Genomic DNA, 144,179 nt, shown 5'->3' with positions numbered 1-144,179 from the left:
TACCTGTATGCTGTGGGATATGGACTGCCACTGGCTATAGTCATCATCTCTGCTATCACCTACCCAGATGGATACGGTACCACACAACAGTGAGTGTGTGTCTGAGTCTCTAACTCTGTGTGTGTGTGTGTGTGTGTGTGTGTGTGTGTGTGTAGGTGTGTGAGAGACTGTGTAGCAAATATGTCCCATATAAATAACACCAGATAACGTTATTCTAACGTTATCCTGTCTCTGTCAGCTGTTGGTTGTCTCTGGAGAGAGGTTTTATGAAACATTAATATAACATGTAAATAACACCAGACAACCTAATTCTAACTTTAATCTAACCTAATTCTAACGTTATCCTTTCTCTGTCAGCTGTTGGTTGTCTCTGGAGAGAGGTTTTATAAACGTAAATATAACATAAATATAACATGTAAATTACACCAGATAACCTAATTCTAACGTTATCCTCTCTGTGTCAGCTGTTGGTTGTCTCTGGAGAGAGGATTCATCTGGAGTTTCTTCGGCCCAGTGTGCACCATCATCATCCTCAACGCTTTCTTCTTCATCATCACTGTCTGGAGGCTGGCCCAGAAGTTCTCTAGTCTCAACCCTGACCTCTCCAACCTACGCAAGATCAAGTAAAGAGAAAGAGAGAGAGAGATTGGGAGAGAGAGTGCGTGAAACTGAGAGATAGAAAGAGGGATGGAGGGAGAGAGAGAGAGAGAGAGAGAGAGAGAGAGAGAGAGCGTAACCTATACACTAGGAGTCAGGAATCAGGTGCAGAAGGAGAGTTTAACCTCACTAGGGTAGGGGGCACTATTTTCACCTCCGGATGAAAAGCGTGCCCAAAGTAAACTGCCTGCTACTCAGACACAGAAGCTAGGATATGCATATAGATTTGGATAGAAAACACTCGAAAGTTTCCACAACTGTTAAAATCATGTCTGTGAGTATAACAGAACTGATGTGGCAGGCAAAAACCTGAGAAGAATCCATCCAGGAAGTGGGATTATTTTATGTTTGTAGTTTTCTGTTGAATGCCATTACAGTATCCATTGACTTAGGACTCTATTTGCACTTCCTATGGCTTCCACTAGATGTCAACAGTCTTTAGAAATAGTTTCAGGCTTGTATTCTGAAAAATGAGGGAGTAAGACCACTCTGAATGAGTCGACCCTGCAGTGTCACATAGGTTTTTCATGCGCACGACCGAGAGCACGCCTTTCATGTTTTCCTTTTATATTGACGAAGCTTTTGTCCGGTTGAAGTGTTCTTGATTATTATGACTAAAAACAACCTGAAGATTGATTGTAAACATCGTTTGACATGTACCTATGAACTTTACTGATACTTTTCGGATTTTTCGTCTGTCTGTTGTGACTGCATTTGAGCCTGTGGATTACTGAACAAAACGCGCAAACAAAACGGAGGTTTTTGGATATAAAGAGGGACTTTATCGAACAAAACAAACATTTAGTAACAAAACGAACACGAGTAAATGGGAGTCTTGTGTGTGCAACCATATGAAGATCATCAAAGGTAAGTGATTCATTTTATTGCTATTTCTGACTTTTGTAACTCCTCTACTTGGCTGGTAACTGTTTGTAATGATTTGTCTGCTGGGCGCTGTTCTCAGATAATCGCATGGTATGCTTTCGCCGTAAAGCCTTTTTGAAATCTGACACCGTGGTTGGATTAACAAGAAGGTAATATTTAAACCGATGTATTACACTTGTATGTTTTATGAATTTTTATAATGAGTATTTCTGTTTTTGAATTTGGCGCTATGCAATTTCACTGGATGTTGGCCAGGTGGGACGGTAGCATCCCACACCCCCTAGAGAGGTAAAACTGAGAGATAGAAAGAGGGATGGAGGGAGAGAGAGAGTAACCTATACACTAGGAGTCAGGAAGCAGGTGCAGAAGTAGAGTTTAATATTGGAGGGATGGAGGGAGAGAGAGAGTGTAACCTATACACTTGGTGTCAGGAAGCAGGTGCAGAAGGAGAGTTTAATAATGAGAACAAGTAGATAAACACATCAGGAGCAGCGTACTGAACGTGAACGGAACCAATGCTGCCTGAAGACAGGCTACTGAGGGCTAAATAATGGGGAAGTAATCAAGGTAATGATGAAGTCCAAGTGTGCATACCGAGGGGGAGCAGGTGTGCGTAATGTGGGTTGCCAGGTGTGCGTAATTATGGTTGCCATGACCGAAGGTTTGTAGACCAGCGACGTCGAGCGCCGGAGACAGGGAATGGAACACAGGTGTGACAGAGAGAGAGGGGAAAAGACAGAGAAAGTGATGGAGAGAGACAAATAGAGGAACGGAGAGATAGGTGAATGTAGAAATGTAGTGAATGTATGGAGAGTGACAAATCCTGGGTGTGTTTGAATAAATGAATTTATGCAATTCAGTTTTTAGCTGCCATAGTACATTAAATAAAACTGTACTAAAACCTTTCCCTCCTTCCTCCCCCTCCTCCCACCCCTCTCCTCCCTCCCACCCACCCGTCTCCTCCCTCCCTCCTACCACCCCTCCCTCCTCCTCCCCCTCACCCCCCTCCTCCTCCCTCCTTCCCTCCTCCCTCCTTCCCTCCTCCCTCCTTCATCCCCCTCCTCCTCCCCTCCTCCTCCCTCTCTCCAGGGTGTTCACAGTGACAGCAGTGGCCCAGCTGTGTGTGTTGGGTACTATGTGGATATTTGGAGTGTTCCAGTTCCAAGAGGAGGGGACAGTGGTACTGACATATCTCTTCACTATCCTCAACTCTCTACAGGGAGCACTGCTGTTCATCATGCACTGCCTACTGAACAAAACGGTATGGAGTGTGTTGTGTGTGTGTGGTGTGTGTGTGTGTGTGTGTGTGTGTGTGTGTGTGTGTGTGTGTAACACTGTGCTCTGCTGACCCCATCAGGTGAGAGAGGAGTATGGCAAGCTCCTGTCCTGTATCTGCACACCACTGAAGAAGAGATACTCAGAGGTCAGCACTACCAACCCTTCTTCGAGCCAATCCCAGGTACACACACACACACACAAACAGACACATACGTACACACACACACCACTTTCACTGAGTTAACCTCTGTCCTTTGACCTTTGTCTGTCCTAGGGGTCAAGGAGCGCAGAGAACACGGGGGAGTCGCAGATATGACGTCACCAAACCCCCATAATGCACCTCTTTACCCCTCCTCCCATGACAAAGGTTCCCACTAGACGGCCAAACTGTAAAGTCAAAATGGTCGATATCGTAAACATTTATGAAAACCAATATTTGCGTTTAGCGGTGTGGTTAAGATACACTGTAGAAATGGGCAGGGTTTCTGACTTAGTATCTTGGCCAGATAGTGACAACCCAGAACCACTCAGCCCGAGGATAGTACTGTTCAGCCCAGGTTAGTAGAAAATGGGTCCAACTAGCGTGTCCAAATAACTTTTAAGAATAAGCCTTTATAAATGAATATACATGTTTATGAATTATTATAAACATTATATGTACATTTTTACGGAATGGAAGGCTAGTAATGTTTACACATTCTTATAAATGTTTACAAATATAATTGTAAATAGTTTATAAACTGTTAAAAGGTTTATTCATAGTTATTATCAAGTGTTACCATGGACACCTCTATGTACCTCTACTACCATTAAAACGTTTTGGGTAACTTAGAAATAAATGTCCTTGTTCATGAAAGAAAAGCACATCATTTGTCCAGTAAAATAACATCAAATTGATCCGAAATACAGTGTAGACATTGTTAACTTCTTGGGGCTATGTGGGACGCTAGCGTGCCACCCGTGGTGCACCCTATCAACAGCAGGTGCATTTCAAGAGCGGCAAATTTGAAACCAAATAAATGTCAAAATTCAAATTTTTCAAACATACAACTATCTTACACCCTTTGAAAGATAAACATCTCCTTAATCTAACCACGTTGTCCGATTTCAAAAAGGTTTTACGGCGAAAGCATAAAGTTAGATTATGTTAGGAGAGTACATTGACAATAGCTGTGTGTAATGTTTTGTCAATTCAAAGACAGGCGTCACCAAAACCATAAAACCAGCTAAAATGATGCACTAACCTTTTAGAATCTCCATCAGATGACACTCCTAGGACATTATGTTAGACAATGCATGCATTTTTAGTTCTATCAAGTTCATATTTATATCCAAAAACAGCGTTTTACTATGGCATTGATGTTGAGGAAATCGTTTCCCTCCAATAACCGGCAGTCAAGTCAGCACCACAAATTAAATAATTAAAATTAGAAAACATTGGTAAAATATTATATTGTCATTTAAAGAATTATAGATTTACATCTCTTGAACGCAATCAACTTGCCAGATTTAAAAATAACCTTACTGGGAAATCACACTTTGCAATAATCTGAGCACTGCGCCCAGAAAAATATGCTTTTCTATACAGACAAACGGCCATGTTGGAGAGATCTAAAATCGAAAATACTATGTAAATAATCCATTACCTTTGATTCTCTTCATCAGATGTCACTTCCAGGAATCCCAGGTCCATAACGAATGTAGTTTTGTTCAAAAAAGCTCATCATTTATATCCAAAAAGCTCCGTGTTGTTAGCACATGATCTAAGCCAGCCGGACTTCTCGTCATGAACGAGGGGAAAAAATATATTTACGTTCGTTCAAACATGTCAAACGTTGTATAGCGTAAATCATTAGTGCCTTTTTTAACCAGAACATGAATAATATTCAAGGTGGACGAATGCATTCTCTTTTATAACGTATTGGAACGAGGGTACCCAACATGAACTCGCGCGCCAGAGTCTAATCGGCCATCACCGTTCCATGGCTCTTGTTCAGTCAGCTCTCACAGTAAAAGACTCAAAACACTTTGTAAAGGCTGGTGACATCTAGTGGAAGCAATAGGAAGTGCCAAAACATTAATCAACCCCTGTGTGTTTCAATGGCATAGGCTTAAAGGTAATTCAACACATCAGGTATCCACTTCCTGTCAGAAAATGTCTCAGGGTTTTGCCTGCCAAATGAGTTCTGTTATACTCACAGACACCATTCAAACAGTTTTAGAAACTTTAGGGTGTTTTCTACCCATATATAATAAGTATATGCATATTCTAGTTACTGGGTAGGATTAGTAACCAGATTAAATCGGGTACGTTTTTTTATCCAGCCGTGAAAATACTGCCCCCTAGCCCCAACAGGTTAATGTTGTAAATGACTATTGTAGCTGGAAACGACTGATTTTTAATATCCACATAGGCGTACAGAGGCCTATTATCAGCAACCATCACTCCTGTGTTCCAGTGGCACGTTGTGTTAGCTAATCCAAGTGTATCATTTTAAAATGCTAATTGATCATTAGAAAAACCTTTTGCAATTATGCTAGCACAGCTGAAAACTGTTGTTCTGATTAAAGAAGCAATAAAACTGGCCTTCTTTAGACTAGTTGAGTATTCAGCATTTGTGGGTTCGATTACAGGCTCAAAATGGCCAGAAACAAAGACCTTTCTTCTGAAACTTGTCAGTCTATTCTTGTTCTGAGAAATGAAGGCTATTCCATGCGAGAAATTGCCAAGAAACTGAAGATCTCGTACAACGCTGTGTACTTGTCCCTTCACAGAATAGCGCAAACTGACTCTAAACAGAATAGAAAGAGGAGTGGGAGGCCCCGGTGAACAACTGAGCAAGTGGACAAGTACATTAGAGTGTCCTCAACTGACAGCTTCATTAAATACCACCCGCAAAACACCAGTCTCAACGTCAACAGTGAAGAGGCGACTCCAGGATGTTGGCCTTCTAGGCAGAGTTGCATATCTCAGACTGGCCAATAAAAAGAAAAGATGAAGATGGACAAAAGCAAACAATTACAGGACAGAGGAACTTTCTGATCAATTTGATGTTATTTTAATGGACAAAAAAAATTGCTTTTCTTTCTAAAACAAGGACATTTCTAAGTGACCCCAAACTTAAACAGGTGTGTACAGTATATCATGAGAAAGTTGAAGATTTGTTTTGAACACTTGCAGTGCTATTGTCCAAATATAGCATTTATCACCAGGTTTTTTTTTAAATCCCTGTGGAAAGATTCTCAGAATGAGGAGGGAATAAACAGGAAATCTGGATTCTCCAACAAGATTGTCACTCATGGCTCCATCTTAAAACTCTTGGTTAGTTTATTACTGTCAAACGAAATATAGTGTAGCAATTCGGGGGGGGGGGGGGGGGTGCCCTGACCTGGACTTAAACCTGGGTCCAGCAACTGTTAACCTAACAAATTAGCCGTTACGCCAAGAGATCCAAACCACTTGACGAGGTTGCTAGGTGTTGGGTTAAAGTTGTTTCAATAGTTGTATAGGTTTTAGAATAAAGTAGTAGCAATGTACTGTACAGTTCAGCTTACCCAAACCAAAACCTAACTTAAAGAGCTTGGTACATCCATTTTTTTTACGTTTAAATTAGTGATTTATAGCCCATGGTTCTTGTAGAATTGAACTTATAACTGCCTTGTGACCAGGTCAACTGTTGTGCACCATCAGAATATTGAAGAATATCATGTTGATCTCATGGATGGTCAGTCCTTGCATCCAGAGCTCCATCTGTGATTTTGAGAGTGGTTAAATTCCTCCAGTCCCATCCCTCAGCTGTTAACCACAACAAGTGGTGGGATGACCGGTTTGTTGCTTTTTGAATCCCAGACTGCCCTTTAAGGTTCCACCCTAGAACTTGGTCTCAGCTTAACCATGGAGATAAAGTAGAGTCTTAAAATAATCTAAACTAAGTCTACATTCAATGTTGTATGTTTTATATTCTATCCTGTTGCAATTTATTTAGACAAGTTGTGTATTTTATACTTTTAGAGAACGTACCATTTTCATGACATTTCATTAAGCATTCTGAATGTAAGCACTTAGTGTTGTACTTGACTGTGTACTCTGTAGTGTGTGTGTGTGTGTGTGTGTGTTGGTGTGTTTTTGTGAAAGAGAGAGAGAGAGAGAGAGAGAGGGTGTGTTTCAGTAATTTTAGAAACAATAAATCATTGCGACAAATAACCTACTGTAGATGTCTTCTTACCACACACACACACACACACACACACACACACACACACATACACATACACATACACATACACATACACATACACACACACACACCAAGGCCAATAAGCCTCTGGGACTAGAATTATACAAAGACAAAAAAAACTTCAATACAACAGAATAATAGCGGCATTAGTGTGTGTGTGTATGTTTGTGTGTGTGTGTGTGTGTTTTTGTGTTTGCGTGTGTGTGTGGGTGTTTGTTTGTGTTTGTGTTTGTTTTTGTGTTTGCATGTGTGTATGTGTGTGTGTGTGTGTGTGTGTGTGTGTGTGTGTGTGTGTGTGTGTGTGTGTGTGTGTGTGTGTATGTGTGTGTGTTGATAAGCTTTTGTAAAGATATCCACATTCACACAGTGATATGAATCATATAGATCCATGATAGCAGGACGTGCATGTCTAGTTGTGTCTAACCTGAATGTGTTGAGGCCTACTCAGACCATGGTGAGTTTCCACCCTGAGATCCCTTCTCTAATTACTTCTGTCCTACTTCACTTTCTATACAGTAGATCCCTTCTCTAATGACTTCTGTCCTACTTCACTTTCTATACAGTAGATCCCTTCTCTAATGTCTTCTGTCCTACTTCACGTTCTATACAGTATATCCCTTCTCTAATGACTTCTGTCCTACTTCACTTTCTATACAGTAGATCCCTTCTCTAATGACTTCTGTTCTACTTCAGTTTCTATACAGTAGATCCCTTCTCTAATGACTTCTGTCCTACTTCAGTTTCTATACAGTATATCCCTTTTCTAATAACTTCTGTTCTACTTCAGTTTCTATACAGTTGATCCCTTCTCTAATGACTTCTGTCCTACTTCACTTTCTATACAGTATATCCCTGTATTGGCAGCAACATTGAGATCAGTAGAATAGTAACAATCCCACATGGTTTTGTTGATACTTTACACTGTGACATCAGAAAGAATACATTCTGCACCAATAACAGGCTTAGTATTACCAGTAGGCCTATATCCCATGGCTATCACTAATTGATATATTGGATGTGTCCCAAATGGCACCCTATTCCCTATAGTTAACATCTTTTGACTAATGGTACACTATACAGGGAATATGGTGTAATTTGGGATGTACACAAAAGAGCCTAAGCTTAAAGTGATTATATGGTTGAATAACTCTTTCTCTCCCTCTCTCTCTCTCTCTCTCTCTCTCTCACTCTTTCTTTCGCTCTTCCCTTCCTCTTTCTCTCTCAGCACTATGTTCCTCTGGCCTTGGTTTCAGAAGCTATTCAGAGAAGTCTGAGAGAGACAGAGAGAGGGAGAGAGAGCAAGAGAGAGAGCGAGAGAACGAGAGAGAGAGAGAGAGAGAGCGAGAGAGAAAGAGAGAACTGAGCAGTGAATGAGTAAACCTAATTTCCATGTCAAGAATAAGAGAGGGAACTAGAGAGAGACAAGTGGTATGCGAAGGGAATAATATACACTTATCAGAAGATGTGGAGAGAAAGAGAGGGGGAAGGAGAGGAAGGGAAGAGAGAGTGGGGAGTGTGAAACAGAGAGAAAGGGGTGCACTCTAACAGAAAGAGGAAGAGAGAGCAGAGAGAGGAGAGCAAAACTGTTTTTTTCTAACCCCATGTTGCTCACACCGTGAGAGAATATTTTTTTAGTTTTCTCACCACTTATCATAGGGAATAAAAACCTTGTTAAACTGGGATTTTCTTCAATCTGAATTCAACTGTCAAACAGATTTAATCTCAGACTGATTCTTCTTGTGGGACTAGTTTTATTAGGATCCTACTAGTTGTCTAGTGTGGATATAATACCAGTCTGTCTTTGAGATGGGGTCCAGAACTCTTCTACTTATTCTGGGTGAGTCTGACGTTGTATATCTTTGGAACTTGACTGTGTGTGTGTGTGTGTGTGTGTGTGTGTGTGTGTGTGTGTGTGTGTGTGTGTGTGTGTGTGTGTGTGTGTGTGTGTGTGTGTGTGTGTGTGTGTGTGTGTGTGTGTGTGTGTGTGTGTGTGTGTGTGTGTGTGTGTGTGTGTGTGTGTGTGTGTGTGTGTGTGTGTGTGTGTGTGTGTGTGTGTGTGTGTGTGTGTGTGTGTGTGTGTGAGAGAGAGTGACAAAATGAGAGAGGTGGTATTTCATAATTCACAGTCAGTTATCGTTGAATTGCTACAGAATATTCCAACCATGGATATAGTGTGAATGTTACAACCATGGATACAGTGAGAATGTTACAACCATGGATACAGTGTGAATGTTACAATCATGGATATAGTGTGAATGTTACAACCATGGATACAGTGTAAATGTTGCAACCATGGATACAGTGTGAATGTTTATGCTTGCCCATACCATAACCCAACTGCCACCATGGGGCACTCTGTTCACAACGTTAACATCAGCAAATCGCTTACCCACACGTAGGCATACACGTGGTCTGTGGTTGTGAGGCCGCTTGGACGTACAGCAAAATTCTCTAAAACTAAGTTGCAGGCGGCTTATGGTAGAGAAATGAACATTAAATTATCTGGCAACAGCTATGGTGGACATTCCTGCAATCAGCATGCCAATTGCACACTCCCTCAAAACTTGAAGCATCTGTGGCAAAGTGTTGTGTGACAAAACTGCACATTTTAGAGTGGCCTTTTATTTTCCCCAGCAAAAGGTGCACCTGTGTAATGATCATAGCTTTCACCTTGATTCACCTGGTCAGTCTGTCATGGAAAGAATAGGTATTTCTTAATGTTCTGTGTACTCAGTGAATATATAAAACACAGGGAAATCACATTTTTGACTGCAATGGGCCTTTCAGTTAAGTTAACATAACATAGTAGATAATGAATATTAAAATATTATGTTATAAGTTATATGTTATAAGTTAGCATGTTATGTTATGTGTTACTGTATTTAAGGTACATTCAGGTAGTTATGTTATGGATGTTATGGATGTAGTACTATGTTCAGGTAGTTATGTTATGGATGTAGTACTATGTTCAGGGTATGTTCTGTTATTTATTACTGTCAGAATATCACTGTTTCCAGGAAGCAACACAGTGGCACCATTGATGCTAGTCGGCTATCTGGAGAGTCCCTGAATGAGTCAGATCTGGGTTCAAATACTACTCGATATCATTGCAAATAGTTAATCTGGGCTTGATTGAGATTGCCTAACGTAATTGAACCAATAGAATAGTGGCTACAGTACAAACCCTGCCCATACGACACTTCAGACAGGCTGGAAATGAAAGGCCCTGAAATGTTTTAAATAGTATTTGATATGTATTTGATATGAGTACGGAGTGGGGGTAGAGAGAGGGTGTGTGTGTGTGTGAGAGAGACAGAGGGGGGAGACAGAGAGCTACCGACAAAAACATGAGAATGAAATATACAGAGAATGAGGGGAAGAGAATACCTACACTCTTAGAAAACAGGCTTCCAAAAGGGTTCTTTGGCTTTCCCCACAGAAAAAAATAATGTTTTTCTTTAATGTAGAACTCTTTTGGGTTCTATGTAGAACCCTCTGCGGTAAGGGTTTTACATGGAACCAAAAAAAGAGTTCTACATGGAACCAAAAAGGGTTCTTCAAAGGGTTCTCCTATGGGGACAGTCGAAGAACCCTTTTTGGTTCTAGATAGCACCTTTTCTTCTAAGAGCCAGTTGCACAACAATGCATTCAACAGAAATGTGTCTTCTGTGTTTAACTCAACCCCTGTGAATCAGAGAGGTGCAGGGAACTGCCTTAATCTACATCCACGTCTGGTGAGGAAAAGTGAGGGTGGTAAAGAGTAAGAAAGAGATAGAGACAGGGGGTCAAGAAAAAGGAGAGAGAGACCGACAGAAAAAAAATGGAATGAGAGAAAGAGAAAGAGAGAAGAAGAAATGAGGAAGAGAGAGATCAACTCTGACACTGTGTCAATTGTTGAAAGGAGGTAGTCTATATATCACTTCATATAGACCCTGTGTGTGTGTGTGTGTGTGTGTGTGTGTGTGTGTGTGTGTTAAAGACCTTCAGTGTGTGTGAGGCCTGCTGTCTGACTGAAATTGTCAGTCATGATCTCACCCTCACACACACACACACACACACACACACACACACACACACACACACACACACACACACACACACACACACACACACAAAGCTGCCAGATGATAAACACAGCTTTTTGTAAAGACATACAGTGCCTTCAGAAAGTATTCACACCACTTGACTTTTTCCACGTTTAATGTTTGTTGTGTTACAGCCTGCATTTAACATGGATTACATTTAGAGGTTGTGTCACTTATCAACACACAATATACATAACGTCAAAGAGGAATTTTGCTTGTAGATCATTTTCAAAAATAATTTAAAAAATGAAAAGCTGTAATGTCTTGAGTCATTAAGTATTCAACCTCTTTGGTATGTCAAGCCTACATAAGTTCAGGAGTAAACATGTGCTTAATAACAAGTCACATAGTAAGTTGCATGGACTCATTCTGAGTTCAGTGATAAACATGAATTATCATGATGATGTGGCTGGAGACACTTTTCTTAAAAGTCCAATATCTTGACAACTTTACTGCTGACATGCAAAAAATAATGAAACAAATACCAAAATATAGTTTTTGAGTGATATTCCCCTTTATGTTTAGTAACCTAGCTATAATATCTCTGTCTTCTCTCCTATACTTCAGTTTAGTAACCTAGCTATAATATCTCTACCACTACTACTAGTACTACTTCTGTACTTCTACTTCTCTTCCTCCTCCTACTACTACTATTACTACTGCTACTACTACTACTACTGCTACTACTCCAACTGCTACTTCTGTTGCTACTATTACTATTACTACTGCTACTACTAATACTAATACTACTACTAACTCTACCACTACTACCACTACTATCACTACTAATTCTCCAATTACTACCACTACTATCACTACTACTACTCCCACTAATAATAATAATAATAACACAGCCCTCTTTAAGCTAACCCTTATTCATGACTCCAATTCAATTGCATTACATTGATCTATTGGACTTCCCCTTTAGCTGAAACATGCATCCTGTATGCAACAAGACACTAAGGTACTACTGCAAAAAAAGCTCTTAGAGATTTACCCAAGAACTCTCACAACTGTAATCACTGCCAAATATGTTTCCAACTTGTATTGACCCATGTACTGACTTACCTTATCAATGTTTATTAGTGTTTTTTTAATCAATTATTTATAGAATTTTCTTCCACTTTGATATTACAGAGTATTTTGTGAAGATTGTTTATTTTTTGTAATTTTTTTGTTGTCCATTTTAATCCCACTTTGTAGCACAATAAAATGTGAAGAAATCAAAGGGGGTGAACACTCATGAGTATTAACCAGAGGTGACAATATCTCTCTAAATACAGTATATCAGAATATTACCCAAATAATAATGGTGTTATATTCATCAATTCATCAGCATAATTTGTAAATTAATTAAAATAGAGCAAAATTCCAATATCCTCTTACATCTAGACGTTCCGCTAGCGGAACACCTGCTCCAACATCCAATGATGGGCGTGGCGCGAAATACAAACTCCTCAAAAATACAAAAACTTCAATTTTTCAAACATATGACTATTTCACAGCATTTTAAAGATAAGACTCTCCTTTATCTAACCACACTGTCCGATTTCAAAAAGGCTTTACAACGAAAGCAAAACATTAGATTATGTCAGCAGAGTACCGAGCCAGAAATAATCAGACACCCATTTTTCAAGCTAGCATATAATGTCACAAAAACCCAGAAGACAGCTAAATGCAGCACAAACCTTTTATGATCTTCATCAGATGACAACCCTAGGACATTATGTTATACAATACATGCATGTTTTGTTCAATCAAGTTCATATTTATATCAAAAACCAGCTTTTTACATTAGCATGTGACGTTCAGAACTAGCATACCCCCCGCAAACATCCGGCGAATTCACTAAGAATTTACTAAATTACTCACGATAAATGTTCACAAAAAGCATAACAATTATTTTAAGAATTATAGATACAGAACTCCTCTATGCACTCGATATGTCCGATTTTAACCTCTATGGGCTAGGCGGGACGAATTCGTCCCACCTACGTAACAGCCAGTCTAATTCAGTGGCGCGATTTTTGAATCGTTTGAAATACTATTACTTCAATTTTTCAAACATATGACTATTTTACAGCTATTTAAAGACAAGACTCTCGTTTATCTAACCACACTGTCCGATTTCAAAAAGGCTTTACAACGAAAACAAAACATTAGATTATGTCAGGAGAGTGCCCAGCCAGAAATAATCAGACACCCATTTTTCAAGCTAGCATACAATGTCACATAAACCCAAAGCCACAGCTAAATGCAGCACTAACCTTTTATGATCTTCATCAGATGACACACCTAGGACATTATGTTATACAATACATGCATGTCTGTTCAATCAAGTTCATATTTATATCAAAAAACAGCTTTTTACATTAGCATGTGACGTTCAGAACTAGCATACCCCCCGCAAACTTCTGGTGAATTTACTAACAATTGTACTAAATTACTCACGATAAACGTTCACAAAAAGCATAACAATTATTTTAAGAATTATAGATACATTACTCCTCTATGCACTCGATATGTCCGATTTTAAAATAGCTTTTCGGATGAAGCACATTTTGCAATATTCTAAGTACATAGCCCAGCCATCAAGGGCTAGCTATTTAGACACCCAGCACGTTTAGCCTTCACCAATATCAGATTTATAATTATAAAAGTTTGATTACCTTTTGTTGTCTTCGTCAGAATGCACTCCCAGGACTTCTACTTCAATAACAAATGTAGGTTTGGTCCCAAATAATCCATCTTTATATCCAAATAGCGTCGTTTTGTTCGTGCGTTCTAGACACTATCAGAATGGTAATCCACGGTCGTGCGCATGGCGCAGAACGTGACAAAAAATTTCTAAATATTACATTACCGTACTTCGAAGCATGTCAACCGCTGTTTAAAATCAATTTTTATGCCATTTATCTCGTAGAAAAGCGATAATATTCCGACCGGGAATCTGCAATAAGCTAAACAGCCTAATGAATATACTCCACGGGGGCTAATCGCGCACGCGCCTCATTCAATGGTCCTCTGATCGGCCACTTGGATAAGGTGATAATCTGTTTCAGCCTGAGGCTGCCTCGTCATCCTTCAGGATTTTCCCGGCTTCTGAGAGCCTATTGGAGCCCTGGGAATTGTCACGTTACAGCTAAGATCCTTACTCTTCAATAAACAGATGCAAGACGCACGACTCCTTGTCAGACAGGCCACTTCCTGCATGAAACCTTGTCAGGTTTTTGCCTGCCATAGGAGTTCTGTTATACTCACAGACACCATTCAAACAGTTTTAGAAACTTTAGGGTGTTTTCTATCCAAACCTGAACAATAATATGCATATTCTAGCTTCTGAGTTGGTGTAGGAGGCAGTTAAAAATGGGCACATATTTTTTCCAAAATTCTCAATACTGCCCCCTAGCCCAAACAGGTTAAAATAGCTTTTTGGTGAAAGCACATTTTGCAATATTCTAAGTACATAGCCCAGGCATCACGGGCTAGCTATTTAGACACCCGGCAAGTTTAGCACTCACCAATATCAGGTTTACTATTATAAAAGTTTGATTACCTTTTGTTGTCTTCGTCAGAATGCACTCCCAGGACTGCTACTTCAATAACAAATGTTGGTTTGGTCCAAAATAATCCATCGTTATATCCGAATAGCGGCGTTTTGTTCGTGCATCCCAGACACTATCTGAAATGGTAAATCAGGGTCGCGCGCATGGCACAATTCGTGACAAAAAAAATCGAAATATTCCATTACCGTACTTCGAAGCATGTCAACCGCTGTTTAAAATCCATTTTTATGCCATTTTTCTCGTAAAAAAGCGATAATATTCCGACCGGGAATCTCCTTTTAGCTAAACAGAGGAAAGAAAACAAAGCATTCGGTCGACGCGGGCACGCGCCTGAGTCTCACAGTACTGTAACCAGCTACTACCCAAACGCGCTACTTTTTTTCAGCCAGAGCCTGCAAAGCCACGATTCAGCTTTTTACCGCCTTCTGAGACCCTATGGCAGCCGTAGGAAGTGTCACGGGACAGCTAAGATCCTCACTCTTCAATAAACAGAGACAAGAAGAACGACACCTTGTCAGACAGGCCACTTCCTGCCTGAAACCTTGTCAGGTTTTTGCCTGCCAAATGAGTTCTGTTATACTCACAGACACCATTCAAACAGTTTTAGAAACTTTAGGGTGTTTTCTACCCATATGTAATAAGTATATGCATATTCTAGTTACTGGGTAGGAGTGGTAACCAGATTAAATCGGGCACGTTTTTTATCCAGCCGTGAAAATACTGCCCCCTAGCCATAACAGGTTAAAGCTCTTGAGTCTTTGTTCTCAAAACAATTAATACAGAGAACCTAACCCCTGCCTCCAACATGACAATTATGAAGTGACTAATTATCAACTTTTAAAAACCATAGAATGCATAGTAATTAGTGGATCTTGTAAATGAGCTATTGAATGAAGTTCCATAAACCAAATGCGAATTATTAACTTGAATGTCAAATCAACCAAACACAGCATCTCTTCACTGCAGTCGCTGAAGGCCACATCTCAACCCTCTGGTTTAGCTGTTTCCCAGTACCTTTTCCCGTCACCAAAGGCAAGTCTATAATCCGGAATGCTTTACCAGTCGGTACGGGTTATTAAATGTGTGAACAACGATAAAATATACGTTTAAATACACATTTTCTGAAGCTCACTCCCTAGTCCACATAATCAGTAATAGTTGCCAATCGAGATAACCGCGTAATCCTAGATGGCAGCGCACCTTTAAGGACAGATTAACACATAATCCCAGATCGCAGCGTACCTTTAGGGACAGATTACCGGGTAATCCCAGATGGCAGCGCACTTTTAGGGACAGATGAACGCATAATCCCAGATGGCAGTGAAACTTTACGGAGATATGGAGTGAATTTAGTCAACTCAGGGAAGTAGGCAATAGTGATTATACTACTAGTAAGCCCCAAGGGCCCACAGTAGCCTATGGAATAGAGTGCCATTTGGGATGCACAAATTGTAAAGAAGAAACTTTTTTGCATCCCAACGAGGTCCAGAGTACTGTGGTGTAGACAGGGATGGGAATGAAGCTAGTCCAAGGCTAGTATTTGTCAGATCTGGCTAGTAGAAAATATGCCTAACTAGCCTGTCTGTGACATTTTGTATTTTTAAATATTTCACGGCACATATTTTGGACCCGTGCTAGTAATAATCTACCAGCCGGGCTGACAAGTGCCCGAAATCCATAATTTTTTTACATATATTTGTATTTTATTTAACCTGGCAAGTCAGTTAAGAACATGCTGAAAAATGCAGGATCCCACCTGATCATGACCTGTCTCTGTCAATTCTCGTCAATTCTCGTCTCTCTTTCTCTCTCACTCTCCCCATTCCCTCTCCTCACAGGTCTTAATTTCAGTCTACTGGAGAACCTAGAGGCCAGAGATTGCAGCCTGGGCTTCATAGCCAAAGGGAGAACACTGTGTGTTGATACAGATGAGTGTAAAGAGTGGGACAGTACCCCACCCTGTGGAAGTAATGCCGCATGTTACAACACACAGGGGAGCTTCTACTGTCAGTGTCCACCTGGGTTCATATCCACAACGACTGTCAAATTCACTCCTCTCAATGGGGATTGTAAGGGTGAGTATTCAAGTGTGTGTGTGTGTGTGTGTGTGTGTGTGTGTGTGTGTGTGTGTGTGTGTGTGTGTGTGTGTGGAGAGAGAGAGAGAATGTCGAGGGAACAAACCATTACTTGGTCAGAGTCCTCTTATCTGTGAAGTATTGAGAGTTTGTAGAGCATGTTAATGATCATCAACTTTGTGTAGGTGGGGAGAGGGGTGGATAATGATATTATTCTATGTGTAGGTGGGGAGGGGGGGTGGATAGTGATATTATTCTATGTGTAGGTGGGGAGGGGGGTGATAATGATATTATTCTATGTGTAGGTGGGGAGGGGGGTGGATAATGATATTATTCTATGTGTAGGTGGGCAGGGGGTGATGATGATATTATTCTATGTGTAGGTGGGGAGGGGGTGATAATGATATTATTCTATGTGTAGGTGGGGAGGGGGGTGATAATGATATTATTATATGGGGAGGGGGGTGGATAGTGATATTATTCTATGTGTAGGTGGGGAGGGGGATGATAAGGATATTATTCTATGTGTAGGTGGGGAGGGGGTGGATAATGACATTCTATGTGTAAGTGGGGAGGGGGGTGGATAATGATATTATTCTATGTGTAGGAGCGGAGGGGGGTGGATAATGATATTATTATATGTGTAAGTGGGGAGGGGGGTGGATAGTGATATTATTCTATGTGTAGGTGGGGAGGGGGTGATAATGATATTATTCTATGTGTAGGCGGGGAGGGGGGTGGATAATGATATTATTATATGTGTAGGTGGGGAGGGGGGTGGTAATGATATTATTCTATGTGTAGGTGGGGAGGGGGGTGGATAATTATATTATTATATGGGGAGGGGGGTGGATAGTGATATTATTCTATGTGTAGGTGGGGAGGGGGATGATAAGGATATTATTCTATGTGTAGGTGGGGAGGGGGTGGATAATGATTTTATTCTATGTGTAGGTGGGGAGGGGAGTGAATAATGACATTCTATGTGTAGGTGGGGAGCGGGGTGGATAATGATATTATTCTATGTGTAGATGGGGAGGGGGGTGGATAATTATATTATTCTATGTGTAGGTGGGGAGGGGGGTGGATAATGACATTATTCTATGTGTAGGTGGGGAGAGGGGTGATAATGATATTATTCTATGTGTAGGTGGGGAGGGGGGTGATAATAATATGTATTCTATGTGTAGGTGGGGAGGGGGGTGATAATGATATTATTCTATGTGTAGGTGGGGAGGGGGGTGATAATGATATAATTCTATGTGTAGGTCGGGGAGGGGGGTGATAATGATATTATTCTATGTGTAGGTGGGGAGGGGGGTGGATAATGATATTATTCTATGTGTACGTGGGGAGGGGGGTGATCATGATTTTATTCTATGTGTAGGTGGGGAGGGGGGTGATAATGATATTATTCTATGTGTAGGTGGGGAGGGCGGTGGATAATGATATTATTCTATTTGTTGGTGGGGAGAGCGTGATAATGATATTATTCTATGTGTAGGTGGGGAGGGGGGTGGAACATGATATTATTCTATGTGTAGGTGGGGAGGAGGGTGATAATGATATTATTCTATGTGTAGGTGGGGAAGGCGGTGGATAATGATATTATTCTATGTGTAGGTTGGGAAGGGTGTGAAAATTAAATTATTCTGTATGTAAGTGGGGAGAGGGGTGATAATGATTTTATTCTATATGTAGGTGGGGAGGGGGGTGATAATGATATGATTATATTTGTTGGTGGAGAGAGAGTGATAATTATATTATTCTATGTGTAGGTGGGGAGGGGGGTGGATAATGGTATATTCTATGTGGAGGTGGGGAGGGGGGTGATAATGATTTTATTCTATGTGTAGGTGGGGAGGGGGGTGATAATGATATTATTCTATGTGTAGGTAGGGAGGGGGGTGATAATGATTTTATTCTATGTGTAGGTGGGGAGGGGGGTGATAGTGATATTATCCTATTTGTAGGTGGGGAGGGGGGTGGATAATGATATTATTCTATTTGTTGGTGGGGAGAGAGTGATAATGATATTATTCTATGTGTAGATGGGGAGGGGGGTGATAATGATATTCTATTTGTTGGTGGGGAGAGAGTGATAATGATATTATTATATGTGGAGGTTGGGAGGGGGTGATAATGATATTATTCTATGTGTAGGTGGGGAGGAGGGTGATATTGATATTATTCTATGTGTAGGTGGGGAGGGGGGTGATAATGGTATTATTCTATTTGTTGGTGGGGAGAGAGTGATAATGATATTATTATATGTGGAGGTTGGGAGAGAGTGATAATGATCTTATTCTATGTGTAGGTGGTGGTGCCAATGATATTATTCTATGTGTAGGTGGGGAGAGAGTGATAATGATATTATTCTAAGTGTAGGTGGGGAGGGGGGTGGATAATGATATTATTCTATGTGTAGGTGGAGAGGGGGGTGATAATGATATTAGTGTATGTGTAGGTGGGGAGGAGGGTGATAATGATATTATTCTATGTGTAGGTGGTGAGGGGGGCGATAATGATATTATTCTATGTCTAGGTAGGGAGGGGGGTGATAATGATTTTATTCTATGTGTAGGTGGGGAGGGGGGTGATAGTGATATTATTCTATGTGTAGGTGGGGAGGGGGGTGGATAATGATATTATTCTATTTGTTGGTGAGGAGAGAGTGATAATGATTGTATTCTATGTGTAGGTGTGGGTGCCAATGATATTATTCTATGTGTAGGTGGGGAGGTGGGTGAACACAATTTTATTCTATGTGTAGGTGGGGAGGAGGGTGATAATGATATTATTCTATATGTAGGTGGGGAGGGGGTGGATAATGATATTATTCTATGTGTAGGTGGGGAGCGGGGTGATAATGAAATTATTCTATGTGTAGGTGGGGAGGGGGGTGATAATGATATGATTATATTTGTTGGTGGGGAGAGAGTGATAATGATATTATTCTATGTGTAGGTGGGGAGGGGCTGGATAATAATATTATTCTGTGTAGGTGGGGAGGGGGTGGATAATGATATTATTTTATGTGTAGGTGGGGAGGTGGTGGATAATGATATTATTCTATGTGTAGGTTGGGAAGGGTGTGAAAATTAAATTATTCTGTATGTAAGTGGGGAGAGGGGTGATAATGATTTTATTCTATGTGTAGGTGGGGAGGGGGGTGATAATGATATGATTATATTTGTTGGTGGAGAGAGAGTGATAATTATATTATTCTATGTGTAGGTGGGGAGGGGGGTGGATAATGGTATATTCTATGTGGAGGTGGGGAGGGGGGTGATAATGATTTTATTCTATGTGTAGGTGGGGAGGGGGGTGATAATGATATTATTCTATGTGTAGGTAGGGAGGGGGGTGATAATGATTTTATTCTATGTGTAGGTGGGGAGGGGGGTGATAGTGATATTATCCTATTTGTAGGTGGGGAGGGGGGTGATAATGATATTATTCTATTTGTTGGTGGGGAGAGAGTTATAATGATATTATTCTATGTGTAGATGGGGAGGGGGGTGATAGTGATATTATTCTATGTGTAGGTGGGGAGGGGGGTGGATAATGATATTATTCTATTTGTTGGTGAGGAGAGAGTGATAATGATTGTATTCTATGTGTAGGTGTGGGTGCCAATGATATTATTCTATGTGTAGGTGGGGAGGTGGGTGAACACAATTTTATTCTATGTGTAGGTGGGGAGGAGGGTGATAATGATATTATTCTATATGTAGGTGGGGAGGGGGTGGATAATGATATTATTCTATGTGTAGGTGGGGAGGGGGGTGATAATGAAATTATTCTATGTGTAGGTGGGGAGGGGGGTGATAATGATTGTATTCTATGTGTAGGTGGAGAGGAGGGTGATAATGATATTATTCTATGTGTAGGTGGGGAGGGGGGTGATAATGATATTCTATGTGTAGGTGGGTAGGGGGGTGATAATGATATTATTCTATGTGTAGGTGGGGAGAGGGGTGATAATGGTATTATTCTATTTGTTGGTGGGGAGAGAGTGATAATGATATTATTATATGTGGAGGTAGGGAGGGGGTGATAATGATTTTATTCTATGTGTAGGTGGGGAGGGGGGTTAAAATGATATTATTATATGTGTAGGAGTGGAGGGGGGTGATAATGATATTATTCTATATATAGGTGTGAAGAGGCTGGATAATGATACTATTCTATATGTAGGTGGGGAGTGAGTGGATAATGATATTATTCTATGTGTAGATGAGGAGGGGGGTGATAATGATATTATTCTATTTGTTGGTGGGGAGAGAGTGATAATGATATTATTATATGTGGAGGTTGGGAGGGGGGTGATAATGATATTATTATATGTGTATGTGGGGAGGGGGGTGATAATGATATGATTATATTTGTTGGTGGGGAGAGAGTGATAATGATATTATTCTATGTGTAGGTGGGGAGGGGCTGGATAATAATATTATTCTGTGTAGGTGGGGAGGGGGTGGATAATGATATTATTTTATGTGTAGGTGGGGAGGTGGTGGATAATGATATTATTCTATGTGTAGGTTGGGAAGGGTGTGAAAATTAAATTATTCTGTATGTAAGTGGGGAGAGGGGTGATAATGATTTTATTCTATGTGTAGGTGGGGAGGGGGGTGATAATGATATGATTATATTTGTTGGTGGAGAGAGAGTGATAATTATATTATTCTATGTGTAGGTGGGGAGGGGGGTGGATAATGGTATATTCTATGTGGAGGTGGGGAGGGGGGTGATAATGATTTTATTCTATGTGTAGGTGGGGAGGGGGGTGATAATGATATTATTCTATGTGTAGGTAGGGAGGGGGGTGATAATGATTTTATTCTATGTGTAGGTGGGGAGGGGGGTGATAGTGATATTATCCTATTTGTAGGTGGGGAGGGGGGTGATAATGATATTATTCTATTTGTTGGTGGGGAGAGAGTGATAATGATATTATTATATGTGGAGGTTGGGAGGGGGTGATAATGATATTATTCTATGTGTAGGTGGGGAGGAGGGTGATATTGATATTATTCTATGTGTAGGTGGGGAGGGGGGTGATAATGGTATTATTCTATTTGTTGGTGGGGAGAGAGTGATAATGATATTATTATATGTGGAGGTTGGGAGAGAGTGATAATGATCTTATTCTATGTGTAGGTGGTGGTGCCAATGATATTATTCTATGTGTAGGTGGGGAGAGAGTGATAATGATATTATTCTAAGTGTAGGTGGGGAGGGGGGTGGATAATGATATTATTCTATGTGTAGGTGGAGAGGGGGGTGATAATGATATTAGTCTATGTGTAGGTGGGGAGGAGGGTGATAATGATATTATTCTATGTGTAGGTGATGAGGGGGGCGATAATGATATTATTCTATGTGTAGGTAGGGAGGGGGTTGATAATGATTTTATTCTATGTGTAGGTGGGGAGGGGGGTGATAGTGATATTATTCTATGTGTAGGTGGGGAGGGGGGTGGATAATGATATTATTCTATTTGTTGGTGGGGAGAGAGTGATAATGATTGTATTCTATGTGTAGGTGTGGGTGCCAATGATATTATTCTATGTGTAGGTGGGGAGGTGGGTGAACACAATTTTATTCTATGTGTAGGTGGGGAGGAGGGTGATAATGATATTATTCTATATGTAGGTGGGGAGGGGGTGGATAATGATATTATTCTATGTGTAGGTGGGGAGGGGGGTGATAATGAAATTATTCTATGTGTAGGTGGGGAGGGGGGTGATAATGATTGTATTCTATGTGTAGGTGGAGAGGAGGGTGATAATGATATTATTCTATGTGTAGGTGGGGGGGGGGGGTGATAATGATATTCTATGTGTAGGTGCGTAGGGGGGTGATAATGATATTATTCTAGGTGTAGGTGGGGAGAGGGGTGATAATGGTATATTCTATGTGTAGGTGGGGAGGGGGGTGATAATGATTGTATTCTATGTGTAGGTGGAGAGGAGGGTGATAATGATATTATTCTATGTGTAGGTGGGGAGGGGGGTGATAATGATATTATTCTATGTGTAGGTGGAGAGGGGGGTGAATAATGATATTATTCTATTTTTTGGTGGGGAGAGAGTGATAATGATATTATTCTATGTGTAGGTTCGGGTGCCAATGATATTATTATATGTGTAGGTGGAGAGGGGGGTGATAATGATATTATTATATTTTTAGGTGGGGAGGGGGATGGATAATGATATTATTCTATTTGTTGGTGGGGAGAGAGTGTTAATGATATTATTCTATGTGTAGGTGGGGGTGCCAATGATATTATTCTATGTGTAGGTGGGGAGAGAGTGATAATGATATTATTCTAAGTGTAGGTGGGGAGGGGGGTGGATAATGATATTATTCTATGTGTAGGTGGAGAGGGGGGTGATAATGATATTAGTCTATGTGTAGGTGGGGAGGAGGGTGATAATGATATTATTCTATGTGTAGGTGATGAGGGGGGCGATAATGATATTATTCTATGTGTAGGTAGGGAGGGGGTTGATAATGATTTTATTCTATGTGTAGGTGGGGAGGGGGGTGATAGTGATATTATTCTATGTGTAGGTGGGGAGGGGGGTGGATAATGATATTATTCTATTTGTTGGTGGGGAGAGAGTGATAATGATTGTATTCTATGTGTAGGTGTGGGTGCCAATGATATTATTCTATGTGTAGGTGGGGAGGTGGGTGAACACAATTTTATTCTATGTGTAGGTGGGGAGGAGGGTGATAATGATATTATTCTATATGTAGGTGGGGAGGGGGTGGATAATGATATTATTCTATGTGTAGGTGGGGAGGGGGGTGATAATGAAATTATTCTATGTGTAGGTGGGGAGGGGGGTGATAATGATTGTATTCTATGTGTAGGTGGAGAGGAGGGTGATAATGATATTATTCTATGTGTAGGTGGGGAGGGGGGTGATAATGATATTATTCTATGTGTAGGTGGAGAGGGGGGTGAATAATGATATTATTCTATTTTTTGGTGGGGAGAGAGTGATAATGATATTATTCTATGTGTAGGTTCGGGTGCCAATGATATTATTATATGTGTAGGTGGAGAGGGGGGTGATAATGATATTATTATATTTTTAGGTGGGGAGGGGGATGGATAATGATATTATTCTATTTGTTGGTGGGGAGAGAGTGTTAATGATATTATTCTATGTGTAGGTGGGGGTGCCAATGATATTATTCTATGTGTAGGTGGGGAGAGAGTGATAATGAAATTATTCTATGTGTAGATGGGGAGGGGGGTGGATAATGATATTATTCTATGTGTAGGTGGGGAGAGGGGTGATAATGATATTATTCTATGTGTAGGTGGGGAGGGGGGTGATAATGATTGTATTCTATGTGTAGGTGGGGAGGTGGGTGGATAATGATATTATTCTATTTGTTGGTGGGGAGAGAGTGATAATGATATTATATGTGTAGGTGGGGAGGGGGTGGATAATAATATTATTCTATGTGTAGGTGGGGAGGGGTGAATAATTATATTATTCTATATGTAGGTGGGGAGGGGGTGGATAATGATTTTATTCTATGTGTAGGTGGGGAGGAGGGTGATAATGATATTATTCTATGTGTAGGTGGGGAGGGGTGAATAATTATATTATTCTATATGTAGGTGGGGAGGGGGTGGATAATGATTTTATTCTATGTGTAGGTGGGGAGGAGGGTGATAATGATATTATTCTATGTGTAGGTGGGGAGAGAGTGATAATGATATTATTCTATGTGTAGGTGGGGAGGGGGGTGGATAATGGTATTATTCTATGTGTAGGTGGGGAGGGGGGTGATAATGATATTAGTCTATGTGTAGGTGGGGAGGAGGGTGATAATGATATTATTCTATGTGTAGGTGATGAGGGGGGCGATAATGATATTATTCTATGTGTAGGTAGGGAGGGGGGTGATAATGATTTTATTCTATGTGTAGGTGGGGAGGGGGGTGATAGTGATATTATTCTATGTGTAGGTGGGGAGGGGGGTGGATAATGATATTATTCTATTTGTTGGTGGGGAGAGAGTGATAATGATTGTATTCTATGTGTAGGTGTGGGTGCCAATGATATTATTCTATGTGTAGGTGGGGAGGTGGGTGAACACAATTTTATTCTATGTGTAGGTGGGGAGGAGGGTGATAATGATATTATTCTATATGTAGGTGGGGAGGGGGTGGATAATGATATTATTCTATGTGTAGGTGGGGAGGGGGGTGATAATGAAATTATTCTATGTGTAGGTGGGGAGGGGGGTGATAATGATTGTATTCTATGTGTAGGTGGAGAGGAGGGTGATAATGATATTATTCTATGTGTAGGTGGGGGGGGGGGGGTGATAATGATATTCTATGTGTAGGTGCGTAGGGGGGTGATAATGATATTATTCTAGGTGTAGGTGGGGAGAGGGGTGATAATGGTATATTCTATGTGTAGGTGGGGAGGGGGGTGATAATGATTGTATTCTATGTGTAGGTGGAGAGGAGGGTGATAATGATATTATTCTATGTGTAGGTGGGGAGGGGGGTGATAATGATATTATTCTATGTGTAGGTGGAGAGGGGGGTGAATAATGATATTATTCTATTTTTTGGTGGGGAGAGAGTGATAATGATATTATTCTATGTGTAGGTTCGGGTGCCAATGATATTATTATATGTGTAGGTGGAGAGGGGGGTGATAATGATATTATTATATTTTTAGGTGGGGAGGGGGATGGATAATGATATTATTCTATTTGTTGGTGGGGAGAGAGTGTTAATGATATTATTCTATGTGTAGGTGGGGGTGCCAATGATATTATTCTATGTGTAGGTGGGGAGAGAGTGATAATGAAATTATTCTATGTGTAGATGGGGAGGGGGGTGGATAATGATATTATTCTATGTGTAGGTGGGGAGAGGGGTGATAATGATATTATTCTATGTGTAGGTGGGGAGGTGGGTGATAATGATATTATTCTATGTGTAGGTGGGGAGGGGGGTGATAATGATTGTATTCTATGTGTAGGTGGGGAGGTGGGTGGATAATGATATTATTCTATTTGTTGGTGGGGAGAGAGTGATAATGATATTATATGTGTAGGTGGGGAGGGGGTGGATAATAATATTATTCTATGTGTAGGTGGGGAGGGGTGAATAATTATATTATTCTATATGTAGGTGGGGAGGGGGTGGATAATGATTTTATTCTATGTGTAGGTGGGGAGGAGGGTGATAATGATATTATTCTATGTGTAGGTGGGGAGAGGGGCGATAATGATATTATTCTATGTGTAGGTAGGAAGGGGGGTAATAATGATTTTATTCTATGTGTAGGTGGGGAGGGGGGTGATAGTGATATTATTCTATGTGTAGGTGGGGAGGGGGGTGGATAATGATATTATTCTATTTGCTGGTGGGGAGAGAGTGATAATGATTGTATTCTATGTGTAGGTGTGGGTGCCAATGATATTATTCTATGTGTAGGTGGGGAGGTGGGTGAACACAATTTTATTCTATGTGTAGGTGGGGAGGAGGGTGATAATGATATTATTCTATATGTAGGTGGGGAGGGGGTGGATAATGATATTATTCTATGTGTAGGTGGGGAGGGGGGTGATAATGAAATTATTCTATGTGTAGGTGGGGAGGGGGGTGATAATGATTGTATTCTATGTGTAGGTGGAGAGGAGGGTGATAATGATATTATTCTATGTGTAGGTGGGGAGGGGGGTGATAATGATATTCTATGTGTAGGTGGGTAGGGGGGTGATAATGATATTATTCTATGTGTAGGTGGGGAGAGGGGTGATAATGGTATTATTCTATTTGTTGGTGGGGAGAGAGTGATAATGATATTATTATATGTGGAGGTAGGGAGGGGGTGATAATGATTTTATTCTATGTGTAGGTGGGGAGGGGGGTTAAAATGATATTATTATATGTGTAGGTGTGGAGGGGGGTGATAATGATATTATTCTATATATAGGTGTGGAGAGGCTGGATAATGATACTATTCTATATGTAGGTGGGGAGTGAGTGGATAATGATATTATTCTATGTGTAGATGGGGAGGGGGGTGATAATGATATTATTCTATTTGTTGGTGGGGAGAGAGTGATAATGATATTATTATATGTGGAGGTTGGGAGGGGGGTGATAATGATATTATTATATGTGTATGTGGGGAGGGGGTTGATAATGATATGATTATATTTGTTGGTGGGGAGAGAGTGATAATGATATTATTCTATGTGTAGGTGGGGAGGGGCTGGATAATAATATTAATCTGTGTAGGTGGGGAGGGGGTGGATAATGATATTATTTTATGTGTAGGTGGGGAGGTGGTGGATAATGATATTATTCTATGTGTAGGTTGGGAAGGGTGTGAAAATTAAATTATTCTGTATGTAAGTGGGGAGAGGGGTGATAATGATTTTATTCTATGTGTAGGTGGGGAGGGGGGTGATAATGATATGATTATATTTGTTGGTGGAGAGAGAGTGATAATTATATTATTCTATGTGTAGGTGGGGAGGGGGGTGGATAATGGTATATTCTATGTGGAGGTGGGGAGGGGGGTGATAATGATATGATTATATTTGTTGGTGGAGAGAGAGTGATAATTATATTATTCTATGTGTAGGTGGGGAGGGGGGTGGATAATGGTATATTCTATGTGGAGGTGGGGAGGGGGGTGATAATGATTTTATTCTATGTGTAGGTGGGGAGGGGGGTGATAATGATATTATTCTATGTGTAGGTAGGGAGGGGGGTGATAATGATTTTATTCTATGTGTAGGTGGGGAGGGGGGTGATAGTGATTTTATCCTATTTGTAGGTGGGGAGGGGGGTGGATAATGATATTATTCTATTTGTTGGTGGGGAGAGAGTGATAATGATATTATTCTATGTGTAGATGGGGAGGGGGGTGATAATGATATTCTATTTGTTGGTGGGGAGAGAGTGATAATGATATTATTATATGTGGAGGTTGGGAGGGGGTGATAATGATATTATTCTATGTGTAGGTGGGGAGGAGGGTGATATTGATATTATTCTATGTGTAGGTGGGGAGGGGGGTGATAATGGTATTATTCTATTTGTTGGTGGGGAGAGAGTGATAATGATATTATTATATGTGGAGGTTGGGAGAGAGTGATAATGATCTTATTCTATGTGTAGGTGGTGGTGCCAATGATATTATTCTATGTGTAGGTGGGGAGAGATTGATAATGATATTATTCTAAGTGTAGGTGGGGAGGGGGGTGGATAATGATATTATTCTATGTGTAGGTGGAGAGGGGGGTGATAATGATATTAGTCTATGTGTAGGTGGGGAGGAGGGTGATAATGATATTATTCTATGTGTAGGTGGGGAGGGGGGCGATAATGATATTATTCTATGTGTAGGTAGGGAGTGGGGTGATAATGATTTTATTCTATGTGTAGGTGGGGAGGGGGGTGATAGTGATATTATTCTATGTGTAGGTGGGGAGGGGGGTGGATAATGATATTATTCTATTTGTTGGTGGGGAGCGAGTGATAATGATTGTATTCTATGTGTAGGTGTGGGTGCCAATGATATTATTCTATGTGTAGGTGGGGAGGTGGGTGAACACAATTTTATTCTATGTGTAGGTGGGGAGGAGGGTGATAATGATATTATTCTATATGTAGGTGGGGAGGGGGTGGATAATGATATTATTCTATGTGTAGGTGGGGAGGGGGGTGATAATGAAATTATTCTATGTGTAGGTGGGGAGGGGGGTGATAATGATTGTATTCTATGTGTAGGTGGAGAGGAGGGTGATAATGATATTATTCTATGTGTAGGTGGGGAGAGGGGTGATAATGGTATATTCTATGTGTAGGTGGGGAGGGGGGTGATAATGATTGTATTCTATGTGTAGGTGGAGAGGAGGGTGATAATGATATTATTCTATGTGTAGGTGGGGAGGGGGGTGATAATGATATTATTCTATGTGTAGGTGGAGAGGGGGGTGATAATGATATTATTATATTTTTAGGTGGGGAGGGGGATGGGTAATGATATTATTCTATTTGTTGGTGGGGAGAGAGTGATAATGATATTATTCTATGTGTAGGTGGGGGTGCCAATGATATTATTCTATGTGTAGGTGGGGAGGAGGGTGATACTGATATTATTCTATGTGTAGGTGGGGAGGGGGGTGATAATGATATTATTCTATGTGTAGGTGGAGAGGGGGGTGATAATGATATTATTATATTTTTAGGTGGGGAGGGGGATGGGTAATGATATTATTCTATTTGTTGGTGGGGAGAGAGTGATAATGATATTATTCTATGTGTAGGTGGGGGTGCCAATGATATTATTCTATGTGTAGGTGGGGAGGAGGGTGATACTGATATTATTCTATGTGTTGGTGGGGAGGAGGGTGATAATGACATTATTCTATGTGTAGTTGGGGAGGGGGGTGAATAATGATATTATTCTATTTTTTGGTGGGGAGAGAGTGATAATGATATTATTCTATGTGTAGGTTCGGGTGCCAATGATATTATTCTATGTGTAGGTGGGGAGAGAGTGATAATGAAATTATTCTATGTGTAGATGGGGAGGGGGGTGGATAATGATATTATTCTATGTGTAGGTGGGGAGAGGGGTGATAATGATATTATTCTATGTGTAGGTGGGGATGTGGGTGATAATGATATTATTCTATGTGTAGGTGGGGAAGGGGTGATAATGATTGTATTCTATGTGTAGGTGGGGAGGTGGGTGGATAATGATATTATTCTATTTGTTGGTGGGGAGAGAGTGATAATGATATTATATGTGTATGTGGGGAGGGGGTGGATAATAATATTATTCCATGTGTAGGTGGGGAGGGGTGAATAATTATATTATTCTATATGTAGGTGGGGAGGGGGTGGATAATGATTTTATTCTATGTGTAGGTGGGGAGGGGGGTTGATAATGATATTATTCTATGATTAGGTGGGGAGGGGGTGATAATGATTTTATTATATGTGTAGGTGGAGAGGGGGGTGATAATGATATTATTATATGTGTAGGTGGGGAGGGGGATGGATAATGATATTATTATATTAGTTGGTGGGGAGAGAGTGATAATGATATTATTGTATGTGTAGGTGGGGGTGCCAATGATATTATTCTATGTGTAGGTGGGGAGGAGGGTGATACTGATATTATTCTATGTGTAGGTGGGGAGGAGGGTGATAATGACATTATTTTATGTGTAGTTGGGGAGGGGGGTGAATAATGATATTATTCTATTTTTTGGTGGGGAGAGAGTGATAATGATATTATTCTATGTGTAGGTTCGGGTGCCAATGATATTATTCTATGTGTAGGTGGGGAGAGAGTGATAACGAAATTATTCTATGTGTAGGTGGGGAGGGGGTGATAATTATTGTATTCTATGTGTAGGTGGGGAGGGGGGTGATAATGATATTCTATGTGTAGGTGGGTAGGGGGGTGATAATGATATTATTCTATGTGTAGGTGGGGAGAGGGGTGATAATGGTATATTCTATGTGTAGGTGGGGAGGGGGTGGATAATGATATTATTCTATGTGTAGGTGGGGAGGGGGGTGATAATGAAATTATTCATTGTGTAGGTGGTGAGAGGGGTGATAATGATTTTATTCTATGTGTAGGTGGGGAGGGGGGTGAAAATGATATTATTCTATTTTTTGGTGGGGAGACAGTGATAATGATATTATTCTATGTGTAGGTTCGGGTGCCAATGATATTATTATATGTGTAGGTGGAGAGGGGGGTGATAATGATATTATTATATTTTTAGGTGGGGAGGGGGATGGATAATGATATTATTCTATTTGTTGGTGGGGAGAGAGTGATAATGATATTATTCTATGTGTAGGTGGGTGTGCCAATGATATTATTCTATGTGTAGGTGGGGAGGAGGGTGATACTGATATTATTCTATGTGTAGGTGGGGAGGAGGGTGATAATTACATTATTCTATGTGTAGTTGGGGAGGGGGGTGAATAATGATATTATTCTATTTTTTGGTGGGGAGAGAGTGATAATGATATTATTCTATGTGTAGGTTCGGGTGCCAATGATATTATTCTATGTGTAGGTGGGGAGAGAGTGATAATGAAATTATTCTATGTGTAGATGGGGAGGGGGGTGGATAATGATATTATTCTATGTGTAGGTGGGGAGAGGGGTGATAATGATATTATTCTATGTGTAGGTGGGGAGGTGGGTGATAATGATATTATTCTATGTGTAGGTGGGGAGGGGGGTGATAATGATTGTATTCTATGTGTAGGTGGGGAGGTGGGTGGATAATGATATTATTCTATTTGTTGGTGGGGAGAGAGTGATAATGATATTATTATATGTGTAGGTGGGGAGGGGGTGGATAATAATATTATTATATGTGTAGGTGGGGAGGGGTGAATAATTATATTATTCTATATGTAGGTGGGGAGGGGGTGGATAATGATTTTATTCTATGTGTAGGTGGGGAGGGGGGTTGATAATGATATTATTCTATGATTAGGTGGGGAGGGGGGTGATAATGATTTTATTATATGTGTAGGTGGAGAGGGGGGTGATAATGATATTATTATATGTGTAGGTGGGGAGGGGGATGGATAATGATATTATTATATTTGTTGGTGGGGAGAGAGTGATAATGATATTATTCTATGTGTAGGTGGGGGTTCCAATGATATTATTCTATGTGTAGGTTTGGGAGGAGGGTGATACTGATATTATTCTATGTGTAGGTGGGGAGGAGGGTGATAATGACATTATTTTATGTGTAGTTGGGGAGGGGGGTGAATAATGATATTATTCTATTTTTTGGTGGGGAGAGAGTGATAATGATATTATTCTATGTGTAGGTTCGGGTGCCAATGATATTATTCTATGAGTAGGTGAGGAGAGAGTGATAATGAAATTATTCTATGTGTAGGTGGGGAGGGGTGATAATTATTGTATTCTATGTGTAGGTGGGGAGGGGGGTGATAATGATATTCTATGTGTAGGTGGGTAGGGGGTGATAATGATATTATTCTATGTGTAGGTGGGGAGGGGGATGGATAATGATATTATTATATTTGTTGGTGGGGAGAGAGTGATAATGATATTATTCTATGTGTAGGTGGGGGTTCCAATGATATTATTCTATGTGTAGGTTTGGGAGGAGGGTGATACTGATATTATTCTATGTGTAGGTGGGGAGTGGGTGGATAATGATATTATTCTATGTGTATATGGGGAGGGGGGTGATAATGATATTATTCTATTTGTTGGTGAGGAGAGAGTGATAATGATATTATTATGTGTGTAGGTTGGGAGGGGGGTGATAATGATATTATTCTATGTGTATGTGGGGAGGGGGGTGATAATGATATGATTATATTTCTTGGTGGGGAGAGAGTGATAATGATATTATTCTATGTGGAGGTGGGGAGGGGGGTGATTTTTATTGTATTCTATGTGTAGGTATGGAGGGGTTGTGATAATGATATTATTCTATCTGTATGTGGGGAGGGGGGTGATAATGATATGATTATATTTGTTGGTGGGGAGAGAGTGATAATGATATTATTCTATGTGTAGATGGGGAGGGGGGTGATAATGATATTATTCTATTTGTTGGTGAGGAGAGAGTGATAATGATATTATTATGTGTGTAGGTTGGGAGGGGGGTGATAATGATATTATTCTATGTGTATGTGGGGAGGGGGGTGATAATGATATGATTATATTTCTTGGTGGGGAGAGAGTGATAATGATATTATTCTATGTGGAGGTGGGGAGGGGGGTGATTTTTATTGTATTCTATGTGTAGGTATGGAGGGGGGTGATAATGATATTATTCTATCTGTATGTGGGGAGGGGGGTGATAATGATATGATTATATTTGTTGGTGGGGAGAGAGTGATAATGATATTATTCTATGTGTAGGTGGGGAGGGGGGTGGATTATGGTATATTCTATGTGGAGGTGGGGAGGGGGGTGATAATGATATTATTCTATTTGTTGGTGAGGAGAGAGTGATAATGATATTATTATATGTGTAGGTATGGAGGGGGGTGATAATGATATTATTCTATTTGTTGGTGGGGAGAGAGTAATAATGATATTATTGTATGTGTAGGTGTGGGTGCCAATGATATTATTCTATGTGTAGGTGGGGAGGAGGGTGGATAATGATATTATTCTATGTGTAGGTGGGGAGGGGGGTGATAATTATATTTTTCTATGTGTAGGTGGGGAGTTGGGTGATAATTATTGTATTCTATGTGTAGGTGGGGAGGGGAGGGGGGTGATAATGATTTTATTCTATGTGTAGGGGGGAGGGGGGTGATAATGACATTATTATATGTGTAGGTGGGGAGGGGGGTGGATAATGGTATATTCTATGTGTAGGTGGGGAGGGGGTGGATAATAATATTATTCTATGTGTAGGTGGGGAGGGGTGAATAATTATATTATTCTATATGTAGGTGGGGAGGGGGTGGATAATGATATTATTCTATGTGTAGGTGGGGAGAGGGGTGATAATGATATTATTCTATGTGTAGGTGGGGAGGTGGGTGATAATGATATTATTCTATGTGTAGGTGGGGAGGGGGGTGATAATGATTGTATTCTATGTGTAGGTGGGGAGGTGGGTGGATAATGATTTTATTCTATGTGTAGGTGGGGAGGGGGGTTGATAATGATATTATTCTATGATTATTTGGGGAGGGGGGTGATAATGATTTTATTATATGTGTAGGTGGAGAGGGGGGTGATAATGATATTATTATATGTGTAGGTGGGGAGGGGGATGGATAATGATATTATTATATTTGTTGGTGGGGAGAGAGTGATAATGATATTATTCTATGTGTAGGTGGGGGTTCCAATGATATTATTCTATGTGTAGGTTTGGGAGGAGGGTGATACTGATATTATTCTATGTGTAGGTGGGGAGGAGGGTGATAATGACATTATTTTATGTGTAGTTGGGGAGGGGGGTGAATAATGATATTATTCTATTTTTTGGTGGGGAGAGAGTGATAATGATATTATTCTATGTGTAGGTTCGGGTGCCAATGATATTATTCTATGAGTAGGTGAGGAGAGAGTGATAATGAAATTATTCTATGTGTAGGTGGGGAGGGGTGATAATTATTGTATTCTATGTGTAGGTGGGGAGGGGGGTGATAATGATATTCTATGTGTAGGTGGGTAGGGGGTGATAATGATATTATTCTATGTGTAAGTGGGGAGGGGGGTGATAATGATTTTATTCTATGTGTAGGGGGGAGGGGGGTGATAATGACATTATTCTATGTGTAGGTGGGGAGGGGGGTGAATAATGATATTATTCTATTTTTTGGTTGGGAGAGAGTGATAATGATATTATTCTATGTGTAGGTTCCGGTGCCAATGATATTATTATATGTGTAGGTGGGGAGGAGGGTGATACTGATATTATTCTATGTGTAGGTGGGTTAGGAGGGTGATAATGACATTATTCTATGTGTAGTTGGGGAGGGGGGTGAATAATGATATTATTCAATTTTTTGGTGGGCGAGAGAGTGATAATGATATTATTCTATGTGTAGGTTCGGGTGCCAATGATATTATTCTATGTGTAGGTGGGGAGAGAGTGATAATGAAATTATTCTATGTGTAGATGGGGAGGGGGGTGGATAATGATATTATTCTATGTGTAGGTGGGGAGAGGGGTGATAATGATATTATTCTATGTGTAGGTGGGGAGGTGGGTGATAATGATATTATTCTATGTGTAGGTGGGGAGGGGGGTGATAATGATTGTATTCTATGTGTAGGTGGGGAGGTGGGTGGATAATGATATTATTCTATTTGTAGGTGGGGAGAGAGTGTTAATGATATTATTATATGTGTAGGTGGGGAGGGGTGAATAATTATATTATTCTATATGTAGGTGGGGAGGGGGTGGATAATGATTTTATTCTATGTGTAGGTGGGGAGGAGGGTGATACTGATATTATTCTATGATTAGGTGGGGAGGAGGGTGATAATGACATTATTTTATGTGTAGTTGGGGAGGGGGGTGAATAATGATATTATTCTATTTTTTGGTGGGGAGAGAGTGATAATGATATTATTCTATGTGTAGGTTCGGGTGCCAATGATATTATTCTATGAGTAGGTGAGGAGAGAGTGATAATGAAATTATTCTATGTGTAGGTGGGGAGGGGTGATAATTATTGTATTCTATGTGTAGGTGGGGAGGGGGGTGATAATGATATTCTATGTGTAGGTGGGTAGGGGGTGATAATGATATTATTCTATGTGTAGGTGGGGAGGGGGGTGATAATGATTTTATTCTATGTGTAGGGGGGAGGGGGGTGATAATGACATTATTCTATGTGTAGGTGGGGAGGGGGGTGAATAATGATATTATTCTATTTTTTGGTTGGGAGAGAGTGATAATGGTATTATTCTATGTGTAGGTTCCGGTGCCAATGATATTATTATATGTGTAGGTGGAGAGGGGGGTGATAATGATATTATTATATTTTTAGGTGGGGAGGGGGATGGATAATGATATTATTCTATTTGTTGGTGGGGAGAGAGTGTTAATGATATTATTCTATGTGTAGGTGGGGAGGAGGGTGATACTGATATTATTCTATGTGTAGGTGGGGAGGAGGGTGATAATGACATTATTCTATGTGTAGTTGGGGAGGGGGGTGAATAATGATATTATTCTATTTTTTGGTGGGGAGAGAGTGATAATGATATTATTCTATGTGTAGGTTCGGGTGCCAATGATATTATTCTATGTGTAGGTGGGGAGAGAGTGATAATGAAATTATTCTATGTGTAGATGGGGAGGGGGGTGGATAATGATATTATTCTATTTGTTGGTGGGGAGGGGGTGATAATTATTGTATTCTATGTGTAGGTGGGGAGGGGGGTGATAATGATATTCTATGTGTAGGTGGGTAGGGGGGTGATAATGATATTATTCTATGTGTAGGTGGGGAGGGGGGTGAATAATGATATTATTCTATTTTTTGGTGGGGAGAGAGTTATAATGATATTATTCTATGTGTAGGTTCGGGTGCCAATGATATTATTATGTGTGTAGGTAGGGAGAGAGTGATAATGAAATTATTCTATGTGTAGGTGGGGAGGGGGGTGGATAATGATATTATTCTATTTGTTGTTGGGGAGAGAGTGATAATGATATTTTTCTATGTGTAGGTGGGGAGGGGGGTGATAATGATATTATTCTATGTGTAGGTGGGGAGTGGGTGGATAATGATATTATTCTATGTGTAGATGGGGAGGGGGGTGATAATGATATTATTCTATTTGTTGGTGAGGAGAGAGTGATAATGATATTATTATGTGTGTAGGTTGGGAGGTGGGTGATAATGATATTATTCTATGTGTATGTGGGGAGGGGGGTGATAATGATATGATTATATTTCTTGGTGGGGAGAGAGTGATAATGATATTATTCTATGTGTAGGTGGGGAGGGGGGTGGATAATGGTATATTCTATGTGGAGGTGGGAAGGGGGGTGATAATGATATTTTTCTATGTGTAGGTGGGGTGGGGGGTGATAATGATTTTATTATATGTGTAGGCGGAGAGGGGGGTGATAATGATATTATTATATGTGTAGGTGGGGGTGCCAATGATTTTATTCTATGTGTAGGTGGGGAGGAGGGTGATAATGATATTATTCTATGTGTAGGTGGGGAGTGGGGTGGATAATGATATTATTCTATTTGTTGGTGGGGAGAGAGTGATAATGATATTTTTCTATGTGGAGGTGGGGAGGGGGGTGATTTTTATTGTATTCTATGTGTAGGTATGGAGGGGGGTGATAATGATATTATTCTATCTGTATGTGGGGAGGGGGGTGATAATGATATGATTATATTTGTTGGTGGGGAGAGAGTGATAATGATATTATTCTATGTGTATGTGGGGAGGGGGGTGGATTATGGTATATTCTATGTGGAGGTGGGGAGGGGGGTGATAATGAATTTTTTCTTCGTGTACGTGGGGAGGAGGGTGATAATGATTTTATTCCAATTGCAGGTGGGGAGGGGGGTGGATAATGATATTATTCTATGTGTAGGTGGGGAGGGGGGTGATAATTATGTTTTTCTAAGTGTAGGTGGGGAGTTGGGTGATAATTATTGTATTCTATGTGTAGGTGGGGAGGGGAGAAGGGTGATAATGATTTTATTCTATGTGTAGGGGGGAGGGGGTGATAATGACATTATTCTATGTGTAGGTGGGGAGGGGGGTGAATAATGATATTATTCCATTTGTTGGTGGGGAGAGAGTGATAATGATATTATTCTATATATAGGTGGGGAGTGGGTGGATAATGATTTTATTCTATGTGTAGGTGGGGAGGAGGGTGATAATGATATTATTCTATATGTAGGTTGGGAGGAGATGATAATGATATTATTCTATGTGTAGGTGGGGAGAGAGTGATAATGATATTATTCTATGTGTAGGTGGGGAGGGGGGTGGATAATGGTATATTCTATGTGTAGGTGGGGAGGGGGGTGATAATGATATTTTTCTATGTGTAGGTTGGGAGGAGGGTGATAATGATATTATTCTATGTGTAGGTGGGGAGTGGGTGGATAATGATATTATTCTATGTGTAGATGGGGAGGGGGGTGATAATGATATTATTCTATTTGTTGGTGAGGAGAGAGTGATAATGATATTATTATATGTGTAGGTATGGAGGGGGGTGATAATGATATTATTCTATGTGTATGTGGGGAGGGGGGTGATAATGATATTATTCTATTTGTTGGTGGGGAGAGAGTAATAATGATATTATTGTATGTGTAGGTGTGGGTGCCAATGATATTATTCTATGTGTAGGTGGGGAGGAGGGTGGATAATGATATTATTCTATGTGTAGGTGGGGAGGGGGGTGATAATTATATTTTTCTATGTGTAGGTGGGGAGTTGGGTGATAATTATTGTATTCTATGTGTAGGTGGGGAGGGGAGGGGGGTGATAATGATTTTATTCTATGAGTAGGGGGGAGGGGGGTGATAATGACATTATTATATGTGTAGGTGGGGAGGGGGGTGGATAATGGTATATTCTATGTGTAGGTGGGGAGGGGGGTGATAATGATATTTTTCTATGTGTAGGTGGGGAGGAGGGTGATAATGATATTATTCTATGTGTAGGTGGGGAGTGGGTGGATAATGATATTATTCTATGTGTAGATGGGGAGGGGGGTGATAATGATATTATTCTATTTGTTGGTGAGGAGAGAGTGATAATGATATTATTATATATATAGGTGGGGAGTGGGTGGATAATGATTTTATTCTATGTGTAGGTGGGGAGGAGGGTGATAATGATATTATTCTATATGTAGGTTGGGAGGGGGTGATAATGATATTATTCTATGTGTAGGTGGGGAGAGAGTGATAATGATATTATTCTATGTGTAGGTGGTGAGGGGGGTGGATAATGGTATATTCTATGTGTAGGTGGGGAGGGGGGTGATAATGATATTTTTCTATGTGTAGGTGGGGAGGAGGGTGATAATGATATTATTCTATGTGTAGGTGGGGAGTGGGTGGATAATGATATTATTCTATGTGTAGATGGGGAGGGGGGTGATAATGATATTATTCTATTTGTTGGTGAGGAGAGAGTGATAATGATATTATTATATGTGTAGGTATCGAGGGGGGTTATAATGATATTATTCTATGTGTATGTGGGGAGGGGGGTGATAATGCTATTATTCTATTTGTTGGTGGGGAGAGAGTAATAATGATATTATTGTATGTGTAGGTGTTGGTGCCAATGATATTATTCTATGTGTAGGTGGGGAGGATGGTGGATAATGATATTATTCTATGTGTAGGCGAGGAGGGGAGTGGAAAATTATATTATTCTATGTGTAGGTGGGGAGGGGGGTGATAATGATATTATTCTATGTGTAGGTGGGAAGGGGGTGGATAATGATTTTATTCTATGTGTAGGTTGGGAGGGGGTTGATAATGATATTATTCTATGATTAGGTGGGGAGGGGGGGTGATAATGATTTTATTATATGTGTAGGTGGAGAGGGGGGTGATAATGATATTATTATATGTGTAGGTGGGGAGGGGGATGGATAATGATATTATTCTATTTGTTGGTGGGGAGAGATTGATAATGATATTATTCTATGTGTAGGTGGGGGTGCCAATGATATTATTCTATGTGTAGGTGGGGAGGAGGGTGATAATGATATTATTCTATGTGTAGTTGGGGAGGAGGGTGATAATGACATTATTCTATGTGTAGTTGGGGAGGGGGGTGAATAATGATATTATTCTATTTTTTGGTGGGGAGAGAGTGATAATGCTATTATTCTATGATTAGGTTCGGGTGCCAATGATATTATTCTATGTGTAGGTGGGGAGAGAGTGATAATGAAATTATTCTATGTGTAGGTGGGGAGGGGGGTGGATAATGATATTATTCTATTTGTTGGTGGGGAGAGAGTGATAATGATATTTTTATATGTGTAGGTGGGGAGGGGGGTGATAATTATTGTATTCTATGTGTAGGTGGGGAGGGGGTGATAATGATATCATTCTATGTGTAGGTGGGTAGGGGGGTGATAATGATATTATTTTATGTGTAGGTGAGGAGGGGGGTGATAATGATTTTATTCTATGTGTAGGCGGGGAGGGGGGTGATAATGACATTATTCTATGTGTAAGTGGGGAGGGGGGTGAATAATGATATTATTCTATTTTTTGGTGGGGAGAGAGTGATAATGATATTATTCTATGTGAAGGTTCGGGTGCCAATGATATTATTCTATGTGTAGGTAGGGAGAGAGTGATAATGAAATTATTCTATGTGTAGGTGGGGAGGGGGTGGATAATGATATTATTCTATTTGTTGGTGGGGAGAGAGTGATAATGATATTTTTCTATATGTATGTGGGGAGGGGGGTGATAATTATTGTATTCTATGTGTAGGTGGGGAGAGAGTGATAATGATATTATTCTATGTGTAGGTGGGGAGGGGGGTGGATAATGGTATATTCTATGTGTAGGTGGGGAGGGGGGTGGATAATTATATTATTCTATGTGTAGGTGGGGAGGGGGGTGATAATGGTATTATTCTATTTGTTGGTGGGGAGAGAGTGATAATGATATTATTATATGTGGAGGTTGGGAGGGGGTGATAATGATGTTATTCTGTGTATGTGGGGAGGGGGGTGATAATGATATGATTATATGTGGAGGTTGGGAGAGAGTGATAATGATCTTATTCTATGTGTAGGTGGGGGTGCCAATGATATTATTCTATGTGTAGGTGGGGAGAGAGTGATAATGATATTATTCTAAGTGTAGGTGGGGAGGGGGGTGGATAATGATATTATTCTATGTGTAGGTGGAGAGGGGGGTGATAATGATATTATACTATGTGTAGGTGGGGAGGAGGGTGATAATGATATTATTCTATGTGTAGGTGGGGAGGGGGGCGATAATGATATTATTCTATGTGTAGGTAGGGAGGGGGGTGATAATGATTTTATTCTATGTGTAGGTGGGGAGGGGGGTGATAGTGATATTATTATATGTGTAGGTGGGGAGGGGGGTGGATAATGATATTATTCTATTTGTTGGTGGGGAGAGAGTGATAATGAATTTATTCTATGTGTAGGTGTGGGTGCCAATGATATTATTCTATGTGTATGTGGGGAGGTGGGTGAACACAATATTATTCTATGTGAAGGTGGGGAGGGGGGTGAATAATGATATGATTATATTTGTTGGTGGGGAGGGGGGGTGGATAATGATATTATTCTATGTGTAGGTGAGGAGGGGGGTGATAATGATATTATTCTGTGTGTAGGTGGGAAGAGGGGTGGATAATGATATTATTCTGTGTGTAGGTGGGAAGAGGGGTGGATAATGATATTATTCTGTGTGTAGGTGGGGAGGGGGTGATAATGATATTATTCTGTGTGTAGATGGGGAGGGGGGGTGGATAATGATATTATTCTGTGTGTAGGTGGGGAGGGGGGGTGGATAATGATATTATTCTATGTGTAGGTGAGGAGGGGGGTGATAATGATATTATTCTGTGTGTATGTGGGGAGGTGGGTGAACACAATATTAGTCTATGTGAAGGTGGGGAGGGGGGTGAATAATGATATGATTATATTTGTTGGTGGGGAGGGGGGGTGGATAATGATATTATTCTATGTGTAGGTGAGGAGGGGGGTGATAATGATATTATTCTGTGTGTAGGTGGGAAGGGGGGTGGATAATGATATTATTCTGTGTGTAGGTGGGGAGGGGGTGATAATGATATTATTCTGTGTGTAGATGGGGAGGGGGTGGATAATGATATTATTCTGTGTGTAGGTGGGGAGGGGGGGTGGATAATGATATTATTCTATGTGTAGGTGAGGAGGGGGGTGATAATGATATTATTCTGTGTGTAGGTGGGAAGGGGGGTGGATAATGATATTTTTCTATGTGTAGGTAGGGAGGGGGGTGGATAATGATATTATTCTATGTGTAGGTGGGGAGGGGGTGATAATGATATTATTCTATGTGGAGGTGGGGAGGGGGTGGACCATTTGAATCAGCTGTTCTAGTTGTGGAATACATCAAAAAAGAGGACTGGTAGTGCGTGTGTGTATGTGTGTGTGTCTTTCAGTGTGAATGTTACTTGTCAAGGAACAAAACATTACTTTTGCAATATCTTCTCTGTTCTGTGCCATAATTGTAGAGCAGTGATTCCCTTCCATTCGTTAAATCAGCTACGTTAGTTCTGGAGGAGAGGTTAGGGAATCACTGGAGGAGAGGTTAGGGAGTCACTGGAGGAGAGGTTAGAGGATCACTGGAGGAGAGGTTAGTGAATCACTGCTCTATCAACATGTTTCCTTCTCTCTTCAGACCTCGATGAGTGCCAGGAGACACCACAGGTTTGTAGCAGCAATGCCAGTTGCCTCAACACCTTCGGGAGCTACCACTGCCTTTGCCAACCTGGGTTCAGATTCTCTAATCACACTGTGCAGGTTAGTCCCACAAGAGGGCATCATTGAGTATGTGTCTTCTCTTGATTGATTGATTGATTTATTGATTGACTGCTTTAGCTGAAAACATCACTACGAACTGTATATATGTATGTATGGGAAGACTATACAGTCCATAGAGACTATAGCATTTGTGACTATTAAGACTATGGATTCTAAGGGACTAAAGATGCTATAGTGACAATAGATACTGTAGGGACTATCAATAGATACTGTAGGGACTATAGCTACTATGGCAACCACAGAGACTTAAGCATTTATGTCTATATAGACGATTGAGACTATAGATACTGAGGACTATAAGTACTAAAGAGACTATAGAGACTATAGAGGAACCGCAGAAGAAGGTAACGACAAGAGAATAGTTGAAGATGCATAAGGATTAACCAGGGGGGATTACTGAGTGTGTTGGGGAATAGTACTAAGTGAATGTGGATGGGAGAGTTGTGTGAGTGTTGAAATGACAGGTTAATATGTTTGAAATTTGGAAATTAAGAGATTGAAATGTAGATAACAACAGATTTATATTTGAAAAATAATTGGTAAGCTGAAGTTCAACAAAGGATTGAAATTTGGACAATAAGAGACATTATTAGTACTGAGTGAATGAGAGTTGTCAGGGGACTAGCCCCGGTGTGAAAGAGGTGCCTATCTGAATGAAAACACCAACCAATTCCGTCCACCGGTTTGAAAGAGGTGCATGTATGAATGAATACCCCAACCAATTCTGTGAGCTGAGTTTTTAACATTATATAGGGATTCTGCGTGATATAAAAGGAGAGAGAACTATTACCGAATATACTGTATGAATATTATAATGGGTTACTAGAGATTTGTTAATGTAATATGTTATTAGTGGCTTTCAGATAGCACTTTAATAATGTGGTGTCTTAGAATTTTGAAGAAGTGTGTTTGAATACAAGGTCACATGAGGAAAAGAGGAATTGAGACATATCATATTTGGGTTAACCCATCTGTCGTTTGGGTTAAAGATAAGCTTCCTGTGGACAAATAGATAAGCCGCCAGTGAAAATGAATGGTACTCACTGAACTCAAACAGGCTGTAAGGGACATTTGGGACAGAGATTCTATGACATTTGGGACAGAAAGAGCATATAGTACAATTCAAAAGTTTGGACACGCCTACTCATTCAAGGGTTTTCTTTATTTTTACTATTCTCTACTATGAAATAACACATATGGAATCATGTAGTAACCAAAAAAGTGTAAAACAAATTTAAATAGTAGCCGCCTTTTGCGTTGATGACAGCTTTGCACATTCTTGGCATTCTCTCAAACAGCATCATTAGACAGTCAACTGGAATGCATTTCAATTAACAGGTTTGTTTGTTAAAAGTTCATTTGAGGAATTTATTTGTGTTTGAGCCAATCACTTGTGTTGTGACAAGGTCGGGGTGGTACACAGAAGATGGTCCTATTTGGTAAAAGACCAAGTCCACATTATGGCAAGAACAGTTCAAATAAGCAAAAAGAAATGACAGTCCATCAATAGTTTATGCCGTGAATGTCAGTCAATGTGGAACATTTCAAGAACTTTGAAAGTTTCATCAAGTGCTGTCGCAAAAACAATCAAGCACTATGATGAAACTGGCTCTCATGAGGACCGCCACAGGAAAGGAAAACCCAGAAATACCTTTGCTGCAGAGGATAAGTATTATAGTTACCAGCCTCAGAAATTTCAGCCCAAATAAATGCTTCACAGAGTTCAAGTAACAGACACATCTCAACATCAACTGTTCAAAGGAGACTGCATGAATCAGGCCTTCATGGTCAAATTGCTGCAAAGAAACCACTACTAAATGACACCAATAACAAGAAGAGATTTGCTTGCACCAAGAAACAGTCTCAACTTTTAAGTCTTTATTGAAGACTTATCTCTTCAGTAGGTCCTATGATTAAGTATAGTCTGGCCCAGGAGTGTGAAGGTGAATGGAAAGGCTGGAGCAACGAACCGCCCTTGCTGTCTCTGCCTTGCCGGTTCCCCTCTTTCCACTGGGATTCTCTGCCTCTAACCCTTTTACAGAGGCTGAGTCACTGGCTTACTGGTGTTCTTCCATGCCGTCCATGGGAGGGGTGCGTCACTTGAGTGGGTTGAGTCACTGACGTGGTCTTCCTGTCTGGGTTGGCGCCCCCCCTTGGGTTGTGCCATGGCAGAGATCGTTGTGGGCTATACTCGGCCTTGTCTTAGGACGGTAAGTTGGTGGTTGGAGACATCCCTCTAGTGGTGTGGGGGCTGTGCTTTGGCAAAGTGGGTGGGGTTATATCCTGCCTGTTTGGCCCTGTCCGGGGGTATCATCGGATGGGGCCACAGTGTCTTCTGATCCCTCCTGTCTCAGCCTCCAGTATTTATGCTGCAGTAGTTTGTGTCGGGGGGCTAGGGTCAGTCTGTTACATCTGGAGTATTTCTCTTGTCTTATCCGGTGTCCTGTGTGAATTTAAATATGCTCTCTCTAATTCTCTCTTTCTGTCTTTCTCTCGGAGGACCTGAGCCCTAGGACCATGCCTCAGGACTACCTGGTATGATGACTCCTTGCTGTCCCCAGTCCACCTGGCCGTGCTGCTGCTCCAGTTTCAACTGTTCTGCTTGCGGCTATGGAACCCTGACCTGTTCACCGGACGTGCTTGTTGCACCCTCGACAACTACTATGATTATTATTATTTGACCATGCTGGTCATTTATGAACATTTTAACATCTTGACCAAGTTCTGTTATAATATCCACCCTGCACAGCCAGAAGAGGACTGGCCATCCCTCATAGCCTGGTTCCTCTCTAGGTTTCTTCCTAGGTTTTTGGCCTTTCTAGGGAGTTTTTCCTAGGGAGTTTTTCCTAGCCACCGTGCTTCTTTCACATGCTTTGCTTGCTGTTTGGGGTTTTAGACTGGGTTTCTGTACAGCACTTTGAGATATCAGCTGATGTACGAAGGGCAATATAAATACATTTGATTTGATTTGATTTGAAACAGACATTAAACTTGTGAAAATTTGTCCTTTGGTCTGATGAGTCCAAATATGAGATTTTTGGTTCCAACCGCCGTGTCGTTGTGAGACAGAGTAGGTGAACGGATGATCTCTGCATGTGTGGTTCCCACCGTGAAGCATGGAGGAGAAGGTGTGATGGAGTGGGGGTGCTTTGCTGGTGACACGGTCTGTGATTTATTTAGAATTCAAGGCACACTTAGCCAGCATGGCTACCACAGCATTCTGCAGTGATACGCCAACCAATCTGGTTTGCACTTAGTGGGACTATCATTTGTTTTTCAACAGGACAATGACCCAACACACCTCCAGGCTGTGTAAGGGCTATTTGACCAAGAAGGAAAGTGACAGAGTGCTGCATCCGATGACCTGGCCTCCACAATCACCCGACCTCAACCCAATTTACATGGTTTGGGACGAGTTGTACCGCATTGTGAAGGAAAAGCAGCTAACAAGTGCTCAGCATATGTGGGAACTCCTTCAAGACTGACCTCTGACCACATGACCCCTATCTTTTGGCCACATTCCAATCCAGACGTCTGCCGGAACTCACAGCTGTACCCATCACATGACATTGCAGCAATCTGATGCCTGACTGAGCTGTAAGTCCAGAACAGACTGTGGGAGGAGCACAGTACTACATAGAGTCAAGACTACATGGAACTCTATTCCACATCAAGTAACTGATGCCAACAGTAAAATTTAATTTAAAAAAATACACCTTATGGAACAGCGGGGACTGTGAAGCAACACAAACATAGACAAGTGCATATAAACACAAGATGTACACATGGCTTTTGTGTTGTAGATAAGTGGTAGAAGAGTAGAGACCTGAGGACACACACTTAATATGTTGTGAAATCTGTTACGAATTAATTGTAATGTTTTTAAAATTGCCTTAATTTTGCTGGAAGAGGAAGAGTAGCTGCTGCCTTGACAGGAACTAATGGGGATCCAGAATAAATACAAATACAAATACAAATACAGCGACGTAGCACGCAGCCATTGGTTGAAGAAATGCAACGACTGCATTGAAGTCGGACTTGAACGTGACCCCGTACCCTAAACCAGTTTGAACTGTGACCCCACCACATCGTCTTGCATGCGGCAGAACTAAGACTCGGCGTGCATCCCAATAATCTCTCCTTTCTCGTGAAGGGTACACTTGTTCACTTTCCTTCACTGAACTCACACTAGCATGCCTCCACCAATCAAATGCTTTTAGATTTGAAGTAGTGAACGAGTGTACACTTCAGATGAAAGGAGAGAGTAGTGGCCTCAAGGGTGGAATGTTTCTTAACAATTTTCATAATTTCATAATTAATAATTAATTAACTTTTTATAATTTTTTATGCCAAAACTCCAGTGTTTCTATTTTAAACATTTGTGTTATATTACACTCTATTGTGATGTATAGAAAGTGTAATATTGGAATGCAAACTCAAAATTGTATACAATTCTATATCTGACAGGTGTCTTATATTTAGACAGTCAAATAGCGATGGATATCTCAGAAAAAAGGATGTCGAGGAAACATATTACATTTTAAGTGAGGTCCTCCGGACCAGGTTGAAGACCTAATACGGCCCACTTGGCAAAATGAGTTTGACCCCCTGAACTAGACTGTAAGAGAGTTCACTACCCTCACTGATCACCATGCTACTTCCTCAAACAGAGGTCACGGTTGTGCCACTGCAAACTGCCCCATAAGGACAGGTCTAGGGTCAGTTTTACTGTGTAAGCCTGGATAATGATGATCAGTAAGGGACTATATAAACTGATCTGAGTGTGGTGCTAATATTACAGTCGGGACTTTCCTCTATTGCTGTAGATATCGTTATTCCATTGGCTGCTTCCTCTTTCTAGTGCTGAGGCCCAAATGACACACTTCTCCTTATATAGTGCACTACATTAGACCAGGGCCCTATTCCCTATATAGTGCACTACATTAGACCAGGGCCCATAGAGCACTCTATAATAGGGTGTCATTTGGGATGCGTCCTAGGATGGTTACCATGGTAACATTTCAGCACTGGTGTGCTGTGGGTTTCTGGGTGTTTCAATCTCCACCTCAACTTCCTCTCTGTCTCATGTCTTGATTTGTATCTTAGTTAGTTGGTATCTGATGGTAAACTTGGTTACCCATGGCAACAACTTGGATCTACTATGAGCATGATAAGGATGTGACAGTTTTCATTTGTATGTGTTGTGTTGTTGTGTGTGTTTTGGTGTGTTGTATTTGCATTTATTAAGGATCCCCATTAGTTCCAGCCAAGGCAGCAGCTACTCTTCCTGGGGTCCAGCAACATTAAAGCAGTTTAAAAACATTACAAAATATTCACAACACACTGAGTGTGTGCCCTCAGACCCCTATTCCACTACCACATATCTACAACACAAAATGAATGTGTACGAGTGTCTGTGCTTATGTGTGTTGACAGCATTTCTCCACTCGGTTGAGGCCATCACGCCACCAAAACCTCTCTGTCTCTGTCTCTGTCTCTCTCTCTCTCTCTCTCTCTCTCTCTGCGCTCTCTCTCTGCGCTCTCTCTCTCTCTCTGCGCTCTCTCTCTCTCTGCGCTCTCTCTCTCTCTCTGCGCTCTCTCTCTCTCTCTGCGCTCTCTCTCTCTCTCTGCGCTCTCTCTCTCTCTGCGCTCTCTCTCTCTCTCTCTGCGCTCTCTCTCACTGCGCTCTCTCTCACTGCGCTCTCTCTCACTGCGCTCTCTCTCTCTGCGCTCTCTCTCTGCGCTCTCTCTCTCGCTCTCTGTGCTCTCTCTCGCTCTCTGCGCTCTCTCTCGCTCTCTCTCTGCGCTCTCTCTCTCTCTCTCTCTCTGCGCGCTCTCTGCGCTCTCTCTCTCTGCGCTCTCTCTCTCTGCGCTCTCTCTCTCTGCGCGCTCTCTCTCTCTGCGCGCTCTCTCTCTCTGCGCTCTCTCTCTGCGCTCTCTCTCTCTGCGCTCTCTCTCTGCGCTCTCTCTCTCTGCGCGCTCTCTGCGCTCTCTCTCTCTCTCTCTCTGCGCTCTCTCTCTCTGCGCGCTCTCTGCGCTCTCTCTCTCTCTCTCTCTCCGCGCTCTCTCTCCGCTCTCTCTCTCTCTGCGCTCTCTCTCTCTCTGCGCTCTCTCTCCGCGCTCTCTCTCTCTGCGCGCTCTCTCTCTCTGCGCTCTCTCTCTCTCTGCGCTCTCTCTCTGCGCTCTCTCTCTCTGCGCGCTCTCTCTCTCTGCGCTCTCTCTCTCTCTGCGCTCTCTCTCTGCGCTCTCTCTCTCTGCGCTCTCTCTCTGCGCTCTCTCTCTGCGCTCTCTCTCTGCGCTCTCTCTCTGCGCTCTCTCTCTCTGCGCTCTCTCTCTGCGCTCTCTCTCTGCGCTCTCTCTCTGCGCTCTCTCTCTGGCGCTCTCTCTCTGCGCTATGTTCCACTGGGCTTGTTTTCAGAAGCTATTAAGAGAAGTCTGAGAGAGAGAGACAGACAGAGAGAGAGAGAGAACTGAGCAGTGAATGAGTAAACCTAATTTCCATGTCAAGAATAAGAGAGGGAACTAGAGAGAGACAAGTGGTATGCGAAGGGAATAATATACACTTATCAGAAGATGTGGAGATAAAGAGACGGGGAAGGAGAGATGAGAGAAAGAGAGGGGGAAGGAGAGATGATGAGAGAAAGAGAGGGGGAAGGAGAGATGATGAGAGAAAGAGAGGGGGAAAGAGAGATGATGAGAGAGAGGAGGAAGGAGAGATGATGAGAGAAAGAGAGGGGGAAAGAGACATGATGAGAGAGAGATGATGATGAGAGAGAGGGGGGAAGGAGAGATGATGAGAGAAAGAGAGGGGGAAGGAGAGATGATGAGAGAAAAGGAAGAAGAAAGAGGGAGAGCAAGATACGAAGAAGAAGAGAGAAAGGGGTGAGATAGAAAGAGTGAGAGAAGGAGAGAGAGAGGGAGGAAAGAGATAAGGTGAAAAACAGAGAGAGGGGTAGTGTGAAACAGATAGAGAGGGAGAGTGTGAAATAGAGAGAGAGGAAGAGGAAGGAAAGAGAGAGAAGGTGAAAAACAGAGAGAGGGGGGAGGAGAGAAGAAGAGGTGAAACAGAAAAAGAGAACAAGGAGAGAGAGAGAGAAGGGTGAAACAGAGAGAAAGGGGGAAGAGTGTGAAAAAGAGAGAGAGGAGGCGTTCTCTAACAGAAAGAGGGAGAGGAGAGCAAAATAGTTGTTTTCTAACTCCATGTGGCTCACACTGAGAGGTCTCTCTAGAATATTTTATTTATTTTTCTTCTGTTCATGTTATCACCATGGATAATACAGAATAAAAACCTTGTTAAACTGGGATTTTCTTCAATCTGAATTCAACTGTAAAACAGATTTAATCTCAGACTGATTCTTCTTGTGGGACTAGTTTTATTAGGATCCTACTAGTTGTCTGGTGTGGATATAATACCAGTCTGTCTTTGAGATGGGGTCCAGAACTCTTCTACTTATTCTGGGTGAGTCTAACCTTGTATATCTTTGGAACTTGACTATAGCGTCTATGTTTGGGTGTGTGTGTGTGTGTGCGTGTTTGTGCGTATATGTGCGTGTGAGAGAATGAGTCTAACGTTGTATATCTTTGTAACTTGACTATGTGTGTGTGTGTGTGTGTGTGTGTGTGTGTGTGTGTGTGTGTGTGTGTGTGTGTGTGTGTGTGTGTGTGTGTGTGCATGTGAGAGAGTGACAAATAGATAGAAAGGTGGTATTTCATAATTCATTGTTAGTTATAGTTGAATGGCTACAAAATATTCCAACCATTTACCAACCATGGATATAGAGTGCATGTTACAACCCTATCTAAGACATGTATAAACTACAAGACTATCTACAATTATGTACTGAACAAACACGATCCAGAGCATCCCAAACATGCTCAATGAGTGACATGTCTGGTGAGTATGCAGGCCATGGAAGAATTGGGACATTTTCAGTATAGTTCCTTGCAACATGGGGCAGTGCATTATCATGCTGAAACATGAGGTGATGGTGGCGGATGAATGGCACGACAATAGGCCTCAGGATCTCACCACGGTACCTCTGTGTATTCAAGTTGCCATCAATAAAATGCAATTGCGTTCGTCGTCCCGAGCTTATGACTGCCCATACCATAACCCCACCGCCACCATTGGGCACTGTGTTCACAATGTTGACATCAGCAAACCGCTCCCTAACACGACGTCATACATGTAGTCTGTGGTTGTTAGGCTTGTTGGACCAACTGCCAAATTCTATAAAACTATGTTGGAGACTTATAGTAGAGAAATTAACATTCAGTTTTCTGGCAATAGCTCTGGTGGACATTCCTAAAGTCAGCATGTCAATTACGCACTCCCTCAAAACTTGAGAAATCTGTGGCATTGTGTTGTGTGACAAAACTGCACCTTTTAGAGTGGCCTTTTATTGTCCCCAGCACAAGGTGCACCTGTGTAATGATCATGCTGTTTAATCAGCTTCTTGATATGCCACACCTGTCAGGTGGATGGAATATCATGGCAAAAGAGAAATGCTCACTAACAGGGATGTAAACAAATATGTGCACAAAATTTGAGAGACAAAATATTTTTGTCCGTATGAAAAATATCTGGGATATTTGATTTCATTTCTTGAAACATGGGACCAACACTTTACATGTTGCGTTTATATTTTTGTTCAGTGTGTAGACAGTTTTAGTGTGTATATTGTAGTGCATTCGGAAAGTGTTCAGACCCCTTGACTTTTTCCATCATTTGTTTTGTTACAGCCTAATTCTAAAATGGATTGAATAATTTTTTCCGCACACACAATACCCCATAAGGACAAGGCTAAAAGTTTTTTTTATATTTTTTGATAATTTATTAAAAGTAAAAAACAGAAATACATTATTTAAATAAGTATTCAGACCCTTTCCTATGAGACTCAATATTGAGCTCAGGTGCATCCTGTTTCCATTGATCATACTTGAGATGTTTCTCCAACTTGATTGGTCCAGCTGTGGGAAATTCAATTGATTGGACATGATTGGAAAGGCACACACCTGTCTACATAAGGTCCCACAGTTGAGCAAAACCAAGCCATGAGGTCGAAGGAATTGTCAGCAGAGCTCTTAGACAGGATTGTGTCGAGGCATAGATCTGGGGAAGGGTACCAAAATATGTCTGCAGCATTGAAGGTCCCTAAGAACACAGTGGCCTCAATCATTCTTAAATGGAAGAAGTTTGGAATCACCAACACTCTTCCTAGAGCTGGCCGCCTGGCCAAACTGAGCGATCGGGGGAGAAGGGCCTTGGTCAGGGAGGTGACCATGAACCCGATGGTCACTCTGACCGAGCTCCAGAGTTCCTCTGTGGAGATGGGAGAACCTTCCAGAAGGACAAATTTCTCTGCAGCACTCCACCAATCGGGACGTCATGGTAGTGGACAGACGGAAGTCACTCCTGAGTAAAAGGCACATGACAGCTTATTGGAGTTTGCCAAAATGCACCTAAAGACTCTCAGACCATTCAGGAACAATATTCTCTGGTCTGGTGAAACTAAGATTGAACTCTTTGGCCTGAATGCCAAGCGTCACGTCTGGAGGAAACCTGGCACCATCCCTACGGTGAATCATGGTGGTGGCAGCATCATGCTGTGGGGATGTTTTTAAGCAGTAGGGACTGGGAGACTAGTCAGGATCGAGGGAAAGATGAACGGAGCAAAGTACAGAGAGATCCTTGATGAAAACCTGCTCCAGAGCGCATAGAATCTTAGACTGGGGTGAAGGTTCACCTTCCAAACAGGACAACAACACTAAGCACACAGCCAAGATAACGCAGGAGTGGCTTCGGGACAAGTCTCTGAATGTCCTTGAGTGGCCCAGCCAGAGCCCGGACTTGAACTCGATCGAACATCTCTGGAGAGACCTGAAAACAGCTGTGCAGCGACGCTTCCCATCCAACCTGACAGAGCTTGAGAGAATCTGCAGAGAAGAATGGGAGAAACTCCCCAAATACAGGTGTGCCAAGTTTGTAGTGTCATATCCAAGAAGACTCGAGGCTGTAATCACTGCCAAAGGTGCTTCAACAAATTACTGAGTCAAGGGTCTGAATACTTATGTAAATGTGATATATATTTTTTTGTAAATAAATGTTATAACATTCTAGAAACCTGTTTTTACTTTGCTATTAGGGTATTGTGTGTAGATTGATGAGAAAAAATCTATTTAATCCATTGAAGAATAAGGCTGTAACGTAACAAAATATTGAAAAAGTCAAGAGGTCTGAATACTTTCCGAATACACTGTATAGACAGTTTTAGTGTGTATAGACAATTTGGCAGTTCTCAGACGTCAGCTTGTGTTATGTAGTAATGTAGTATTTTAGATCTCCCCAACATGACGTCTAGTCTGTATCGCAACGCGTATTTTTCTGGGCGCAGTGCTCAGATTATTGCAAAGTGTGATTTCCCAGTAAGGTTATTTTTAAATCTGGCAAGTTGATTGCGTTCAAGAGATGTAAATCTATAATTCTTTAAATGACAATATAATATTTTACCAATGTTTTCTAATTTTAATTATTTAATGTTGGGGAGATCTAAAATCGAAAATACTATGTAAATAATCCATTACCTTTGATTCTCTTCATCAGATGTCACTTCCAGGTATCACAGGTCCATAACGAATGTAGTTTTGTTCAAAAAAGCTCATCATTTATGTCCAAAAATCTCCGTCTTGTTAGCACATGATCTAAGCCCGCCGGACTTCACTTCATGAACGAGGGGAAAAAATATATTTACGTTTGTTCAAACATGTCAAACGTTGTATAGCATAAATCATTAGGGCCTTTTTTAACCAGAACATGAATAAAATTCAAGGCGGACGAATGCAAAATCTTTTAAAACGTATTGGAACGAGGGTACCCAGCATGACCTAGCGCGCCAGGTGTCTAATGGGCCATCATCGTTCCATGGCTCTTGTTCGGTCAGATCTCCCTCCAGAAGACTCAAAACACTTTGTAAAGGCTGGTGACATCTAGTGGAAGCAATAGGAAGTGCCAAAATATTCCTCAGCCCCTGTGTTTTTCAATGGCATAGGTTTAAAGGTAATACAACACATCAGGTATCCACTTCCTGTCAGAATCTATCTCAGGGTTTTGCCTGCCAAATGAGTTCTGTTATACTCACAGACACCATTCAAACAGTTTTAGAAACTTTAGGGTGTTTTCTATCCATATATAATAAGTATATGCATATTCTAGTTACTGGGTAGGATTAGTAACCAGATTAAATCGGGTACATTTTTTTATCCAGCCGTGCAAATACTGCCCCCTAGCCCTAACAGGTTAACACCCCGGCCATCCTACAATCTAAGCTTGATGCCCTCAATCTCACACAAATTATCAATTAACCTACCAGGTACAACCCCAAATCCGTAAACACAAGCACACTCATAGATATCATCCTAACTAACTCGCCCTCCAAATACATTTACATATTTACATTTATGTCATTTAGCAGACGCTCTTATCCAGAGCGACTTACAAATTGGTGCATTCACCTTATGATATCCAGTGGAACAACCACTTTACAATAGTACATCTATATTTTTTATTTTTTTTTTGGGGGGGGGGGGGGTAGAAGGATTACTTTATCCTATCCCAGGTATTCCTTAAAGAGGTGGGGTTTCAGGTGTCTCCGGAAGGTGGTGATTGACTCCGCTGTCCTGGCGTCGTGAGGGAGCTTGTTCCACCATTGGGGTGGCAGAGCAGCGAACAGTTTTGACTGGGCTGAGCGGGAACTGTGCTTCCGCAGAGGTAGGGAGGCGAGCAGGCCAGAGGTGGATGAACGCAGTGCCCTTTTTCGGGTGTAGGGACTGATCAGAGCCTGAAGGTACGGAGGTGCCATTCCCCTCACAGCTCCGTAGGCAAGCACCATGGTCTTGTAGCAGATGCGAGCTTCAACTGGAAGCCAGTGGAGTGTGCGGAGGAGTGGGGTGACGTGAGAGAACTTGGGAAGGTTGAACACCAGACGGGCTGTGGCGTTCTGGATGAGCTGTAGGGGTTTAATGGCACAGGCAGAGATCCCCGCCAGCAGCGAGTTGCAGTAATCCAGACGGGAGATGACAAGTGCCTGGATTAGGACCTGCGCTGCTTCCTGTGTAAGGCAGGGTCGTACTCTGCGAATGTTGTAGAGCATGAAGCTGTAGCATGAACCTACAGGATCGGGTCACCGCCTTGATGTTAGCGGAATCTCTGCTGTTTTCAATCAAGATCTCAGCGATCACTGCCTCATTGCCTGCATCCGTAATGGGTCTGCGACCAAACGACCACCCCTCATCACTGTCAAACGCTCCCTAAAACACTTCTGTGAGCAGGCCTTTCTAATCGACCTGGCCGGGGTATCCTGGAATGACATTGACCTCATCCCGTCAGTAGAGGATGCCTGGTTATTCTTTACAGTGCCTTCCTCAACATTTTAAATAAGCATGCCCCATTCAATTTTTTTTAAACTAGGAATAGATATAGTCCTTGGTTCACTCCAGACCTGTCTGCCCTTGACCAGCACAAAAACATCCTGTGGCGTTCTGCATTAGCATCGAATAGCCCCCGTGATATGCAACTTTTCAGGGAAGTTAGGAACAAATATACACAGGCAGTTAGGAAAGCTAGCTTTTTCAAACAGAAATTTGCATCCTGTAGTACAAACTCAAAAAAGTTCTGAGACAGTGTAAAGTCCATGGAGAATAAGAGCACCTCCTCCCAGCTGCCCACTGCTCTGAGGCTAGGAAACACTGTTACCGCCGATAAATCCACTATAATTGAGAATTTCAATAAGCATTTCTCTACGGCTGGCCAAGCTTTCCACCTGGCTACCTTTACCCCGGTCAACTGCCCGGCACCCTCCAGAGCAACCCGCCAAAGCCCCCACCATTTCTCCTTCACCCAAATCCAGATAGCTGATGTTCTGAAAGAGCTGCAAAATCTGGACCCCTACAAATCAGCCGGGCTCGACAATCTGGACCCTCTCTTTCTAAAATGATCTGCTGAAATTGTTGCAACCCCTATTACTAGCCTGTTCAACCTCTCTTTCGTATCGTCTGAGATTCCCAAAGATTGGAAAGCTGCCGCGGTCATCCCCTCTTCAAAGGGGGTGACACTCTAGACCCAAACTGCTACAGGCCTATATCTATCCTACCCTGTCTTTCTAAGGTCTTCGAAAGCCAAGTTAACAAACAGATTACCGACCATTTCGAATCCCACCGTACCTTCTCCGCCATCGATAAAAGACATTACAGTGCAGCCGTCTTCATCGACCTGGCCAAGGCTTTTGACTCTGTCAATCACCACATTCTTATTGGCAGACTCGACAGCCTTGGCTTCTCAAATGATTGCTTCACATGGTTTACCAACTACTTCTCTGATAGAGTCCAGTGTCAAATCGGAGGGCCTGTTGTCCGGACCGCTGGCAGTCTCTATGGGGATGCCACAGGGTTCAATTCTCGGGCCGACTCTCTTCTCTGTATACATCAATGATGTCGCTCTTGCTGCTGGTGATTCTCTGATCCACCTCTACGCAGACGACACCATTCTGTATACTTCTGGCCCCTCTTTGGACACTGTGTTAATTACCTCCAGACGAGCTTCAATGCATTACAACTCTCCTTCCGTGGCCTCCAACTGCTCTTAAATACAAGTAAAACTAAATGCATGCTCTTCAACCGATCAGTGCCCACACCTGCCCGCCCGTCCAGCATCACTACTCTGGATGGTTCTGACTTAGAATACGTGGACAACTACAAATACCTTGGTGTCTGGTTAGACTGTAAACTCTCTATCCAGACTCACATTAAGCATCTCTAATCCAAAATTAAATCTATAATCGGCTTCCTATATCGCAACAAAGCATCCTTCACTCATGCTGCCAAACATACCCTCGTAAAACTGACCATTCTACCGATCCTCGACTTCGGCGATATGTCATCTATAAAATAGCCTCCAACACTCTACTCAACAAATTGGATGCAGTCTATCACAGTGCCACCCGTTTTGTTACCAAAGCCCCATACACTACCCACCACTGCGACCTGTACGCTCTCGTTGGTTGGCCCTCGCTTCATACTTGTCACCAAACCAACTGGCCACAGGTTATCTACAAGTCTCTGCAAGGTAAAGCCCTGCCTTATCTCAGCTCACTGGTCACCAAAGCAGCACCCACCCATAGCACGCGCTCCAGCAGCTATATCTCACTGGTCACCCCCAAAGCCAATTCCTCCTTTGGTTGCCTTTCCTTCCAGTTCTCTGCTGCCAATGACTGAAACGAACTGCAAAAATCTCTGAAGCTGGAAACTCATATCTCCCTCACTAGCTTAAAGCACCAGCTGTCAGAGCAGCTCACAGATCACTGCACCTGTACATAGCCCATCTGTAAACAGCCCATCTATCTGCCTCATCCCCATACTATATTTATTTATTTATTTATTTATCTTGCTCCTTTGCACCCCAGTATCTCTACTTGCACATTCATCTTCTGCACATCTACCATTCCAGTGTCTAATTGCTATATTGTAATTACTTCGCCACCATGGCCTATTTATTGCCTTAACTCCGTTATCTTACCTCATTTGCACTCACTGTACATAGACTTTTTGTTTTCTTTTTTTCTACTATATTATTGACTGTATGTTTTGTTTATTCCATGTGTAACTCTGTGTTGTTGTATTTGTCGAACTGCTATGCTTTATCTTGGCCAGGTCGCAGTTGAAAATGGTTAAATAAAGGTGAAATAAATGTTTTTTTTTAATAAAACTTTTCAGACCGGGCTAGTAGGAAACTGGTTGAATAACTCTCGCTCTCGCTCTCCCTCCCCTTCTATATCCGCCCTCTCTTCTCACAGGTCTTCATTTAACTCTACTGGGGAACCTAGAGGCCAGAGATTGCGGCCAAGGCTTCATAGCGAAAGGGAAAAAAGAATGTGTTGATACAGATGAGTGTAAAGAGTGGGACAGTACCACACCCTGTGGAAGTAATACCACGTGTTACAATACCATCGGGAGCTACTACTGTCAGTGTCAACCTGGGTTCAAATCCACAAAGACTGTCAACTTCACTGCTCTCACTGGAGAGTGTAAGGGTGTGTATTCAAGTGAGTGAGTGTGTGTGTGTGTGTGTGTGTGTGTGTGTGTGTGTGTGTGTGTGTGTGTGTGTGTGTGTGTGTGTGTGTGTGTCAGATGTCAAGGGAACGAAATATTACTTGTTCAGAGTCCTCTTATCTGTGCAGTATTGAGAGTTTATAGAGAATGTTAATAATCATCAACTTTGTGGGGGGGGGTGGATAATGATATTATTCTATGTGTAGGTGGGGAGGGGGTGGATAATGATATTATTCTATGTGTAGGTGGGGAGGGGGGTGAAAATTATATTATTAATTGTGTAGGTGGGGAGGGGGGATAAAGATATTTTTTGTGTACGTGGGGAGGGGCGTGATAATGATATTTTTGTATGTGTAGGTGGGGAGGGGGGTGAAAATGATATTATTAATTGTGTAGGTGGGGAGGGGGGATAAAGATATTTTTTGTGTACGTGGGGAGGGGCGTGATAATGATATTTTTGTATGTGTAGGTGGGGAGGGGGGTGATAATGATATTATTATATATGTAGGTGGGGAGGGGAGGATAATGATATTATTCTATGTGTAGGTGGGGATCGGGGTGGATAATGATATTATTATATGTGTAGGTGGGAAGCGGGGTAATAATGATAGTATATGTGTAGGTGGGGAGGGGGGTGATAATGATATTATTCTGTGTGTAGGTGGGGAGGGGGGTGATAATGATATTATTATATGTGTAGGTGGGGAGGGGGATAATGATATCATTCTATGTGTAGGTGGGAGGGGGTGGATAATGATTTTATTATTTGTGTAGGTGTGGAGGATGTGATAATGATATTATTCTATGTGTAGGTGGGGAGGGGGTTGGATAGTGATATTATTCTATGTGTAGGTGGGGAGGGGGGGAGGGGGGGATAATTACATTATTCTTTGAAGGTGGTGAGGGGGTGGATAATGATATTAATATATGTCTAGGTGGGGTGGGGGTGATAATGATATTATTCTATGCGTAGGTGGGGAGGGGGTGATAATGATATCATTCTATATGTAGTTGCGGAAGGGGATAATGATATTATTATATGTGTAGGTGGGGAGGGGGGATAATGATATTATTATATGTGTCGGTGGGGAGGCGGGTGTCACGACGCTGCCCTCTGAGTACAGGGAGGACAGTTGACCCCCTCCCCCTTGCACCATCCCCCAACCTACCTCCCCCCACCCAGGCCCTGTGTGAAGGGGTTGTAAAATTCCAGAGGAGAATCTTACAACCACATGGCCCAGTTGAGACACAGAGGGGTCCCATAGAGAGACACAGGACATTCTTCCAACTCACAGAATTGGGGAACCAAATGACATTTATGTTCTGGAGAAGGTATGAAAGATTGGTGAAGAATCCAGCTACGAACTGGTCCGCTTGGTACAATTTTGTGATACTCAGAAGAGACAATTTAGCAATATTACCATAAAACTGTTGATATAAGAGCCTCAGCTGTGGGACTTGCATCCAAATGGTTGTATAGAATGTATTAATAAGGATAAAGCTATTTTGTAATACATTAAGATGCTGTGTACTGATGTTAATGTGATAGAAGGTATTTATGTCAAAGATTAAATCAGTCATCGGCACGTCCCCAGGGACACAGACAGGACCAGGCGTCATGTGACAAGCCTGTTCTATGTTCACTATAAAACCCCACCCTGATTTACTTTCTGCAGACCAGGCCTCCACTCCATTTTGAGTTGGCCAATAGGTTTGACCATCCAATTCCTATACTGAAAGTGAACTATACCACGTGGTTAACTTTTAGACTATTGATACTGACAGAATAAGAACAAGTCTTTGATATTAATTAATAGTCTGCAGCTAGAAATTATATCATTGAATGCGAAGACCGACGAAACATCCATTCTATGACGACATTAATGAATGTCGCTTTGAAAGATCCATTCTAACCGAGAGAGAGCGAGAGAGAACGTGCACAAAACTCTCCAACAGAACGACGCGACGACACACTGAGCGTAAATATATATTGATTGCAATTGTTCCCGAATGAGTGAGCGTTCATGTGCAAAGGTTTAGCATATCAATTGTTAATATTAATGAACTCTGTGTGCCTCCTCAGCTGAACTTTTTATAACCCTTTGTCTAACAGACCAGCCATGCCTGTTTAGCCCACTAGGACACATTACTCTACCAATTCTATGTGATGATAATTACTGTTTGTATGCTTTCTGTGAATTACTTAGTTTAGTAAATAAATTATTTTAAGACAATTGATGTATGGATGACTCTTAGTAAAGGCTGGGTTCGTGCAGATACAACAATTTACGACGTTTGGAATGAGACTGGACGGGAGGTAAAATACACCATTTAAACCAGAAGATAATCGGCCTATACTATAATAAAATATAATATATAATGTTATAATATAGGAAAGTTATATTCGGAAAATTATAACTTTGTAATCTGAATATTTTCCTTGGTGCCCCGATCTCCTAGTTAATTATAGATAAACGATTAATCAGTTTAATCGCGGGATAATAATTACAGGGAGTTAATTGATAAACATGTCTTCAGTTTAATGGTACCCCAAAGACACGACAGGGGTGATGATATTATTCTGTGTTGTTGGGGAGGGGGTGGATAATGATATTATTGTATATGTAGGTGAGGAGGGGGTGATAAATATATTATTCTATGATTAGATGGGGTGGATAATGATATTATTATATGTGTAGGTGAGGAGGGGGTGATAATGATATTATTCTATGTGTAGTTGAGGAGGGGGGTGGATCATGATATTATTCTATGTGAAGGTGGGGAGGGGTGTGGATAGTGATATTATTCTATGTGTAGGTGGGGAGGGGGTGGATAATGATATTATTCTATGTGTAGGTGGGGATTGGGGGTGGATAATGATATTATATGTGTAGGTGGGGAGGGGAGGGGGAGGATAACGATATTATTTTATGTGTAGGTGGGGAGGGGGTGGATAATGATATTATTCTATGTGTAGGTGAGGAGGGGGTGATAATGATATTATTCTATGTGTAGTTGAGGAGGGGGGTGGATCATGATATTATTCTATGTGTAGGTGGGGATTGGGGTGATAATGATATTATATGTGTAGGTGGGGAGGGAAGGGGGAGGATAATGATATTATTTTATGTGTAGGTGGGGAGGGGGTGGATAATGATATTATTCTATGTGTAGGTGAGGAGGGGGTGATAATGATATTATTCTATGTGTAGTTGAGGAGGGGGGTGGATCATGATATTATTCTATGTGTAGGTGGGGATTGGGGTGATAATGATATTATATGTGTAGGTGGGGAGGGAAGGGGGAGGATAATGATATTATTTTATGTGTAGGTGGGGAGGGGGTGGATAATGATATTATTCTATGTGTAGGTGAGGAGGGGGTGATAATGATATTATTCTATGTGTAGTTGAGGAGAGGGGTGGATCATGATATTATTCTATGTGAAGGTGGGGAGGGGTGTGGATAGTGATATTATTCTATGTGTAGGTGGGGAGGGGTGGATAATGATATTATTCTATGTGTAGGTGGGGAGGGGGGTGATAATGATATTATTCTATGTGTAGGTGGGGAGGGAAGTGGATAATAATATTATTATATGTGTAGGTTGGGAGGGGGTTGATAATGATATTATTCTATGTGTAGGTGGGGGGTGATAATGATATTATTCTATGTATAGGTGGGGAAGGGGTGATAATGATCTTATTCTATGTGAAGGTGGGGAGGGGGTGATAATGATATTATTCTATGTGTAGGTGGGGGGGTGGATATTGATATTATTCTATGTTTTGTTGCGGAGTGGGGTAGATAATGATATTAATCTATGTGTAGTTGGGGAGGGGGTGATAATGACATTATTCTATGTGTAGGTGAGGAGGGGGGTGGATAATGATATTATTCTATGTGTAGGTGGGGAAGGGGGTGATAATGATATTGTTCTATGTATAGGTGGGGATTGGGGTGATAATGATATTATTCTATGTGTAGGTGGGGAGGGGGGGTGATAATGATATTATTCTATTTGTTGGTGGGGAGATGGTGATAATGATAGTATTCTATGTGTAGATAGGGAGGGTGGTGATAATGATATTATTATATTTCCTGGTGGGGGGAGGGTGATAATGTTATTATTCTATGTGTAGATGGGGATGGGGTGGATAATTATATTATTCTATGTGTAGGTGGGGAGAGGGTGGATAATGATATTATTCTATGTGTAGGTGGGGAGGGGGGTGATAATTATATTATTCTATGTGTAGATGGGGCGGGGGATGATAATGATTTTTTTCTATGTGTAGGTGGGGAGGTGGGTTATAATGATATTATTCTATGTGTAGGTGGGAAGGGGAGTGATAAAGATATTATTCAGTGTGTAGGTTATGAGGGGGGTGGTTGATGATTTTATTCTATGTGTAGGTGGGGAGGGGGTGGATAATGATATTATTCTATGTGTATGTGTGGAGGTGATGGGGTTGATAATGATTTTATTCTATTTGTTGGTGGGGAGAGGGTGATAATGATACTATTCTATGTGTAGGTGGAGAGGGGGTTGGATAATGATATTATTATATGTGTAGTTGGATAATGATATTATTCTATGTGTAGGTGGGGAGGGGGTGATAATGATGTTATTCTATGAGTAGCTGGGGAGGGGGGGTGATAATGATATTAATCTATGTGTAGGTGGGGAGGGGGATGATGATGATATTATTCTATGTGTAGGTGGGGTGACAATGATATTATTCTAGGTGTAGGTGGGGAATGATGGTTTTATTCTATGTGTAGGTGAGGAGGGGGTGATAATGATATTATTCTATGTGTATGTGGGGTGACAATTATATTATTCTATGTGTAGGTGGGGAGGGAAGTGATAATGATATGATTCTATGTGTAGGTGGGGAGGGGGGTGATAATGATATTATTCTATGTGTAGGTGGGGAGGGGGGTGATAATGATATTATTCTAAGTGTAGGTGGGGGGGTGGATAACGATATTGTTCTATGTGTAGGTGGGGAGGGGGGTGATAATGATATTATTCTATGTGTAGGTGGGGAGGGAAGTGGATAATGATATTATTATATGTGTAGGTTGGGAGGGGGTTGATAATGATATAATTCTATGTGTAGGTGGGGGGTGATAATGATATTATTCTATGTACAGGTGGGGAAGGGGTGATAATGATCTTATTCTATGTGAAGGTGGGGAGGGGGTGATAATGATATTATTCTATGTGTAGGTGGGGTGTTGGATATTGATATTATTCTATGTGTAGGTGCGGAGTGGGGTAGATAATGATATTAATGTATGTGTAGTTGGGGAGGGGGTGATAATGACATTATTCTATGTGTAGGTGAGGAGGGGGGTGGATAATGATATTATTCTATTTGTAGGTGGGGAGGGGGGTGATAATGATATTGTTCTATGTGTAGGTGAGAGGGGTGGATAATGATATTATTCTATGTGTAGGTGAGGAGGGGGGTGGATAATGATATTATTCTATGTGTAGGTGGGGAGGGGAGGTGGATATTGATATTGTTCTATGTGTAGGTGGGGTGGATAATGATATTATTCTATGTGTAGGTGGGGAAGGGGGTGATAATGATATTGTTCTATGTGTAGGTGGGGGGCTTGGATAATGATCTTATTCTATGTGTAGGTGCGGAGGGGGGTCGATTTTGATATTATTCTATGTGTAGGTGCGGAGGGGGGTGATAATGATATTATTCTATGTGTATGTGGGGTGACAATGATATTATTCTATGTGTAGGTGGGGAGGGGGGTGATAATGATATGATTCTATGTGTAGGTGTGGTGACAATGATATTATTCTATGTGTAGGTGGGGAGGGGGTTGATAATGATATTATTCTATGTGTAGGTGGGGAGGGGGGTGATAATTATATTATTCTATGTGTAGGTGGGGAGGGGGGTGATAATGATATAATTCTATGTGTAGGTGGGGAGGGGGGTGATAATGATATTATTCTAAGTGTAGGTGGGGGGGTGGATAATGATATTGTTCTATGTGTAGGTGGGGATTGTGGTGATAATGATATTATTCTATGTGTAGGTGGGGAGGGGAGTGGATAATGATATTATTATATGTGTAGGTTGGGAGGGGGTTGATAATGATGTTATTCTATGTGTAGGTGGGGGGTGATAATGATATTATTCTATGTTTTGGTGGGGAAGGGGTGATAATGATCTTATTCTATGTGAAGGTGGGGAGGGGAGTGATAATGATATTATTCTATGTGTAGGTGGGGAGGGGGGTGGATAATTATATTATTCTATGTGTAGGTGGGGAGGGGGTGATAATGATATTATTCTATGTGTAGGTGGGGGGGTGGATATTTATATTATTCTATGTGTAGGTGCGGAGTGGGGTAGATAATGATATTAATCTATGTGTAGTTGGGGAGGGGGTGATAATGACATTATTCTATGTGTAGTTGAGGAGGGGGGTGGATAATGATATTATTCTATGTGTAGGTGGGGAGGGGGGTGATAATGATATTGTTCTATGTGTAGGTGAGAGGGGTGGATAATGATATTATTCTATGTGTAGGTGGGGAGGGGGGGTGGATATTGATATTGTTGTCTGTGTAGGTGGGGTGGATAATGATATTATTCTATGTGTAGGTGGGGAAGGGGGTGATAATGATATTGTTCTATGTGTAGGTGGGGGGCTTGGATAATGATCTTATTCTATGTGTAGGTGCGGAGGGGGGTGGATCATGATATTATACTATGTGAAGGTGGGGAGGGGTGTGGATAGTGATATTATTCTATGTGTAGGTGGGGAGGGGGTGGATAATGATATTATATGTGTAGGTGGGGAGGGGAGGGGGAGGATAATTATATTATTTTATGTGTAGGTGGGGAGGGGGTGGATAATGATATTATTCTATGTGTAGGTGAGGATGGGGTGATAATGATATTATTCTATGTGTAGTTGAGGAGGGGGGTGGATCATGATATTATTCTATGTGTAGGTGGGGATTGGGGTGATAATGATATTATATGTGTAGGTGGGGAGGGGAGGGGGAGGATAATGATATTATTTTATGTGTAGGTGGGGAGGGGGTGGATAATGATATTATTCTATGTGTAGGTGAGGAGGGGGTGATAATGATATTATTCTATGTGTAGTTGAGGAGAGGGGTGGATCATGATATTATTCTATGTGAAGGTGGGGAGGGGTGTGGATAGTGATATTATTCTATGTGTAGGTGGGGAGGGGGTGGATAATGATATTATTCTATGTGTAGGTGGGGAGGGGGGTGATAATGATATTATTCTATGTGTAGGTGGGGAGGGAAGTGGATAATGATATTATTATATGTGTAGGTTGGGAGGGGGTTGATAATGATATTATTCTATGTGTAGGTGGGGGGTGATAATGATATTATTCTATGTATAGGTGGGGAAGGGGTGATAATGATCTTATTCTATGTGAAGGTGGGGGGGGGGGTGATAATGATATTATTCTATGTGTAGGTGGGGGGGTGGATATTGACATTATTCTATGTGTAGGTGCGGAGTGGGGTAGATAATGATATTAATCTATGTGTAGTTGGGGAGGGGGTGATAATGACATTATTCTATGTGTCGGTGAGGAAGGGGGTGGATAATGATATTATTCTATGTGTAGGTGGGGAGGGGGGTGATAATGATATTGTTCTATGTGTAGGTGAGAGGGGTGGATAATGATATTATTCTATGTGTAGGTTAGGAGGGGGGTGGATAATGATATTATTCTATGTGTAGGTGGGGAGGGGGGGTGGATATTGATATTGTTCTATGTGTAGGTGGGGTGGATAATGATATTATTCTATGTGTAGGTGGGGAAGGGGGTGATAATGATATTGTTCTATGTGTAGGTGGGGGGCTTGGATAATGATCTTATTCTATGTGTAGGTTCGGAGGGGGGTCGATTTTGATATTATTCTATGTGTAGGTGCGGAGGGGGTGATAATGATATTATTCTATGTGTATGTGGGGTGACAATGATATTATTCTATGTGTAGGTGGGGAGGGGGGTGATAATGATATGATTCTATGTGTAGGTGTGGTGACAATGATATTATTCTATGTGTAGGTGGGGGGGGGGGGTTGATAATGATATTATTCTATGTGTAGGTGGGGAGGGGGGTGATAATTATATTATTCTATGTGTAGGTGGGGAGGGGGGTGATAATGATATTATTCTATGTGTAGGTGGGGAGGGGGGTGATAATGATATTATTCTAAGTGTAGGTGGGGGGGGGTGGATAATGATATTGTTCTATGTGTAGGTGGGGATTGGGGTGATAATGATATTATTCTATGTGTAGGTGGGGAGGGGAGTGGATAATGATATTATTATATGTGTAGGTTGGGAGGGGGTTGATAATGATGTTATTCTATGTGTAGGTGGGGGGCTATAATGATATTATTCTATGTTTTGGTGGGGAGGGGAGTGGATAATGATATTATTATATGTGTAGGTTGGGAGGGGGTTGATAATGATGTTATTCTATGTGTAGGTGGGGGGTGATAATGATATTATTCTATGTTTTGGTGGGGAAGGGGTGATAATGATCTTATTCTATGTGAAGGTGGGGAGGGGAGTGATAATGATATTATTCTATGTGTAGGTGCGGAGGGGGGTGGATAATGATAATAATCTATGTGTAGGTGGGGAGGGGGGTGATAATGCTATTATTATATGTGTAGGTGAGGAGGGGGTGGATAATGATTTTATTCTGTGTAGGTTGGGGGGGGAGTTATAATGATATTATTCTATGTGTAGGTGGGGAGGGGGGTGATAATGATATGATTCTATGTGTAGGTGTGGTGACAATGATATTATTCTATGTGTAGGTGGGGGGGGGGTTGATAATGATATTATTCTATGTGTAGGTGGGGAGGGGGGTGATAATTATATTATTCTATGTGTAGGTGGGGAGGGGGGTGATAATGATATTATTCTATGTGTAGGTTGGGAGGGGGGTGATAATGATATTATTCTAAGTGTAGGTGGGGGGGGTGGATAATGATATTGTTCTATGTGTAGGTGGGGATTGGGGTGATAATGATATTATTCTATGTGTAGGTGGGGAGGGGAGTGGATAATGATATTATTATATGTGTAGGTTGGGAGGGGGTTGATAATGATGTTATTCTATGTGTAGGTGGGGGGTGATAATGATATTATTCTATGTTTTGGTGGGGAGGGGAGAGGATAATGATATTATTATATGTGTAGGTTGGGAGGGGGTTGATAATGATGTTATTCTATGTGTAGGTGGGGGGTGATAATGATATTATTCTATGTTTTGGTGGGGAAGGGGTGATAATGATCTTATTCTATGTGAAGGTGGGGAGGGGAGTGATAATGATATTATTCTATGTGTAGGTGCGGAGGGGGGTGGATAATGATAATAATCTATGTGTAGGTGGGGAGGGGGGTGATAATGATATTATTATATGTGTAGGTGAGGAGGGGGTGGATAATGATTTTATTCTGTGTAGGTTGGGGGGGGAGTTATAATGATATTATTCTATGTGTAGGTGGGGAGGGGGGTGATAATGATATTATTCTATGTGTAGGTATGGAGGGGGGTGGATAATGATATTATTCTATGTGTAGGTGGGGAAGGGGGTGATAATGATATTAATCTATGTGTAGGTGGGGAAGGGGGTGATAATGATATTATTCTATGTGTAGGTGAGGAGGGGGGTGGATAATGATATTATTCTATGTGTAGGTCGGGAGGGGGGTGGATGATGATATTGTTCTATATGTAGGTGGGGAGGGGGGGTGGATAATGATATTATTCTATGTGTAGGTGGGGGTGACAATGATTGTATTCTATGTGAAGGTGGGGAGAGGGTGGATAATGATATTATTCTATGTGTAGGTGGGGAGGGGGTGATAATGATATTATTCTTTATGCAGGTGGGGTGGAGGATGATAATGATATTATTCTATGTGTAGGTTGGGTGACAATGATATTATTCTATGTTTAGGTGGGGAGGGGGTGATAATGATAATATTCTATGTGTAGGTGGGGAGGGGGGTGATAATGATATTATTCTATGTGTAGGTGGGGAGGGGAGTGGATAATGATATTATTATATGTGTAGGTTGGGAGGGGGTTGATAATGATATTATTCTATGTGTAGGTGGGGGGTGATAATGATATTATTCTATGTATAGGTGGGGAAGGGGTGATAATGATCTTATTCTATGTGAAGGTGGGGAGGGGGTGATAATGATATTATTCTATGTGTAGGTGGGGGGGGTGGATATTGACATTATTCTATGTGTAGGTGCGGAGTGGGGTAGATAATGATATTAATCTATGTGTAGTTGGGGAGGGGGTGATAATGACATTATTCTATGTGTCGGTGAGGAAGGGGGTGGATAATGATATTATTCTATGTGTAGGTGGGGAGGGGGGTGATAATGATATTGTTCTATGTGTAGGTGAGAGGGGTGGATAATGATATTATTCTATGTGTAGGTTAGGAGGGGGGTGGATAATGATATTATTCTATGTGTAGGTGGGGAGGGGGGGTGGATATTGATATTGTTCTATGTGTAGGTGGGGTGGATAATGATATTATTCTATGTGTAGGTGGGGAAGGGGGTGATAATGATATTGTTCTATGTGTAGGTGGGGGGCTTGGATAATGATCTTATTCTATGTGTAGGTTCGGAGGGGGGTCGATTTTGATATTATTCTATGTGTAGGTGCGGAGGGGGTGATAATGATATTATTCTATGTGTATGTGGGGTGACAATGATATTATTCTATGTGTAGGTGGGGAGGGGGGTGATAATGATATGATTCTATGTGTAGGTGTGGTGACAATGATATTATTCTATGTGTAGGTGGGGGGGGGGGGGTTGATAATGATATTATTCTATGTGTAGGTGGGGAGGGGGGTGATAATTATATTATTCTATGTGTAGGTGGGGAGGGGGGTGATAATGATATTATTCTATGTGTAGGTGGGGAGGGGGGTGATAATGATATTATTCTAAGTGTAGGTGGGGGGGGGTGGATAATGATATTGTTCTATGTGTAGGTGGGGATTGGGGTGATAATGATATTATTCTATGTTTTGGTGGGGAGGGGAGTGGATAATGATATTATTATATGTGTAGGTTGGGAGGGGGTTGATAATGATGTTATTCTATGTGTAGGTGGGGGGTGATAATGATATTATTCTATGTTTTGGTGGGGAAGGGGTGATAATGATCTTATTCTATGTGAAGGTGGGGAGGGGAGTGATAATGATATTATTCTATGTGTAGGTGCGGAGGGGGGTGGATAATGATAATAATCTATGTGTAGGTGGGGAGGGGGGTGATAATGCTATTATTATATGTGTAGGTGAGGAGGGGGTGGATAATGATTTTATTCTGTGTAGGTTGGGGGGGGAGTTATAATGATATTATTCTATGTGTAGGTGGGGAGGGGGGTGATAATGATATTATTCTATGTGTAGGTATGGAGGGGGGTGGATAATGATATTATTCTATGTGTAGGTGGGGAAGGGGGTGATAATGATATTAATCTATGTGTAGGTGGGGAAGGGGGTGATAATGATATTATTCTATGTGTAGGTGAGGAGGGGGGTGGATAATGATATTATTCTATGTGTAGGTCGGGAGGGGGGTGGATGGCGATATTGTTCTATATGTAGGTGGGGAGGGGGGGTGGATAATGATATTATTCTATGTGTAGGTGGGGGTGACAATGATTGTATTCTATGTGAAGGTGGGGAGAGGGTGGATAATGATATTATTCTATGTGTAGGTGGGGAGGGGGTGATAATGATATTATTCTTTATGCAGGTGGGGTGGAGGATGATAATGATATTATTCTATGTGTAGGTTGGGTGACAATGATATTATTCTATGTTTAGGTGGGGAGGGGGTGATAATGATAATATTCTATGTGTAGGTTGGGAGGGGGGTGATAATGATATTATTCTATGTGTAGGTGGGGAGGGGGGGTGGATAATTATATTATTATATGTGTAGGTGGGGAGGGGGGAGGGGGGTGGATAATGATATTTTTCTATGTGTAGGTGGGGAGGGGGGGTGGATATTGATATTGTTCTATGTGTAGGTGGGGTGGATAATGATATTATTCTATGTGTAGGTGGGGAAGGGGGTGATAATGATATTGTTCTATGTGTAGGTGGGGGGCTTGGATAATGATCTTATTCTATGTGTAGGTGCGGAGGGGGGTGATAATGATATTATTCTATGTGTATGTGGGGTGACAATGATATTATTCTATGTGTAGGTGGGGAGGGGGGTGATAATGATATGATTCTATGTGTAGGTGTGGTGACAATGATATTATTCTATGTGTAGGTGGGGAGGGGGTTGATAATGATATTATTCTATGTGTAGGTGGGGAGGGGGGTGATAATTATATTATTCTATGTGTAGGTGGGGAGGGGGGTGATAATGATATTATTCTATGTGTAGGTGGGGAGGGGGGTGATAATGATATTATTCTAAGTGTAGGTGGGGGGGTGGATAATGATATTGTTCTATGTGTAGGTGGGGATTGGGGTGATAATGATATTATTCTATGTGTAGGTGGGGAGGGGAGTGGATAATGATATTATTATATGTGTAGGTTGGGAGGGGGTTGATAATGATGTTATTCTATGTGTAGGTGGGGGGTGATAATGATATTATTCTATGTTTTGGTGGGGAAGGGGTGATAATGATCTTATTCTATGTGAAGGTGGGGAGGGGAGTGATAATGATATTATTCTATGTGTAGGTGGGGAGGGGGGTGGATAATGATATTATTCTATGTGTAGGTGGGGAGGGGGTGATAATGATATTATTCTATGTGTAGGTGGGAGGGTGGATATTTATATTATTCTATGTGTAGGTGCGGAGTGGGGTAGATAATGATATTAATCTATGTGTAGTTGGGGAGGGGGTGATAATGACATTATTCTATGTGTAGGTGAGGAGGGGGGTGGATAATGATATTATTCTATGTGTAGGTGGGGAGGGGGGTGATAATGATATTGTTCTATGTGTATGTGAGAGGGGTGGATAATGATATTATTCTATGTGTAGGTGGGGAGGGGGGGTGGATATTGATATTGTTCTCTGTGTAGGTGGGGTGGATAATGATATTATTCTATGTGTAGGTGGGGAAGGGGGTGATAATGATATTGTTCTATGTGTAGGTGGGGGGCTTGGATAATGATCTTATTCTATGTGTAGGTGCGGAGGGGGGTGGATCATGATATTATACTATGTGAAGGTGGGGAGGGGTGTGGATAGTGATATTATTCTATGTGTAGGTGGGGAGGGGGTGGATAATGATATTATATGTGTAGGTGGGGAGGGGAGGGGAGGATAATGATATTATTTTATGTGTAGGTGGGGAGGGGGTGGATAATGATATTATTCTATGTGTAGGTGAGGAGGGGGTGATAATGATATTATTCTATGTGTAGTTGAGGAGGGGGGTGGATCATGATATTATTCTATGTGTAGGTGGGGATTGGGGTGATAATGATATTATATGTGTAGTTGGGGAGGGGAGGGGGAGGATAATGATATTATTTTATGTGTAGGTTTGGAGGGGGTGGATAATGATATTATTCTATGTGTAGGTGAGGAGGGGGTGATAATGATATTATTCTATGTGTAGTTGAGGAGAGGGGTGGATCATGATATTATTCTATGTGAAGGTGGGGAGGGGTGTGGATAGTGATATTATTCTATGTGTAGGTGGGGAGGGGGTGGATAATGATATTATTCTATGTGTAGGTGGGGAGGGGGGTGATAATGATATTGTTCTATGTGTAGGTGAGAGGGGTGGATAATGATATTATTCTATGTGTAGGTTAGGAGGGGGGTGGATAATGATATTATTCTATGTGTAGGTGGGGAGGGGGGGTGGATATTGATATTGTTCTATGTGTAGGTGGGGTGGATAATGATATTATTCTATGTGTAGGTGGGGAAGGGGGTGATAATGATATTGTTCTATGTGTAGGTGGGGGGCTTGGATAATGATCTTATTCTATGTGTAGGTGCGGAGGGGGGTCGATTTTGATATTATTCTATGTGTAGGTGCGGAGGGGGTGATAATGATATTATTCTATGTGTATGTGGGGTGACAATGATATTATTCTATGTGTAGGTGGGGAGGGGGGGTGGATATTGATATTGTTCTCTGTGTAGGTGGGGTGGATAATGATATTATTCTATGTGTAGGTGGGGGGGGGGGGTTGATAATGATATTATTCTATGTGTAGGTGGGGAGGGGGGTGATAATTATATTATTCTATGTGTAGGTGGGGAGGGGGGTGATAATGATATTATTCTATGTGTAGGTGGGGAGGGGAGTGGATAATGATATTATTATATGTGTAGGTTGGGAGGGGGTTGATAATGATGTTATTCTATGTGTAGGTGGGGGGTGATAATGATATTATTCTATGTTTTGGTGGGGAGGGGAGTGGATAATGATATTATTATATGTGTAGGTTGGGAGGGGGTTGATAATGATGTTATTCTATGTGTAGGTGGGGGGTGATAATGATATTATTCTATGTTTTGGTGGGGAAGGGGTGATAATGATCTTATTCTATGTGAAGGTGGGGAGGGGAGTGATAATGATATTATTCTATGTGTAGGTGGGGAGGGGGTTGGATAATTATATTATTCTATGTGTAGGTGGGGAGGGGGGTGATAATGATATTGTTCTATGTGTAGGTGAGAGGGGTGGATAATGATATTATTCTATGTGTAGGTTAGGAGGGGGGTGGATAATGATATTATTCTATGTGTAGGTGGGGAGGGGGGGTGGATATTGATATTGTTCTATGTGTAGGTGGGGTGGATAATGATATTATTCTATGTGTAGGTGGGGAAGGGGGTGATAATGATATTGTTCTATGTGTAGGTGGGGGGCTTGGATAATGATCTTATTCTATGTGTAGGTGCGGAGGGGGGTCGATTTTGATATTATTCTATGTGTAGGTGCGGAGGGGGTGATAATGATATTATTCTATGTGTATGTGGGGTGACAATGATATTATTCTATGTGTAGGTGGGGAGGGGGGGTGGATATTGATATTGTTCTCTGTGTAGGTGGGGTGGATAATGATATTATTCTATGTGTAGGTGGGGGGGGGGGGGGTTGATAATGATATTATTCTATGTGTAGGTGGGGAGGGGGGTGATAATTATATTATTCTATGTGTAGGTGGGGAGGGGGGTGATAATGATATTATTCTATGTGTAGGTGGGGAGGGGAGTGGATAATGATATTATTATATGTGTAGGTTGGGAGGGGGTTGATAATGATGTTATTCTATGTGTAGGTGGGGGGTGATAATGATATTATTCTATGTTTTGGTGGGGAGGGGAGTGGATAATGATATTATTATATGTGTAGGTTGGGAGGGGGTTGATAATGATGTTATTCTATGTGTAGGTGGGGGGTGATAATGATATTATTCTATGTTTTGGTGGGGAAGGGGTGATAATGATCTTATTCTATGTGAAGGTGGGGAGGGGAGTGATAATGATATTATTCTATGTGTAGGTGGGGAGGGGGTTGGATAATTATATTATTCTATGTGTAGGTGGGGAGGGGGTGATAATGATGTTATTCTATGTGTAGGTGGGGGGGTGGATATTTATATTATTCTATGTGTAGGTGCGGAGTGGGGTAGATAATGATATTAATCTATGTGTAGTTGGGGAGGGGGTGATAATGACATTATTCTATGTGTAGGTGAGGAGGGGGGTGGACAATGATATTATTCTATGTGTAGGTGGGGAGGGGGGTGATAATTATATTGTTCTATGTGTAGGTGAGAGGGGTGGATAATGACATTATTCTATGTGTAGGTGGGGAGGGGGGGTGGATATTGATATTGTTCTCTGTGTAGGTGGGGTGGATAATGATATTATTCTATGTGTAGGTGGGGAAGGGGGTGATAATGATATTGTTCTATGTGTAGGTGGGGGGCTTGGATAATGATCTTATTCTATGTGTAGGTGGGGAGGGGGGTCGATTTTGATATTATTCTATGTGTAGGTGCGGAGGGGGGTGGATAATGATAATAATCTATGTGTAGGTGGGGAGGGGGGTGATAATGATATTATTATATGTGTAGGTGAGGAGGGGGTGGATAATGATTTTATTCAGTGTAGGTTGGGGGGGAGTTATAATGATATTATTCTATGTGTAGGTGGGGAGTGGGGTGATAATGATATTATTCTATTTGTAGGTAGGGAGGGGGGTGGATAATGATATTATTCTATGTGTAGGTGGGGAAGGGGGTGATAATGATATTAATCTATGTGTAGGTGGGGAAGGGGGTGATAATGATATTATTCTATGTGTAGGTGAGGAGGGGGGTGGATAATGATATTATTCTATGTGTAGGTCGGGAGGGGGGTGGATGATGATAGTGTTCTATATGTAGGTGGGGAGGGGGGGTGGATAATGATATTATTCTATGTGTAGGTGGGGGTGACAATGATTGTATTCTATGTGAAGGTGGGGAGGGGGTGGATAATGATATTATTCTATGTGTAGGTGGGGAGGGGGTGATAATGATATTATTCTTTATGCAGGTGGGGTGGAGGATGATAATGATATTATTCTATGTGTAGGTTGGGTGACAATGATATTATTCTATGTTTAGGTGGGGAGGGGGTGATAATGATAATATTCTATGTGTAGGTGGGGGGGGGTGATAATGATATTATTCTATGTGTAGGTGGGGAGGGGGGGTGGATAATTATATTATTATATGTGTAGGTGGGGAGGGGGGTGGATAATGATATTTTTCTATGTGTAGGTGGGGAGGGGGGTGGATAATTATATTATTCTATGTGTAGGTGGGGAGGGGAGTGATAATGATATTGTTCTATGTGTAGGTGGGGGTTTGGATATTGATATTATTCTATGTGTAGGTGCGGAGTGGGGTAGATAATGATATTAATCTATGTGTAGTTGGGGAGGCGGTGATAATGACATTATTCTATGTGTAGGTGAGGAGGGGGGTGGATAATGATATTATTCTATGTGTAGGTGGGGAGGGGGGTGATAATGATATTGTTCTATGTGTAGGTGAGAGGGGTGGATAATGATATTATTCTATGTGTAGGTGAGGAGGGGGGTGGATAATGATATTATTCTATGTGTAGGTGGGGACGGGGGTGGATATTGATATTGTTCTATGTGTAGGTGGGGTGGATAATGATATTATTCTATTTGTAGGTGGGGAAGGGGGTGATAATGATATTGTTCTATGTTTAGGTGGGGGGCTTGGATAATGATCTTATTCTATGTGTAGGTGCGGAGGGAGGTCGATTACGATATTATTCTATGTGTAGGTGCGGAGGGGAGTGGATAATGATAATAATCTATGTGTAGATGGGGAGGGGGGTGATAATGATATTATTCTATGTGTAGATGGGGAGGGGGGTGATAATGATATTATTCTAAGTGTAGGTGGGGGGGTGGATAATGATATTGTTCTATGTGTAGGTGGGGATTGGGGTGATAATGATATTATTCTATGTGTAGGTGGGGAGGGGAGTGGATAATGATATTATTATATGTGTAGGTTGGGAGGGGGTTGATAATGATGTTATTCTATGTGTAGGTGGGGGGTGATAATGATATTATTCTATGTTTTGGTGGGGAAGGGGTGATAATGATCTTATTCTATGTGAAGGTGGGGAGGGGAGTGATAATGATATTATTCTATGTGTAGGTGGGGAGGGGGGTGGATAATGATATTATTCTATGTGTAGGTGGGGAGGGGGTGATAATGATATTATTCTATGTGTAGGTGGGAGGGTGGATATTTATATTATTCTATGTGTAGGTGCGGAGTGGGGTAGATAATGATATTAATCTATGTGTAGTTGGGGAGGGGGTGATAATGACATTATTCTATGTGTAGGTGAGGAGGGGGGTGGATAATGATATTATTCTATGTGTAGGTGGGGAGGGGGGTGATAATGATATTGTTCTATGTGTATGTGAGAGGGGTGGATAATGATATTATTCTATGTGTAGGTGGGGAGGGGGGGTGGATATTGATATTGTTCTCTGTGTAGGTGGGGTGGATAATGATATTATTCTATGTGTAGGTGGGGAAGGGGGTGATAATGATATTGTTCTATGTGTAGGTGGGGGGCTTGGATAATGATCTTATTCTATGTGTAGGTGCGGAGGGGGGTGGATCATGATATTATACTATGTGAAGGTGGGGAGGGGTGTGGATAGTGATATTATTCTATGTGTAGGTGGGGAGGGGGTGGATAATGATATTATATGTGTAGGTGGGGAGGGGAGGGGGAGGATAATGATATTATTTTATGTGTAGGTGGGGAGGGGGTGGATAATGATATTATTCTATGTGTAGGTGAGGAGGGGGTGATAATGATATTATTCTATGTGTAGTTGAGGAGGGGGGTGGATCATGATATTATTCTATGTGTAGGTGGGGATTGGGGTGATAATGATATTATATGTGTAGGTGGGGAGGGGAGGGGGAGGATAATGATATTATTTTATGTGTAGGTTTGGAGGGGGTGGATAATGATATTATTCTATGTGTAGGTGAGGAGGGGGTGATAATGATATTATTCTATGTGTAGTTGAGGAGAGGGGTGGATCATGATATTATTCTATGTGAAGGTGGGGAGGGGTGTGGATAGTGATATTATTCTATGTGTAGGTGGGGAGGGGGTGGATAATGATATTATTCTATGTGTAGGTGGGGAGGGGGGTGATAATGATATTGTTCTATGTGTAGGTGAGAGGGGTGGATGATGATATTATTCTATGTGTAGGTTAGGAGGGGGGTGGATAATGATATTATTCTATGTGTAGGTGGGGAGGGGGGGTGGATATTGATATTGTTCTATGTGTAGGTGGGTTGGATAATGATATTATTCTATGTGTAGGTGGGGAAGGGGGTGATAATGATATTGTTCTATGTGTAGGTGGGGGGCTTGGATAATGATCTTATTCTATGTGTAGGTGCGGAGGGGGGTCGATTTTGATATTATTCTATGTGTAGGTGCGGAGGGGGTGATAATGATATTATTCTATGTGTATGTGGGGTGACAATGATATTATTCTATGTGTAGGTGGGGAGGGGGGGTGGATATTGATATTGTTCTCTGTGTAGGTGGGGTGGATAATGATATTATTCTATGTGTAGGTGGGGGGGGGGGGTTGATAATGATATTATTCTATGTGTAGGTGGGGAGGGGGGTGATAATTATATTATTCTATGTGTAGGTGGGGAGGGGGGTGATAATGATATTATTCTATGTGTAGGTGGGGAGGGGGGTGATAATGATATTATTCTATGTGTAGGTGGGGAGGGGAGTGGATAATGATATTATTATATGTGTAGGTTGGGAGGGGGTTGATAATGATGTTATTCTATGTGTAGGTGGGGGGTGATAATGATATTATTCTATGTTTTGGTGGGGAGGGGAGTGGATAATGATATTATTATATGTGTAGGTTGGGAGGGGGTTGATAATGATGTTATTCTATGTGTAGGTGGGGGGTGATAATGATATTATTCTATGTTTTGGTGGGGAAGGGGTGATAATGATCTTATTCTATGTGAAGGTGGGGAGGGGAGTGATAATGATATTATTCTATGTGTAGGTGCGGAGTGGGGTAGATAATGATATTAATCTATGTGTAGTTGGGGAGGGGGTGATAATGACATTATTCTATGTGTAGGTGAGGAGGGGGGGTGATAATTATATTGTTCTATGTGTAGGTGAGAGGGGTGGATAATGACATTATTCTATGTGTAGGTGGGGAGGGGGGGTGGATATTGATATTGTTCTCTGTGTAGGTGGGGTGGATAATGATATTATTCTATGTGTAGGTGGGGAAGGGGGTGATAATGATATTGTTCTATGTGTAGGTGGGGGGCTTGGATAATGATCTTATTCTATGTGTAGGTGGGGAGGGGGGTCGATTTTGATATTATTCTATGTGTAGGTGCGGAGGGGGGTGGATAATGATAATAATCTATGTGTAGGTTGGGAGGGGGGTGATAATGATATTATTATATGTGTAGGTGAGGAGGGGGTGGATAATGATTTTATTCTGTGTAGGTTGGGGGGGAGTTATAATGATATTATTCTATGTGTAGGTGGGGAGGGGGGTGATAATGATATTATTCTAATTGTAGGTAGGGAGGGGGGTGGATAATGATATTATTCTATGTGTAGGTGGGGAAGGGGGTGATAATGATATTAATCTATGTGTAGGTGGGGAAGGGGGTGATAATGATATTATTCTATGTGTAGGTGAGGAGGGGGGTGGATAATGATATTATTCTATGTGTAGGTCGGGAGGGGGGTGGATGATGATATTGTTCTATATGTAGGTGGGAAGGGGGGGTGGATAATGATATTATTCTATGTGTAGGTGGGGGTGACAATGATTGTATTCTATGTGAAGGTGGGGAGGGGGTGGATAATGATATTATTCTATGTGTAGGTGGGGAGGGGGTGATAATGATATTATTCTTTATGCAGGTGGGGTGGAGGATGATAATGATATTATTCTATGTGTAGGTTGGGTGACAATGATATTATTCTATGTTTAGGTGGGGAGGGGGTGATAATGATAATATTCTATGTGTAGGTGGGGGGGGGGGGTGATAATGATATTATTCTATGTGTAGGTGGGGAGGGGGGGTGGATAATTATATTATTATATGTGTAGGTGGGGAGGGGGGTGGATAATGATATTTTTCTATGTGTAGGTGGGGAGGGGGGTGGATAATTATATTATTCTATGTGTAGGTGGGGAGGGGAGTGATAATGATATTGTTCTATGTGTAGGTGGGGGTTTGGATATTGATATTATTCTATGTGTAGGTGCGGAGTGGGGTAGATAATGATATTAATCTATGTGTAGTTGGGGAGGCGGTGATAATGACATTATTCTATGTGTAGGTGAGGAGGGGGGTGGATAATGATATTATTCTATGTGTAGGTGGGGAGGGGGGTGATAATGATATTGTTCTATGTGTAGGTGAGAGGGGTGGATAATGATATTATTCTATGTGTAGGTGAGGAGGGGGGTGGATAATGATATTATTCTATGTGTAGGTGGGTACGGGGGTGGATATTGATATTGTTCTATGTGTAGGTGGGGTGGATAATGATATTATTCTATTTGTAGGTGGGGAAGGGGGTGATAATGATATTGTTCTATGTTTAGGTGGGGGGCTTGGATAATGATCTTATTCTATGTGTAGGTGCGGAGGGAGGTCGATTACGATATTATTCTATGTGTAGGTGCGGAGGGGAGTGGATAATGATAATAATCTATGTGTAGATGGGGAGGGGGGTGATAATGATATCATAATATCTGTAGGTGAGGAGGGGGTGGATAATGATATTATTCTGTGTAGGTTGGGGGGTTATAATGATATTATTCTATGTGTAGGTGGGGCGGGGGGTGATAATGATATTATTCTATGTGTAGGTAGGGAGGGGGGTGGATAATGATATTATTCTATGTGTAGGTGGGGAGGGGGGTGATAATGATATTAATCTATGTGTAGGTGGGAAGGGGGTGATAATGATATTATTCTATGTGTAGGTGATGAGGGGGGTGGATAATGATATTATTCTATGTGTAGGTCGGGAGGGGGGTGGATGATGATATTGTTCTATGTGTAGGTGGGGAGGGGGGTGATAATGATATTATTCTATGTGTAGGTTTGGAGGAGGGTGATAATGATATGATTTTGTGTAGGTGGGGGTGCAAATGATATTATTCTATGTGTAGGTGGGGAAGGGGGTGATAATTATATTATTCTATGTGTAGGTGGGGTTGGGGGTGGATAATGATATTATTCTATGTGTAGGTGGGAGGGGGGTGTGATAATGATATTATTCTATGTGTAGATGGGGAGGGGGGTAATAATCATATTATTATATGTGTAGGTGGGGAAGGGAAAGGGGTGGATAATTATTTATTCTATGTGTCGGTGGAGAGGGGAGGGGGGTGATAATGATATTATTCTATGTGTAGGTGGGGAGTGGTGTGATAATGATATTATTCTATGTGTAGGTGGGGAGGGGGTGAATAATGATATTATTCTCTGTTTAGGTGGGGAGGGGGTGATAATGATATTATTCTTTGTGCAGGTGGGGAGGGGGATGATAATGATATTATTCTATGTGTAGGTGGGGTGACAATGATATTATTCTATGTGTAGGTGGGGAGGGGGGTGATAATGATATTATTCTATGTGAAGGTGGGGAGGGGGGTGATAATGATTTTATTCTATGTGTAGGTGGGGGTGACAATGATAGTTTTCTATGTGTAGGTGGGGAGGAGAGGGGAGGGGGGTGATAATGATATTATTCTATGTGTAGGTGGGGAGGGGAGTGATAATGATATGATTCTATGTGTAGGTGAGGGTGATAATTATATTATTCTATGTGTAGGTGGGGAGGGGGGTGGATAATGATATTATTCTATGTGTAGGTGGGGAGGGGGTGGATAATAATATTATACTATGTTTAGGTGGGGAGGGGGGTGATAATGATATTATTCTATGTGTAGGTGGGTAGGGGGTGGATAATGATATTATTCTATGTGTAGATGGTTAGGGGGATGATAAAGATAATATTCTATGTGTAGGTGGGAAGGGGAGTGATAAAGATATTATTCAATGTGTAGGTTATGAGGGGGGTGGATAATGATATTATTCCAATGTGTAGGTGTGGAGGGGATGGGGGTGATAATGATTTTATTCTATTTGTTGGTGGGGAGATGGTGATAATGAGACTATTCTATGTGTAGGTGGGGAGGGGTTTGGATAATGATATTATTCTATGTGTAGGTGGATAATGATATTATTCTATGTGTATGTGGGGATGGAAGTGATAATGATATTATTCTATGTGTAGGTGGGGAGGGGGGGTGATAATGATATTATTCTATGTGTAGGTGGGGAGGGGGTGATAATGATATTATTCTATGTGTAGGTGGGGAGGGGGGTGATAATGATATTATTCTATGTGTAGGTGGGGGTAACAATGATTGTATTCTATGTGTAGGTGGGGAGGGGGTGGATAATGATATTATTCTATGTGTAGGTGGGGAGCGGGTGATAATGATATTATTCTTTATGTAGGTGGGTTGGGGGATGATAATGATATTATTCTATGTGTAGGTGGGGTGACAATGATATTATTCTATGTTTAGGTGGGTAGGGGGTGATAATGATAATATTCTATGTGTAGGTGGGGAGGGGGTTGATAATGATATTATTCTATGTGTAGGTTATGAGGGGGGTGGATAATGATATTATTCCAATGTGTAGGTGTGGAGGGGATGGGGGTGATAATGATTTTATTCTATTTGTTGGTGGGGAGATGGTGATAATGAGACTATTCTATGTGTAGGTGGGGAGGGGGGTGATAATGATATTATTCTATGTGTAGGTGGGGGTGACAATGATAGTATTCTATGTGTAGGTGGGGAGGGGGGTGATAATGATATTATTCTATATGTAGGTGGGGAGGGGGGGTGATAATGATATTATTCTATGTGTAGGTGGGGAGGGGGGTGATAATGATATGATTCTATGTGTAGGTGCGGGTGCTAATGATATTATTCTGTGTGAAGGTGGGGAGGTGGGTGATAATTATATTATTCTATGTGTAGGTGGGGAGGGGGGTGGATAATGATATTAGTCTGTGTGTAGGTGGGTAGGGGGTGGATAATGATATTATTCTATGTGTAGATGGTTAGGGGGATGATAACGATAATATTCTATGTGTAGGTGGGGGTGCTAATGATATTATTCTGTGTGAAGGTGGGGAGGTGGGTGATAATTATATTATTCTATGTGTAGGTGGGGAGGGGGTGGATAATGATATTAGTCTGTGTGTAGGTGGGTAGGGGGTGGATAATGATATTATTCTATGTGTAGATGGTTAGGGGGATGATAACGATAATATTCTATGTGTAGGTCGGACGGGGAGTGATAAAGATATTATTCAATGTGTAAGTTATGAGGGGGGTGGATAATGATATTATTCCAATGTGTAGGTGTGGAGGGGATGGGGGTGATAATGATTTTATTCTATTTGTTGGTGGGGAGATGGTGATAATGAGACTATTCTATGTGTAGGTGGGGAGGGGTTTGGATAATGATATTATTCTATGTGTAGGTGGATAATGATATTATTCTATGTGTAGGTGGGGAGGGAGGTGATAATGATATTATTCTATGTGTAGGTGGGGAGGGGGGGTGATAATGATATTATTCTATGTGTAGGTGGGGAGGGGGTGATAATGATATTATTCTATGTGTAGGTGGGGAGGGGGGTGATAATGATATTATTCTATGTGTAGGTGGGGATGACAATGATTGTATTCTATGTGTAGGTAAGGAGGGGGTGGATAATGATATTATTCTATGTGTAGGTGGGGAGGGGGTGATAATGGTATTATTCTTTATGCAGGTGGGTTGGGGGATGATAATGATATTATTCTATGTGTAGGTGGGGTGACAATGATATTATTCTATGTTTAGGTGGGTAGGGGGTGATAATGATAATATTCTATGTGTAGGTGGGGAGGGGGTTGATAATGATATTATTCTATGTGAAGGTGGGGAGGGGGGTGATAATGATATTATTCTATGTGTAGGTGGGGGTGACAATGATAGTATTCTATGTGTAGGTGGGGAGGGGGGTGATAATGATATTATTCTATATGTAGGTGGGGAGGGGGGGTGATAATGATATTATTCTATGTGTAGGTGGGGAGGGGGGTGATAATGATATGACTCTATGTGTAGGTCCGGGTGCTAATGATATTATTCTGTGTGAAGGTGGGGAGGTGGGTGATAATTATATTATTCTATGTGTAGGTGGGGAGGGGGGTGGATAATGATATTAGTCTGTGTGTAGGTGGGTAGGGGGTGGATAATGATATTATTCTATGTCTAGATGGTTAGGGGGATGATAACGATATTATTCTATGTGTAGGTGGGAAGGGGTGTGATAAAGATATTATTCAATGTGTTGGTTATGAGGGGGGTGGAAAATGATATTATTCCAATGTGTAGGTGTGGAGGGGATGGGGGTGATAATGATTTTATTCTATTTGTTGGTGGGGAGAGGGTGATAATGATACTATTCTATGTGTAGGTGGGGAGGGGTTTGGATAATGATATTATTCTATGTGTAGGTGGATAATGATATTATTCTATGTGTAGGTGGGGAGGGAGGTGATAATGATATTATTCTAAGTGTAGGTGGGGAGGGGGGGTGATAATGATATTATTCTATGTGTAGGTGGGGAGGGGGTGATAATGATATTATTCTATGTGTAGGTGGGGAGGGGGGTGATAATGATATTATTCTATGTGTAGGTGGGGGTGACAATGATTGTATTCTATGTGTAGGTGGGGAGGGGGTGGATAATGATATTATTCTATGTGTAGGTGGGGAGGGGGTGATAATTATATTATTCTTTATGCAGGTGGGGTGGGGGATGATAATGATATTATTCTATGTGTAGGTGGGGTGACAATGATATTATTCTATGTTTAGGTGGGGAGGGGGTGATAATGATAATATTCTATGTGTATGTGGGGAGGGGGGGTGGATAATGATATTATTCTATTTGTAGGTGGGGAGAGGGTGATAATGATATTATTCTATGTGTAGTTGGGGAGGGGGGTGATAATGATATTATTCTGTGTGTAGGTGGGGGTGACAATGATTGTATTCTATGTGTAGGTGGGGAGGGGGTGGATAATGATATTGTTCTATGTGTAGGTGGGGAGGGGGTGATAATGATATTATTCTTTGTGCAGGTGGGGAGGGGGTGATAATGATATTATTCTATGTGTAGGTTATGAGGGGGGTGGTTAATGATATTATTCTATGTGTAGGTTCTGACGGGGAGTGGATAATGATATTATTCTATGTGTAAGTGGGGACGGAGGTGGATAATGATATTATTCTATGTGTAGGTGAGGAGGGGGGTGATAATGATATGATTCTATGTGTAGGTGAGGGTGCTAATGATATTATTCTGTGTGAAGGTGGGGAGATGGGTGATAATTATATTATTCTATGTGTAGGTGGGGAGGGGGGTGGATAATGATATTATTCTATGTGTAGGTGGGGAGGGGGTGGATAATAATATTATACTATGTTTAGGTGGGGAGGGGGGTGATAATGATATTATTCTATGTGTAGGTGGGTAGGGGGTGGATAATGATATTATTCTATGTGTAGATGGTTAGGGGGATGATAACGATAATATTCTATGTGTAGGTGGGAAGGGGAGTGATAAAGATATTATTCAATGTGTAGGTTATGAGGGGGGTGGATAATGATATTATTCCAATGTGTAGGTGTGGAGGGGATGGGGGTGATAATGATTTTATTCTATTTGTTGGTGGGGAGATGGTGATAATGATATTATTCTATGTGTAGGTGGGGAGGGAGGTGATAATGATATTATTCTATGTGTAGGTGGGGAGGGGGGGTGATAATGATATTATTCTATGTGTAGGTGGGGGTGACAATGATTGTATTCTATGTGTAGGTGGGGAGGGGGTGAATAATGATATTATTCTATGTGTAGGTGGGGAGGGGGTTGATAATGATATTATTCTATGTGAAGGTGGGGAGGGGGGTGATAATGATATTATTCTATGTGTAGGTGGGGGTGACAATGATTGTATTCTATGTGTAGGTGGGGAGGGGGGGTGATAATGATATTATTCTATGTGTAGGTGGGGAGGAGGGAGGGGGTGATAACGATATTATTCTATGAGAAGGTGGGGAGGGGGGTGATAATGATATTATTCTATGTGTAGGTGGGGGTGACAATGATAGTATTCTATGTGTAGGTGGGGAGGGGAGGGGGGTGATAATGATATTATTCTATGTGTAGGTGGGGAGGGGGGGTGATAATGATATTATTCTACTTGTAGGTGCGGAGGGGGGGTGGAAAATGATATTATTCTATATGTAGGTGGGGAGGGGGGGTGGATAATGATATTATTCTATGTGTAGGTGGGGAGGGGGGTGGATAATGATATTATTCTATGTGTAGGTGGGGAGGGGGGGTGGATAATTATATTATTCTATGTGTAGGTGGGGAGGGGGGGTGGATATTGATATTGTTCTATGTGTAGGTGGGTTGGATAATGATATTATTCTATGTGTAGGTGGGGAAGGGGGTGATAATGATATTGTTCTATGTGTAGGTGGGGGGCTTGGATAATGATCTTATTCTATGTGTAGGTGCGGAGGGGGGTCGATTTTGATATTATTCTATGTGTAGGTGCGGAGGGGGTGATAATGATATTATTCTATGTGTATGTGGGGTGACAATGATATTATTCTATGTGTAGGTGGGGAGGGGGGGTGGATATTGATATTGTTCTCTGTGTAGGTGGGGTGGATAATGATATTATTCTATGTGTAGGTGGGGGGGGGGGTTGATAATGATATTATTCTATGTGTAGGTGGGGAGGGGGGTGATAATTATATTATTCTATGTGTAGGTGGGGAGGGGGGTGATAATGATATTATTCTATGTGTAGGTGGGGAGGGGGGTGATAATGATATTATTCTATGTGTAGGTGGGGAGGGGAGTGGATAATGATATTATTATATGTGTAGGTTGGGAGGGGGTTGATAATGATGTTATTCTATGTGTAGGTGGGGGGTGATAATGATATTATTCTATGTTTTGGTGGGGAGGGGAGTGGATAATGATATTATTATATGTGTAGGTTGGGAGGGGGTTGATAATGATGTTATTCTATGTGTAGGTGGGGGGTGATAATGATATTATTCTATGTTTTGGTGGGGAAGGGGTGATAATGATCTTATTCTATGTGAAGGTGGGGAGGGGAGTGATAATGATATTATTCTATGTGTAGGTGCGGAGTGGGGTAGATAATGATATTAATCTATGTGTAGTTGGGGAGGGGGTGATAATGACATTATTCTATGTGTAGGTGAGGAGGGGGGTGATAATTATATTGTTCTATGTGTAGGTGAGAGGGGTGGATAATGACATTATTCTATGTGTAGGTGGGGAGGGGGGGTGGATATTGATATTGTTCTCTGTGTAGGTGGGGTGGATAATGATATTATTCTATGTGTAGGTGGGGAAGGGGGTGATAATGATATTGTTCTATGTGTAGGTGGGGGGCTTGGATAATGATCTTATTCTATGTGTAGGTGGGGAGGGGGGTCGATTTTGATATTATTCTATGTGTAGGTGCGGAGGGGGGTGGATAATGATAATAATCTATGTGTAGGTTGGGAGGGGGGTGATAATGATATTATTATATGTGTAGGTGAGGAGGGGGTGGATAATGATTTTATTCTGTGTAGGTTGGGGGGGAGTTATAATGATATTATTCTATGTGTAGGTGGGGAGGGGGGTGATAATGATATTATTCTAATTGTAGGTAGGGAGGGGGGTGGATAATGATATTATTCTATGTGTAGGTGGGGAAGGGGGTGATAATGATATTAATCTATGTGTAGGTGGGGAAGGGGGTGATAATGATATTATTCTATGTGTAGGTGAGGAGGGGGGTGGATAATGATATTATTCTATGTGTAGGTCGGGAGGGGGGTGGATGATGATATTGTTCTATATGTAGGTGGGAAGGGGGGGTGGATAATGATATTATTCTATGTGTAGGTGGGGGTGACAATGATTGTATTCTATGTGAAGGTGGGGAGGGGGTGGATAATGATATTATTCTATGTGTAGGTGGGGAGGGGGTGATAATGATATTATTCTTTATGCAGGTGGGGTGGAGGATGATAATGATATTATTCTATGTGTAGGTTGGGTGACAATGATATTATTCTATGTTTAGGTGGGGAGGGGGTGATAATGATAATATTCTATGTGTAGGTGGGGGGGGGGGGTGATAATGATATTATTCTATGTGTAGGTGGGGAGGGGGGGTGGATAATTATATTATTATATGTGTAGGTGGGGAGGGGGGTGGATAATGATATTTTTCTATGTGTAGGTGGGGAGGGGGGTGGATAATTATATTATTCTATGTGTAGGTGGGGAGGGGAGTGATAATGATATTGTTCTATGTGTAGGTGGGGGTTTGGATATTGATATTATTCTATGTGTAGGTGCGGAGTGGGGTAGATAATGATATTAATCTATGTGTAGTTGGGGAGGCGGTGATAATGACATTATTCTATGTGTAGGTGAGGAGGGGGGTGGATAATGATATTATTCTATGTGTAGGTGGGGAGGGGGGTGATAATGATATTGTTCTATGTGTAGGTGAGAGGGGTGGATAATGATATTATTCTATGTGTAGGTGAGGAGGGGGGTGGATAATGATATTATTCTATGTGTAGGTGGGTACGGGGGTGGATATTGATATTGTTCTATGTGTAGGTGGGGTGGATAATGATATTATTCTATTTGTAGGTGGGGAAGGGGGTGATAATGATATTGTTCTATGTTTAGGTGGGGGGCTTGGATAATGATCTTATTCTATGTGTAGGTGCGGAGGGAGGTCGATTACGATATTATTCTATGTGTAGGTGCGGAGGGGAGTGGATAATGATAATAATCTATGTGTAGATGGGGAGGGGGGTGATAATGATATCATAATATCTGTAGGTGAGGAGGGGGTGGATAATGATATTATTCTGTGTAGGTTGGGGGGTTATAATGATATTATTCTATGTGTAGGTGGGGCGGGGGGTGATAATGATATTATTCTATGTGTAGGTAGGGAGGGGGGTGGATAATGATATTATTCTATGTGTAGGTGGGGAGGGGGGTGATAATGATATTAATCTATGTGTAGGTGGGAAGGGGGTGATAATGATATTATTCTATGTGTAGGTGATGAGGGGGGTGGATAATGATATTATTCTATGTGTAGGTGAGGAGGGGGGTGGATAATGATATTATTCTATGTGTAGGTCGGGAGGGGGGTGGATGATGATATTGTTCTATATGTAGGTGGGAAGGGGGGGTGGATAATGATATTATTCTATGTGTAGGTGGGGGTGACAATGATTGTATTCTATGTGAAGGTGGGGAGGGGGTGGATAATGATATTATTCTATGTGTAGGTGGGGAGGGGGTGATAATGATATTATTCTTTATGCAGGTGGGGTGGAGGATGATAATGATATTATTCTATGTGTAGGTTGGGTGACAATGATATTATTCTATGTTTAGGTGGGGAGGGGGTGATAATGATAATATTCTATGTGTAGGTGGGGGGGGGGGGGTGATAATGATATTATTCTATGTGTAGGTGGGGAGGGGGGGTGGATAATTATATTATTATATGTGTAGGTGGGGAGGGGGGTGGATAATGATATTTTTCTATGTGTAGGTGGGGAGGGGGGTGGATAATTATATTATTCTATGTGTAGGTGGGGAGGGGAGTGATAATGATATTGTTCTATGTGTAGGTGGGGGTTTGGATATTGATATTATTCTATGTGTAGGTGCGGAGTGGGGTAGATAATGATATTAATCTATGTGTAGTTGGGGAGGCGGTGATAATGACATTATTCTATGTGTAGGTGAGGAGGGGGGTGGATAATGATATTATTCTATGTGTAGGTGGGGAGGGGGGTGATAATGATATTGTTCTATGTGTAGGTGAAAGGGGTGGATAATGATATTATTCTATGTGTAGGTGAGGAGGGGGGTGGATAATGATATTATTCTATGTGTAGGTGGGTACGGGGGTGGATATTGATATTGTTCTATGTGTAGGTGGGGTGGATAATGATATTATTCTATTTGTAGGTGGGGAAGGGGGTGATAATGATATTGTTCTATGTTTAGGTGGGGGGCTTGGATAATGATCTTATTCTATGTGTAGGTGCGGAGGGAGGTCGATTACGATATTATTCTATGTGTAGGTGCGGAGGGGAGTGGATAATGATAATAATCTATGTGTAGATGGGGAGGGGGGTGATAATGATATCATAATATCTGTAGGTGAGGAGGGGGTGGATAATGATATTATTCTGTGTAGGTTGGGGGGTTATAATGATATTATTCTATGTGTAGGTGGGGCGGGGGGTGATAATGATATTATTCTATGTGTAGGTAGGGAGGGGGGTGGATAATGATATTATTCTATGTGTAGGTGGGGAGGGGGGTGATAATGATATTAATCTATGTGTAGGTGGGAAGGGGGTGATAATGATATTATTCTATGTGTAGGTGATGAGGGGGGTGGATAATGATATTATTCTATGTGTAGGTCGGGAGGGGGGTGGATGATGATATTGTTCTATGTGTAGGTGGGGAGGGGGGTGATAATGATATTATTCTATGTGTAGGTTTGGAGGAGGGTGATAATGATATGATTTTGTGTAGGTGGGGGTGCAAATGATATTATTCTATGTGTAGGTGGGGAAGGGGGTGATAATTATATTATTCTATGTGTAGGTGGGGTTGGGGGTGGATAATGATATTATTCTATGTGTAGGTGGGAGGGGGGTGTGATAATGATATTATTCTATGTGTAGATGGGGAGGGGGGTAATAATCATATTATTATATGTGTAGGTGGGGAAGGGAAAGGGGTGGATAATTATTTATTCTATGTGTCGGTGGAGAGGGGAGGGGGGTGATAATGATATTATTCTATGTGTAGGTGGGGAGTGGTGTGATAATGATATTATTCTATGTGTAGGTGGGGAGGGGGTGAATAATGATATTATTCTCTGTTTAGGTGGGGAGGGGGTGATAATGATATTATTCTTTGTGCAGGTGGGGAGGGGGATGATAATGATATTATTCTATGTGTAGGTGGGGTGACAATGATATTATTCTATGTGTAGGTGGGGAGGGGGGTGATAATGATATTATTCTATGTGAAGGTGGGGAGGGGGGTGATAATGATTTTATTCTATGTGTAGGTGGGGGTGACAATGATAGTTTTCTATGTGTAGGTGGGGAGGAGAGGGGAGGGGGGTGATAATGATATTATTCTATGTGTAGGTGGGGAGGGGAGTGATAATGATATGATTCTATGTGTAGGTGAGGGTGATAATTATATTATTCTATGTGTAGGTGGGGAGGGGGGTGGATAATGATATTATTCTATGTGTAGGTGGGGAGGGGGTGGATAATAATATTATACTATGTTTAGGTGGGGAGGGGGGTGATAATGATATTATTCTATGTGTAGGTGGGTAGGGGGTGGATAATGATATTATTCTATGTGTAGATGGTTAGGGGGATGATAAAGATAATATTCTATGTGTAGGTGGGAAGGGGAGTGATAAAGATATTATTCAATGTGTAGGTTATGAGGGGGGTGGATAATGATATTATTCCAATGTGTAGGTGTGGAGGGGATGGGGGTGATAATGATTTTATTCTATTTGTTGGTGGGGAGATGGTGATAATGAGACTATTCTATGTGTAGGTGGGGAGGGGTTTGGATAATGATATTATTCTATGTGTAGGTGGATAATGATATTATTCTATGTGTATGTGGGGATGGAAGTGATAATGATATTATTCTATGTGTAGGTGGGGAGGGGGGGTGATAATGATATTATTCTATGTGTAGGTGGGGAGGGGGTGATAATGATATTATTCTATGTGTAGGTGGGGAGGGGGGTGATAATGATATTATTCTATGTGTAGGTGGGGGTAACAATGATTGTATTCTATGTGTAGGTGGGGAGGGGGTGGATAATGATATTATTCTATGTGTAGGTGGGGAGGGGGTGATAATGATATTATTCTTTATGTAGGTGGGTTGGGGGATGATAATGATATTATTCTATGTGTAGGTGGGGTGACAATGATATTATTCTATGTTTAGGTGGGTAGGGGGTGATAATGATAATATTCTATGTGTAGGTGGGGAGGGGGTTGATAATGATATTATTCTATGTGTAGGTTATGAGGGGGGTGGATAATGATATTATTCCAATGTGTAGGTGTGGAGGGGATGGGGGTGATAATGATTTTATTCTATTTGTTGGTGGGGAGATGGTGATAATGAGACTATTCTATGTGTAGGTGGGGAGGGGGGTGATAATGATATTATTCTATGTGTAGGTGGGGGTGACAATGATAGTATTCTATGTGTAGGTGGGGAGGGGGGTGATAATGATATTATTCTATATGTAGGTGGGGAGGGGGGGTGATAATGATATTATTCTATGTGTAGGTGGGGAGGGGGGTGATAATGATATGATTCTATGTGTAGGTGCGGGTGCTAATGATATTATTCTGTGTGAAGGTGGGGAGGTGGGTGATAATTATATTATTCTATGTGTAGGTGGGGAGGGGGGTGGATAATGATATTAGTCTGTGTGTAGGTGGGTAGGGGGTGGATAATGATATTATTCTATGTGTAGATGGTTAGGGGGATGATAACGATAATATTCTATGTGTAGGTGGGGGTGCTAATGATATTATTCTGTGTGAAGGTGGGGAGGTGGGTGATAATTATATTATTCTATGTGTAGGTGGGGAGGGGGTGGATAATGATATTAGTCTGTGTGTAGGTGGGTAGGGGGTGGATAATGATATTATTCTATGTGTAGATGGTTAGGGGGATGATAACGATAATATTCTATGTGTAGGTGGGACGGGGAGTGATAAAGATATTATTCAATGTGTAAGTTATGAGGGGGGTGGATAATGATATTATTCCAATGTGTAGGTGTGGAGGGGATGGGGGTGATAATGATTTTATTCTATTTGTTGGTGGGGAGATGGTGATAATGAGACTATTCTATGTGTAGGTGGGGAGGGGTTTGGATAATGATATTATTCTATGTGTAGGTGGATAATGATATTATTCTATGTGTAGGTGGGGAGGGAGGTGATAATGATATTATTCTATGTGTAGGTGGGGAGGGGGGGTGATAATGATATTATTCTATGTGTAGGTGGGGAGGGGGTGATAATGATATTATTCTATGTGTAGGTGGGGAGGGGGGTGATAATGATATTATTCTATGTGTAGGTGGGGATGACAATGATTGTATTCTATGTGTAGGTAAGGAGGGGGTGGATAATGATATTATTCTATGTGTAGGTGGGGAGGGGGTGATAATGGTATTATTCTTTATGCAGGTGGGTTGGGGGATGATAATGATATTATTCTATGTGTAGGTGGGGTGACAATGATATTATTCTATGTTTAGGTGGGTAGGGGGTGATAATGATAATATTCTATGTGTAGGTGGGGAGGGGGTTGATAATGATATTATTCTATGTGAAGGTGGGGAGGGGGGTGATAATGATATTATTCTATGTGTAGGTGGGGGTGACAATGATAGTATTCTATGTGTAGGTGGGGAGGGGGGTGATAATGATATTATTCTATATGTAGGTGGGGAGGGGGGGTGATAATGATATTATTCTATGTGTAGGTGGGGAGGGGGGTGATAATGATATGACTCTATGTGTAGGTCCGGGTGCTAATGATATTATTCTGTGTGAAGGTGGGGAGGTGGGTGATAATTATATTATTCTATGTGTAGGTGGGGAGGGGGGTGGATAATGATATTAGTCTGTGTGTAGGTGGGTAGGGGGTGGATAATGATATTATTCTATGTCTAGATGGTTAGGGGGATGATAACGATATTATTCTATGTGTAGGTGGGAAGGGGTGTGATAAAGATATTATTCAATGTGTTGGTTATGAGGGGGGTGGAAAATGATATTATTCCAATGTGTAGGTGTGGAGGGGATGGGGGTGATAATGATTTTATTCTATTTGTTGGTGGGGAGAGGGTGATAATGATACTATTCTATGTGTAGGTGGGGAGGGGTTTGGATAATGATATTATTCTATGTGTAGGTGGATAATGATATTATTCTATGTGTAGGTGGGGAGGGAGGTGATAATGATATTATTCTAAGTGTAGGTGGGGAGGGGGGGTGATAATGATATTATTCTATGTGTAGGTGGGGAGGGGGTGATAATGATATTATTCTATGTGTAGGTGGGGAGGGGGGTGATAATGATATTATTCTATGTGTAGGTGGGGGTGACAATGATTGTATTCTATGTGTAGGTGGGGAGGGGGTGGATAATGATATTATTCTATGTGTAGGTGGGGAGGGGGTGATAATTATATTATTCTTTATGCAGGTGGGGTGGGGGATGATAATGATATTATTCTATGTGTAGGTGGGGTGACAATGATATTATTCTATGTTTAGGTGGGGAGGGGGTGATAATGATAATATTCTATGTGTATGTGGGGAGGGGGGGTGGATAATGATATTATTCTATTTGTAGGTGGGGAGAGGGTGATAATGATATTATTCTATGTGTAGTTGGGGAGGGGGGTGATAATGATATTATTCTGTGTGTAGGTGGGGGTGACAATGATTGTATTCTATGTGTAGGTGGGGAGGGGGTGGATAATGATATTGTTCTATGTGTAGGTGGGGAGGGGGTGATAATGATATTATTCTTTGTGCAGGTTGGGAGGGGGTGATAATGATATTATTCTATGTGTAGGTTATGAGGGGGGTGGTTAATGATATTATTCTATGTGTAGGTTCTGACGGGGAGTGGATAATGATATTATTCTATGTGTAAGTGGGGACGGAGGTGGATAATGATATTATTCTATGTGTAGGTGAGGAGGGGGGTGATAATGATATGATTCTATGTGTAGGTGAGGGTGCTAATGATATTATTCTGTGTGAAGGTGGGGAGATGGGTGATAATTATATTATTCTATGTGTAGGTGGGGAGGGGGGTGGATAATGATATTATTCTATGTGTAGGTGGGGAGGGGGTGGATAATAATATTATACTATGTTTAGGTGGGGAGGGGGGTGATAATGATATTATTCTATGTGTAGGTGGGTAGGGGGTGGATAATGATATTATTCTATGTGTAGATGGTTAGGGGGATGATAACGATAATATTCTATGTGTAGGTGGGAAGGGGAGTGATAAAGATATTATTCAATGTGTAGGTTATGAGGGGGGTGGATAATGATATTATTCCAATGTGTAGGTGTGGAGGGGATGGGGGTGATAATGATTTTATTCTATTTGTTGGTGGGGAGATGGTGATAATGATATTATTCTATGTGTAGGTGGGGAGGGAGGTGATAATGATATTATTCTATGTGTAGGTGGGGAGGGGGGGTGATAATGATATTATTCTATGTGTAGGTGGGGAGGGGGTGATAATGATATTATTCTATGTGTAGGTGGGGAGGGGGGTGATAATGATATTATTCTATGTGTAGGTGGGGGTGACAATGATTGTATTCTATGTGTAGGTGGGGAGGGGGTGAATAATGATATTATTCTATGTGTAGGTGGGGAGGGGGTTGATAATGATATTATTCTATGTGAAGGTGGGGAGGGGGGTGATAATGATATTATTCTATGTGTAGGTGGGGGTGACAATGATTGTATTCTATGTGTAGGTGGGGAGGGGGGGTGATAATGATATTATTCTATGTGTAGGTGGGGAGGAGGGAGGGGGTGATAACGATATTATTCTATGAGAAGGTGGGGAGGGGGGTGATAATGATATTATTCTATGTGTAGGTGGGGGTGACAATGATAGTATTCTATGTGTAGGTGGGGAGGGGAGGGGGGTGATAATGATATTATTCTATGTGTAGGTGGGGAGGGGGGGTGATAATGATATTATTCTACTTGTAGGTGCGGAGGGGGGGTGGAAAATGATATTATTCTATATGTAGGTGGGGAGGGGGGGTGGATAATGATATTATTCTATGTGTAGGTGGGGAGGGGGGTGGATAATGATATTATTCTATGTGTAGGTGGGGAGGGGGGGTGGATAATTATATTATTCTATGTGTAGGTGGGGAGGGGGGGTGGATAATGATATTATTCTTTGTGTAGGTGGGGAGGGGGGGTGGATAATTATATTATTCTATGTGTAGGTGGGGAGGGGGGTGGAAAATGATATTATTCTATGTGTAGGTGGGGAGGGGGGTGGATAATGACATATTATTCTATGTGTAGGTGGGAGGGGGGTGGATAATGATATTATTCTATGTGTAGGTGGGGAGTGGGGGTGGATAATTATATTATGCTATGTGTAGGTGGGGAGGGGGGTGGATAATGATATTATTCTATGTGTAGGTTATGAGGGGGGTGGTTAATGATATTATTCTATGTGTAGGTTCTGACGCGGAGTGGATAATGATATTATTCTATGTGTAAGTGGGGAGGGAGGTGGATAATGATATTATTCTATGTGTAGGTGAGGAGGGGGGTGATAATGATATGATTCTATGTGTAGGTGAGGGTGCTAATGATATTATTCTGTGTGAAGGTGGGGAGGTGGGTGATAGTGATATTATTCTATGTGTAGGTGGGGAGGGGGTGATAATGATATTATTCTACGTGTAGGTGGGGAGGGGGGTGGATAATGATATTATTCTATGTGTAGGTGGGGAGGGGGGGTGGATAATTATATTATTCTATGTGTAGTTGGGGAGGGGGGGTGGATAATGATATTATTCTTTGTGTAGGTGGGGAGGGGGGGTGGATAATTATATTATTCTATGTGTAGGTGGGGAGGGGGGGTGGATAATGATATTATTCTATGTGTAGGTGGGGAGGTTGGTGGATAATTATATTATGCTATGTGTAGGTGGGGAGGGGGGTGGATAATGATATTATTCTATGTTTAGGTTATGAGGGGGGTGGTTAATGATATTATTCTATGTGTAGGTTCTGACGCGGAGTGGATAATGATATTATTCTATGTGTAAGTGGGGAGGGAGGTGGATAATGATATTATTCTATGTGTAGGTGAGGAGGGGGGTGATAATGATATGATTCTATGTGTAGGTGAGGGTGCTAATGATATTATTCTGTGTGAAGGTGGGGAGGTGGGTGATAATGATATTATTCTATGTGTAGGTGGGGAGGGGGTGATAATGATATTATTCTATGTGTAGGTGGGGAGGGGGGTGATAATGATATTATTCTATGTGTAGGTGGGGAGGGGGGGTGATAATGATATTATTCTATGTGTAGGTTGGGAGGAGGGAGGGGGTGATAACGATATTATTCTATGAGAAGGTGGGGAGGGGGGTGATAATGATATTATTCTATGTGTAGGTGGGGGTGACAATGATAGTATTCTATGTGTAGGTGGGGAGGGGAGGGGGGTGATAATGATATTATTCTATGTGTAGGTGGGGAGGGGGGGTGATAATGATATTATTCTATGTGTAGGTGCGGAGGGGGGGATGGAAAATGATATTATTCCATATGTAGGTGGGGAGGGGGGGTGGATAATTATATTATTCTATGTGTAGGTGGGGAGGGGGGTGGATAATGATATTATTCTACGTGTAGGTGGGGAGGGGGGGTGGATAATTATATTATTCTATGTGTAGGTGGGGAGGGGGGTGGATAATGATATTATTCTATGTGTAGGTGGGGAGGGTGGGTGGATAATTATATTATTCTATGTGTAGGTGGGGAGGGGAGTGATAATGATATTGTTCTATGTGTAGGTGGGGGGGGTGGATATTGATATTATTCTATGTGTAGGTGCGGAGTGTGGTGGATAATGATATTATTCTATGTGTAGTTGGGGAGGGGGTGATAATGATATTATTCTATGTGTAGGTGAGGAGGGGGGTGGATAATGATATTATTCTATGTGTAGGTGGGGAGGGGGGTGATAATGATATTGTTCTATGTGTAGGTGAGGGGGGTGGATAATGATATTATTCTATGTGTAGTTGGGGAAGGGTGTGATAATGATATTGTTCTATGTGTAGGTGGGGGGCTTGGATAATGATCTTATTCTATGTGTAGGTGCGGAGGGGGGTGGATTTTGATATTATTCTATGTGCAGGTGCGGAGGGGGGTGGATAATGATAATAATCTATGTGTTGGTGGGGAGGGGGGTGATAATGATATTATTCTATGTGTAGGTGAGGAGGGGGTGGATAATGATATTATTCTGTGTAGGTTGGGAGGGGTGGATAATGATATTGTTCTATGTGTAGGTGGGGAGGGGGGAGGATAATGATATTATTCTACGTGTAGGTGGGGAGGGGGGTGGATAATGATATTATTCTATGTGTAGGTGGGGAGGGGGGGTGATAATGATATTATTCTATGTGTAGGTGGGGAGGGGGGGTGATAATGATATTATTCTATGTGTAGGTTGGGAGGAGTGAGGGGGTGATAACGATATTATTCTATGAGAAGGTGGGGAGGGGGGTGATAATGATATTATTCTATGTGTAGGTGGGGGTGACAATGATAGTATTCTATGTGTAGGTGGGGAGGGGAGGGGGGTGATAATGATATTATTCTATGTGTAGGTGGGGAGGGGGGGTGATAATGATATTATTCTATGTGTAGGTGCGGAGGGGGGGATGGAAAATGATATTATTCCATATGTAGGTGGGGAGGGGGGGTGGATAATGATATTATTCTATGTGTAGGTGGGGAGGGGGGTGGATAATGATATTATTCTACGTGTAGGTGGGGAGGGGGGGTGGATAATTATATTATTCTATGTGTAGGTGGGGAGGGGGGTGGATAATGATATTATTCTATGTGTAGGTGGGGAGGGTGGGTGGATAATTATATTATTCTATGTGTAGGTGGGGAGGGGAGTGATAATGATATTATTCTATGTGTAGGTGGGGAGGGGGGTGATAATGATATGACTCTATGTGTAGGTCCGGGTGCTAATGATATTATTCTGTGTGAAGGTGGGGAGGTGGGTGATAATTATATTATTCTATGTGTAGGTGGGGAGGGGGGTGGATAATGATATTAGTCTGTGTGTAGGTGGGTAGGGGGTGGATAATGATATTATTCTATGTCTAGATGGTTAGGGGGATGATAACGATATTATTCTATGTGTAGGTGGGAAGGGGTGTGATAAAGATATTATTCAATGTGTTGGTTATGAGGGGGGTGGAAAATGATATTATTCCAATGTGTAGGTGTGGAGGGGATGGGGGTGATAATGATTTTATTCTATTTGTTGGTGGGGAGAGGGTGATAATGATACTATTCTATGTGTAGGTGGGGAGGGGTTTGGATAATGATATTATTCTATGTGTAGGTGGATAATGATATTATTCTATGTGTAGGTGGGGAGGGAGGTGATAATGATATTATTCTAAGTGTAGGTGGGGAGGGGGGGTGATAATGATATTATTCTATGTGTAGGTGGGGAGGGGGTGATAATGATATTATTCTATGTGTAGGTGGGGAGGGGGGTGATAATGATATTATTCTATGTGTAGGTGGGGGTGACAATGATTGTATTCTATGTGTAGGTGGGGAGGGGGTGGATAATGATATTATTCTATGTGTAGGTGGGGAGGGGGTGATAATTATATTATTCTTTATGCAGGTGGGGTGGGGGATGATAATGATATTATTCTATGTGTAGGTGGGGTGACAATGATATTATTCTATGTTTAGGTGGGGAGGGGGTGATAATGATAATATTCTATGTGTATGTGGGGAGGGGGGGTGGATAATGATATTATTCTATTTGTAGGTGGGGAGAGGGTGATAATGATATTATTCTATGTGTAGTTGGGGAGGGGGGTGATAATGATATTATTCTGTGTGTAGGTGGGGGTGACAATGATTGTATTCTATGTGTAGGTGGGGAGGGGGTGGATAATGATATTGTTCTATGTGTAGGTGGGGAGGGGGTGATAATGATATTATTCTTTGTGCAGGTGGGGAGGGGGTGATAATGATATTATTCTATGTGTAGGTTATGAGGGGGGTGGTTAATGATATTATTCTATGTGTAGGTTCTGACGGGGAGTGGATAATGATATTATTCTATGTGTAAGTGGGGACGGAGGTGGATAATGATATTATTCTATGTGTAGGTGAGGAGGGGGGTGATAATGATATGATTCTATGTGTAGGTGAGGGTGCTAATGATATTATTCTGTGTGAAGGTGGGGAGATGGGTGATAATTATATTATTCTATGTGTAGGTGGGGAGGGGGGTGGATAATGATATTATTCTATGTGTAGGTGGGGAGGGGGTGGATAATAATATTATACTATGTTTAGGTGGGGAGGGGGGTGATAATGATATTATTCTATGTGTAGGTGGGTAGGGGGTGGATAATGATATTATTCTATGTGTAGATGGTTAGGGGGATGATAACGATAATATTCTATGTGTAGGTGGGAAGGGGAGTGATAAAGATATTATTCAATGTGTAGGTTATGAGGGGGGTGGATAATGATATTATTCCAATGTGTAGGTGTGGAGGGGATGGGGGTGATAATGATTTTATTCTATTTGTTGGTGGGGAGATGGTGATAATGATATTATTCTATGTGTAGGTGGGGAGGGAGGTGATAATGATATTATTCTATGTGTAGGTGGGGAGGGGGGGTGATAATGATATTATTCTATGTGTAGGTGGGGAGGGGGTGATAATGATATTATTCTATGTGTAGGTGGGGAGGGGGGTGATAATGATATTATTCTATGTGTAGGTGGGGGTGACAATGATTGTATTCTATGTGTAGGTGGGGAGGGGGTGAATAATGATATTATTCTATGTGTAGGTGGGGAGGGGGTTGATAATGATATTATTCTATGTGAAGGTGGGGAGGGGGGTGATAATGATATTATTCTATGTGTAGGTGGGGGTGACAATGATTGTATTCTATGTGTAGGTGGGGAGGGGGGGTGATAATGATATTATTCTATGTGTAGGTGGGGAGGAGGGAGGGGGTGATAACGATATTATTCTATGAGAAGGTGGGGAGGGGGGTGATAATGATATTATTCTATGTGTAGGTGGGGGTGACAATGATAGTATTCTATGTGTAGGTGGGGAGGGGAGGGGGGTGATAATGATATTATTCTATGTGTAGGTGGGGAGGGGGGGTGATAATGATATTATTCTACTTGTAGGTGCGGAGGGGGGGTGGAAAATGATATTATTCTATATGTAGGTGGGGAGGGGGGGTGGATAATGATATTATTCTATGTGTAGGTGGGGAGGGGGGTGGATAATGATATTATTCTATGTGTAGGTGGGGAGGGGGGGTGGATAATTATATTATTCTATGTGTAGGTGGGGAGGGGGGGTGGATAATGATATTATTCTTTGTGTAGGTGGGGAGGGGGGGTGGATAATTATATTATTCTATGTGTAGGTGGGGAGGGGGGTGGAAAATGATATTATTCTATGTGTAGGTGGGGAGGGGGGTGGATAATGACATATTATTCTATGTGTAGGTGGGAGGGGGGTGGATAATGATATTATTCTATGTGTAGGTGGGGAGTGGGGGTGGATAATTATATTATGCTATGTGTAGGTGGGGAGGGGGGTGGATAATGATATTATTCTATGTGTAGGTTATGAGGGGGGTGGTTAATGATATTATTCTATGTGTAGGTTCTGACGCGGAGTGGATAATGATATTATTCTATGTGTAAGTGGGGAGGGAGGTGGATAATGATATTATTCTATGTGTAGGTGAGGAGGGGGGTGATAATGATATGATTCTATGTGTAGGTGAGGGTGCTATTGATATTATTCTGTGTGAAGGTGGGGAGGTGGGTGATAGTGATATTATTCTATGTGTAGGTGGGGAGGGGGTGATAATGATATTATTCTACGTGTAGGTGGGGAGGGGGGTGGATAATGATATTATTCTATGTGTAGGTGGGGAGGGGGGGTGGATAATTATATTATTCTATGTGTAGTTGGGGAGGGGGGGTGGATAATGATATTATTCTTTGTGTAGGTGGGGAGGGGGGGTGGATAATTATATTATTCTATGTGTAGGTGGGGAGGGGGGGTGGATAATGATATTATTCTATGTGTAGGTGGGGAGGTTGGTGGATAATTATATTATGCTATGTGTAGGTGGGGAGGGGGGTGTGTAGGTGGGGAGGGGGGGTGGATAATGATATTATTCTATGTGTAGGTGGGGAGGTTGGTGGATAATTATATTATGCTATGTGTAGGTGGGGAGGGGGGTGGATAATGATATTATTCTATGTTTAGGTTATGAGGGGGGTGGTTAATGATATTATTCTATGTGTAGGTTCTGACGCGGAGTGGATAATGATATTATTCTATGTGTAAGTGGGGAGGGAGGTGGATAATGATATTATTCTATGTGTAGGTGAGGAGGGGGGTGATAATGATATGATTCTATGTGTAGGTGAGGGTGCTAATGATATTATTCTGTGTGAAGGTGGGGAGGTGGGTGATAATGATATTATTCTATGTGTAGGTGGGGAGGGGGTGATAATGATATTATTCTATGTGTAGGTGGGGAGGGGGGTGATAATGATATTATTCTATGTGTAGGTGGGGAGGGGGGGTGATAATGATATTATTCTATGTGTAGGTTGGGAGGAGGGAGGGGGTGATAACGATATTATTCTATGAGAAGGTGGGGAGGGGGGTGATAATGATATTATTCTATGTGTAGGTGGGGGTGACAATGATAGTATTCTATGTGTAGGTGGGGAGGGGAGGGGGGTGATAATGATATTATTCTATGTGTAGGTGGGGAGGGGGGGTGATAATGATATTATTCTATGTGTAGGTGCGGAGGGGGGGATGGAAAATGATATTATTCCATATGTAGGTGGGGAGGGGGGGTGGATAATTATATTATTCTATGTGTAGGTGGGGAGGGGGGTGGATAATGATATTATTCTACGTGTAGGTGGGGAGGGGGGGTGGATAATTATATTATTCTATGTGTAGGTGGGGAGGGGGGTGGATAATGATATTATTCTATGTGTAGGTGGGGAGGGTGGGTGGATAATTATATTATTCTATGTGTAGGTGGGGAGGGGAGTGATAATGATATTGTTCTATGTGTAGGTGGGGGGGGTGGATATTGATATTATTCTATGTGTAGGTGCGGAGTGTGGTGGATAATGATATTATTCTATGTGTAGTTGGGGAGGGGGTGATAATGATATTATTCTATGTGTAGGTGAGGAGGGGGGTGGATAATGATATTATTCTATGTGTAGGTGGGGAGGGGGGTGATAATGATATTGTTCTATGTGTAGGTGAGGGGGGTGGATAATGATATTATTCTATGTGTAGTTGGGGAAGGGTGTGATAATGATATTGTTCTATGTGTAGGTGGGGGGCTTGGATAATGATCTTATTCTATGTGTAGGTGCGGAGGGGGGTGGATTTTGATATTATTCTATGTGCAGGTGCGGAGGGGGGTGGATAATGATAATAATCTATGTGTTGGTGGGGAGGGGGGTGATAATGATATTATTCTATGTGTAGGTGAGGAGGGGGTGGATAATGATATTATTCTGTGTAGGTTGGGAGGGGTGGATAATGATATTGTTCTATGTGTAGGTGGGGAGGGGGGAGGATAATGATATTATTCTACGTGTAGGTGGGGAGGGGGGTGGATAATGATATTATTCTATGTGTAGGTGGGGAGGGGGGGTGATAATGATATTATTCTATGTGTAGGTGGGGAGGGGGGGTGATAATGATATTATTCTATGTGTAGGTTGGGAGGAGTGAGGGGGTGATAACGATATTATTCTATGAGAAGGTGGGGAGGGGGGTGATAATGATATTATTCTATGTGTAGGTGGGGGTGACAATGATAGTATTCTATGTGTAGGTGGGGAGGGGAGGGGGGTGATAATGATATTATTCTATGTGTAGGTGGGGAGGGGGGGTGATAATGATATTATTCTATGTGTAGGTGCGGAGGGGGGGATGGAAAATGATATTATTCCATATGTAGGTGGGGAGGGGGGGTGGATAATGATATTATTCTATGTGTAGGTGGGGAGGGGGGTGGATAATGATATTATTCTACGTGTAGGTGGGGAGGGGGGGTGGATAATTATATTATTCTATGTGTAGGTGGGGAGGGGGGTGGATAATGATATTATTCTATGTGTAGGTGGGGAGGGTGGGTGGATAATTATATTATTCTATGTGTAGGTGGGGAGGGGAGTGATAATGATATTGTTCTATGTGTAGGTGGGGGGGGTGGATATTGATATTATTCTATGTGTAGGTGCGGAGTGTGGTGGATAATGATATTATTCTATGTGTAGTTGGGGAGGGGGTGATAATGATATTATTCTATGTGTAGGTGAGGAGGGGGGTGGATAATGATATTATTCTATGTGTAGGTGGGGAGGGGGGTGATAATGATATTGTTCTATGTGTAGGTGAGGGGGGTGGATAATGATATTATTCTATGTGTAGTTGGGGAAGGGTGTGATAATGATATTGTTCTATGTGTAGGTGGGGGGCTTGGATAATGATCTTATTCTATGTGTAGGTGCGGAGGGGGGTGGATTTTGATATTATTCTATGTGCAGGTGCGGAGGGGGGTGGATAATGATAATAATCTATGTGTTGGTGGGGAGGGGGGTGATAATGATATTATTCTATGTGTAGGTGAGGAGGGGGTGGATAATGATATTATTCTGTGTAGGTTGGGAGGGGGGGTGGATAATGATATTGTTCTATGTGTAGGTGGGGAGGGGGGAGGATAATGATATTATTCTACGTGTAGGTGGGGAGGGGGGTGGATAATGATATTATTCTATGTGTAGGTGGGGAGGGGGGGTGATAATGATATTATTCTATGTGTAGGTGGGGAGGGGGGTGGATACTGATATTATTCTATTTGTAGGTGGGGAGGGGGGGTGATAATGATATTATTCTATGTGTAGGTGGGGAGGGGGGTGGATAATGATATTATTCTATTTGTAGGTGGGGAGGGGGGTTGATAATTATATTATTCTGGAGGAGAAGTTAGGGAATCACTGGAGGAGAGGTTAGGGAATCACTGGAAGAGAGGTTAGGGAATCACTGGAGGACAGGTTAGGGAGTCTCTGGAGGACAGGTTAGGGAGTCTCTGGAGGACAGGTTAGGGAGTCTCTGGAGGACAGGTTAGGGAGTCTCTGGAGGAGAGGTTAGGGAATCACTGGAGGAGAGGTTAGGGAATCACTGCAGGAGAGGTTAGGGAATCACTGGAGGAGAAGTTAGAAAGTCACTGGAGGAGAAGTTAGAAAGTCACTGGAGGAGAAGTTAGGGAGTCACTGCTCTATCAATATATTCCCTTCTCTCTTCAGACCACGATGAGTGCCAGGAGAGACCACAGGTTTGTAGCAGCAACACCATTTGCGTCAACACCATCGGGAGCTACATTTGCCAGTGTCAACCTGGGATCTCTAATCACACTGGACATTGTGCAGGTGAGTCCAACAAGAAGGCATCACTGTGTTTATGTGTTCGATCGATGACATTAGGAAAAGCCCTTGTATTCTGTACATATGGCATTGCCTTTTCCCACCAGATAGGTTGGACGAAAAGAGGTTAAGATAAGAACCCTCTCATACACAGCAGAGCACAATACTACTGGTGTCTAAGTACTCTCTCTCTCTCTCTCTCTCTCTTTATGTATATATATATATATATATATATATATATATATATATATATATATATATATATATATATATATATATCAATGAGTGTAGCAACAGCAATGCATGCCCCGTTTGCATTTACTGTAGAAAGACTGAAGGTGGCTACGAATGCATCTCTTTTCCGGCTTCGGTAAAAGAGATGGGGATTGTAATGATGAGTCCAGAGTGGGTGTGGGGATGTCTGTGTGTGATGCGAGGGTCTCAGTTTAGCTTGTGTGTGTGTCCACTACAGATAGGTTGAGTGTGCGTGGGTCCCCTTCCTCAAACAGAGGTTACTGTTGTGCCACTGCAAACCACCTCATAAGGACAGGTCTAGGTTCAGTTTAACTGTGTAAGCCTGGATAATGATGATCAGTAAGGGACTATGTAAACTGATCTGAGTGTGGTGCTTATATTACAGTAGGGACTTTCCTCTGTTGCTGTAGATACCGTTATTCCACTGGCAGCTTCCTCTTTCTAGTCTGAGGCCCAAATGACACCATTTTCCCTATTTAGTGCACTACATTAGACCAGGGCCCTATTCCCTATATAGTGCATTACATTAGACCAGGGCCCATAGAGCACTATATAATAGGTTGTCATTTGGGATGCGTCCCAGGATGGTTACCATGGTAACATTTCATCACTGGTGTGCTGTGGGTTTCTGGGTGTTTTTATCTCCACCTCAACTTCCTCTCTGTCTCATGTTGTCATAAATGTTGAAGCCGTGTTGAATGGACCAAACTGCAGGCGGAATGTGGATACTCATCTTTTAATGTAAAGAATAATAAATTAAAGCAAAGTATACACAGGGAAACAATAAACACGAAACTCACGACAGGCTAACACGCTTACTACAAACAAAAAAGACTAGCAGTGTTAGCACAACCACCCACAAACTCAAGTGACAAACATACTCCTAAATATATGACTCCCAATCAGGAACAACGATCCCCAGCTGTTCCTGATCAGGAGTCACAAGACTAACACAGAAACAGACATACTAGACAACACATACAGACTTCTTCTGCCACGTCCTGACCAAAATACTACACCACTACTCCCTCTGCTGGTCAGGACGTGACACATGTCTTCATTTGTACCTTAGTTAGTTGGTATCTGTTGGTTAACATGGTTACCCATGGCAACAACTTGGATCTACTATTGTGGTGTGTATTGTGGTGTGTTGTTTGGTGTGTTGTGTGGTGTGTTGTGGCATGTCTTGTGGGGTATGTATGGGTGTCTGAGCTGTGTGCCAGTAGTTCAAACAGACAGTGTGTTGTGTGGTGTAGTGTGTGGTGTGTTGTTGTTGTGTGTGTTGTGGTGTGGTTTTGTGGTGTGTTGGTGTGGTGTGGTGTTGTGGTGTTGTTGTGTGTGTTGTTGTGGTTTGGTTTTGTGGTGTGTTGTTGTGCATGTTGTTGTGGTGTGGTGTTGTTGTTGTGCATGTTGTTGTGGTGTGGTGTTGTTGTTGTGTGGTGTGTTGTGTGGTGTGTTGTGGCATGTCTTGTGGGGTATGTATGGGTGTCTGAGCTGTGTGCCAGTAGTTCAAACAGACAGTGTGTTGTGTGGTGTAGTGTGTGGTGTGTTGTTGTTGTGTGTGTTGTGGTGTGGTTTTGTGGTGTGTTGGTGTGGTGTTGTGGTGTTGTTGTGTGTGTTGTTGTGGTTTGGTTTTGTGGTGTGTTGTTGTGCATGTTGTTGTGGTGTGGTGTTGTTGTTGTGGTGTGGTGTTGTGGTGTGTTGTTGTGGTGTGGTGTTGTTGTGTATGTTGTTGTGGTGTGGTGTTGTTGTTGTGCATGTTGTTGTGGTGTGTTGTTGTTGTGGTGTGTATTGTGGTGTGTTGTGTGGTGTGTTGTGTCGTGTGTTGTGGCATGTCTTGTGGGGTATGTATGGGTGTCTGAGCTGTGTGCCAGTAGTTCAAACATACAGTGTGTTGTGTGGTGTAGTGTGTGGTGTGTTGTTGTTGTGTGTTGTGGTGTGGCTTTGTGGTGTGTTGGTGTGGTGTTGTGGTGTTGTTGTGTGTGTTGTTGTGGTTTGGTTTTGTGGTGTGTTGTTGTGCATGTTGTTGTGGTGTGGTGTTGTTGTTGTGCATGTTGTTGTGGTGTGGTGTTGTTGTTGTGGTGTGGTGTTGTTGTGTATGTTGTTGTGGTGTGTTGTTGTGGTGTTGTGGTGTGGTGTTGTTGTGTGTGTTGTGGTGTGGTTTTGTGGTGTGTTGGTGTGGTGTTGTGGTGTTGTTGTGTGTGTTGTTGTGGTTTGGTTTTGTGGTGTGTTGTTGTGCATGTTGTTGTGGTGTGGTGTTGTTGTTGTGGTGTGGTGTTGTGGTGTGTTGTTGTGGTGTGGTGTTGTTGTGTATGTTGTTGTGGTGTGGTGTTGTTGTTGTGCATGTTGTTGTGGTGTGTTGTTGTTGTGGTGTGTATTGTGGTGTGTTGTGTGGTGTGTTGTGTCGTGTGTTGTGGCATGTCTTGTGGGGTATGTATGGGTGTCTGAGCTGTGTGCCAGTAGTTCAAACATACAGTGTGTTGTGTGGTGTAGTGTGTGGTGTGTTGTTGTTGTGTGTTGTGGTGTGGCTTTGTGGTGTGTTGGTGTGGTGTTGTGGTGTTGTTGTGTGTGTTGTTGTGGTTTGGTTTTGTGGTGTGTTGTTGTGCATGTTGTTGTGGTGTGGTGTTGTTGTTGTGCATGTTGTTGTGGTGTGGTGTTGTTGTTGTGGTGTGGTGTTGTTGTGTATGTTGTTGTGGTGTGTTGTTGTGGTGTTGTGGTGTGGTGTTGTTGTGGTGTGTTGGCGTGGTGTTGTTGTGGTGTGTGTTGTTGTGGTGTGTTGTGGTGTGGTGTTGTGGTGTGTTGTTGTTGTTGTGGTGTGTTGTTGTGGTGTGGTGTTGTGGTGTTGCAGTGTGGTGTTGCGGTGTGTTGTTGTTGTTGTGGTGTTGTTGTGGTGTGTTGTTGATGTGGTGTGTTGTAGTGGGTGGTGTGTTGTTGTGGTGTGTTGTTGTGGTGTGTTGTTGTGCATGTTGTTGTGGTGTGGTGTTGTTGTTTTTGTGGTGTGGTGGTGTGGTGTGGTGTTGTGGTGTGTTGTTGTGGTGTGGTGTTGTGTTGTGGTGTTGGGGTGTGTTTTTGTGGTGTGTTGTTGTGGTGTTGTGGTGTTGATGTTGTGGTGTTGTGTGTGTTGATGTGGTGTGTTGTTGTAGTGTGGTGTTGTAGTGTGGTGTTGTGGTGTGGTGTGTTGTGTTGTTGTAGTGTGGTGTTGTAGTGTGGTGTTGTGGTGTGTTGTTGTGGTGTGTTGTTATGTTGTGGTGTGTTGTTATGTTGTGGTGTGTTGTTGTGGTGTGTTGTTGTGTTATGGTGTGTTGTTGTGCAGGTGGTGTGTTGTTGTGTGTTATGGTGTGCTATGTTATTGTGTGTTCTGTAGTGGTGTGGTGGTGTGTTGTGGTGTTGTGTCATTGTGGTGTGATGTGTGTTGTTGGACTCCTGAGTGGCGCAGCGGTCTACGGCGATGCATCTCAGTGCTAGTGGCGTCACTACAGACCCTGGTTCGATTCCAGGTTGCATCACAACCGGTTGTGATTGGAAGTCCCATCGGACGGTACATAATTGGTCCAGTGTCCGGGTTTGGCTGGGGAAGGCTGTCATTCTAAATAAGAATTTGTTCTTAACCTCTATGGGCTAGGTGGGACGCTTGCGTCCCACCTTCTCAACAGCCAGTTGAATCCTGTGGCGCGTTGTTCAAATACCTTAGATATGCTATTACTTCAATTTTTTAAAAATATGACTATTTTACACCATTTTAAAGATAAGACTCTCGTTAATCTAACCACACTGTCCGATTTCAAAAAAGCTTTACAACGAAAGCAAAACATTAGATTATGTCAGCAGAGTACCCAGCCAGAAATAATCAGACACCCATTTTTCAAGCTAGCATATAATGTCACATAAACCCAAACCACAGCTAAATGTAGCACTAACCTTTGATGATCTTCATCAGATGACAACCCTAGGACATTATGTTATACAATACATGCATGTTTTGGTCAATCAAGTTCATATTTATATCAAAAACCAGCTTTTTACATTAGCATGTGACTAGCATGTGACTAGCATTCCCACCGAACACTGCCGGTGAATTTACTAAATTACTCACGATAAACGTTCACAAAAAGCATAACAATTATTTTAAGAATTATAGATACAGAACTCCTCTATGCACTCGATATGTCCAATTTTAAAAATAGCTTTTCGGTGAAAGCACATTTTGCAATATTCTCAGTAGATAGCCCGGCATCACAGGGCTAGCTATTTAGACACCCAGCAAGTTTAGCACTCATCAAAGTCAGATTTACTATAAGAAAAATGTTATTACCTTTGTTGTCTTCGTCAGAATGCACTCCCAGGACTTCTACTTCAATAACAAATGTTGGTTTGGTCCAAAATAATCCATCGTTATATCCAAACAGCGGCGTTTTGTTCGTGCGTTCTAGACACTATCCTAAAGGGTAAATAAGGGTGGCGAGCATGGCGCAATTCGTGACAAAAAAATTCTAAATATTCCATTACCGTACTTCGAAGCATGTCAACCGCTGTTTAAAATCAATTTTTATGCCATTTTTCTCATGTGGCTCAGTTGGTAGAGCATGGTGTTTGCAACGCCAGGGTTGTGGGTTCGATTCCCACGGGGGACCAGTACGGGAACAAAAAATGTATGAAATGAAATGTATGCATTCACTACTGTAAGTCGCTCTGGATAAGAGCGTCTGCTAAATGACTAAAATGTAAATATAAATAAAAAAGCGATAATATTCCGACCGGGAATCTGCTTTTAGGTAAACAGACAAAGGAAAAGAAAGCATTCGGTCGAAGCGGGCACGCGCCTAAGCCCATAGTACTCTGAGTGGCCATTTGCCAAAAGCGATAAAGTGTTTCAGCCAGAGCCTGCCTCGATATCGTTCAGCTTTTTCCCGGGCTCTGGGACCCTATGGAAGCCGTAGGAAGTGTCACGTTATTGCACAGATCCTGAGTCTTCAATAAAAAGAGCCAAGATGAAACACTACTTCTCAGACAGGCCACTCCCTGCTTGAAATCTTCTCAGGTTTTGGCCTGCCATATGAGTTCTGTTATACTCACAGACACCATTCAAACAGTTTTAGAAACTTTAGGGTGTTTTCTATCCAAAGCAATAATTATATGCATATTCTAGTTACTGGGCAGGAGTAGTAACCAGATTAAATCGGGTACGTTTTTTATCCAGCCGTGTCAATACTGCCCCCTAGCCCTAACAGGTTAACTGACTTGCCTAGTTGAATGAAGATACAAATAAATTGTGTTTTGGTGCAGAAAAGATACAGGTGTGATGGTTGTTGTTGTGCAGGCGGGATTGTTTTGTTGTGTAGGTATGATTGTGTTGTGTTCTGTTGTGTCCTGTTCTGTTGTGTTGTACTGTGTAGTGTCGATCCAGGTGTGATGGTAGTGTTTTGTGTTTCCTTCAGTACTGACCTGTGACCAGTTCAAAGCGGATGAGACTCCTGGACAGGTGAGTTCTAAACCCAGACACCTGTGTTTTAATTAATACTTTTAAGTACTATCTTCAGGCACTACAATATATGTCTTGCTATAAATGTTTTAACCCACATAAGGTCAATGAACATCTCCTCTCTCTCAGACTGTCCCAGGTTTAGCTGGTCTCCTGTCTCTGATGAGGAACAGCTGTCTGGCATTAAGTAACTCTGGGGACGCAGCCGCAGGGAGGCTGACTGGAGAGATGCTACTGGAGGTAACACACACACACACACACACACACACACACACACACACACACACACACACACACACACACACACACACACACACACACACACACACACACACACACACACACACACACGGTGCAATCATGCATGCATGTACACATATACACCTCGTTCACTCACTTCCTGTTTCCTGTTTCTACTTCCCGTGTGTAGAATGTATTCACGGAGATAGACGGTTTCCTGTCTCAAGGTATCCTAAGCAACAGCCGGGAGGTGAGTGGGTTGCTAGGCACCGTGGAAGACGCCATGAGGTTCATCGGGCCACAGCTCAGAGACAACCACACCACCATGGAGAAAAACCACACAGGTAACACACACACACACACACACACACACACACACACACACACACACACACACACACACACACACACACACACACACACACACACACACACACACACGAACATGCAGACACACACACACATACACACACACATGAACATGCAGACACACACACACACACATACACACATGCACACACTCACATACACACACACACACACACACACACACACACACATGCACACACACAAGCATACACACACACAAACATACACACACACACTCCTGAACACACTCACACACATCCTCCTTCGCCTTAACCCTTGTCCTTGTACACAGAGGCTGAGATTGCAGTGAGGAGGGGACAGACTCCGCCCACTGGGCCAATCAGCCTGGCCAATGACAACGCTCGGCTGGACACCAGCTGGGAGACAGCCACCGGCAATGGGACATACCCAGGTAGCCTACTCTTCTTCATCATCATCATCATCACCATCTTCTCTATAACTAAGTGCTCTAACTTTTAGTACCAATAACCGTCCAAAACTTCCCATGTTGCGCAGAAATCCGAGATTCCGGATTTCCTATTTATTCCTTCTTTATTCCAGGAATCTCCCAACAAGGATACCTGAAAAACCTGGGAATTTTGGGAAAGTTACAAGATATTTTGGTAACCTGTTTCATTCTGTGCTTCCCAGGTTTCACTCTGGCTGGGTTGGTGTGTTACAAGACAGTGGAGAGATCTGTCAACAACTCCTTCCAGTACCTCACTGACACAGACACAGACACAGACACAGACACAGACACAGACACAGCAACATCCACAGCATCAAAGCCTAGCTACCAGATCAGTTCCAAGGTGGTAACAGCTCTCGTCAGTAACCCAGCAACAGACCACCTCACCCAGCCTGTCATCCTCACCTTCAAACATCTCCAGGTATCATTTAATAATATTATAATAGCTGATGTTAATATATGATGTATGTAAATATTATAGTATATTACAATTGTACAGCTAGAGCTAGGACCTTTTCACGTAATGACGATGGCCTAACAGACTGACTGCTTTCTAAGAAGTGCTTAGCCAATGTTTGTCTCTCTCTCTCTCTGTTTCTCTGTCTGTCTCTCTCTCGCTGTCTCTTTCTCCCCTCCCCCCCCCCCCCCCCCCCCCCCCCCCCCAACCCCAGGTGAGGGCGGAGTCATCAGAAATGAACTATACCTGTGTGTTCTGGTCGGAGGGGCGTGTCCATGAAGAGGGAGGTGCGTGGTCAAGGAGTGGCTGTACCAAAGTCACGTCTAACGCTACACACACTGTGTGTTCCTGTACCCACCTTAGCAGCTTTGCTGTTCTCATGGCCCTCTACCCTGTAAAGGTACACACACACACACACACACACACACACACACACACACACACACACACACACACACACACACACACACACACACACACACACACACACACACACTGGTTGATGTCAAGATAATGCTCCTTACCCTATGTTGTCAGTTGAGTAGGTTGAGTAATGAGTTAAAGGCTGTGTTGTTTTCAATCAACTGAGGATAGCTGAAGCTGCTTAACATTAACTGAGGATAGCTGAAGCTGCTTAGCATTAATTGAGGATGGCTGAAGATGCTTAACATTAACTGAGGATAGCTGAAGATGCTTAACATTAACTGAGGATAGCTGAAGAAACTTAACATTAACTGAGGATAGCTGAAGATGCTTAACATTAACTGAGGATGGCTGAAGATGCTTAACATTAACTGAGGATAGCTGAAGATGCTTAACATTAACTGAGGATGGCTGAAGATGCTTAACATTAACTGAGGATGGTTGAAGATGCTTAACATTAACTGAGGATAGCTGAAGATGCTTAACATTAACTGAGGATAGCTGAAGATGCTTAACATTAACTGAGGATGGCTGAAGATGCTTAACATTAACTGAGGATGGCTGAAGATGCTTAACATTAACTGAGGATAGCTGAAGATGCTTAACATTAACTGAGGATGGCTGAAGAAGCTTAACATTAACTGAGGATAGCTGAAGATGCTTAACATTAACTGAGGATAGCTGAAGATGCTTAACATTAACTGAGGATGGCTGAAGATGCTTAACATTAACTGAGGATAGCTGAAGATGCTTAACATTAACTGAGCTCTTTGTCTTAAATTGTGTTGATGGCTCTTCAAACCAAACTAGCTAGCTTTGTTAACCTGATGAACAGGCTAATTCTCTCTTTCCTTCCCTCCATGCATCTTGATGTTATACAGTGGTGATTTTAGCATGTAAATCTTGGTGGGGCAAACCCAAATAAATGTAGGATGCATGTCAGCAAGCCACTACACAACACAACACTAAACAATACATGAATTGCACTGTAACGGTGAGAAATGGTGCCCACAAACTGTTAGGGCCTACATAAAGCTGTCCCAACAGCAAAGTCCCAACACCTTACCACTGCTACACCTGGCTATCAGCGGAGCCTTGTCTGGCAGTGAAACAGTTAATTCAGCCTCATTTACTGCCTTTAAAAAAACATAGCTGATATGGCTGACTTGCTTAAACAAATGTGGTTTCTACTGACAATTGAGATGTACAAACTATGGCATAAGGGGACGACAAGCAGATAAGAGGCAATACGTCATTATGATTAAGACATTAATGAGCGAGCGACGACGGACGTGGTGAATATAACTATTTGTTCAGCAATTTTGAAATGTACAGCGATAGAATTCAGAACATGGGCCATTCTTACAGTGTTCTCCCTGTACAACAAGTCAGAAACATAGGATAAAAAAAGGGGGCAAATAAACAGACAATGAAAGCGCTTACAATATTCAATGATTACATTTCTCTAAAACAGGTTATAGGCTACATGTGCACCACCAAGTCAGAACAGTTGGCGAAATAAAGAGGTGAAAATAGACAAAATTATTAGGGTGAGGCACATTGGGTATTTGATGTAAAAAAAGATACACTTAAAATAACACTATTCTATTATAGAATGTTGTGTGTGCTGAATTTGCGTGTATGCCAAGTGCCACCACTACTATCAATAGCACTGTCAAAGCTGTACACAAAAAGTTATCAAATAAGCACACTGGCCATGAACGATGTGTTTACAATCCCTCGTTGTTACAAATAGGCCAACTTATTAAGGTGAGGCACATGGGCAACTAACAGCTTACTACACAACATACACTTAGGTATACTGTAGCTAAGAAGGTAATACTATCTCCCTGGCATATTACATCATTTATACAGCAGCATACAAGATATTTTTGGACTCAACTTGTGATGTGCTCACTTTAACAGGAAGGTGGCACGGCGGTCCTTTGTGGGCAAATTTTATCATCAAACTTTGTCATCAGAGTCTGGCATTCTCTGGATTTATGGTGGGAACTCTGAAAAAAAAACACGCAGCCATTCCATTGAAATCAGGCTAAAGATTGCTTTGTATTGCTTGCAGTTAGCCATTGATTCTTTACAAACCACTTACTGTTGGGTTAAGTTGGCACCGGAGAAAAAGGCAGACGTTTTACATTCCCCCAACCGATAGTTTTTTGTTTGTTTGTTTATTTGCATTGAATGAACTGTATTCCACCATAAGCAAACAAGAAAACGCTCACCCAGAGGCGACACTCCTAGTAGCCGGGGACTTTAACGCAGGGAAACTTAAATCCGTTTTACCAAATTTCTATCAGCATATTAAATGTGCAACCAGAGGGGAAAAAACACTGGACCACCTATACTCCACACACAGAGACGCATACAAAGCTCTCCCTCGCCCTCCATTTGGCAAATCTGACTATAATTATATCCTCCTGACTCCTGCTTAGAAGCAAAAATTAAAGCAGGAAGCACCAGTGATGAGATCAATAAAAAAGTGGTCAGATGAAGCAGATGCTAAGCTTCAGAACTGTTTTGCAAGCACAGACTGGAATATGTTCCGGGATTCCTCCGATGGCATTGAGGAGTACACCACATCAGTCATTGGCTTCATCAATAAGTGCATCGATGACGTCATCCCCACAGTGACCGTACGTACATTCCCCAACCAGAAGCCATGGATTACAGGGAATATCCGCAGTGAGCTAAAGGCTAGAGCTGCCGCTTTCAAGGAGCGGGACTCTAACCCGAAAACTTATAAGAAATCCCACTATGCCCTCCGACGAACCATCAGGCAAAGCGTCAATACAGGACTAACACGGAACCCAAACCGGTTGCGCGTGTGCGCCATCGTGCGCAATTGTGCATGAATGTATTTTGTCCTCCCACACTAAACGCAATCACGACACGCAGGTTAAATATCAAAACAAACAAACCAATTACATTAATTTGGGGACAGGTCGAAAATCATTAAACATTTATGGCAATTTAGCTAGCTAGCTTGCACTTGCTAGCTAATTCGTCCTATTTAGCTAGCTTGCTGTTGCCAGCTAACTTGTCCTGGGATATAAACATTGAGTTGTTATTTTACATGAAATGCACAAGGTCTTCTACTCCGACAAATAATCCACACATAAAACAGTCAACCGAATTGTTTCTAGTCATCTCTCCTCCTTCTAGGCTTTTTCTTCTCTTGACTTTATATTGCGATTGGCAACTTTCATAAATGAGGTGCATTACCGCCACTAACCTCGTTCGTCTTTCAGTCACCCATGTGGGGATAACCAATGAGGAGATGGCACGTGGGTACGTGCTTCTATAAACCAATGAGGAGATGGGAGAGGCAGGACTTGCAGCTCGATCTGCGTCACAAATATAACTGACTTCTATTTTAGCCCTTGGCAACGCAGACGCTCGTTGGCGCGCGAACAGTGTGGGTGCAATAATTGAATAATATAGATTTCTAAATTTATTTTGCAACTCTCGCACATGCGACGTGAGCGGTGTAGTCAGCTTGTAAGATCAAATCATACTACACCGACTCTGACACTCGTCGGATGTGACAGGCCTAGCAAACCATTACAGACTACAATGGGAAGCACAGCCGAGAGCTGCCCAGTGACACGAGCCTACCAGACAAGCTAAACCACTTCTATGCTCGCTTCGAGGCAAATAACACTGAAACATGCATGAGAGCACCAGCTGTGCCGGAAGACTGTGTGATCACGCTTTCCGCAGCCGATGTGAGTAAGACCGTTAAACATTCACAATGCCGCAGGGCCAGACGGATTACTAGGACGTCTACTGCGAGCATGCGCTGACCAACTGGCAAGTGTCTTCACTGACATGTTCAACCTCTCCCTGTCCGAGTCTGTAATACCAACATGTTTTAAGTAGACCAGAGTGCCTGTGCCCAAGAACACTAAGTTAACTTGCCTAAATGACTACCGACCCGTGGCACTCACGTCTGCAGCCATGAAGTGCTTTGAAAGGCTGGTCATGGCTCACATCAACACCATCATCCAAGAAACCCTAGTCCCACTCCAATTTGCATACCGCCCCAACAGATCCACAGATGATGCAATCTCTATTGCACTCCACACTGCCCTTTCCCACCTGAACAAAATGAACACCTATGTGACAATGCTATTCATTGACAACAGCTCAGCGTTCAACACCATTGTGCCCTCATAGCTCACCAATAAGCTAAGGACCCTGGGACTAAACACCTCCCTCTGCAACTGGATCCTGGAGTTACTGATGGGCCGCCCCCAGGTGGTAGGGTAGGAAACAACACATCCGCCACGCTGATCCTCAACACAGGGGCCCCTCAGGGGTGCGTGCTCAGCCCCCTCCTGTACTCCCTGTTCACTCATGACTGCACGGCCAGGCATGACATCATCATTAAATTTGCCGATGACACAAGTGGTAGGCCTGATCACCGACAACGACAAGATAGCCTATAGGGAGGAGGTCAGAGACCTGGCCTTGTGATGCCAAGAGAGCAACCTCTCCCTCAACGTGATCAAGACAAAAGAGATGATTGTTGGCTACAGGAAAAAGAGGACCGAGCACGCCCCCATTCTCATCAATGGGTCTGTAGTGGAGCACGATGAGAGCTTCAAGTTCCTTGGTGTCCACATCACCAACAAACTAACATGGTCCAAGCACACCAAGACAGTCGTGAAGAGGGCACGACAAAACCTATTCCCCCTCAGGAGACTGAAAAGATTTGGCATGGGTCCTCAGATCCTCAAAAGGTTCTACAGCTGCACGATCGAGAGCATCCTGACTGGCTGCATCACTGCCTGGTATGGCAACTGCTCGGCCTTCAACCGCAAGGCACAACAGAGGGCAGTGCGAACGGCCCAGTACATCACTGGGGCCAAGCTTCCTGCCATCCAGGACCTCTATTCCAGGCGGTGTCAGAGGAAGGCCCTAAAAATGATCAAAGACTCCAGCCACCCTAGTCATAGACTGTCTAGGTCCAAGAGGCTTCTAAACAGCTTCTACCCCCAAGCCATAAGACTCCTGAACATCTAATCGAATGGCTACCCAGACAATTTGCATTGCCCCCCCCTTTACACCGCTGCTACTCTCTGTTGCTATCATCTATGCATAGTCACTTTAATAACTCTACCTTCACGTACATACTACCTCAACTAACCGGTGGCCCCGCACATTGACTCTGTATTGGTACCCACCTGTATACTGTCTCGCTATTGCTATTTTACTACTGCTTTTTAATTACTTGTACTACTTAATTACTTGTGCTACTTAATTACTTGTTACCTTTGTCTCTTATTCTTATACATATTTTTTTAACTGCGACGTTTTATCTACAATTTCTCTTCATTTTTTCTCTTCATATGACAAGTATTAAAAATGTCGACTTGATTCATGATCGTGACTGCTAGCTAAGACTTTGAAAGTAAGATGTTGACATGATCGGTTCAAGTCAAAGCCAGTATACATATGACGTGATTTGACGTCATTTTATCTGTGGCCAATGACCTTGAGCATTCTTGGAAGGGCACTTGTAATATAACTCTATGGCAGGACCCAAAGGGCTGACATTTTGTATGTCTACCCTTACTAAGGACTTAAACTTGGCGATGATGTAGTGTCCCCATGAGTGACAGAACACTGAGCCAATCACGGCGCAATGCTGCTATTTTCTGCTGTCTCGCCCCACCACCACAGAAAGCGCTGAGCTACGCTGAAACACCTCTTTTTGGAGCTGCATCACTTAAGATAGATATATATTTCTTAATTGTTTGCAAACTGATATGTGACACGTATTAATGGCAAAATAACATGCGAAACAGGCAAGACACCAAAAAATACATTTATATATATATATATATTATTTATTGTATTTTTTATTTTTTTTGCAAAAAATGTGGGGCTCAAAACAGATGAATGACGGATCAACACTGATGTTATATATTATGTAAACCTCCCTCCCTCCTTCCAGGATACCTTTGAGCTGTGTCTGTTGACGTGGCTGGGTCTGTCGGTGTCTGTGGTGTGTCTGTTGCTGTGCATCCTGACCTTCTGGCTGTGTCGGTCCATCCAGGGGACACGAACCACCATCCACCTCCACCTCTGTGTCTGCCTCTTCATCGCTGACCTCGTCTTCCTCACCGGCATCTCTCACACACAGAGCAAGGTGGGTATAGGGATGTGGGGAGTGTGTGTGTATGTGTTTGTGTGTGTGTCAATCTGACAATCAAGGTATATATAGCAATTTATCTATTTAATATTTTCCTTGTCACTGAAGATTTGGTGTTGCTCCCCCTAGGATCTTGTACCCCCTTCTATACCCAGGATGACAAACAAATAACTAAAAAGAAGCCCTTTTTTACATCCAGTCAGTTCTAAGTTTTTTGATATTCAATTTGAATTTTATCCCTTTCATCTCTCCTCCTCCCCTCCCCTTCTCCTCCTCTCATCTCCCCTCCTCCCCTCACCTTTCCACCCCTTCTCCACCTCTCCCCCCTCTCCTCTCTTCCACCCTGTCCCCCTCTCCTCTCCTCCACCCTGTCACCCCTGTCCTCTCCTTCCCCCTGTCCCCACCTGGCCTTTCCACTCCTACTCCCTGTCCTCCTGTCCTCTCCTCCCCGTCCCCCCTGTCCTTTCCTCCCCCTCTCCTCCCTACTCGCCTCGCCTCGCCTCGCCTCGCCTCGCCTCGCCTCGCCTCGCCCCGCCTGGCCTCGCCTCTCCTCGCCTCTCCTCTCCTCTCCTCTCCTCTCTCAGGGAGGATGTAGGGTTGTAGCAGGTCTCCTCCACCTGTTCTTCCTAGGATCCTTCAGTTGGATGTTGTTAGAGGGGGTTCAGCTCTACCGCATGGTGGTCCTGGTCTTCAACACTACCATAAGGTTATTATTTTATTTGATATATTTATCAATCATATGTGTTATTATATATATAGAGTATACATTAGTATTTATTTGTATTATACATTTATGTTATATTAATTTAGATACGTAATGTCTGTATTTATATTATTTTCTAATCTATAATCTATTTTCATTATACACTACAGTTCAAAAGTTTTGGGTCACTTAGAAATTTCTTTTTTTTTTTGAAAGAAAGAAAAACAAATTATTTTGTCCATTAAAATAACATAAAATTGATCAGAAATACATTGTAGCCTTCATCTCTCAGAACAACAATAGACTGATGATTTTCAGAAGAAAATTATTTGTTTCTGGCCATTTTGAGCCTGTAATCGAACCCACAAATGCTGATGCTCCAGATACTCAACTAGTCTAAATAAGGCCAGTTTTATTGCTTCTTTAATCAGAACAACAGTTTTCAGCTGTGCTAACATAATTGCAAAAGGGTTTTCTAATGATCAATTAGCCTTTTAAAATGATAAACTTGTATTAGCTAACACAACGTGCCATTGCAACACAGGAGTGATGGTTGCTGATTATGGGTCTCTGTACGCCCATCTAGATATTCCATAAAAAATCTGCCGTTTCCAGCTACAACAGTCATTTACAACATTAAGTGTCTACACTGTATTTCTGATCAATTTGATGTTATTTTAATGGACAAATGTTTTTATTTTCTTTCAAAAACAAGGTCATTTCTAAGTGACCCCAAACTGTTGAACGGTGGTGTATGTCTTACTACTTTATTTTATCTTGATATTATTATTACCTTGGTGTGTTACCTTTTCTTTTAACTGCTATTTTATGAACCTATGTGGTTCTTCTTCCTACTGTAGACCTCTGTACCTGTATTTTATGAAGCTCTGTGATTCATCTTCTTACTGTAAACCTCTATACCTGTATTTTATGAATCTCTGTGATTCATCTTCTTACTGTAAGCCTCTGTACCTGTATTTTATGAATCTCTGTGACTCTTCTTCTTACTGTAGACCTCTGTACCTGTATTTTATAAATCTCTGTGATTCATTTTCTTACTGTAGACCTCTGTACCTGTATGCTGTGGGATATGGACTGCCACTGGCTATAGTCATCATCTCTGCTATCACCTACCCAGATGGATACGGTACCACACAACAGTGAGTGTGTGTCTGAGTCTCTAACTCTGTGGTGTGTGTGTGTGTGTGTGCTGTGTGTGTGTCTGTGTGTGTGTGTGAGAGAAAGAAAAAGAGTGCTGTGTGTGTGTGACAGAGTGTAGCAAATCTGTCCCATATAAATAACCTGTCAGCTGCTGGTTGCCTCTGGAGAGAGATTTTATTAAACATAATTATAACATGTAAATAACACCAGATAACATAATTCCAACTTTAATATAACCTTATTCTAACTATATCCACTCTGTGTATAATCTGTTGGTTGTCTCCAGAGAAAGATCCTTGATTGAACCTAACTTAAAATGAACACAACGTAACAGAAATATAACATGTACTTAACCTAAATCTAATGTTATCCTCTCTGTGTGTCTCTGTCAGCTGTTGGTTGTCTCTGGAGAGAGGATTCATCTGGAGTTTCTTCGGCCCAGTGTGCACTATCATCATTCTCAACGCTTTCATCTTCATCATCACTGTCTGGAGGCTGGCCCAAAAGTTATCTATTCTCAACCCTGACCTCTCCAACCTACACAAGATCAAGTAAGGGGTGTGTGTTTGTCCCAAAATAAAATGTAACAATTGACATTTTCTTTTCTGCTGCTTACTGTATTGAAACTCCAAAATAAAAACAGTTTTATTGAAAATCTCCCCTACGGCTGTAAACAAAGACTCTAGTATTTCACAGAGAGGCTTTATTTTCTCACACTCCATAAATCAGTGAAAACTTGGTTCTCTTACTATACAAAAAGGACATCCATCTCCAACATCTTAATGAATGACAGATACCAAAGCATTAATTGCAATGATACCATGCAACACCATCCATTGCATAACACCTGTAGCCTTTTGTAACGGTGGCTTGTACAGTGCTTTCCATGCTGGTTTTACCTTGTCACAGAGACCTAGTTTTACCCTCCAAGGAGTGTCTTTCTATTTTTCACTTTATCTTTATTTAAAACCTTGACACCACCCCAAATAACTCCTTAACATTCACCTCATCCAAACCCACCTCTTCCAACCCTCTCAAATCCAGTAATAAAGCCTTTCTGTCTGACTCTGGCATATTGGATGTCATCCCTAGTCTGGGAAATGGGGCGTCTTCATCTGGTCTTTTTGTAGTAACTCTTGATGATAATCCGCTCCTCTGCTGACAGAGCCTTCCTGCAACTTTCCAGCATTTGTCCGACAATCCTTTTCGACCTCACCCCCAAATGTTCAGCCACTTGTCCTCCATCCATTAATGTGGGCCCAGCCATGTCCATTAACTTCCTTAGGGTGATGATTTTTCTCTTTACTAGCATCTTGGAGAAATGTGGAACAGCTTCAGTTGTACAATCCAGTTTTGCCCCATAAACCAGAGGTTCCTCCAACAGCCAGTGCACTGATTCCGCCTTAGTGTGTCTGGACACCTTCATTATACTCCAAACCCTAAGAAGGCCTCTGTAAAATGGAGGTACTCCATCCCTAGAACTCTGACTACTATCAACCAAAAATAAAGCCTTCTTTAATAAATATTGTTGCGGATCAGTGGGACGCTACCGTCCCACCTGGCCAACATCCGGTGAAATTGCAGAGCGCGAAATTCAAATGACAAAAATGTTAATATTAACCTCTTACATCTAGACGTTCCGCTAGCGGAACACCTGCTCCAACATCCAATGATAGGCGTGGCGCGAATTACAAATTCCTCAAAAATCCAAAAACTTCCATTTTTCAAACATATGACTATTTTACACCATTTTAAAGACAAGACTCTCCTTTATCTAACCACACTGTCCGATTTCAAAAAGGCTTTACAGCGAAAGCAAAACATTAGATTATGTCAGCAGAGTACCCAGCCAGAAATAATCAGACACCCATTTTTCAAGCTAGCATATAATGTCACAAAAAACAAAACCACAGCTAAATTCAGCACTAACCTTTGATGATCTTCATCAGATGACACTCCTAGGACATTATGTTATACAATACATGCATGTTTTGTTCAATCAAGTTCATATTTATATCAAAAACCAGCTTTTTACATTAGCATGTGACGTTCAGAACTAGCATTCCCACCGAACACTTCCGGTGAATTTACTAAATTTCTCACGATAAACGTTCACAAAAAACATAACAATTATTTTAAGAATTATAGATACAGAACTCCTTTATGCAATCGAGGTGTCCAATTTTAAAATAGCTTTTCGGTGAAAGCACATTTTGCAATATTCTGAGTAGATAGCTCGCCATCACAGGCTAGCTATTTTGACACCCACCAAGTTTGACCCTCACCAAACTCAGATTTACTATAAGAAAAATTCGATTACCTTTCCTGTTCTTCGTCAGAATGCACTCCCAGGACTTCTACTTCAATAACAAATGTTGGTTTGGTTCCAAATAATCCATAGTTATATCCAAATAGCGGCGTTTTGTTCGTGCGTTCAAGACACTATCCAAGGGTGACGAAGGGTTACGCGCCCCACGCGTTTCGTGACAAAAAAATTCTAAATATTACATTACCGTACTTCGAAGCATGTCAACCGCTGTTTAAAATCAATTTTTATGCTATTTTTCTCATAAAAAAGCGATAATATTCCGACCGGGAGTCGTTGTTTTCGTTCAAAGACGAAAGAATAAAAACATGGGGTCGCCTCGTGCACGCGCCTCCAGTCTCTGTTCTCTGATCGACCACTATCTAAATGCGCAAGTGTTTTTCAGCCAGGGCCTGCAAAGCCAGCATTCAGCTTTTTGCCGCCTTCTGAGAGCCTATGGGAGCCGTAGGAAGTGTCACGTTACAGCAGAGATCCCCTGTTTTGGATAGAGATGATCAAGAAGGCCAAGAAATCGTCAGACAGGGTACTTCCTGTACAGAATCTTCTCAGGTTTTGGCCTGCCAAATGAGTTCTGTTATACTCACAGACACCATTCAAACAGTTTTAGAAACTTTGGAGTGTTTTCTATCCAAAGCTAATAATTATATGCATATTCTAGTTTCTGGGCAGGAGTAATAATCAGATTAAATCGGGTACATTTTTTATCCGGCCGTGAAAATACTGCCCCCTATCCATAACAGGTTAAACATTCATGAAAATACAAGTGTTATACATCAATTAAAAGCTCAACTTCTTGTCAATCCAGCCACTTTGTCAGATTTCAAAAAGGCTTTATGGCGAAAGCATACCATGTGATTATCTGAGGACAGCTCCCTGCACACAAAAGCATTAACCTGTTAGGGCTAGGGGGCAGTATTGACACGGCCGGATAAAAAACGTACCCGATTTAATCTGGTTACTACTCCTGCCCAGTAACTAGAATATGCATATAATTATTGGCTTTGGATAGAAAAAACCCTAAAGTTTCTAAAACTGTTTGAATGGTGTCTGTGAGTATAACAGAACTCAAATGGCAGGCCAAAACCTGAGAAGATTCCATGCAGGAAGTGGCCTGTCTGACAAATTGTGTTTCATCTTGGCTCTTTTTATTGAAGACTGAGGATCTTTGCTCTAACGTGACACTTCCTACGGCTCCCATAGGCTCTCAGAGCCCGGGAAAAAGCTGAACGATATCGAGGCATCCTCTGGCTGAAACACATTATCGCTTTTGGCAAGTGGCCGATCAGAGTACTATGGGCTTAGGTGCGTGCCCAAGTCGACCGAATGCTTTATTTTCTTTCGTCTGTTTACCTAAACGCAGATTCATGGTCGGAATATTATCGCTTTTTTATGAGAAAAATGGCATAAAAATTGATTTTAAACAGCGGTTGACATGCTTCGAACTACGGTAATGGAATATTTAGAAAATTTTGGTCACGAATTGCGCCATGCTCGTCACCCTTATTTACCCTTTCGGATAGTGTCTTGAACGCACGAACAAAACGCCGCTGTTTGGATATAACTATGGATTATTTTGAACCAAACCAACATTTGTTATTGAAGTAGAAGCCCTGGGAGTGCATTCTGACGAAGACAGCAAAGGTAATAACATTTTTCTTATAGTAAATCTGACTTTGGTGAGTGCTAAACTTGCTGGGTGTCTAAATAGCTAGCCCTGTGATGCCGGGCTATCTACTGAGAATATTGCAAAATGTGCTTTCACCGAAAAGCTATTTTAAAATCGGACATATCAAGTGCATAGAGGAGTTCTGTATCTATAATTCTTAAAATAATTGTTATCCTTTTTGTGAACATTTATCGTGAGTAATTTAGTAAATTCACCGGCAGTGTTCGGTGGGAATGCTAGTCACATGCTAATGTAAAAAGCTGGTTTTTGATATAAATATGAACTTGATTGAACAAAACATGCATGTATTGTATAACATAATGTCCTAGGGTTGTCATCTGATGAAGATCATCAAAGGTTAGTGCTGCATTTAGCTGTGGTTTGGGTTTATGTGACATTATATGCTAGCTTGAAAAATGGGTGTCTGATTATTTCTGGCTGGGTACTCTGCTGATATAATCTGTTTTGCTTTCGTTGTAAAGCCTTTTTGATATCGGACAGTGTGGTTAGATTAACGAGAGTCTTGTCTTTAAAATGGTGTAAAATAGTCATATGTTTGAAAAATTGAAGTTTTTGCATTTTTGAGGTTTTTGAATAACGCGCCACGGGATTACACTGGCTGTTACGTAGGTGGGACGATTTGGTGCCACCTACCCTAGAGAGGTTAAAAAGTCACCAGGAAGCCCATCAGTGCCCTTCCATTTTCCATGCCTTTTAATGCAGTGTATAGCTCCTGCAAAGACAATGGTTGCTCTAGTTCAACCTGAGCTTCTGCAGCCGCCTGTGGGAGCCCATCAAGGAACTGCTGTGTCACTGTTTTATCCTCTTTATACTCACACTTGTAGAGCTCAGCATAGAACTCTACTGCCCTCTGTCTAATTTCACTTGGGCTAGCGAGCTCCTGTCTAACAGCTGATTTGAGGCAATGTATAACTCTTCTTTGTCCATTCTTTTTCTCTAAACCAAATAAAAAATGTGGATGAGGCATCCATTTTAGAGATTCCCTGAAATGTTCTTCTCACCAATGCCCCCTGTGCTCTGATACCCTGCAGGTCTGCCATGTTCCACTATTTCAGACTCTAGGGCGTTCATTTATCTGCTGATATCACTGGGGACATTCATCGTGTATTGATTACAGAATTGTTGAATCTGGATTTTCCCTATATCCCACCACTGTTGAAGAGATACAAAACTGTCCTCTTTAGACCTCCACCTCTCCCAGAAAAAACTTAAACATTTCCTGAAGTGAGCATCACAAAATAAAGTTATATTAAAATGCCAGTATGCACTTTTGGGTTTTACAGCATTAATGTACACCAACTCTGTTACTAAACAATGATCAGAAAATCCCACTGGGGTCATCACACTTGATTTACAGACCTGAGATTGATGCTGGCTAGAGAGATGCTGGCTAACCTAGCTAGAGAGATGGTGTTCTCTCTCACATTAGCCCATGTATACTGTCTCGTGCCTCCATTTTGACTCTGCCAAATATCACATAGTTCATGTGTTACAATAAGGTGATAAAAAAAAAATGTAAGTCCTAAAAAACCTATATGAGGTTCTTTGTGATTTCTATCTAAATCACTGACAGTACAGTTAAAATCCCCTGCAAGAAATAAATCATCCTCAGTATTACATTTCTCAATGGTATTTGATAATGACTCTAAAAAACATACCCTCTCAACTGCCACTACTGGGACATATACATTTATTAAACACATAGTGATGTTTTCATATCTCACTCTAACTTTTAATAACCTCCCCTCCACTACCTCTTCAACCTTATATGACAAAGGCAAAAAACCTTTTGAGAACAGGATGGCCACACCCCCACTTTTTGAGTTTTTATGACTACACACCAATGCCCCCCCCCCCCCCCCCACCCCACTCCTGTTGCCACATAACTTCATTTTCCATATTACTATGCGTTTCTTGTAGAAAACTTATGTCACTTCCCTTTCCCTTTATTAACTCATACACTACGACTCTTTTTTCCCCCGTCTCTTGCACCATTTACTTTTGAAGAAGAAATCTTAAAACTGTTCATGGCTGAAAAAAAACACAGAGTAAGACTCTGTCATTTCCATTAGAATTTACCTCACTTGTCACCACTTTCTTTTTTATTTTACTAGGCAAGTCAGTTAAGAACAAATTAGGGGCTAGAGCGACAGATTATTTTTACCTTGTCATCTCAAGGATTAGATCTCGCAACCTTGCGGTTACAAGTCCAACGCTCTAACCACTAGACTACCTGCCACCCCTTTAGTCTAGCAATTTCTGGGCTTGTCAAACCTCCACCCGTTATTTTTGACATCAGTAACTTTGCCGATTTAATAAACAATTCACTTTCAGGAGAAAAAAAATCTGTTACATAATCCTGCACATATTTCTTCCCTTTTGTTAAATTCAGATATTGACATACCTTTTCAATCCCATACCTCCCTTCCACCCCAATTCTCTCGCTATTTTGTTGTGACGCATCAGAAGCCTCACTCGCTTCTCATCCCCAGAAGAAAACTCCATCTCTACAACCTGTTTATCCTCAACTGATTTATCAATCTGTACAACCTGTTTATCCTCAACTGATTTATCATCTCTACAACCTGTTTATCCTCAAGTGATTTATCATCTCTACAACCTGTTTATCCTCAACTGATTTATCATCTCTACAACCTGTTTATCCTCAACTGATTTATCAATCTGTTTATCCTCAACTGATTCATCATCTCTACAACCTGTTTATCCTCAACTGATTTAACAATCTGTACAACCTGTTTATCCTCAACTGATTTATCATCTCTACAACCTGTTTATCCTCAACTGATTTATCAATCTGTACAACCTGTTTATCCTCAACTGATTTATCATCTCTACAACCTGTTTATCCTCAACTGATTCATCATCTCTACAACCTGTTTATCCTCAACTGATTTATCAATCTGTACAACCTGTTTATCCTCAACTGATTTATCATCTCTACAACCTGTTTATCCTCAACTGATTTATCATCTCTACAACCTGTTTATCCTCAACTGATACATAATCTCTACAACCTGTTTATCCTCAAATGATTCATCAATCTGTACAACCTGTTTATCCTCAACTGATTCATCATCTCTACAACCTGTTTATCCTCAACTGATTTGTCATCTCTACAACCTGTTTATGCTCAACTGATCTATCATCTCTACCTTCCTCTTAGAATTAGAACCTTCACCACCCCTTAAATTCTTCCTCTTCCACCTCAGTACTTTGAAAACAGCTGCTTCATTTTCCATTGTTTCACTCTCCTCTTGAACTCCCATTTCATTCTCCAGCACCTCCTCAGCGACCTCCATCGCAGTCTCACCTACTCCCCCCCGCCCTCTTTTCCCTGCTCTACCACAACTTCCCCCGTAGCCACATTGCTCTCCTTTCCTATTTATTCCACCACATCTGCCCACCTTCTCCCTTCTCCTGAACCCTTAGCCTGTTCATCCCTTCTCAGTGGTGCTTTAGCTTCACCAGCACTAGAGCTGCTACCGGGCTCTGCACGCTCGTTCTCTGGACAATTACGCACCAAATGCCCCTCTCTTCCACACCCAAAGCATTTCATTGATTCAGTAGAAGCGTGGAACACATAATCAAACCCATCAATCTTGAAACTGACCGCTAAATTCAGTTCGTCAGTATCCTTCTCTAAAATCATGTGCACTTGTCTCCTATGAGATATGACATGTTTCAGCAAAGCCGATTTTCGGCCAAAAATTACCTTTTTTATTGTAGGAACAAGTTCTCCGTGACAAGATAACTCTCGCTCCAATACTTCTCTAACAAAAGGGGGCAACGTTAGAAAGTATAACTTTCTTCACAAGATTCCTAAGAGGGAACACCGACGTCTGTGTCTCCTGCAACACAACACCACTCTCAACTACCGTATTCACCTTTTCAATAGAATCTAAGAATATTACTACAGTGCTATTCATCCTTGAGGCTGATTTTATGCTATCGTACCCAATGACAGCGCCCACTGCTAAACTACATTCTTCCACCGAACAACCTGTCTGCAGCGGGAATCTTCACCTCATGCCGCCAACTTAGTTTTAAAGACACCTCCACGAGTGGCCATTACAACCAGCCCCTCCCGCTGGTTATGCCCTGGAGAGAAACAACCTCAAAGATCCCACCACCCCTATATGTGCTTAGTGATAGTGAGACAATATACCCTTAAAACAACTCAACTAATCAATATATATATATACTGTTCAAAAAAATAAAGGGAACACTTAAACAACACAATGTAACTCCAAGTCAATCACACTTCTGTGAAATCAAACTGTCCACTTAGGAAGCAACACTGATTGACAATAAACCCCCAATAAAGGAGTGGTTCGGCAGGTGGTGACCACAGACCACTTCTCAGTTCCTATGCTTCCTGGCTGATGTTTTGGTCACTTTTGAATGCTGGCGGTGCTTTCACTCTAGTGGTAGCATGAGACGGAGTCTACAACCCACACAAGTGGCTCAGGTAGTGCAGCTCATCCAGGATGGCACATCAATGCGAGCTGTGGCAAGAAGGTTTGCTGTGTCTGTCAGCGTAGTGTCCAGAGCATGGAGGCACTACCAGGAGACAGGCCAGTACATCAGGAGACGTGGAGGAGGCCGTAGGAGGGCAACAACCCAGCAGCAGGACCGCTACCTCCGCCTTTGTGCAAGGAGGAGCAGGAGGAGCACTGCCAGAGCCCTGCGAAATGACCTCCAGCAGGCCACAAATGTGCATGTGTCTGCTCAAACGGTCAGAAACAGACTCCATGAGGGTGGTATGAGGGCCCGACGTCCACAGGTGGGGTTGTGCTTACAGCCCAACACCGTGCAGGACGTTTGGCATTTGCCAGAGAACACCAAGATTGGCAAATTCGCCACTGGCGCCCTGTGCTCTTCACAGATGAAAGCAGGTTCACACTGAGCACATGTGACAGACGTGACAGAGTCTGGAGACGCAGTGGAGAACGTTCTGCTGCCTGCAACATCCTCCAGCATGACCGGTTTGGCGGTGGGTCAGTCATGGTGTGGGGTGGCATTTCTTTGGGGGGCCGCACAGCCCTCCATGTGCTCACCAGAGGTAGCCTGACTGCCATTAGGTACCGAGATGAGATCCTCAGACCCCTTGTGAGACCATATGCTGGTGCGGTTGGCCCTGGGTTCCTCCTAATGCAAGACAATGCTAGACCTCATGTGGCTGGAGTGTGTCAGCAGTTCCTGCAAGAGGAAGGCATTCATGCTATGGACTGGCCCGCCCGTTCCCCAGACCTGAATCCAATTGAGCACATCTGGGACATCATGTCTCGCTCCATCCACCAACGCCACGTTGCACCACAGACTGTCCAAGAGTTGGCGGATGCTTTAGTCCAGGTCTGGGAGGAGATCCCTCAGGAGACCATCCGCCACCTCATCAGGAGCATGCCCAGGCGTTGTAGGGAGGTCATACAGGCACGTGGAGGCCACACACACTACTGAGCCTCATTTTGATTTGTTTTAAGGACATTACATCAAAGTTGGATCAGCCTGTAGTGTGGTTTTCCACTTTCATTTTAAGTGTGACTCCAAATCCAGACCTCCATGGGTTGATAAATTGGATTTCCATTGATTATTTTTGTGTGATTTTGTTGTCAGCACATTCAAATATGTAAAGAAAAAAGAATTTAACCTCTCTAGGGTAGGTGGCACCAAATCGTCCCACCTACGTAACAGCCAGTGGAATCCTGTGGCGCATTATTCAAATAACATAGAAATGCTATTACTTCAATTTCTCAAACATATGACTATTTTACACCATTTTAAAGACAAGACTCTTGTTAATCTAACCACACTGTCCGATTTCAAAAAGGCTTTACAACGAAAGCAAAACATTAGATTATGTCAGCAGAGTACCGAGCCAGAAATAATCAGACACCCATTTTTCAAGCTAGCATATAATGTCACAAAAACCCAGAAGACAGCTAAATGCAGCACTAACCTTTGATGATCTTCATCAGATGACACACCTAGGACATTATGTTATACAATACATGCATGTTTTGTTCAATCAAGTTCATATTTATATCAAAAAACAGCTTTTTACATTAGCATGTGACGTTCAGAACTAGCATACCCCCCGCAAACTTCCGGGGAATTTACTAACAATTTACTAAATTACTCACGATAAACGTTCACAAAAAGCATAACAATTATTTTAAGAATTATAGATACAGAACTCCTCTATGCACTCGATATGTCCGATTTTAAATAGCTTTTTGGTGAAAGCACATTTTGCAATATTCTAAGTACATAGCCCAGCCATCACGGGCTAGCTATTTAGACACCCGGCAAGTTTAGCCTTCACCAAAATCAGATTTACTATTATAAAAGTTTGATTACCTTTTGTTGTCTTCGTCAGAATGCACTCCCAGGACTGCTACTTCAATAACAAATGTTGGTTTGGTCCAAAATAATCCATTGTTATATCCGAATAGCGGCGTTTTGTTCGTGCGTCCCAGACACTATCCGAAATGGTAAATCAGGGTCGCGCGCATGGCGCAACTCGTGACAAAAAAAGTCTAAATATTCCATTACCGTACTTCGAAGCATGTCAACCGCTGTTTAAAATCAATTTTTATGCAATTTATCTCGTAAAAAAGCGATCATATTCCGACCGGGAATCTCCTTTTCGGCAAACAGAGGAAAAATCACAAAGACGGGGGCAGCCAGGGCACGCGCCTAAGCCCATAGTCCCTTGATCGGCCACTTGAGAAAGGCGATAATGTGTTTCAGCCTGGGGCATGGATGACGACATTCAGGTTTTTCCCGGGCTCTGAGCGCCCATGGAAGACGTAGGAAGTGTCACGTTAGAGCAGAGATCCTTTGTAAAAGATAGAGATGGCAAAGAAGTTCAAGAAATGGTCAGACAGGCCACTTCCTGTAAAGGAATCTCTCAGGTTTTGACCTGCCATTTGAGTTCTGTTATACTCACAGACACCATTCAAACAGTTTTAGAAACTTTGGAGTGTTTTCTATCCAAAGCCAATAATTATATGCATATTCTAGTTACTGCGCAGGAGTAGTAACCAGATGAAATCGGGTACTGTTTTTCATCCAGCCGTGAAAATACTGCCCCCTAGCCATAACAGGTTAATCTAACCACACTGTCCGATTTCACCTTTGATGATCTTCATCAGATGACACACCTAGGACATTATGTTATACAATACATGCATGTTTTGTTCAATCAAGTTCATATTTATATCAAAAACCAGCTTTTTACATTAGCATGTGACGTTCAGAACTAGCATACCCCCCCGCAAACCTCCGGTGAATTTACTAAATTACTCACGATAAACGTTCACAAAAAACATAATTATTTTAAGAATTATAGATACAGAACTCCTTTGTGCAATCGAGGTGTTCGATTTTAAAATAGCTTTTCGGTGAATGCACATTTTGCAATATTCTGAGTACATAGCCCAGCCATCACGGCTAGCTATTTAGACACCCACCAAGTTTAGCCCTGACCAAACTCCGATTTACTATTACAAAAGTTTGATTACCTTTGGTGTTCTTCATCAGAATGCACTCCCAGGACTGCTACTTCAATAACAAATGTTTGTTTGGTCCAAAATAATCCATTGTTATATCCAAATAGCGGCGTTTTGTTCGTGCGTTCAAGACACTATCCGAAGTGTAAATAAGGGTCACGAGCATGGCGCAATTCGTGACAAAAAATGTCTAAATATTCCATTACCGTACTTCGAAGCATGTCAACCGCTGTTTAAAATCCATTTTTATGCAATTTTTCTCGTAAAAAAGCGATAATATTCCGACCGTGAAACTGCGTTTAGGTAAACAGACAAAAGAAAACAAAGCATGAGGTCGACTCGGGCACGCGCCTGAGTCTCACAGTACTGTAACCAGCCACTACCCAAACGCGCTACTTTTTTTCAACCAGAGCCTGCAAAGCCACGATTCAGCTTTTTGCCGCCTTCTGAGAGCCCATGGGAGCCGTAGGAAGTGTCACGTAACAGCAGAGATCCTCTGTAATGGATAGAGATAATCAAGAAGGGCAAGAAATTATCAGACAGGCCACTTCCTGCATGGAATCTTCTCAGGTTTTGGCCTGCCATGTGAGTTCTGTTATACTCACAGACACCATTCAAACAGTTTTAGAAACTTTAGGGTGTTTTCTATCCAAAGCCAATAATTATATGCATATTCTAGTTACTGGGCAGGAGTAGTAACCAGATTAAATCGGGTACGTTTTTTATCCAGCCGTGTCAATACTGCCCCCTAGCCCTAACAGGTTAAATTCTACAATCACCTAAAAGGAACCGATTCACAAACCTTCCTTAACAAAGCCATCACCTACAGAGAGATGAACCTGGAGAAGAGTCCCCTAAGCAAGCTGGTCCTGGGGCTCTGTTCACAAACACAAACACACCCCACAGAGCCCAGGACAGCAACACAATTAGACCCAACCAAATCATGAGAAAACAAAAAGATAATTACTTGACACATTGGAAAGAATTTACAAAATAACAGAGCAAACTAGAATGCTATTTGACCCTAAACAGAGAGTACACAGTGGCAAAATACCTGACCACTGTGACTTACCCAACCTTAAGGAAAGCTTTGACTATGTACAGACTCAGTGAGCATAGCCTTGTTATTGAGAAAGGCCGCCGTAGGCAGACCTGGCTCTCAAGAGAAGACAGGCTATGTGCACACTGCCCACAAAATGAGGTGGAAACTGAGCTGCACATCCTAACCTCCTGCCCAATGAATGACCATATTAGAGACACATATTTCCCTCAGATTACACAGATCCACAAAGAATTTGAAAACAAACCCGATTTTGATAAACTCCCACAGTGTGCCATCACAGCAGCAAGATTTGCGACCTATATTTATGTTTATTTATTTCCCCTTTTATACTTTAACTATTTGCACATAGTTAAAACACTGTATATAGACATAATATGACATTTAAAATGTCTTTATTCTTTTGTATCTTCTGTGAGTGTAATGCTTACTTTTCATTTTTATTGTTTATTTCACTTTCGTATATTATCTACTTCACTTGCTTTGGCAATGTGAACATATGTTTCCCATGCCAATAAAGCCAATTGAATTGAATTGACAGAGAGAGGAATGGAGAGAGAGACAGAGAGAGGAATGGAGAGAGAGACGGAGAGAGGAATGGAGACAGAGACGGAGAGACAGAGAGAGGAATGGAGAGAGAGAGACAGAGAGACAGAGGTGAATTGAGGGAGAGACAGAGAGAGGAATGGAGAGAGAGACAGAGAGACAGAGAGAGCGAGGTGAATGGAGAAATAAAGGGAATGTTAGGACAGCCCAAAATCCTTTGTGTGTTAATGAATGAATTAATGCAATTCAGATTTTATTTGTGAAATAAAACTTCTAAAACTGTCTTGCTCCCCCCTCCCATCCCCCCTCCCTCCTCCATCCCCTTATCCTCCTCTTCTCTCCTCCCTCCCTCCTCCTCCCTCCTCCTTCCTTCCTTCCTCCCCCCTCCTCCTCCTTCCCTCCCTCCCCACCCTCACCCCCCCTCCTCCCTCCTTCATCCCCCTCCACCCTCCCATTCTCCTCCCTCCTCCTCCCTCCTTCCCTCCTCCTCCCTCTCTCTCCAGGGTGTTCACAGTGACAGCAGTGGCCCAGCTGTGTGTGTTGGGTACTATGTGGATATTTGGAGTGTTCCAGTTCCAAGAGGAGGGGACAGTGGTCATGACATATCTCTTCACTATCCTCAACTCTCTACAGGGAGCACTACTGTTCATCATGCACTGCCTACTGAACAAAACGGTATGGTATGGTGTGTGTGTGTGTGTGTGTGTGTGTGTGTGTGTGTGTGTGTGTGTGTGTGTGTGTGTGTGTAACACTGTGCTCTGCTGACCCCATCAGGTGAGAGAGGACTATGGCAAGCTCCTGTCCTGTATCTGCACACTACAGAAGAAGAGATACTCGGAGTTCAGCACTACCAACCCTTCCTCCAGCCAATCCCAGGTACACACACAGAGACAGAGAGACAGAGAGACAGAGAGACAGAGAGAATGTTAACCTCTGTTCTTGTACCATTGTGTGTCCTAGGGGTCAAGGGGTGCCCAAAACACAGGGGAGTTGCAGATATGATGACATCACCAAACCCCCACAATGCACCTCTTTACTCCCACTCCCTTTTCAGGCCTGGTCAGTCGAAAATGTGCCCTACTAGCCCGGCGGGTTAGTAAAAATGTGCCCTATCTAGAACCTAAAATGGTTCTTCGGCTGTCCCTGTAGGAGAACCCTTTGAATAACGCTTTTTTGTTTCCAGGTAGAAACCTTTTTTGTTCTAGGTAGAACCTTTTTGGATTCCATCTAGATACCTTTCCTGGAACCAAAAAGGTGCTTTTATGTGGAGAGCCCCTTTTTCTAAGCGTGTACGGAATCCTTAAATTCCACCCCTGATTAAACACTTAATATCAAACTTGATGTTAACCACTGTCTTATCAAGCATTAGGTTATCCAATCAGAAGTTATATCCTCTTTATGTCATCCAATAGGATAAGAGGGAGTAGGAAGTGACAATGATGCAATGATGTCACAGTAGTTTCATTTTCACAGACATAACATTTACATTTCAGTCATTAAGCAGAGCATCTTACAGACAGAAAAGGAATGTTTATGTCATCCAATCAGAAGATATATGATCTTCCTGTCATCCAATAGGAATCCATATGATCTTATGTCATTTTACAGTTAAGAACAAATTCTTATTTTCAATGACAGCCTAGGAACAGTGGGTTAACTGCCTTGTTCAGGAGCAGAACAACAGATTTGTACCTTGTCAGCTCAGGGACTTGAACTTGCAACCTTTCGGTTACTAGTCCAACGCTCTAACCACTAGGCTACACTGCCACACCAATTTTTTTTACACCACATCGTCAAATAGACAGATGAAACCACAATCATAAACATAAGCTTTCTTCCTTTACATTAATGTGATAGATTTATAGTAATATTTATTACCAAGAGCACAAGATAGGATGCATTTCTACTCAAATAAATCCAGAGGGATTTAGAAAAACCTAAGATATGTGAAGAAATGTGTTAGTTGTGACCTAATGGACTGTTATACTGTAAATGTGTATAATTTCTGCAGTCACTAATACTTCTTATTAACTTTCATGAATAGGCCTTTTTAAATTATTATACATATTTATTAATACTTATAACAATTATTTCAAATGTTGTTTGAATGTTAATGGAAGGCTTGTAATGCTTACACATTCTTATAAAATGTTTATAAAGGCTTACAAATATATATATTTGAATAGTCCATAAATGGTTTGTTAAAATGCTTATTTGTTATAGTTATTATGAAGTGTTACCATAGCAACCTCTATCAGGGCCTTCATGCACCCCAACAATCTGAAGGGACACAGAGTATGAGAGGATGGCTGATGGGTGGTCCAGAAGGGGGCTAGTTGAATCATTTTGAATTTTTCAAACACCTGAAAAAGCTTTTTCCTGTGGCATTAACAATAAGTAATTATGCTTAATTCTATGTAAAAAAAAATACATATATTTTCTGCATATCTAAGTTTACCTCTTGAGCTGTCTGTACCCTCCTGACTGGTGATTATTTTTTAAAGAAACTAAAATGCTTCTCTACATTCAGTACATTTAGTTATTGCTTGCTTTTCAAAGTCTACCAACCTTGCCAGCAGGCAGACCAGCTAAGATAGTTAACAAACTGGTTATGCCCCTGTGTCCCTGATGCCTCTCACCTCTGACCTCTATGAGATAATATGAGAGTCTTTGAGTAGAACATGGCTTCATCAATCACACTGCTTTTGTCCAAAAACAGCGTTTATCAACAGGTTTTTTCAGAAATCCCAGTTGAAAGATTCCCAGAATCAGGAGGAAATAAGCAGGAAATCTGGAATTCTCCAAACGGGATTTTGGGGAAAACCTGGAAATTTGTTTGAAAGGTTAAAGAAAATGTGATACCCTACAGGCGTTTTCCTGGACACAGGAAGGTTTGTTTACTTCTGACCAACAGAACCCGGGTCCAGCGACTGTGAACCCAACACCTTAGTTGTTACGCCAAGAGAACCCAACCTCCTGACGAGGTCGCTAGGTGTTGGGTGAAGGTCGTTACAATAGATAATATTATAATATCATGAATAAATTGGTAGAGGTCCATAGGCACAGATCTAGGATCAGAATACAGTAATGTACTGTATAGTTCTGCCATGGTAGAAGTCCTTAGGCACTGATCGAGGACCAGAATACAGTAATGTACTGTATAGTTCTGCCATGGTAGAGGTTGTCCTTAGCCACAGATCTAAGGTACATCAAATTATTTACTTTTTAACTTTTAAATCAGTGATTTATAGCCATCGATTCTTGAAGAATATGACTTATAACCCCTTTAAGGTTCCACCCTAAACGAGATACTCAGCTGTCTTCAACAAATTGTCAAAACAATGTCTGCATTCAATATATTTTTTTTATTCTATTCTTTTGCACTTTTACTTCGACAATCGGTTTGGTTTAGTTTATAAAAAATAAAAATAAAATATTAAATGAAAAATAATTCAAAGCAATTGTGTATTTTTAGGATGTATGATTTTTATGTCCTTCTATGAGCAGAGTTCTGAATGTAAGCATGTATTGTTGTACTTGACTGTGGGGGGTCTGTATGGCTGGGTGGGTCTGTGTGGGTGGGGGTCTGTATGGCTGGGTGGGTCTGTGTGGGTGGGGGTCTGTATGGCTGGGTGGGGTCTGTGTGGGTGGGGGTCTGTATGGCTGGGTGGGGGTCTGTATGGCTGGGTGGGGTCTGTGTGGGTGTGTTGGTGGGTGGGTGTGTTTTTAGGTATATCTGTAATTTTAGCCACAATTAAATCGTTGTTACAAAGAACCTACTGTAGATGTCTTACCACACACACATGCAAACACACACACACATTTGTTTTACTATCCTTGTGGGGACCAAACAACTGATCCCCATTCAAAATAATAACCCTAAACATAACCCCTAATTCAAATTCTAACCCTGATTGTAAATCTAACCCCTAAGCCCAAAAAAGCCTTTTCCTTGTGGAGTCTGTAGAAATGTCCCCACTCGTCAGAATGTTCCTTGTTTTACTATACTGTAAGGACTACTGAGGGTATCTTACAAAGCTGGTTTGAGAAGTTAGCGAGGTAACTTCGGTCAACTCTGAGTTCAACTCAGGATAACCAGTCATACGAAAGTGGCTCACCTTTAAGCCAGGTAAATGTCTATGGCAACGAATCCTTCAGAACTAACCTGTTTCGAGGCAGGCTAACTCATGGCTAACTACACTTACCCTGAATGAAATTAATGAGCCTTGAGTTGATGACCAAGGAAATCAGATTCCCTCCCTCTTGCGTTATAATCCCCTTCAAGACAGCTAATTAAATATTACATCTTTTTTTATTCAAATGTTTAAAAATAATTGTACAATTTTAAAATACCTACTGTATCACATTATTTAGTAATAACATAATGCATTTTCAACTTACGTACTGTAAACATTTGTATGACTTAATACAATTATGTTCTCGATAGGAGTGGGGGAAAAGTTGCTTCTGCATTGAGAAGTACATGAAACCACACCAAAGACAGCATTAACAATAAGTAATAAAATAAAGACAGTGTTCCTACAAGCCTCTCTCCCTCCCCCTACCTCTCCTCCACCCTCTATCTCTCTCCCTCCCCCTACCTCTCCTCCACCCTCTAGCTCTCTCCCTCCCCCTAACTCTCCTCCACCCTCTATCTCTCTCTCCTTCCCCTACTTCTCCTCCACCCTCTATCTCTCTCCCTCCCCTTACCTCTCCTCCACCCTCTATCTCTCTCCCTCTCCTTCCCACTACCTGTCCTCCACCCTCTATCTCTCTCCTTCCCCTTATCTCTCCTCCACCCTCTATCTCTCTCCCCCTACCTCTCCTCCACCCACTATCTCTCTCCCCCTACCTCTCCACCACCCTCTATCTCTCTCCCCCTACCTCTCCTCCACCCTCTCTCTCTCTCCCTCCCCCTACCTCTCCTCCACCCTCTCTCTCCCTCCCTCCCCCTACCTCTCCTCCACCCTCTCTCTCTCTCCTTCCCCCTACCTCTCCTCCACCCTCTCTCTCTCTCCCTCCCCCTACCTCTCCTCCACCCTCTCTCTCTCTCCCTCCCCCTACCTCTCCTCCACCCTCTCTCTCTCTCCCTCCCCCTACCTCTCCTCCACCCTCTCTCTCTCTCCTTCCCCCTACCTCTCCTCCACCCTCTCTCTCTCCCTCCCCCTACCTCTCCTCCACCCTCTCTCTCTCTCCCTCCCCCTACCTCTCCTCCACCCTCTCTCTCCCTCCCTCCCCCTACCTCTCCTCCACCCTCTCTCTCTCTCGTTCCCCCTACCTCTCCTCCACCCTCTCTCTCTCTCCCTCCCCCTACCTCTCCTCCACCCTCTCTCTCTCTCCCTCCCCCTACCTCTCCTCCACCCTCTCTCTCTCTCCTTCCCCCTACCTCTCCTCCACCCTCTCTCTCTCTCCCTCCCCCTACCTCTCCTCCACCCTCTCTCTCTCTCCTTCCCCCTACCTCTCATCCACCCTCTCTCTCTCTCCCTCCCCCTACCTCTCCTCCACCCTCTCTCTCTCTCCCTCACTCTACCTCTCCTCCACCCTCTCTCTCTCTCCCTCCCCCTACCTCTCCTCCACCCTCTCTCTCTCTCCCTCCCCCTACCTCTCCTCCACCATCTCTCTCTCTCCCTCCCCCTACCTCTCCTCCACCCTCTCTCTCTCTCCCTCCCCCTACCTCTCCTGCACCCTCTCTCTCTCTCCCTCCCCCTACCTCTCCTCCACCCTCTCTCTCCCTCCCTCCCACTACCTCTCCTCCACCCTCTCTCTCTCTCCCTTCCCCTACCTCTCCTCCACCCTCTCTCTCTCTCCCTCCCCCTACCTCTCCTCCACCCTCTCTCTAACTCTCCTCCACCCTCTCTCTCTCTCCCTCCCCCTACCTCTCCTCCACCCTCTATCTCTCTCCTTCCCCCTACCTCTCCTCCACCCTCTCTCTCCCTCCCTCCGCCTACCTCTCACTCTCTCCCTCCCCCTACCTCTCCTCCACCCTCTCTCTCTCTCTGCCTCTCCTCCACCCTCTCTCTCTCTCCCTCCACCTGCCTCTCCTCCACCCTCTCTCTCTCTCCCTCCCCCTAACTTTCCTCCACCCTCTCTCTCTCTCTCTCCCTCCCCCTCCACCCTCTTTCTCTCTCCCTCCCCCTACCTCTCCTCCACCCTCTTTCTCTCTCCCTCCCCCCACCTCTCCTCCACCCTCTATCTAACTCTCCTCCACCCTCTCTCTAACTCTCCTCCACCCTCTCTCTCTCTCCCTCCCCCTACCTCTCCTCCACCCTCTATCTCTCTCCTTCCCCTACCTCTCCTCCACCCTCTATCTCTCTCCTTCCCCCTACCTCTCCTCCACCCTCTATCTCTCTCCTTCCCCCTACCTCTCCTCCACCCTCTATCTCTCTCCCCCTACCTCTCCTCCACCCTCTATCTCTCTCCCCCTACCTCTCCTCCACCCTCTATCTCTCTCCCCCTACCTCTCCTCCACCCTCTCTCTCTCTCCCTCCCCCTACCTCTCGTCCACCCTCTCTCTCCCTCCCTCACCCTACCTCTCCTCCACCCTCTCTCTCTCCTTCCCCCTACCTCTCCTCCACCCTCTCTCTCTCCCTCCCCAACCTCTCCTCCACCTTCTCTCTCTCTCCCTCCCCCTACCTCTCCTCCACCCTCTCTCTCTCTCCCTCCCCCTACCTCTCCTCCACCCTCTCTCTTTCTCCTTCCCCCTACCTCTCCTCCACCCTCTCTCTCTCCCTCCCCCTACCTCTCCTCCACCCTCTCTCTCTCTCTCCCCCTAACTCTCCTCCACCCTCTCTCTCTCTCCCTCCCCCTACCTCTCCTCCACCCTCTCTCTCTCTCCCTCCCCCTACCTCTCCTCCACCCTCTCGCTCTCTCCCTCCCCCTACCTCTCCTCCACCCTCTCTCTTCCTCCCTCCCCCTACCTCTCCTCCACCCTCTCTCTCTCTCCTTCCCCTACCTCTCCTCCACCCTCTCTCTCCCTCCCTCCCCGTACCTCTCCCTCTCTCCCTCCCCCTACCTCTCCTCCACCCTCTCTCTCTCTTTCTGCCTCTCCTCCACCCTCTCTCTCTCTCCCTCCCCCTGCCTCTCCTCCACCCTCTCTCTCTCTCCCTCCCCCTACCTCTCCTCCACCTTCTCTCTCTCTCTCCCTCCCCCTACCTCTCCTCCACCCTCTCTCTCTCTCCCTCCCCCTACCTCTCCTCCACCCTCTCTCTCCCTCCCTCCCCCTACCTCTCCCTCTCCCTCCCCCTAACCTCTACTCCACCCTCTATCTCCCTCCCTCCCCGTACCTCTCCCTCCCCCTACCTCTCCTCCACCCTCTATCTCTCTCCCTCCCCCTACCTCTCCTCCACCCTCTCTCTCTCTTTCTGCCTCTCCTCCACCCTCTCTCTCTCTCCCTCCCCCTGCCTCTCCTCCACCCTCTCTCTCTCTCCCTCCCCCTACCTCGCCTCCACCCTCTCTCTCCCTCCCCCTCCACCCTCTTTCTCTCTCCCTCCCCCACCTCTCCTCCACCCCCTCTCTCTCTCCCTCCCCATACCTCTCCTCCACCCTCTTTCTCTCTCCCTCCCCCTACCTCTCCTCCACCTTCTCTCTCTCTCTCCCTCCCCCTACCTCTCCTCCACCCACTCTCTCACTCTTCTCTCTCTCCTTCCCCCTACCTCTCCTCCACCCTCTCTCACTCTCTTCTCTCTCCCCCTACCTCTCCTCCACCCTCTCTCTCTCTCCCTCCCCCTACCTCTCCTCCACCCTCTCTCTCTCTCCCTCCCCCTACCGCTCCTCCACCCTCTCTCTCTCTCCCTCCCCCTACCTCTCCTCCACCCTCTCTCTCTCTCCCTCCCCCTACCTCTCCTCCACCCTCTCTCTCTCTCTCTCCCTCCCCCTACCTCTCCTCCACCCTCTCTCTCTCTCCCTCCCCCTACCTCTCCTCCACCCTCTCTCTCTCTCCCTCCCCCTACCTCTCCTCCACCCTCTCTCTCCCTCCCTCCCCCTACCTCTCCCTCTCTCCCTCCCCCTACCTCTCCTCCACCCTCTATCTCTCTCCCTCCCCCTACCTCACCTCCACCCTCTCTCTCTCTCTCTACCTCTCCTCCACCCTCTCTCTCTCTCCCTCCCCCTACCTCTCCTCCACCCTCTCTCTCTCTCCCTCCCCCTACCTCTCCTCCACCCTCTATCTCTCTCCCTCCCCCTACCTCTCCTCCACCCTCTCTCTCTCTCTCTCCCTCCCCCTCCACCCTCTTTCTCTCTCCCTCCCCCTACCTCTCCTCCACCCCCTCTCTCTCTCCCTCCCCATACCTCTCCTCCACCCTCTTTCTCTCTCCCTCCCCCTACCTCTCCTCCACCCTCTCTCTCTCTTTCCCTCCCCCTACCTCTCCTCCACCCACTCTCTCTCTCTTCTCTCTCTCCCTCCCCCTACCTCTCCTCCACCCTCTCTCTCTCTTCTCTCTCTCTCGCTCCCCCTACCTCTCCTCCACCCTCTCTCACTCTCTTCTCTCTCCCCCTACCTCTCCTCCACCCTCTCTCTCTCTCTTCTCTCTCTCCCTTCCCCTACCTCGCCTCCACCCTCTCTCTCTCTTCTCTCTCTCTCGCTCCCCCTACCTCTTCTCCTCTCTCTCTCTCTCTGATACTCTCCCTCCTCTCCTCTCTCTCTCCCTCCCCCTACCACCCTCTTTCTCTCTCTCCCTACCACTCCTCCACCCTCTCTCTCCCTCTCTCTCTCTCCCTCCCCTACCTCTTCTCCTCTCTCTCTCTCTCTGACTCTCTCTCTCTTGTCCCCCCTCTCTCTCCCTCCCCCACCTCTCCTCCACACTCTCTCTCTCTGTGTCTGATGCTCTCTCTCTTCCCCACTCTCTCTCCCTCCCCCACCCTCTCTCACTGTCCGGCTCTCTCTCTCCTTCTCTCTCCATAACCCGTCATTGTAAATATAACCGTGGGAAATACGAGTGCTGAAGGTGCTGTAGCACCACCTGGTGGTGAGATGTTAAAACAGTAACAATTTGTGTTCCAATAAAAATGCGTTATTGATGTAAATGATCATGAGATTTGGTTAGGGGGAAGAACAAAACATGGGATATTTATATATAGGGCCCATTCTGAATGCCACAAAGAGGGACTTAGGAAAATGACAGTTGGCTCAGAACAGGGCAGCACGGCCGGCCCTTAAAAGTCCACGGAGAACAAACATTAATGATTTGCATGTCAATCTCTCATGGCTCAAAGTGGAAGAGAGATCGACATCATCACTACTTGTTTTTGTGAGAAGTGTTGACATGCTGAATGCACTGAGCTGTCTGTTTTAACTACTAGCAAACAGCTCAGACACCCATGCATACCCCATAAGACATGCCACCAGAGGTCTCTTCAAAGTCTCCAAGTCCAGAACAGACTGTGGGAGGCGCACAGTACTACTTAGAGCCATGACTACATGGAACTCTATGGATGGAGCAGAACTAGTGGCTCTGTTCCAGCCATTATTAGGAGCCGTCCTCCCCTCAGCAGCCTCCACTGGTAGGTGTACTAGCAATCCACGCAGGGCTGGATGCAGCCCAGAGAGTGGTGCGTTCTACCTACTGGTATTGGATCAAGGTGGGCACATTTCTCCACGATGGATCACATAGCCATCCATTTGTATTCAGTTTTAATAAGCAGAATCTTAGCAATACACCACCCCTCTCGTTATTACACACACACACACACACACACACACACACATTGTAATTATGCAGTACAAAGAAATGTGCACTCTGTTCACAACAGTATATTCTTAGGCAGCACTTGAGGTTCAAGTTTGTGAGTTTCAAATTTGGAGAAGCTTACAATTTATCCTACCATTTCTACCCATCTACGTGCCAGTTGTGTTTTTCATATGCGCATTTTCGTGGAACAGTTTCCCTTTCAATAATAATGTTTTAATTTCTCAAAATCACCGTCACGTGATTAATAATAATACAAATCGTAATTAAAATTATAATTGTAAAACAATCATTAACATGAGAGCAGCAGACCGTCCCGTATGGAGACGTTGATTCACCAGGAGCCATTGGCCAACCTGGTATCAGAGCATTTCGTATTATTCTGTACGTAACTCTGCAAACACTCCCATTTAGTATTATATGTTAAGTTTCTTATTGTACATATTAATTTGTGGATGTCCATCATCCATTTCGAATGATTTGTTACGAACTACAATTCGTATTATATGCTAGGAATTTGCAAAAAGTATAAAACCGTTAAGTATTTACAAAATGTACTATATGTTACGAATTTGCAGAGCATACGATATGTTACGAATTCTAGCTATGTGGCTAGGTGGCTAATGTTAGCGAGCTGGCTAGAGGAGGGATTAGCTAAAAGGGTTAACCTCTATGGGCTAGGTGGGATGCTTGCGTCCCACCTACTCAACAGCCAGTGTAATCCCATGGCGCGATATTCAAATACCTTAGAAATGCTATTACTTAAATTTCTCAAACATATGACTATTTTACACCATTTTAAAGACAAGACTCTCGTTAATCTAACCACACTGACCGATTTCAAAAAGGCTTTACAACGAAAGCAAAACATTAGATTATGTCAGCAGAGTACCCAGCCAGAAATAATCAGACACCCACTTTTCAAGCTAGCATATAATGTCACAAAAACCAAAACCACAGCTAAATGCAGCACTAACCTTTGATGATCTTCATCAGATGACACTCCTCGGACATTATGTTATACAATACATGCATGTTTTGTTCAATCAAGTTCATATTTATATCAAAAAACAGCTTTTTACATTAGCATGTGACTAGCATGTGACTAGCATTCCCACCGAACACTTCCGGTGAATTTACAAAATTACTCACGATAAACGTTCACAAAAAACATAACAATTATAGATACAGAACTCCTTTATGCAATCGCTATGTCCGATTTTAAAATAGCTTTTCGGTGAAAGCACATTTTGCAATATTCTGAGTAGATAGCTCGCCATCACGGAGAGAGAGCGCTCTTATCGTGGCCGCAGACACACACAGAGAATACGCTATCTGCGATGGATACGTGGCACCCTGAAAAGCGGTTGAACACAGCACGTATCCGGTCAAACTATTATACAGGTGAGCGCCACTATTCATTAACATTATGGGTAGACCTATAGTAGCGTAAAATTCATGATATTAATAATAAACATTTACATGTGGATATTGTCTTTTTAACAAGGACATTTATAGACCATTTGGAGCAGACCTAAATATACCATTTGGAGCAACTTTGATGGAGGTGGGGGCCACAAAATATCAGTGGAGAGAACATTTTATCGTTCTAGAGTTCATTTAATGCAATTCTATACATTTTGCCATTGGGTGTACAGAAAATGATGCGGTTTTAAAGCAAGTTTGCTGCAATTCTACACATTTTACCAGGTGGGCAGAGAGAAGATTTAGCAATTCTATAACTCATTTCCTGAAATTCTACACATTTTGGGGTGAAGAGAAATGTTTGCAGTTTATTATATCTGAGTGAGACTAACAAAATCAATGGGGCCCCAGCAGTTAATACAACCATTATAACACGTTTAGATAGCTGGCCGCAAAACTAACGAAGCAATCTAAAAAATGTTGGCCTACATGCCATGGGCTAATACTGTAACAGGAGAAACACTGCTGATGCACAGCCACATTTAGAAAAGTCACCTGTGTATCTTACTATTGTAATTCACAACAGTGAGTTGAGACCCCGACGAGCCTTAACCACACCGAGAGTGTTTACCCTAAATGTTACACAGCATCATCTGGATTTGTATGGCACCAAAGTTTAACATTCACCGTCTGCTACCAATTTCTGTCAAGCCGTCTACACATACAGTTTGACCCATACGTTCTATAAATCCAACGTACGCACCACACCGAACACACTGCAACTGCCTCTGCAATGAAATGCTGCAAGGAAACACAGCGTTCCATAGGAAATGAATGTACTTCTGGTGTACCAAAACGCAATGAGGTTGTCGGGGTGATC

At 42.4% G+C, this 144,179-nt stretch overlaps 2 protein-coding genes across 4 annotated transcripts in view; both read left to right on the top strand.

Moving 5' to 3' along the window:
* The window catches only part of LOC106592909 (adhesion G protein-coupled receptor E5-like), a 13,973-nt gene extending 10,837 nt beyond the window's left edge, over nucleotides 1-3,136 (top strand). The window contains exons 4-8 of the mRNA XM_082969480.1: nucleotides 1-89; nucleotides 465-623; nucleotides 2,632-2,803; nucleotides 2,900-3,001; nucleotides 3,095-3,136. The exon at nucleotides 1-89 is cut by the window's left edge and continues 7 nt beyond it. Of these exons, the coding sequence (XP_082825606.1) occupies nucleotides 1-89; nucleotides 465-623; nucleotides 2,632-2,803; nucleotides 2,900-3,001; nucleotides 3,095-3,136 (564 nt within the window). The remainder of the gene's footprint in view (nucleotides 90-464; nucleotides 624-2,631; nucleotides 2,804-2,899; nucleotides 3,002-3,094) is intronic.
* Nucleotides 3,137-49,081: 45,945 nt separating this feature from the next.
* Nucleotides 49,082-135,754, top strand: LOC106592889 (adhesion G protein-coupled receptor E5). 3 transcript variants are annotated; one of them, XM_045709947.2, is made up of 16 exons: nucleotides 49,082-49,353; nucleotides 56,741-56,989; nucleotides 103,193-103,315; nucleotides 109,000-109,043; nucleotides 109,173-109,283; nucleotides 109,474-109,627; nucleotides 109,945-110,064; nucleotides 110,304-110,542; nucleotides 110,793-110,978; nucleotides 116,979-117,173; nucleotides 117,761-117,882; nucleotides 118,944-119,039; nucleotides 119,433-119,591; nucleotides 132,695-132,866; nucleotides 132,966-133,067; nucleotides 133,152-135,754. In XM_045709947.2, the coding sequence occupies exons 1-16, from the start codon at nucleotides 49,323-49,325 to the stop codon at nucleotides 133,191-133,193; spliced, it is 2,145 nt and encodes a 714-aa protein (XP_045565903.2). In that variant the 5' UTR covers nucleotides 49,082-49,322; the 3' UTR covers nucleotides 133,194-135,754. The 3 variants fall into 3 exon arrangements, with proteins under 3 accessions (XP_045565903.2, XP_045565910.2, XP_045565900.2); XM_045709954.2 differs by having other exon boundaries at nucleotides 56,741-56,977; nucleotides 132,966-135,754; XM_045709944.2 differs by having other exon boundaries at nucleotides 132,966-135,754.
* Nucleotides 135,755-144,179: the final 8,425 nt, after the last annotated feature.

This window comes from Salmo salar, chromosome 02, assembly GCF_965601325.2.
Source record: "Salmo salar chromosome 02, fSalSal1, whole genome shotgun sequence".
Lineage (NCBI taxonomy): Eukaryota > Metazoa > Chordata > Actinopteri > Salmoniformes > Salmonidae > Salmo > Salmo salar.
The sequence above is the reverse complement of the archived record's forward strand: the minus strand, read 5'-3'. Positions and strand labels throughout refer to the sequence as shown.

Bases quoted from the DNA above. Each gene is read 5' to 3' on its own strand.
- LOC106592889 (XM_045709944.2), top strand. From the start codon at position 49,323: ATGGGGTCCAGAACTCTTCTACTTATTCTGG. The intron at 110,543-110,792 runs GTATCATTTAAT...CCCCAACCCCAG, and splicing joins TCACCTTCAAACATCTCCAG to GTGAGGGCGGAGTCATCAGA. The intron at 119,040-119,432 runs GTGAGTGTGTGT...TGTCTCTGTCAG, and splicing joins GGATACGGTACCACACAACA to CTGTTGGTTGTCTCTGGAGA.